Source organism: Chelmon rostratus, chromosome 17, assembly GCF_017976325.1.
Source record: "Chelmon rostratus isolate fCheRos1 chromosome 17, fCheRos1.pri, whole genome shotgun sequence".
Taxonomy (NCBI): Eukaryota; Metazoa; Chordata; class Actinopteri; order Chaetodontiformes; family Chaetodontidae; genus Chelmon; species Chelmon rostratus.
In genome coordinates, this window is record NC_055674.1 from 7,556,648 (window position 1) to 7,696,067 (window position 139,420).

General features: G+C 41.2%; 5 protein-coding genes across 7 annotated transcripts in view; 4 read left to right on the top strand and 1 right to left on the bottom strand.

The window, feature by feature from the left end:
* Positions 1–17,023: 17,023 nt before the first annotated feature.
* On the bottom strand, positions 17,024–34,576 carry usp31 (ubiquitin specific peptidase 31). Its single transcript, XM_041957290.1, has 16 exons — positions 33,381–34,576; positions 33,032–33,166; positions 32,570–32,664; positions 32,396–32,488; positions 31,700–31,835; positions 31,169–31,316; positions 30,894–31,074; positions 30,572–30,683; positions 30,293–30,387; positions 29,275–29,352; positions 27,399–27,528; positions 26,804–26,923; positions 25,788–26,013; positions 25,510–25,668; positions 25,098–25,250; positions 17,024–22,804 (listed from the first exon to the last, which is right to left on the bottom strand). Exons 1-16 carry the CDS (start codon positions 33,903–33,905, stop codon positions 21,315–21,317), a joined length of 3,876 nt encoding a protein of 1,291 aa, XP_041813224.1. The 5' UTR covers positions 33,906–34,576; the 3' UTR covers positions 17,024–21,314.
* A 5,588-nt stretch (positions 34,577–40,164) lies between these two features.
* On the top strand, positions 40,165–70,846 carry baiap3 (BAI1 associated protein 3). The gene is made up of 36 exons (XM_041957018.1): positions 40,165–40,235; positions 49,963–50,105; positions 50,838–50,851; positions 52,712–52,718; positions 55,612–55,699; positions 56,745–56,828; positions 57,028–57,135; positions 57,668–57,727; positions 59,195–59,261; positions 59,416–59,629; positions 59,846–59,890; positions 60,508–60,585; positions 61,314–61,419; positions 61,590–61,697; positions 61,786–61,878; positions 62,395–62,498; positions 62,589–62,706; positions 62,879–63,003; positions 64,130–64,220; positions 64,498–64,554; positions 64,673–64,770; positions 64,896–64,947; positions 65,080–65,231; positions 65,360–65,483; positions 66,335–66,475; positions 66,640–66,735; positions 67,008–67,223; positions 67,868–67,936; positions 68,036–68,115; positions 68,929–69,037; positions 69,510–69,581; positions 69,686–69,769; positions 69,941–70,061; positions 70,143–70,266; positions 70,346–70,551; positions 70,743–70,846. The coding sequence occupies exons 2-36, from the start codon at positions 49,972–49,974 to the stop codon at positions 70,844–70,846; spliced, it is 3,549 nt and encodes a 1,182-aa protein (XP_041812952.1). The 5' UTR covers positions 40,165–40,235; positions 49,963–49,971.
* A 33,178-nt stretch (positions 70,847–104,024) lies between these two features.
* On the top strand, positions 104,025–114,644 carry gpr146 (G protein-coupled receptor 146). Its single transcript, XM_041957074.1, has 2 exons — positions 104,025–104,241; positions 110,324–114,644. The coding sequence occupies exon 2, from the start codon at positions 110,364–110,366 to the stop codon at positions 111,363–111,365; it is 1,002 nt and encodes a 333-aa protein (XP_041813008.1). The 5' UTR covers positions 104,025–104,241; positions 110,324–110,363; the 3' UTR covers positions 111,366–114,644.
* An 8,272-nt stretch (positions 114,645–122,916) lies between these two features.
* gper1 (G protein-coupled estrogen receptor 1) lies at positions 122,917–124,020 on the top strand. Its single transcript, XM_041957785.1, has one exon. It carries the CDS (start codon positions 122,917–122,919, stop codon positions 124,018–124,020), a length of 1,104 nt encoding a protein of 367 aa, XP_041813719.1.
* Positions 124,021–128,774: 4,754 nt separating this feature from the next.
* The window catches only part of unkl (unk like zinc finger), a 14,251-nt gene continuing 3,605 nt past the window's right edge, over positions 128,775–139,420 (top strand). The window contains exons 1-16 of one of the 3 annotated variants that reach the window (XM_041956948.1): positions 128,775–128,839; positions 129,493–129,702; positions 131,613–131,789; positions 132,255–132,388; positions 132,490–132,625; positions 132,716–132,833; positions 133,347–133,431; positions 133,658–133,824; positions 134,255–134,443; positions 135,219–135,269; positions 135,392–135,569; positions 135,648–135,758; positions 135,849–136,085; positions 136,229–136,416; positions 136,537–136,794; positions 136,971–139,420. The exon at positions 136,971–139,420 is cut by the window's right edge and continues 3,605 nt beyond it. In XM_041956948.1, the coding sequence (XP_041812882.1) occupies positions 128,775–128,839; positions 129,493–129,702; positions 131,613–131,789; positions 132,255–132,388; positions 132,490–132,625; positions 132,716–132,833; positions 133,347–133,431; positions 133,658–133,824; positions 134,255–134,443; positions 135,219–135,269; positions 135,392–135,569; positions 135,648–135,758; positions 135,849–136,085; positions 136,229–136,416; positions 136,537–136,794; positions 136,971–137,126 (2,460 nt within the window). In that variant the 3' untranslated portion in view covers positions 137,127–139,420. The remainder of the gene's footprint in view (positions 128,840–129,492; positions 129,703–131,612; positions 131,790–132,254; positions 132,389–132,489; positions 132,626–132,715; positions 132,834–133,346; positions 133,432–133,657; positions 133,825–134,254; positions 134,444–135,218; positions 135,270–135,391; positions 135,570–135,647; positions 135,759–135,848; positions 136,086–136,228; positions 136,417–136,536; positions 136,795–136,970) is intronic. The other 2 variants (XM_041956949.1, XM_041956950.1) reach the window with 2 other exon arrangements.

Below are 139,420 nucleotides of genomic sequence, written 5' to 3' on the forward strand. Positions count from 1 at the left end.
CGCTGTGTACTAAAGTGCTCATATGATTCTTCGGAGTGTTGTACGATCTATAATTCATTCTGCTGGGTTCATTGTTATTCTCATTGGTGAAACGGGGAGTCTGGGGAATGTGATAGGGCCTCTTCTTACTGTTAATTAGCAGAGCGGAGAGGATGTCTTTTTTTTTTTCAAACTTGTCAGGAACATGACACGAGGCCATTAGGTGACTGGAAAATCTGACTCATTGCGATATCTCTGAAATCTGTAGTTCACTTCTCATTTTCAAAAGCTTTCTTTCACCGGAGGAGTGGTGATGAAGGGAAAAACAGAGGCAGTGCCTCAAATGTTTAAGTCTGACTTTCCCCCAGCGTGCGATGTGTGTTATTGAAGGGTTTCAAGGATGCACGGAAACGCCATAACAGCATAAACTAGAAAATTCCCCCTGGGAAATTTTGAAAGGGACACGGGGTGCGTTGGAGCCGACAAAATTATCTACGTTTTAAAGTTTGAATGAAGTCTCTAGGACAAAGTATGGCCGAGCAGCGGACAATTGAAAAAGGCTGAAATTTGAGGAAATTTCCCCATTCATTTCTTATGGGAAATTTATCGCAGTTGTTTGCGTCTTACGTCGGCCTTCGATGGTCATAGCTCGAAAACCGTAAGAGATATCAAAATGTGCCGAGGGTCATTTTGAGCCGACAAAATTATCTACGTTTTAAAGTTTGAATGAAGTCTCTAGGAGAAACTATGGCGAAGCAGCGGACAATTGAAAAAGGCTGCAAATTGAGAAAACGGCAGATATCAGAGGTAGTCAGTCCCTGATTAATGAATTGCTCTCAGCTGTGTTTCTGTGGCTTTCTCCTTGTCTGTCTCTGTTGATCACCTCAGCTGTCTGTGTCTGCTTCTCTCCTCTGCTTCATGTCTCTGTTAACATGAATTAATGAACTGAATCAATAAACATGAATGGAGCTAATGCTAACGGAGCTAACAGAGCTAACACTAACTGAGCTAACAGCTAAAGGTGCGAATATAGCTAACGGCGCTAGCGCTAACAGAGCTAACTGTGCTAACAGAGCTAACGGCGTTAACAAGGGGGCGGGGGGATGGGGTTTTCATTATGCATTTGTCTGTGTGTGTGTGTTTATGTATCTGTCGTTGTGTGTGACTGCGTATGTGTGTGTCTTCGTCTGTTTGTGTGTGTGTGTCTGCTTGAACTACACAAGCAGCCCAACCAGCTCCTACATGGAGATGTGTCTGGTATATGTGTGTCTGAATGTGTGTGTGTGTGTGTGTTTGTTTGTGTGCGTGTGTAACTTCTGCCCCACCTGCTGATAATTACCTCTCTACCTCTCCCACTTTTTACCTGTTCCTGTTCAGTTTTGACGTGCTTGTTTTTAATCACTTTTTAGCTGTTGGTTAGCCCTGCTTGTGTGTGTGTTTGTGTGACTACTGTCTCAACCTTTTTGGCAAAGCGCTTGGTGAAGCTGAGTTTAACTGTTTGTTGGATGGAGATTGTTTTCAAACAATGCCCTTGTTTTGACTGAGCTCGTTAAGATAATAATTCTCAGGCTTGTTGTCCTGCAGATGTGTGTGCGTGGGTTATTGACCGGTGTGTGTAAATGACAGTTGCACCTGTTAAACTCTTCCCTTGAAAAGCGGCTTTTTCGCTGTCGGTTTCTTCCGAACAACTTGCGATTGTGTCAAAACCGTAGCTGCTATCAAAAAACCGATTACACTGTGAGATGCGGACAAGTCTGGGCCAGATGTACGTGTGTTTTATGTCCAGATATTCTTTAGAAAAATGACAAAATGGTCGACTTAAAAAGACTCTGCGACTCAGAGAACAGGAGTTTGTATTGTATGCAGTGAGATTTGGGTTCGGCGAACCTCCTGAACTAAATCCTCTGGTGAGAGAACCGTACCTCGTATCAGAGTGTACTATAGATCATCGGACTCCCGAGAACTTCCTGAGTCCGGCCATCTCCTCGTTTTATTCCTGACACAACAACTTTTCGTTTTATGGCGATCTAAAGACAGGAGGCATTTCTGCTTTGCTCACAAAACAGCTCTGAATTTTAACATGGGACTTAATGGGAGAACAGGAGGGCGCTGGCTGCACAAAACGTCTCACTATTTAAATTCAGTAAGTCTCTCGGCTTTTTCGAGGACATCACACGAAAGAGGACAAGTTTGTCTACAAAATGAGCCCAAAATTATGCGTGTAGAGTGTAATTTGTGGCCGTAGCGACGAGAAAAAGAGAAGATTTTCAGATCGTTTTTAGACTCTGTGCCACTCTAGCACGCACTCTAGCACGAACATTCCGCGCAATACACACCCATTATAATCTCAAAATTTCCCGCCAAACGATCACTGTCATTGAACAGTGACTGATCAAAAACTATAGGACCAATCAAAATGTGGATGAACACACCAATAGACCAGACTTGGGTCTACATTTTAAAGTTGAAATGAAGTCTCTCGGTGAATGTATGCCTGAGCTACAGATGTTTGAAAAACTCCAATTTCAATCTTGTTTTTTTCGCCCGTCCCATTCATTTCTTATGGGAAATTTATCGCAGTTTTTCGCGTCTTACGACGCGAAAAACCGCGATAAATTTGAGAAAAGTAATAGCACACCGATCCCGAACAATACGCACGTTTTGATATATAATTTGCGAGGGTTTTCTCAAAGCTGTGGGACGAGTTTGAGGACGAAAACTTGGAGGAAGATGAAAAATAACTAGAAAATTCCCCCTGGGAAATTTTGAAAGGGACACGGGGTGTGTTCGAGCCGACAAAATTATCTACGTTTTAAAGTTTGAATGAAGTCTCTAGGACAAAGTATGGCCGAGCAGCGGACAATTGAAAAAGGCTGAAATTTGAGGAAATTTCCCCATTCATTTCTTATGGGAAATTTATCGCAGTTGTTCGCGTCTTACGTCGGCCTTCGATGGTCATAGCTCGAAAACCGTAAGAGATATCAAAATGTGCCGAGGGTCATTTGGAGCCGACAAAATTATCTACGTTTTAAAGTTTGAATGAAGTCTCTAGGAGAAACTATGGCGAAGCAGCGGACAATTGAAAAAGGCTGCAATTTGAGAAAACGGCAGATATCAGAGGTAGTCAGTCCCTGATTAATGAATTGCTCTCAGCTGTGTTTCTGTGGCTTTCTCCTTGTCTGTCTCTGTTGATCACCTCAGCTGTCTGTGTCTGCTTCTCTCCTCTGCTTCATGTCTCTGTTAACATGAATTAATGAACTGAATCAATAAACATGAATGGAGCTAATGCTAACAGAGCTAACAGAGCTAACACTAACTGAGCTAACAGCTAAAGGTGCGAATATAGCTAACGGCGCTAGCGCTAACAGAGCTAACTGTGCTAACAGAGCTAATAGAGCTAGCGGCGTTAACAAGGGGGCGGGGGGATGGGGTTTTCATTATGCATTTGTCTGTGTGTGTGTGTTTATGTATCTGTCGTTGTGTGTGACTGCGTATGTGTGTGTCTTCGTCTGTTTCTGTGGCTTTCTCCTTGTCTGTCTCTGTTGATCACCTCAGCTGTCTGTGTCTGCTTCTGTCCTCTGCTTCATGTCTCTGTTAACATGAATTAATGAACTGAATCAATAAGCATGAATGGAGTTAATGCTAACAGAGCTAACAGAGCTAACACTAACGGAGCTAACACTAACGGAGCTAACACTAACGGAGCTAACAGCTAACGGCGCGAATAGAGCTAACGGCGCTAACGCTAACAGAGCTAACTGTGCTAACAGAGCTAACGGCGTTAACAAGGGGCGGGGGGATGGGGTTTTCATTATGCATTTGTCTGTGTGTGTGTGTTTATGTATCTGTCATTGTGTGTGACTGCGTATGTGTGTGTCTTCGTCTGTTTGTGTGTGTGTGTCTGCTTGAACTACACAAGCAGCCAAACCAGCTCCAACATGGAGATGTGTATAGTATATATGTGTCTGAATGTGTGTGTGTGTGTGTGTGTGTGTGTGTGTGTGCCTGTGTAACTTCTGCATTTGTGTGACTACTGTCTCAACCTCTTTGGCAAAGAGCTTTGTGAAGCTGAGTTTAACTGCTTGTTGGACGGAGATTGTTTTCAAACAATGCCCTTGTTTTGACTGAGCTCGTTAAGATAATCACTCTCAGGCTTGTTGTCCTGCAGATGTGTGTGCGTGGGTTCTTGACCGGTGTGTGTGTAAATGACAGTTGCAACTGTTAAACTCTTCCCTTGAAAAGCGTCTTTTTCGCTGTCGGTTTCTTCCGAACAACTTGCGATTGTGTCAAAACCGTAGCTGCTATCAAAAAACCGATTACATTGTGAGATGCGGACAAGTCTGGGCCAGATGTACGTGTGTTTTATGTCCAGATATTCTTTAGAAAAATGACAAAATGGTCGACTTAAAAAGACTCTGCGACTCAGAGAACAGGAGTTTGTATTGTATGCAGTGAGATTTGGGTTCGGTGAACCTCCTGAACTAAATCCTCTGGTGAGAGAACCGTACCTCGTATCAGAGTGTACTATAGATCATCGGACTCCCGAGAACTTCCTGAGTCCGAATATCATCTCGTTTTATTCCTGAGACAACAACTTTTCGTTTTATGGCGATGTAAAGACAGGAGGCATTTATGCTTTTCTCACAAAACAGCTCTGAATTTTTACATTGGAGTCAATGGGAGAGCTAGAGGGAGGTGGCTACACAAAAAGCCTCACTATTTAAATTCAGTAAGTCTCTCGGCTTTTTCGAGGACATCACACGAAAGAGGACAAGTTTGTCTACAAAAGATCCCAAAATTATGTGTCTCCTATTCACCGTTTGTATTTTACGGCAATTTTAGAAACACATTTCAGGCGATTTTTCACCGGCTGTCTCACTCTAACTTATGACATCACCCACTGTAGAGGGAGAGATTCTGAGCATTTTTGTGAGAAACTTGATGGTCTTCAGATGGTCATAGCTCGAAAACCGTAAGAGATATCAAAAAATGTGCCGGTATTAATTTTGAGCTGACAAATTTATCTACGTTTTAAACTTTGAATGAAGTCTCTAGGACAAAGTATGGCCGAGCTGCGGACAATTGAAAAAGGCTGAAATTTGAGGAAATTTCCCCATTCATTTCTTATGGGAAAGTCTTCGCAGTTGTTCGCGTCTTACGTCGGCCTTCGATGGTCATAGTTCGAAAACCGTAAGAGATATCAAAATGTGCCGAGGGTCATTTGGAGCCGACAAAATTATCTACGTTTTAAAGTTCAAATGAAGTCTCTCGGTGAATGTATGCCTGAGCTACAGACGTTTGAAAAACTCCAATTTCCATCTTTTTTTTTTCGCCCGTCCCATTCATTCTTATGGGAAATTTATCGCAGTTTTTCGCGTCTTACGACGCGAAAAACTGCGATGATTTTGAGAAAAGTAATAGCACACCGATCCTGATCAAACCGCACGTTTTGATATATAATTTGCAAGGGTTTTCTCAAAGCTGCGGGGCGAGTTCAGGGACAAAAATTTGGAGGATGATGAAAAATAATAATAATAAGAAGAAACACGCGGGATAGTAATAAGTGACTCGGGGCTACGCCCCGAGTCACTGGCTCCTGCAGCAGAGCTGCAGGAGCCAGTGCCTCGGAGCGTGCCCCGTGTCCCTAACTAGAAAATTCCCCCTGGGAAATTTTGAAAGGGACACGGGGTGCGTTCGAGCCGACAAAATTATCTACGTTTTAAAGTTTGAATGAAGTCTCTAGGAGAAACTATGGCGAAGCAGCGGACAATTGAAAAAGGCTGCAATGTGAGAAAACGGCAGATATCAGAGGTAGTCAGTCCCTGATTAATGAATTGCTCTCAGCTGTGTTTCTGTGGCTTTCTCCTTGTCTGTCTCTGTTGATCACCTCAGCTGTCTGTGTCTGCTTCTCTCCTCTGCTTCATGTCTCTGTTAACATGAATTAATGAACTGAATCAATAAACATGAATGGAGCTAATGCTAACGGAGCTAACAGAGCTAACACTAACGGAGCTAACAGCTAACGGTGCGAATAGAGCTAACGGCGCTAACGCTAACAGAGCTAACTGTGCTAACAGAGCTAATAGAGCTAACGGCGTTAACAAGGGGGCGGGGGGATGGGGTTTTCATTATGCATTTGTCTGTGTGTGTGTGTTTATGTATCTGTCATTGTGTGTGACTGCGTATGTGTGTGTCTTCGTCTGTTTGTGTGTGTGTGTCTGCTTGAACTACACAAGCAGCCCAACCAGCTCCTACATGGAGATGTGTATGGTATATGTGTGTCTGAATGTGTGTGTGTGTGTGTGTGCGTGCGTGTGTGCCTGTGTAACTTCTGCCCCACCTGCTGATAATTACCTCTGCACCTCTCCCACTGTTTACCTGTTCCTGTTCAGTTTTGACGTGCTGTTTTTAATCACTTTTTAGCTGTTGGTTAGCCCTTTTTGTGTGTGTGTTTGTGTGACTACTGTCTCAACCTTTTTGCGAAACTGCTTTCTGAAGCTGAGTTTAACTGTTTGTTGGACGGAGATTGTTTTCAAACAATGCCCTTGTTTTGACTGAGCTCGTTAAGATAATCACTCTCAGGCTGGTTGTCCTGCAGATGTGTGTGCGTGGGTTATTGACCGGTGTGTGTGTAAATGACAGTTGCACCTGTTAAACTCTTCCCTTGAAAAGCGGCTTTTTCGCTGTCGGTTTCTTCCGAACAACTTGCGATTGTGTCAAAACCGTAGCTGCTATCAAAAAACCGATTACACTGTGAGATGCGGACAAGTCTGGGCCAGATGTACGTGTGTTTTATGTCCAGATATTCTTTAGAAAAATGACAAAATGGTCGACTTAAAAAGACTCTGCGACTCAGAGAACAGGAGTTTGTATTGTATGCAGTGAGATTTGGGTTCGGCGAACCTCCTGAACTAAATCCTCTGGTGAGAGAACCGTACCTCGTATCAGAGTGTACTATAGATCATCGGACTCCCGAGAACTTCCTGAGTCCGGCCATCTCCTCGTTTTATTCCTGACACAACAACTTTTCGTTTTATGGCGATCTAAAGACAGGAGGCATTTCTGCTTTGCTCACAAAACAGCTCTGAATTTTAACATGGGACTTAATGGGAGAACAGGAGGGCGCTGGCTGCACAAAACGTCTCACTATTTAAATTCAGTAAGTCTCTCGGCTTTTTCGAGGACATCACACGAAAGAGGACAAGTTTGTCTACAAAATGAGCCCAAAATTATGCGTGTAGAGTGTAATTTGTGGCCGTAGCGACGAGAAAAAGAGAAGATTTTCAGATCGTTTTTAGACTCTGTGCCACTCTAGCACGCACTCTAGCACGAACATTCCGCGCAATACACACCCATTATAATCTCAAAATTTCCCGCCAAACGATCACTGTCATTGAACAGTGACTGATCAAAAACTATAGGACCAATCAAAATGTGGATGAACACACCAATAGACCAGACTTGGGTCTACATTTTAAAGTTGAAATGAAGTCTCTCGGTGAATGTATGCCTGAGCTACAGATGTTTGAAAAACTCCAATTTCAATCTTGTTTTTTTCGCCCGTCCCATTCATTTCTTATGGGAAATTTATCGCAGTTTTTCGCGTCTTACGACGCGAAAAACTGCGATAAATTTGAGAAAAGTAATAGCACACCGATCCCGAACAATACGCACGTTTTGATATATAATTTGCGAGGGTTTTCTCAAAGCTGCGGGGCGAGTTTAGGGACGAAAATTTGGAGGATGATGAAAAATAACTAGAAAATTCCCCCTGGGAAATTTTGAAAGGGACACGGGGTGCGTTCGAGCCGACAAAATTATCTACGTTTTAAAGTTTGAATGAAGTCTCTAGGAGAAACTATGGCGAAGCAGCGGACAATTGAAAAAGGCTGCAATTTGAGAAAACTGCAGATATCAGAGGCAGTCAGTCCCTGATTAATGAATTGCTCCCAGCTGTGTTTCTGTGGCTTTCTCCTTGTCTGTCTCTGTTGATCACCTCAGCTGTCTGTGTCTGCTTCTCTCCTCTGCTTCATGTCTCTGTTAACATGAATTAATGAACTGAATCAATAAACATGAATGGAGCTAATGCTAACAGAGCTAACAGAGCTAACACTAACTGAGCTAACAGCTAACGGTGCGAATATCGCTAACGGCGGTAGCGCTAACAGAGCTAACTGTGCTAGCAGAGCTAATAGAGCTAACAGCGTTAACAAGGGGGCGGGGGGATGGGGTTTTCATTATGCATTTGTCTGTGTGTGTGTGTTTATGTATCTGTCGTTGTGTGTGACTGCGTATGTGTGTGTCTTCGTCTGTTTCTGTGGCTTTCTACTTGTCTGTCTCTGTTGATCACCTCAGCTGTCTGTGTCTGCTTCTCTCCTCTGCTTCATGTCTCTGTTAACATGAATTAATGAACTGAATCAATAAACATGAATGGAGCTAATGCTGACGGAGCTAACAGAGCTAACACTAACGGAGCTAACAGCTAGCGGTGCGAATAGAGCTAACGGCGCTAACGCTAACAGAGCTAACTGTGCTAACAGAGCTAATAACGGCGTTAACAAGGGGGCGGGGGGATGGGGTTTTCATTATGCATTTGTCTGTGTGTGTGTGTTTATGTATCTGTCATTGTGTGTGACTGCGTATGTGTGTGTCTTCGTCTGTTTGTGTGTGTGTGTCTGCTTGAACTACACAAGCAGCCCAACCTGCTCCTACATGGAGATGTGTCTGGTATATGTGTGTCTGAATGTGTGTGTGTGTGTGTGTTTGTTTGTGTGCGTGTGTAACTTCTGCCCCACCTGCTGATAATTACCTCTCTACCTCTCCCACTTTTTACCTGTTCCTGTTCAGTTTTGACGTGCTTGTTTTTAATCACTTTTTAGCTGTTGGTTAGCCCTGCTTGTGTGTGTGTTTGTGTGACTACTTTCTCAACCTTTTTGGCAAAGCGCTTGGTGAAGCTGAGTTTAACTGTTTGTTGGATGGAGATTGTTTTCAAACAATGCCCTTGTTTTGACTGAGCTCGTTAAGATAATCATTCTCAGGCTTGTTGTCCTGCAGATGTGTGTGCGTGGGTTATTGACCGGTGTGTGTGTAAATGACAGTTGCACCTGTTAAACTCTTCCCTTGAAAAGCGGCTTTTTCGCTGTCGGTTTCTTCCGAACAACTTGCGATTGTGTCAAAACCGTAGCTGCTATCAAAAAACCGATTACACTGTGAGATGCGGACAAGTCTGGGCCAGATGTACGTGTGTTTTATGTCCAGATATTCTTTAGAAAAATGACAAAATGGTCGACTTAAAAAGACTCTGCGACTCAGAGAACAGGAGTTTGTATTGTATGCAGTGAGATTTGGGTTCGGCGAACCTCCTGAACTAAATCCTCTGGTGAGAGAACCGTACCTCGTATCAGAGTGTACTATAGATCATCGGACTCCCGAGAACTTCCTGAGTCCGGCCATCTCCTCGTTTTATTCCTGACACAACAACTTTTCGTTTTATGGCGATCTAAAGACAGGAGGCATTTCTGCTTTGCTCACAAAACAGCTCTGAATTTTAACATGGGACTTAATGGGAGAACAGGAGGGCGCTGGCTGCACAAAACGTCTCACTATTTAAATTCAGTAAGTCTCTCGGCTTTTTCGAGGACATCACACGAAAGAGGACAAGTTTGTCTACAAAATGAGCCCAAAATTATGCGTGTAGAGTGTAATTTGTGGCCGTAGCGACGAGAAAAAGAGAAGATTTTCAGATCGTTTTTAGACTCTGTGCCACTCTAGCACGCACTCTAGCACGAACATTCCGCGCAATACACACCCATTATAATCTCAAAATTTCCCGCCAAACGATCACTGTCATTGAACAGTGACTGATCAAAAACTATAGGACCAATCAAAATGTGGATGAACACACCAATAGACCAGACTTGGGTCTACATTTTAAAGTTGAAATGAAGTCTCTCGGTGAATGTATGCCTGAGCTACAGATGTTTGAAAAACTCCAATTTCAATCTTGTTTTTTTCGCCCGTCCCATTCATTTCTTATGGGAAATTTATCGCAGTTTTTCGCGTCTTACGACGCGAAAAACTGCGATAAATTTGAGAAAAGTAATAGCACACCGATCCCGAACAATACGCACGTTTTGATATATAATTTGCGAGGGTTTTCTCAAAGCTGTGGGACGAGTTTGAGGACGAAAACTTGGAGGAAGATGAAAAATAATAAGAAGAAGAAGAAGAAGAAACGCGCGGGATAGTAATAAGTGACTCGGGACGTTGCCCCGTGTCCCTAATAATAAGAAGAAACGCGCGGGATAGTAATAAGTGACTCGGGGCTACGCCCCGAGTCACTGGCTCCTGCAGCTATTTCATAGCTGTAGGAGCCAGTGACTCGGGACGTTGCCCCGTGTCCCTAATAAGAAGAAGAAGAAACGCGCGGGATAGTAATAAGTGACTCGGGGCTATGCCCCGAGTCACTGGCTCCTGCAGCTATGAGATAGCTGTAGGAGCCAGTGACTCGGGACGTTGCCCCGTGTCCCTAATAAGAGCATCTCGGTACACAGGAGGCACTGTGGTCCTGTCTACGTCCACATTACACCAACTAGAGATTATTCTGTAAAGTAAAGCAGCTTTAAATGTATCTCTTGCCCTACTGCTCCTCGCCAAGAACAAAAACAGGGCTGCAGGAAATAAATGATAAATCTCCTTAAAAGTGTATTAAGGTAGCAATTCACTCCCCTTCAGTGCTCCAGATTACGTTTGTGATGTAAATATGTGAGTGGAGAGGCAGCGTTTACATCAGGGTCATTAAGAAAGGCCGGCGCGTTCATGTTTCAGTGCTACATTATTATTAAAGGAACTCGCTTTTTTGAAATCTGCCAGACTCTGGGACATCGCTGCCTTTATATGCAATAAATAATGTTTGTGCTCCGGTAAAGTACCCTCAAATTTCTATTTCAGCTTTTGCAATGTAGGTAGTAGTAATAAAAACATTTATGTGGACCTTAGTGCCTCCACAGGCTCAACTACCATCCTGTCACATTCTGCTTTTCCCATTTTAAGAGGATTCTCGGGATTGTACGGGGGGCTGAAAAGGAAAAGAAATAAAACCACATGATGAAGTGTTACTTTTAGAGATTTGACAGGTAATAAAGAATCCCAGGCCAAGCTTAACAAATACTTTAGACCATTTCCCTAAGCCCAGGGACATATTAGTGCAGTTGAGGAATATTCATTCATAAATAAATAATGGTGAAACAGCTTATGGGGGCATCTGGCTTTATATTCGTATTAGCTGCTGTGCTCATGGAACCATGTATCATGATAAAGAGGATTCATGAGCACTGACGCCTTTTAAAAGATGGTTCCTACAAGCCTTTTGTTCTTCTAGAAAGGCATAACATGAGAGTCATGCAAGGTTTCGAGGGCCATAAAGTGCAGTTTTCTTTGCAAAAATGTAGATATAGATTAGCATTCACGGCTTCCTGGGTCAGGGGATAAACTGAGATAGAATATTCTCAAGTTGGAAAAGGTTCACGGACTCTAAGTTATACAGTCTGTAGGCGATGTCATGCTTGGCAGGCCAGTGTTTACGTACTTGTGTATTACTTCAACAGTTTTAGCTCTACTGTTCTCCCCATAAACCATCCAACAGGTGGTCAAACAACTTTAATGGTTGGAAATTGCACGACAGTGACTTCAGGTGCGGTCTGGCAGCTTTTTGAGCACAGTGTACCAGGTGTAGGAGAGCCAGTTGGCCCATTATCCTCATTTACAGCCCACTGGGTTCATTTCCAGATTTCTGTTATCTTCTTCAATCCAGCAGCGTTATTTGTTACTTGCAGCTCTGGACCCATCTCAGTCCATGAAGTCGTTTTGTTCTCTTGAAATATTGCCAGAAATGTTCTTTTTGTGCTGGTATTTGATTATATTTTCCTTTTTTCCCCCTACTATTCGATTATCTGCTCCATGCTCCAAAAGCCATGAAAAGATCTCATAAATGCTGCTTCTTTTGTTATTTAGTTTCCTTTATTTCAACAGTACAATCCACTCAACAGAGTTTACCTCAACCTGACAGTTCACAAACATAATCCTCATGTTATATTGGTATTCTGTAAGTGAATGCATATGTACTGAAGGTACCAGGTATTGACCTACTCACTGACAGGTTCAGGCATGTTTTACCCCGCCTTGATGGAAATGTGTCCAAACACAGACTCACACGTCATCAGAATAACTGAAAGCACACCGAAGGTAGAAATGAAACGGTTATTAAAACCTGTCTGAGCCTGTCCATACCAACAGAGATTCTGCTAATTAATACGTTCTACATGCTACTGCTGTGAAGTGCTGGGACTCACAGCCGTGTTAACACCACGATCCCCACTGCTGAGCTTCAAAAAACAGACACTTGCATTGCAAAACATTTGCATTCCTCTGCATCTTATGAAGCATTTGAGATACTTCCATATTTGGATATTTGGATGTTCATATATTTGTATTTTCATATGTGTTAATGATGCAATAGTTCATGTAATGAGAGCATGTTGTTTAGGTGATTAATTCCATTTTCAGCAACAAGCTAAATCAAAAACTAATTTGCAATCTATATACACACACAGACACTAAAGTGGAGCATAACCCTAACAGACAAATATCAGCTTCTACAATCGCCATTGTGATACTGAACAAATTATTTATAAGCATGTTACTTTCAGGAGAAGAAGAAGAAAAATGTGTCCAGCACCGTAACATCATTGTGATTGGACGTCCACGTGTGCGCACATCTATATTAAAATCAACTCACCGTTTGGATGGCTCTGATCAAAATCAGGAAGAGTGACGATTTCTCTCAGTGCTAATCTTGGTGTATTTGCTTTGTCTGAAACACTAGATAAAGAATAAAAGGAAATGACAGCAGGGAATAATAAAAAAATCAATAAAGAAAACAAGGAGCAAAAAAAAAAAAAAAAGCACAGAAAAAACAGGTTCCCATTTTCTTTGAGATTTCTCTCATCTTGAACCACTGATGGGTCCCCAGGTGCTTGGATCTAAGTCTGCAGGTACTGAGTACCATTCAGCAGTCCTGATGACAGGGGGACATGGCCCTCAGCCAAAAGACCACACACACACACACACACACATCACTGAGGGATGCACCACATCCACAGCCTCCACCCCTCCACCCCTCTCCGCTGGTGCCTTGGATCACTGCTCATGTTGTCCAACAGTGCTCCGCCTGGGAAAGATCTCAACTGTCAATCTCCGAGCTGTCAGCGGCGCTGACCCACCGGACCCGGACGAATCCTGCAATAGAAATCAAACAGCCCTTCCTCTCTGTTGTGAAAGTCTGTTGCTGTCTTGTCCGGCTTTGAACATTACCCTGTGAAGGTTGATTGAGCGGTCTGGGGTGGGGTGGGGGGCGGCGGGGGTAACAAACAAGCAGTGTGAAAGTGAATCTGAAATGAAGCTCGACAGCAGATAGTAGAGAACAGACGACTAATTGGCTGTTACAAGCAGGAACATGACAAATTAAAGCTGATAGCGGGGCGGCAGATTATGGCTTTGGTACATTATTTCCCACTTTACAATGAATGTCGAAAACAACTAAATCTTGCTGTGTTTATGAGCTTTGTCATCATCAGCTGCCCTGCTGTAGGAAGACAGTCAAGAACACCTTCCTCTTTATGGATTAATATGACTTGGAGTTAAGAGGCGGCGTCACTGTTCACAGCTGCCATGGCTCTTATCTTATATGTGAGACCTCAGTAGCTGTGAGGCCTCGGCACTTCATAATCTGTTGCTACAGACAGGTTCATGTTGGTGACCTTTAGCTGTGCCAGCACATGCATATTATGCTTAGGGTCTCACATCTCTCTGCAAGTACCTCTCTGTCTCTGTCTCCCCCTGCTTCTCCCCTTGAATTCAAACCGCCTCTCCTTGCCTTCTAAAATCAATTGTTATTGATTTTTCTGCACTCTCCGGGGTGGAGTCAAAAGAGGGGACAAAGGAGATAAAACCACAGGCGAATTGCTAAAGTAACTTCACTGTACCGAGGGGGACTGATATTATCATGAGAGAGGAGTCAGATGCTGGTTCGACTCCATTTGAAAGCACTGGAGAAGAAGAGTAAATGGCATCCTCTGCCTACCAGGAAATTTCAAATGATTCATGAGGTGGATCTCGGCCAAGAGCCGACTGGCTGTCCGGTTATTGGCATAAACCAACATGCTGATGACACAGTCAAACAGACACAGAGGGAGTGGGATTAAAATGCTTCAAAGTTTGGGCAAAGACAACTATGGTTTAACAGCTGCTTTAACTATTAATATAATAAATGTGTAGAATCTAAATCTCTGCATAATGAGTACTTTTACTTTTGTAACTTAAAGTACTTATTGCTGATAATACTTCTGTGCTTTTAGTTATGTAACAGGTCGAATGCAGGACTTCTACTTGCAGTGGAGTACTTTAACACTGTAGTACTGTTAATGACTTAAGTTAACAATGCTGGCAAATATTTGCTGGTTGCAGCTTCAGAGTAAGTATTTAAAGACATGACTGGTGGCATTGATCACTTGTCATGAGAATTTTTCTTTTCTGACTCTGAAGGATAATAATCAGTCAATTAAAGAATCATTCGTGGCTTTAAGTGATAAGCAAGTCTTAGAATTTAATCTTGATCCAGCCAGAAACATGAATTGCAGATCTTGTTGTTTAATAAAATTACTAATGAGTAAAATTCACTGAATTTAACTGAGCAAGTTCAATTTCTCACTGTTGTTACAGTCAAAGCTGCTAAACTATGACAAGCGGTCGTCCCTGAGTAAAAACTTCAGACATGCTTGCATCTGCACATCCCTGCTCCTGCACCACTTATTTTCCGCAGCCAGCAGACGCTTGAAATCATAATCCTGCCCAGAAATTTAGGGCCGCTCATGTATTGCACAGCCTTGAGGTCTCAGATAATACCCAGGCTCTGCAGCAGCAAGACAATGAGCAGCAGATTTGTGTCCACACACACTTGCTTGCCCAACCTCAAAAGGATCTAAACTGGATAAAAGGCAGATCTTTGAATGTTAAAATAAAATCACCTTCAAAATATGTCTCATGCTGCTGCAGTACAACATGTGTAAGCTGTAAGAACACAAACACTGTTATGGACACAGCCTGTGGATGGTCTTACAGGTCTGAAAACTGAGCCCACTGTGAGCGGTTATCCTCATTACTGACTCAAGCTGAGATCACAGGCTTTTCTGATACGAATCCATCTGAAGCTGTGAAGGTAAAGCACAAAATGTTGTTTAACTTTAATCATCATTTAATGCTACATAGTGAGTCCAAAAGATATGGAGCCCTGCTGAGGGACAATTTGTTAGAGAAAAGCTCCCTCTAGTGTCGGAACGAATACACTCACACACATACAATCCTTACTAAGAACACACCACCGGAACTGTTTCCATGTTTTTAATCAGATTTTTCATTTTGTACTTGCATCTTGCATGGGTAAACCAACAAAGTATATACACATTTGTCCTTTTGGAGAAGAAAAAAACAAACATTAAAAGTGCATACATGATAACAAAAGAGAAATAAATTAACACAGAAGACTTTGACACAGTCTAATGAACTTGAAACTACCGAGTGTCAAAACATTTTGATCAACTTATAAAAAAAATAGTAAGAAAAAATGAAGAGGCGAAGGCTGGAACAGAGGCCCTAAAATAAAAATAACATGAGGCCAGTTCAGAAATGCGGATGTCAAAAACAACCTCATGAACCTGGTACAAGAAGGAATACAGTAAGACAGACTTAATACATGAAAGAAAAGTCTCAATGCATGTAACACAACATTTTTACGAAATGAATGCATTAAAAAAAATCGTACGTACAAGACAAAGGGGAGATGTGCTACGCATCTAGCACTGTAGTGTTCTTTGTCAGCTTAAAAAAATCTAAATGAGACTCATGACATTCATTCAATACACAGCTCCTTGGTTTCTGTATCATCCAAAGAAAGATATAAACTATTCATTACAATTTGTTTTGCTTAAGGCTTCTGAAAAGTCTGTTTGTAGTGCTTACATCTGAAAAATGCCCTCACAAGCCTCAAATATCTGCCTACGAATAGAAGCCCAAAAAGCAATTTTAACCCAAACTCACAATCCAAGTTCCTGACTTTGAGTTCTGTAATATTACAACACTTGCGACCATGCTGCTGTATTGCTGTAGCGCTCCAGGATCAGCAGAATCTTAAGTCTGTGGCTCAAATGTCGGATTTGGGGATTTCAGTGGTTATTGCAGCTTTGATTCAGTGGTAAAAGGCCTGTACGAACACGTTGCAGATTAATGGCATTAATCAATGGTTTCACCTTGAAAAAGTGGAACTTTTTGTCAGAACAACACAGCGGCTGTGTCGACGACAATAACTCAATGAATTGACTCTGTAATCTTAATTTACTTCTGCAAGGACGTCCATATGCAATTTAACAATTAGAGCGACTGATGTTTTACACCCACTTCACCAGTTATTAGAAACAAATAGTGGCGCTGCTTTAATGCAGGTCTGGAAGTTGCTGTTTGTTTACTGATAAACTGCCTGTTTCCAATAAAAAAATAACTAAAAATCATATGACTGAAATGAGTGACATAAATGCTACAAAAAGTATTAACAGAACATTTCCATTGTGATGTCATTGCTCATTTTTTACTGTAATATAAAACTACAAATCTGCTATCTTTCTTTATTGCATTTAGCTATTTATATTTATTTGAGTTGCTTTTATACTGGAGACTGACCACATCTTTGATGAATTAATGGAAGGCTTTTTCACAATACATACATACATAGATGAGACTGTTTAGGAACCACATAAAGATTATCGCAGCCATAGTGTTGTCTCTGCTGGTGTACAACAGTAATTATTAAACATCTTGTCAAAAAAACAAAAAAGACAGTAACCTACCAGTTTGGTAGGAGCACCCAGAGAGCAAAGATCAGCAGAACCCGCCCCCCCCCCCCCAAAAAAAAACAAAAAAAAAAACAAAACACATACATATAAACATTAAATGGTAGAATGCTGAAAGCAATTATGGCATTAAATAGAGTTTCATATAGGCAAGATTTGTAAGTTGAATCCGTTTAACTGTACAGATGAAATATTCTGTAATTTATCATTTCTAAATATTGGAATGGTGTGCAAATGAAGCAATGGAAGCCATGCTCTGCTTTCTACTGTACGCAGCTGAAGACTCTTGCATAGTTAATGAAATACATGCATTAGCGTTTTTCATGCAATACTGCATTCCTTAATCATTCTCAATTCTGTACACTGACAACAAATAAAACACAGACAATGACCGCGGTGAAGAAAGCGAGAGAGGAAAATCTATTCTGTAAAGATGCTGATTCAGTTTTCTCTTGAATTTTACACAGATTTTTGACATCTTGTTTTAACAGGTATGTCTTCTACGGCCTTTTAAGCTCTCAAAAGTCAACCAAGTTGCACTTTTTGGTAATTCAAACCGCAGCTTCCTTAGTAACCGATGAATGGGATGATTATTGGATTATTGCTCTACCACTACCATGTTGGCAAAGGCATAATAAAACAAAAGATCTGCAGGGTTTTTTTTTAATGATTGGATGCTACTGCTAATGACATCAGGTTCCTGCGACATAACGCAGACCAAACTGATACTGTTGACATTCAAGTCAGCTCAGCAATATACTACAGACCTATTTATGACCGCCACTGAATGATCTTACCGACAGAATCGCCATGTCTCATCTAATCTCACATGATGTAAGAACAAAACAGGAATGTAGGCCGTGTGGCGGCTATAAACACAAAGACTGAAAACATTTGGAAGACAAAGAAACAGGCTGAAGCTTGCAGATTTAGGTTCTGCACATGAAAAGAATTTTGCCTCGTAAAATGTTTGGTTGGATACAAAAGGACCTCAAATTACGAGCCTGTTTAAATATTGTAAGCAATGTACGATATGACACACACTGTCTAGTAATTCTTGTTCACAATGCCCCACAAAACTAAATAAAAATCTCAAAACTGAGGGCCTCGCATCCTAATGCACTGGATTTTGGCTACATGAATGTAATCCAATAAAATTCTTATTCAGCAAGTAGATGGATGGACAAACAAGCGAGGGAAATGGCATGATCCAGCTCTAAAATGCACACTAGCCACTACAACTTAATTACAGACTTTAAAGCAGGCAAACAAGACGGTGAAAGCCAAAATTACACAAAATTGTCCTGCTTTGATCCAAAGTGCCATGCACAGGTTCCTGAAAGGATTACACAATGTAAAGTAGAAAAGAGCAGCTAAAGGAACACCACCACATTTCAACAGCAGTATGTTATTTCTACGGTCAATGAGCACAGTAGCCACTATGTTTTCTAATGGTGGGACATTAAGAGGGTCCCACAACATTTTGGTAGACTGAGCTGCTGGTCAGCCTGTGACAGTGATGAGGGTCCTGAGGATACTTAGAGGATTTTAGTGTTCTTCATGGTTGTCACTTAACAGGTAAACTGTCGGAGACAATTTCTTCCTCTAAATGTCAAGTTTGATGCTCTGGCTTCAAGTTTTGGAAAGAAATTTATTCACAAACTTACAAAACCGCAGGTAGGAGTAAACAAATACATAATTTATGTTGGCTGTTTTGTCGTTTCTGTGGCCTAATTAGTATTCTCAACAGATGGCTGTTTAAATAAAACATCGCTGGGTAGAATTTGGGTGAAAAGTGTCAACATAAAGCAATTTTACTTGCCAACAGTGAACTGGTGAACAGCTTGCTGTGAGTCTTTGAGTTATAAATAAAAATGTCGGGTCTGACATCAAGTTGTAACGTTTAACTTGCTATCCAAATTTTGCAAAAGTCACCAGAAAAAACATGACACAGCTGTGTTTCTTTACAGCAAACTCCTGCATACCTCTCAGACCAAAAACAATGAGAGACATTTCAGGCCAGATACATGAAGGCTGTTGATTTGCTCAAACGCTGCAGAGACCATTTAAATAACATACAGAAATGTTTAAATTGAGTGGTATTTCCTCTGAAACCATCTGAGAACCAATGTAAACCTGGTCGATGCTACGGAGAAACAGCTGGAAGAAATATTGTAGATCTATAATCCAAAGATTAAGTTAATGGTGAAAGTAAAAACTACTTAGTAATGCTCCGATTTTAATGGTATAACCACATTCATTCATTAAAAACACACTCTGCTGGTATCTAAAGTATGAATATTGCAAATGCAGGTGGGGAAATTCTACAGTGATAAAGCTGATCGTTCAAAATGAGACCAGGAAGCGTTTAAAACAGCTGCAGTGACCATATCCTGCCTCTGCTTCTACCACTATACTGCAAAAGAAATACACCGTGCAGTGTGTGACATAACTCAGCCAACATATCCATGTTTGGACAACAGCTCAGAGGCAATATGAATGTAGTTCAATGATTAATAAACGGCTCGTTATCCGTATTTCGTTTCAGCCTGATAAAGAAAAAAATGGCCACGTATCATCTTCTCCAGTGAGGTACCACAGGTTATGATAAATGCTGCCGACAGGTTTCTGGTTCACTGAAGTGTGTGGTCACAGTTCTGAACATCAGCACTTGAAATCATGCTCATTTAAGAAATATCAGTGCCAGAGGAGCGTCGGCCTGTTACAGCACCAGGTGTAGTAAAGAGGTGATTTCCTAAAATGACCCCTGAAACGTTGAGATGAATGTACCCTTTTACCATTTCAAGTCTAAGGCCGGTTGACGATACTTTACGATATGTCTCAAACTTATGAACAGACAACATTAAAAATCAGATAATTACATTGTTAAGTTAGTGTGTGTGTGTGTATATATATATATATATATATATATGACTGTTCTGGGTAAAAGAAAACTACTTTATCTATACAAAGTGCGAACATCCAACATTCCTACTCAGTGATGCATACAGTAGTAGACTACAATGTTGCCAAAGGCAGTTATTTGTTTCCATGTGTAGTATTGAAAGGCGCTTAAGATCATTTTCATCTTGCTCATGGAAAGGAAAAAATGGGTTATATACTATATACTTTGTCAATATCTGTACAGACACATACATTATATATATATATGTATTTATATACTTTGTTTTTAAAGGGTTTCATTCCAAAACACACCATCCCTTTGAGAAAAAGTAGTTAACTTGATAAAATACATTTCTATCGAAAAAGTACTAGTATTAAACAAAAATAAAGTTTTAAAATATTGGAAAACTTGTCTCGATGTGTGTACCGACTGTGATTCTTTCTCATCTCAGATTCTTTTCTCTTTTGGTCCAGGGCCTTCCATCACGTCTATACTTCTACTGCTTACAATCAGTCTTTGTAAAATCATTTTCTTTTCAGCTACACATGAATACTCGATACCCTCAAGACATGAAACATGAAATCAGTATAATCAACTAATGTCTTTTCCTACATAGCTTTAGCTTTAGACACTCATAGTACCCCTCTGAGCCAATGCATGAGGTGTATGGAGAGTGCTTGAAAAACAGGTCAATGAAAACTACTGCAAACACCTAGCCACAATTATTTCAGAATGAAACTCTTTGTATGTGTATGTGTGTGTGTGTGCGTGTGTGTGTGAGCATATCAACTCAGTTTCAGTATTTATCCAGAGACTGTTTTTTTGATGTTATGGGTCTGTTCTCACTGATGTGGGATTTAAAATACTTTCTTTAAGCATCAACAGCCGGCTTATCTCCATCTTAAATTGGAATAATATCAAGATGTTACTCTACAAGACATTAATGTGTTGTTGGTGCAACAAGGTCAAAATGTTTCTTACTTCCTTAATTTTTTGCAGCAGGATATTTTGCAAGCAAATTAAACTTACTGTTTGCAGTGATGCAAACATAAAACAAGCCTCTTATCTAAAGGAAAGATAACCGGAGATTATCAATTCAATATTCCATCAGGGAAATATGCTGTGAAGCTGGATGCATATGGCATGTTCACGTACCCTCTATGCCAGAAAACATGTAATGTGTCAAGCCATCACTTTGCACTCTTTCTCACATCAAAATCATCATCATCACTAGAGCTGCCAGCATACCAGGCTAAATTCTGCGCTCATATATGCAGATGATGTACAGTTCTACACCTTTTATCCAGCAAAGCTAAAAATACTCAAAGCTGGCTGCATCTGATGCCAGTGTAAAAAAAAGAGGACAACCATAACATCAAAACATGTCTCTTTACAAATAGATCTGGTGCTCACTGAAACTTAGGCACAAAGAAAATAGCTGCATTATGTAAGTTCAATGTAGCATGGATGTATCATTGAGGCCTCTGAGTTGTACGTGCAGGAGATTGCATGCTTGATGACAGCTTTCGGGAAGATGCCATCCTTTCAAGAGGCTTCTTCCCATTTGCGGGAGACTTGAGACTTACTTCAGAAGTGGAAGACTTGGATTTGCCAACGTTTAATAGAGTGCGACTGAGAGAGCTGGGGGGCTTGGAAGACGCCTTTGTCTCTGACTTTGTCTCACCTCCATGAGTGTCTAAAGATGTCTGCGAAGACACCGCATCTCCTGTCTTTCCCTTATCACCACCGACGTCCTTGGCTTGTCCATTCTGCTTGCATGTCCTCTCTGAGGCCTTTTTGGCAAGCATGGTGCTTTTTCCTAAATCAGCCGACCGGCGGCTTTCCCTTTGTCGGAGGGCGCTCTTGAAGAAAGACAACCCTTTTTCTTCAGGTTTGCTGCTGCGCTGAAGGTCTCTGGTGGACACGCTGGGTGAGCGCAGGCTAGTGACAGAAGAGCTGCTGCTGGAGCTCCTCAGGAGTCTCCTCTCAGGCCGGTTGCTTTCCCCACTCTTGGACAGTGAAGAGCGGGCTAACGAGCTGCCTCGGAGACTGTCAACAAGGGGACTAGTGTGCATAGAATCTCTGCTGTAGCTCCTTTCGACCAGCTTTTTCCGACTACTCGTGGAGCTTTTTTCAGTGACACTGGAACTCTTCTTTGCCGTAGGCGAGGGAGAAGCTGAGGACTGAGGTGTGGAGCGGACGCATGGCTTATGTAGTGGTGTTTCTACAGATTGAGCTGCCTCCTTTGTTTTGGAGGGAGTTCCACTGGGTGTAGAGGTGCTTTTCTTGGCATTTACACTCTTTTCTTTAGTATTGCTCATCTTTTTGCCTTTCACAGGTGTACTGGAAGACGTCTCAGAGGCAGATGTCTTGTGGGTTGAGCACAAACGTTTTTTGGAGGTTTTCTCTTGCTCCACTTTGCTGGAAGTTTTTGTGGAACCTGTGCTTTCTGCCTTTGAGCCAAATCCTCCGATACTGCTCTTACGTTTCTGTTCTTTGGAGGGAGTAGCTTGGGCAGATAGAGTGTTTTGGTCTATAGCTGTAATCTGGTTGTTGTTTTCAGTCGGCTCATTTTTGGTGCTCTTCTTTTCAACTGGAGTGGGAGCCCTGCAGTACATCATGTCTAGAAACCTTTTATTGTGGTCCTGGTCACTCAAGTTGCCCTCCATCATAGACAGAGGAGACCTGCTGCCAAAGTAGCGTTCATGTCTACTGTAGCTGCCAAAACAGGACGTGGAAACTTTGTCATCACAGGCTTCTCCTATCCTCTCTAGAGGTGGAGAACATCGGGAGTCAAGGGAGAAACGTGAGGGCGAGTTGGATCTCATGTGCAGCTTCGCAGAGAGAGACCAAGAAGGCTTTATCCCACTGTCGCTGAAGGCTAAAGGACTAGCGATGGACGACCTGGAGGACAAGCTCTGACGCTGAATGCTCCTCACAAAAGGGCGGACAGAGAAGCCTCCTGAAAATAAGGAAACATTTAGAAATAAATGTATTTTGTATGAAAATTGCTGAACCGGACTCAAAGTGCTAAAGGAAAACATAAATTAATCCGAACGAAAACAACCATTTTCCAAGCTACCACAAATACATGAGTTAATCAGTTCATTCAGATTTAAGAAACTTGTTATATGCCTTTTTCATTTTTTCCATACATTTTGTAATTTGTGCCAACTTATTTGAATGGCTTTAATTAACTTAAGGTCCAGTGTATCAGATTTAGGGGAGTCTATTGGCAGAAATTGAATATAATATTCCTAATTATGTTTTTATTATATTAGTATATAATCACTTAAAATAAGAATCAATGTGTTTTTGTTCACTTAAAATGAGCCCTTCATTTTTACAAAGGGAGTGAGTCCCACCAAGTTTCTACAGTAGCCCAGAACACACAAACTAAACTCTCGCTCTAGAGAGTGCTTTTGCCTTTTTATGTAACCTGAAGGCCACTGTAGCTTCTACTGCACGACCATCAATTGGTGGCTCCCAGACCACATCTGACCCGCAGAATAAAATATAATATAAATTCATAATATGTGAGGAGGCAAAAGATCACAAGACTGACAACTCTCATGTTTTGACTGTGAAACTCATGCAGTCGACACTTTTCACACATTTTCACGTCACCCCTCTATTTTCTCACGTAGTGGAAAATAAATTTATAACTGATAACAAAAAGAGGACACAGATGGACAGACAAGAGTCAGAGGCTCTTCTGGCAGCAGTCTCTCCCTCTCCTCTGCACTGGCACAGGCAGTGACAGTGAGCTACCTTTCAATTTAGTTTGATGTGAGATTCAATATAATTATCCATTGCAGGGATCAGGGTCATAGTAAGCATGTCAAGTCAATAATCACCGTCAATGATGAATACGTATGGTTGATCAGCATGCTTGCCAGCTTTTAGATATCAGAGTCTAAATCGGGAGACCAAATCTTACCAATAATAACTAAGCTAATAATAACCCTGTTACTGGGAATTGCGAGAAAGTTTCAGAGCCTTAGACAGCTACAGAAGAGCCGCTGAGTATTGTCTGTCCTTGTGCTGTCAGTGTCCTCTGTCAGGGTCGTTATCAGCTGTTAAGTTCTCACTGCATGAGAAAATGGACGGGTGGCGTGAGAGCATGTGGAAAGTAGGCTATCAACTGTGAGTCTCACGGTCAATGCAGAGAGTTGGCAGACTCATAATAACAACCAAAACTTCTCAGTCAAAAACAGACAAAGAAGAAAATTTGTTAAATTAACTCCTCAATGAACTGCCTTTTTGGTGGAGGTCTGAGAGTATTTCTATCTAGGTAAGTATAGTTATCATTTTGGATTTTCCATTTTCCACAGGGGTCAGTTCACACTGATTTAGGCTAATAGAAATAAGTTGAGGACCCCTGTCCTCCACACAAAGAGAGGGGTAAGGCGAGGGATATTGAGTTGGTTGCATTTGCAACCTCACCGCTGTTTAGGCACTCAAACATATAATAAAACATATAAACATATAAGTAATAAAAAAACTGGTTCTATCCACAATGAGATCTGTGAAAGCTGTAAGTAAATACCAGTGTGCCTCGCCAACATATTTGGGGTCTATGCTGACCCTGTATTCTGGAGGGTTAAACAGAGCCTGCATTTATATTAACCACAAGCAGCAGCTCGAGCCACATCTGTCTCCATTTGGATTGACTCGGTATGTGAGGTTTCCCACAGAAAAGAAGCTCTGTCAGGCATTCTGCTCATCCCAGTCACATGTGACAGATTTCACACCACTTTCTGATTTGTCTCTGTCATATTTTCCATCTTTTCTGTTTTATAATGTAATTTTTGAGCTGACATTTGTAAGTTCAGGTGCGAGTTCCAGACTGTGAAAAACTCCTTGTTGGTATCTTTTTTTTCCAACAGAGATAGTGTTAGTGGAGGGAGTGCTGCACTTTGTGCAAAGGTTTGAGTTGCTCATTTTAAAAGGTGGAATATGCTGAGACACAATGAAAGCAAAGCATCTCTTTGAATTCAGTTCTTTTGTCATTTGGGTCTATAAGTGATGGTCTGTCACATGCATTATGTCTGTTTTGCGTTGGTTTTGGTCCTCTGAATTTCAATCTCATCTGGTGAGTGGATGGATTAATGACATTATTTTAAAAGCTTGGCTTCTGTTCTGTTCTGTTTTTGGGTTCTGTTAGTCCTGTGACCTGAAATTTAAAACATGAGTCCAAAGACAGCAGCAGTTGGTGTGTGTGCAATCACAAAGAACAAAGATCTCAGTCTCACCATCATCTTCACTGCGTTCTCCTGGAAACTCTACTGACTCAGCCAGTGATGCCAGAGAGGTGCGTCTGGATGAGGCTCCAGAGGCCAAACTAGCAGGCCTACTGCCTGGCAACCTGTTGATCCAGTGGTCACACAGAGATGAACTGGTGGAACCTGCGTAAAAATAAAGTAAAAACTCTAAGAAGACAATCTCCCCAAAAAGGTCTGACCCCAGTGGTAGGTACATGCACATTATTATTTTTTTTTTTTTAAGTGATGCTTTATTCTAATGGAGATGTTTACATTGGTTGCTTTTATGAGCATTACATGAGTAGTCTTGTTCCCATGTTTCAAAGAATAAAAGCTTCACCTTATATAACTGGAATTCTTAATGCAGCAAATATAAGACACATATATGGAAATAAATACTGACCAGCGACAGAGCTGTTGGCTGACCACGAAGGAATAGCCGTCCTCCGCTGGTAGAAGAGTATATAGGCCGTCTGCTGACACACGTCATCGTCAGCTACTGGTGAAACCTCACTGTCATCAAAGCAGTACCACTGACCATCAATGGAGTTCTTACAGTAGGCTGTGAGTGCAAAGCAAAGAGGAGAATGGGTCAAAATGGATAATGAACACATAACTATGCCGTTAATTCTACAGCCTCATTAATTCTCACATTCAGCTTTTAACGGTTTATAGTATTACCTGTGTAGTGGCCTCCGTGCATGTTCCCATGGTGGTTGCACACAGCATACAGGTCATATAGGTAGTCATCTGGGTTTCTTCCCAGGCCATATGGCCGTCTCCAGGGCGACCAATGGGAGGGTAAACTCCAGCTGCTCTGGCTTCTCTTAACCACATGAGGAGCCATGTCCATGCCCATCAACGGAAACCTCACCATGTTCTGCATCTTTACCCTCCGGTCCCCCTCCTGAAGCAGACGCCAACATAACCTGATCAGCATGAAAGGAACGACTCCAGCCTACTTATTAGTTGCAGCCTGTAGCACTTGTGGTAGGGTGATATGTTATCTGTTATCATACAGTCTCAGTTTACTTAAGGTTTCGTGAAAAGTACAAAGGAGCTACAACCATTACAGGGGACTTATAACTGCTTGATTAGTTATTTTGAATGCAGGCAGCTCTTTCCTTACATTTACAATCCATTTAGTCAAACCTACAAAGGATGCATGCTTCAAAAAAAATACGTTTTTTATTAAATCTTTTGAGAAACATCTCAAGTGAGGCTGAGTATTGTTTAAAATGTATACAATATCTGTGTTTCAATAATTTTTCTATACCTTGCAGTACTTTGAGAAACATATAAACAAATGAAGCCATGGATCTTAAATGGTAAATAATGTCTTGACACAGGTGACGAGAATTGCCAAAATAAATTTGTTTAAAATTGACAAAATATTGAATCTAAAATCAGGAACAATTTGTTCAAAAAAAAAAAAAAAAAGTAAACAAGTTAACACATTTGACACATTTTTATGTCAGTTTTTGATAATCAGAGCTATTGGCATGTTTCAGTCAGTGAAAAAAAAAAGTATGAGGGCGCTAACAACAGAATGCTCAGAAATCCAACATCAAGTCCAACACAAAAGAAGAAAGGAAAGAAGAGCACCACCGTGAAGCAAAATAAAAATAGAAGTGATTCATGCTCTTGATACTCAGAAAACAGATTCAGTTTTCAGTGTTTGGGTTGAGCTTAAATACCTGTCTGAACCGCTTGAGATGCAGTATGAGCACATCCGGCAGCGTCCACAGGCTGAGCTTAATGCGGCCCTGCTGCAGCTGCTTGCAGTGGGGGCAGCGCCAAGCATCGTCTGGGGCCAGCTGAAATACACACAGCACCAATCAAGGACAAGCTCCAACCACACTGCTTATAAAACAAGCTTCACACAGGATGAGGCCCTGAGTTTTCCCCTCACTTCTCTCTATTCTCCTCCAGAGCAATCACAGGCAAGTCAAACCACAATGTCTATGTAGGTCTGTGCTCTGAATTTCTGGTTTATTTCAAACATAGCATCAGGAGTCAAATGCGCAGTAGAACCACAGAGAGTGAAAGGCTTTTTGAACCTCAGCAAAAGAATAATAAACCAGTGGGGGGTGACAAATGTGAGGCTATACTTCAAAATATACTTAACACTGAGCATGTGCCAAGGCAAATCTAAAATTTATTTTCTAATATCAAGCTACTGACAGTGCAGTGTGTGTGTGTAATTATGTATGCATGCACCAGCTGTGTGTGTGTGTGGGTGTGTGTATTTGTGTATGCATGCAGTGGCCATGTGTACGGTCACAATCTTACCTGCTCTTCCTTAGTGTAGAGCTGAAAGCACTGAGCGAGGGTGCAGGCCTGCGGCTGATGATGTTGTTCCCTGTGCAGATACACACTCTCAGCATCAGGAATGTACTCCTCCTCAGTGTGTCCAAACAGACTGTGGGGAACATGAAGCACAGACGTCCATTGATTCAACAGCAAGGTCATGTGACGATCACAATCTGGCCCCAGAATTTTGGCCAAACTTCTGTCAAAATGAAATATTTCAAGACAGTTTATGGAACTCTTTAACACACCACAGTAATCCAGTTTGTCCTTTGATATATTATCTCTCGTATAATACTTATGATGGTGAACTGTTAAGTTGTGGAAGCTTTTCTTACAGTACTGGATCTTGCCCAGCAGCATTGAAAAGGGCTGAGAAGAGCTGGTGTGAGGGGATTCATTTAATGTCTTGCAGGCATTTTCCTCCATATGTTTCTTTAGTGCTTACCCAGAACTACAAAAAGTGATTAAATTTTAGGTGAAGAGGTGACTTCCATTTGACCAGCAAAGAGTGTTTGTTTGTGTGTGTGTGTGTGTGTGTGTGTGTGTGTGTGTGTGTGTGTGTTAACCACGCAACATAGTAATTAGCTTAAGAGAGGAAATAAGAGCAGACATGATGCTGACTGTACAGGCTGAACTTCAGATGCTGGTGTTTACTTATAAAACCATAACTGTTTTAAATTAAGCACTTTTGTAAGTAGGTTAAGCAAATTTATTGGGAATTCAGTTTAGTAATATTTTAGTTTAGTCCTGTAAACTCTGACTCTTTCCAGAAATCCTGCACAATGCAATGATGGCAGTGTCTTTGTCACTTACACATGAAGTTGTTGTGATGTGTGGGTGAACTTATCTTTGTGACTGGCAAGTTGCCTTCTGAGCCAGTGAGCAGTCCAGATTTAATAACATTTTATTAAGTTTATTATGATAATAATAATAATAATAATAATAATAATAATAATAACAATAATAATAATAATAATAATAATAATAACAATAATAATAATAATAATAATAATAATAATAATAAACTTTATTTGTATAGTATCTTTCATACAAGAAGTCCAGCTCAATGCTTTATAACCAAGAAATCACATGCATGAAATGCAGGTGTCATTCAGGGCGATCTATTGGCAGGTTATAGCAGAAATTAAATTTGCTTGTTTTCATCAGTGAATACTTACCTGAAAATAAGAGCCATTGTGTTTTTGTTACTTTACAATGAGCTCTTTAATTCTACGGAGAGTTAGGGTCCTGGGTCCATTGAGTCGGCAATGTTGAACTGCCATGTTTCTACAGTAGCCCAGAGGGGACAAACCAAACACTGGCTCTACAGAGCACCTTTCACATTTGTCTTGAGTTTTGCAGCCACCATGGGTTCCCCTTTGCTCGTGGAACGGGAGGAGTGAGGTGAGGGGTATTCAATTGGTTGCAATCTGAAACCTCACTGCCAGATCACACTAAATCCATCACATCCATTCAACTAATTCTGTCATCCCAACTGAGCTGCCTACACAATCGCTTACACAGCAAACTCGTTAGCCTGCCTGTGAATGAATGGCCTTCAATAAAATTATATTAAATTACAATAAATTACACATTCAATGCTGCGTCTACAAGGCAAGTTATTAAAATAAGTGGGTTAACCTGTTCTTTCAAATGAACATCATTGCTGAACCAAATGTCATTTGATGTATGAATGTCTCCCAAACACATTTACAACAGTCGAGCTTTTCAAAATATATTATTCCCAAAGATAATTAGAGCTAATAAACGTCAAACCCTGGTTTCTTTTCATTCCGTGCAGAACAAACATACTGCAGATAAAAGAAAACAGCAAATATTCATCTTTTTCACTCACTAGTCCTTGGTCTCTTTGTCCCACTCTACCACGATCTTCACATGTGGTGGCCCCCCTTGTCCACAGGACTTGTATGCTCTGTAGCAGAAAGAAATGAAGACATTTACGCTGGTGTCATTTATTAATGTGACTTTATACCCATTAATTTATGTCGCTGTAGACTAGTGTGAAAAGCTTTTTCTGAGAAAAGTCGTGTGCCATGTTATCCACATGCATTTAAGTGCAATTTTAAATGGAGTCAGTTTGAAGGACTTTTTCTTTAGAGGATGGGTTAATTCAATAAGACCATAAAAAATTTAAACATTTAGTTACTCTTAAAGAGCAGAAATAAGTTGAATAAGTTGAAATATATTTCTGTGATAGCTGACAGTTGTTGAGGTTATATAAATGTAAGTACAACATCAATAGTTGTTATTTTATGTTAACAGCATATCTATCAATCACAGTTATTTGATTTCACTTTGATTCACGCACCTCTATGGAGCACTAATGTTGTGACTTGTTTTATTGATGTGAATCTCTGTGGGTAATAAGCCAAACCAGCTAAACTGGCATTTTAATCATGCCAGGGCATGTCACCTAGGTAGGTCTATGAGAGGAACACAACTGAAGGGGCATGTGTGTGACAAGAGGAATAAGACAAGATGGATGTAATATGTATACACATTGTTAGCTTTGATTTCAGCCTTGGTTACGTTCACCTTTCACTGAAATTGATGATTAGGAAACACTTATGGTTTCAAATATCTGCATTCCCCTGGCTGGGTACATGTCTGTGTATATTTACTCAGTAACATTTCAATCTTGTTGACAGTTTTTATTGACTGTTTTTCCACCTTTTCATGAACGACATTATGTCAGGAGATTTATGAAAGCATATATAGTATACAGAAATACACGGCATTTGTGTAATTGCAAAAAAATCACAAAACTACATCTCAATCAAAATTAACCACAATATTAACACTCTGGCTTAATTGAGCAGTAAATGGATATTATATAAAACAGCAGAACTGACCTATCCACAGTTGGATGACACAGTGGTCGCTCATCTTGAGGAAGGAGGTAGGTGATACCAACGACGCCAACCACCCGAAGGCTGAAAGGTCCAACCTGCAGAGACAACATCAGTACCTCTGTGAGACCAGCACATTTGGCTTACTGTCAAGGTGAAATCAGAAAATGTCACTGATAGCCAGTACAAAATAACTTCACTGATTTGACTCTTTCTTCTGACTCATATTTGAAAAACAAATTTTCTTATCCATCCACCTTTCCACTTAAGTTTCAACGCTACCTGAATGTAGACCCCAGGCCTCAACAGATGTCTCATTTTCTCCAGGATCTCTTTCTGTAGAGCATCCCACGTCACAGTGCGCTCCATGTACAGTACAAAAGGCAGACCAAACCTAAAACAACATGACGCATAAAGTTTGAACAACACCAATAGCTCATTATCGCATGACTTCCATTTTAACGAACAACCAAAAACTGGATATTGTGATGTGATACATCAAATCTTTATTATTATCAAGAGACAAGAGCATGTGTTAAAGAGTCATAAGACAGACAGAGGACAAGTTAGCATCACAGAACAGAAAATATTCTGACTGTAGTACCTCTTTCCTTGGTGGCCGCTACAAGCTCTGTTGCACACCAGGAGGATCATTTTTTCAGGTCCCAGGTTCTTATTGGGTGATGCCGTTAAAGGAGTCATGGCCCCCTGCATGAACGACGGAGTCCTGCTGATTTCTGTCCCGTACTTCAAGTTGTTATGATTCAGGTTTGCCAGAAGACTTCCTGTGAAAGATACAAGTCTCCATAAATACCCTTCTGCCAACTTACTGTAAAACAAAGCTCATTTGCTATTTGCAAAGAAAGAAGTGTGATTTACCTCTTTTTGTGCGTATGTTTTCCAGTTTGAAGGTCTCTGGTGTCTCAAAGGCAAATATGGAATCACTCTCTTGAATGATGTCAAGATCGTCATCATCATCACAAAATGATCGATGAAAACCATCATAGTACATTTCAGTCAAAACAAACTGAAAGAGAAAAAAAGAGTGCATTTAAAAAAACTGCACCTGCCATAGTGTCTTTTTATGTTTTACACTGTCAATGCAAAAATAACAGTCACCACAATATCAACCCTTATCCTGCTGTCACCCTCATTAATATTTACTCTTGTGGCATTTTCATCCTGCCAGCTTTAATCAATGTTAGCACTCGGTTGTTGTTGCAGCCCTGAGGACAACCGTGGTTAAACACATCTCACTCTGAAACTGTGCATCGAGTCCACCTCACAAAAACCTGGGTATATAACTGCTGTTCCCTGGAACTGGCTTCAGTAACAGTGTGCTAACATTGTGTGACTGCAACATAGTCTCACTGTGTCAGACCCTGAGCTGATAAGAGACAGGAATAGCACCTGGTCCATTGGGATCTTGGTCTCACGTGACACCGCATCTCTGAGGCGATAGACGGTGCTGTTGAGTGGAACAGCAACTCCAATCCTCATACAGTGAGAGTACTTCCCCTGGTAGACCACTGTCACATACAGGGGCCTGGCAAAAACAGTTACAAACATAACATACTTTACTATGCAAGCATGGCTTCTCCTGCTTTACAGCCATGGTTTCTATGCATGAGAATGTTGTAAGATGTTAAATTAGAGAGACTTATTTTTCTGGACTGAAGACACTTGGAAGATGAACACATTGACTTCACACTCCTCCCTCCTCCCAAACCTGTTTGCTGCTCCTCTTGCACTTTCAACCTCCCCCGCCCCCCACACACTCTTAACCCACCAGGTTACATTCCTTCTATAACCGCACACACCGATATTTCTTTCAGATTGTCATAAACTTGTCAACAGACACACACACACACACAAACACACAAACTTAGACTTTCAATGAAAGTTAAAATGTAAACATTGTTCCTTGGTGGAAAAACAGAAGTAACATACCACAAACCTTTTGAAAGCCTTACAACCAATATACGTTTATTTTAATTATGCATAAACCTTATAATCCAGTAATAATTAGTCATGAACATGTAAAAACCTGTCAGCTAAGTACTGCTAACTGATCATGATGTAGCACAGCTCAGGCGAGTAACCCACCGTGTGTGTGGCAGTGGGATCGGTAAGGAGATGCAGAGGAAGGGATCAAACGTATTGCTCTGCTTTTGGCAATGTGGGCAGGTGAGAGAAGACCTGTTGGGAGAAAATTAAATCTCTTAATATAGCAGAGATCATGTGGCCATACTAGGGACTTTCACTGGACATAAAGCTTACCTGTACTGAGCCTGAAACAGTTCTTGCACAAACGACCCCGCAGAGAGGGGAGGAGACGGCCCCTCTATGCTTTGGTCATCTTCTTCGATAGGCGGCTGAACAAACACAAACAGGTTTCATTCGTCTGATTTAGATTTATAAGTTCTAAATAATACCAGTCTATCAGCTATTGTGAAAGCTTTCATACATTCTGTTGTTGTTGACTAGATCCAGGAAATCAAGCGGGGGGCAAGACCAGGCAAGCCCAGCATAACTGTACTGTGAATGCAGCTCACTTGTAAGACAGACTAAGTGAGAGAATAATTCAAACACCTTCAAATTAAAATGTAAAAGCAATAAGGGGGAAATGTCAAGTTATCAATTAACTTCAGGTGTGTATTGGTGGACTACATACATTCAGTGTTTTTTTCGATAAACACCAAACTATGCCTGCAACAACACTGACAAGTCCTCTAACTTCACCTTTATAGCAGGCCTGCTGTTGGGGTTGACCGTGTTGAGGTCCTCGTGCACTCTGTCCAGCAGCCACAGTAGAAACTCTTGAGCATCGTGCTGAGCGTTCCCTTTAAACTGGGTGGCATTTTTCGACACAGCGTTCTGCAACAAACAGCGTGGTCCAAAGATTAGAATGCATGTAAGGCCAAAATCTCAACACTGTTTATTTGTTGGTCATGAATTTTCATTAGCTGCAGACCCTGAACAGTGTAGCAGTGCTGTGCATCAGTAGTACCGGCATTTTCAGCATGTGTTAGCAAAGCACATTTTTCCAAAGGAAGTGCACCAGTAGGATTCAAAGACATAATTCATTTACCTTAAAATCTCTGCTGTGCTGGGGGGTGTACTCAAACGTCCATAAAGCCCGCACAAGTCCTGACAGTTGCTCTGTAACTTCTCCTTTGGCCAGAGGACCCTTCTTCTGCAGATGTACACCATTTGTCTTTGGTTTGTCCTCACCCAGCTCGTCATCTTTGTAGTGCTCCAAAACCAGGTACTCAGCAAAGAGTTCAGTATTACTGAGGCACTGCAGAATTGCATTCATGAAGCAGGTGTTCCCGTGGTTTTTGAGCCCTGACACTCCAGGTATTCTCTCTCCAGACAGGAAACCCCCGAGGTCTCCATCATCCATGGGCACATCTTTACCTCCAGATTTGAAAGTGGAAAATCCTCCATCATCTTTGTCATCCTCTGTTTGCACTTCAGATCCAAAGTGAGATAACGCTGTCAGTGTCCTCAGGACTCTGCTCATAAAACTGCCCACTGAGCGCACTGAGCCTCGCCTGAACAGCTTCTTGCTGAAGCTCGACTTCTTGTCTTTGGTTGCGGCTTTGCAAGACATGATTTCTTCTTTCACAGATGTGCAACTCAGACAGATGTGTAGTGAAGACCGAGAGCCACCTCACTGGCCGCTATCTGCTGCTCCATCTCATAACATGTAGGCAGCAATAACGCCAACTAGGCAACGTTAAATCTTATGCTGCAGGCAGCATTTTGTGTATTAGCTAACCTTAGCTGATAATACCATTTTGAGGTGGATGGAGGTGTGTAAACCATGCAGCAGTGGAAGGTTAATTTCACTTGTCAATTAACGTTAGCAAATCATGCGCTACAACCTTGCCTATAATACTGGCGACGGCCAATTATGTAATGAGCTAAGAAGCATAGCACAAACATTGCTCAGGTCAGTTGTTTACGTATGCAGTTTACTCCAGAGTTACCTTGTTTTTGCGCTTTACTGCCCCGAAGCAATGAATCAACATCGGTTACGCTGAGAGCCAAGACAGCAGTGTTAGCTAATTCAGCTAACGCTGACGCTAGCTACAATAACAACAAGACGAACTGAAACTGCAACAGTCCTTTTCGGCTTTTTTGTCCATGTCCAAAAGATACTGATAGTCCGCCATTGTACGCAGGTAACGGCAGTTAATGTAGAGAGAGTGTCCGAAATTTGGTTAATCTCACATTTGTCACATATTTGGAGGTACATTCGGGCTAAGCTACCAAATTGCAGAATCGTTTTACTTCTTCTTCTTCTTTTTCTTCTTGTTTGTGTTGGCAGTTGGTGCGCTGGTTTACAACTTCATTACCGCCACCTACTGGACTGGAATCAGAGCAGCAGCCTGGCAGCAAAAAGTTATTTTAAGTGACCCTGTTTATTTCAAGTAGGTAAATACCATGCCAGCCATTTTGATTGTTAAATTAATAATTTAATCTTATATACTGATGCATTAAAAATGTCTCTTTCTAACAGTTACATTATTTTAAGGAAATTAATCTGCAGCACCTGCTCACCAAAATCAGGACAATCTATCAGTGAGAATAAGATATCCACAAAGACTTCATCAATACGACTTTGAACGATTCTCTACTCAGATAGACTCAGATGTCTCCTTTTATTTTCAGTTTCAGACATTGGTCTGAAATTGAAATTACAGACACTGAAGACAGTATCCTCAGTAATCCTTTTATGAAGCATGCCTGTTTTCTGCCAGTGGATTACCTGTCATGACCTCTAAAATAGATTTATTCTGCTTTCATTATTCATATGAGCTTGCTTTTGTGAGATGTGGGCTCTAGTGCATCTGGAGGTTAACCCAGTACTAAAACATTAGTCAGACTCTCCTCATCATTACTGGAATTTCTATCGTTTAAACCTGTATGGCAGAGATCGTTGGTTTTGCTGGTTTTAATACACCACTCTACATTTGAAGTGCCTGTACCAGCTCAATGTCCATTGATTCACGTTTTTGAAATTTACAAAGATGTAAATTAATGACAGATGACCATAATAAAAAATAATTAATGTGTCAAAACAAATAAAGATGATTAAAAGCAAATAAAAAGAACATTTCATTTTATTTGCTTTTAATCATTTTAATTTATAAGAATATAGTCATTGTGTCACTGCTGTCTGTCAGTTCACTGTTCTGCCTGAGGGAGGCACAATGAGCATGGGAAGAGAAAAAGACACACAGAGAGACAGGACATGTCCCTATGTGCAAATCTATCTGTCTAAACAATGAGTACCTCATTGCAGTGAGTTTATGTGTGTGTGTTTGCATGTGTGTGTTCGCATGTGTGCGCTGTATGTATGTATTTGTATGTGACTGAAGAGAGTGGCATGATGATAAAGTTTAAATGCGTTACTGCATCTGCATGTTCATGTCTTTGCACATCGTAAGTGAAACAAACAGGATAATCAGAATATTGCTGCCTTAATGGCAGGATATGTAAAATTAAATGAAGTGGACTTGAGAGCATGACAGCGGAAACACTGTGAGTTAGTGGTTAATGCATCTTAGCATTTAATCAATATGAATCATCCGTTTTCCTTTTCAAGTAGGTTGGAAGGGAAGATAAAGATAGAAAAGAAAAGAAAGTGGGTTTAACGGTGCCCAATTAAGATAATGTGGAAGAAAATAAAGATTTTGCACTTGTCTTTTAGAATCTACTTAAGGCAGAACATCCTATGTAATTTGTGTCCAAATATTATGTGGGATGACAAATATCAGTGTTATTCCTCATACCATAATTAGTGCTTTGCTGGTATGAATTCAGAAATAGAAAACAAATAATAATACAAGTTAACATTAAGGAAGAGGAGCTTGTTGCTCCACAACACCGACTCACAATCTAAGTGGTTCAGATGTCTAAATTAATAGATGAAGAGACAGTATACAACATATTGCAAATATGCAAGTGATGTCAAGATTTTCATCCTCATATACTGCTGCTGTAGTAACTCAAATAAAGAGAGTCTGAGTGTGATAGGAACTAAAGTGCTGTTGTTGTTGTTGTTGTTGTTGTTGTTGTTGTTGTTGTTGTTTTGACACAATGAGTTTGATTTCTGAGTGACAGTGTTGTGATGATAAAGAGCTGATTGGCCGCTTAGTGTAAATCAAACAACACTGGTAGTTTTATTGTGTGGAAATCAACCTCTGTTGGATGTCATTGTGGGGGTGCTCCAACAGTCTCAGCATACACACAGAGATCAACACATGTAGGAGAAAATGTCCTCAAAATAAAAAATATACTGTCTGCCACCAATCTGCAAATAAGCAGTTCCTTGACTGCAACTCATGGTCATGAGACTGAATTTACTTTTAGTTTCAGGCATTGCTTTAATTGTTCCAGAGGTGTGAACACTCAGATATTAGTGATAGTGCGTGTGCACAGTGAGGCTGCAGTACATATACTCCTTACCACCGGGTGGCTCTACATGCGTATCAGGGCCCCCTGTCATCTTTTGGTCTTATGTACTGCTGATTTGGAAGATCTTGGAAACAGCTCTGTGCTGCTCATCACTGAACAAAGTGGGTCAAATGTGTGGCGGTGCATTTTTTAACCTGTCAGTAGTTTACGTGATCAGATTCGAATGGCAGGAACAGCAGAATGTGTTGATTTGACGTAAAAGCTGGTGACCATGCTGTTGGGAAGTATTCAGAGTGCACATTAACATCCTGCAACTTATAGGGCAATATGGTCGGGACAAAATAATCATTTATTGCAAAATCATGCCATGATAACATGGATAGAAGCATGGCAACAAATGCAAGTTCCTGCATACAATATACTCTTCTCTACAGAAAACACTGCTGAGACTCATCTCATACGCACTTGAGAGAAAGAAAAAAAAAAGAAGGAAAAGACTGATGTGCATCTCCAGCAGTTGCAACACACTAATGAATCCAGTAAGTGTCTGAATGACCTTTGAATGACTCGGAAAACTGGAGATATAAGTGTGATTTGGAGGTATAGAGCAGTGACTTGACACTGATTGGCACTGCATTCTTCACAGGACTGAGGTCCATCGAAGTTGTAATAAATATACCATATGGAATTGAAGAAATAGCTCAACTGTAAAAAATAAACACACACAAGTAAACATCCCATTAAAAAACACAATTTCCGGTATACCGTCGGTTCTGCTTTCATCTTGGTTACAATCAAATCCTTCACTTGTTGTTTGCCGTCGACACTTCAAGAGGTTGGGGCCAGCTGGGGAAGTTCTCTAATGATGTGTCCATGGAAACCAGGCAAAGGGTCACATGTGTCTTATCACTCAACACAGGAAAAGCCTTCTGTTCAATTTAGCTGAGACTTTGAAATGATGTCAAAACATATCAAAATCAGAGCGAAGTCTACCTTTTGTTTCCCCTCATTAGTGAATTAGAGAAGGTTTCTGATGTAATTCTCCAGGCTCAAGCTTCCAGTCTCCTTGTCAGCCTGTTTATGTGTTATTTCCCCCTCAGTCGCAGCTCAGGAGGCACTTACAATTAGCCATAAGTGAAACTGGTGAGAAAACAGCTAACAAAGTCTAAAAACCAACAACTGAAGCCCTTAACGCTGGCAGTCATCCAATCATGACCCACCTGAGGATCAAGTATTAACCAGCGTTGACTCTGAGCTGCAAAACAGCGGGTGTCGGACATATTCTGACACCTGAGCTGCAGCCGTTATCTTCTTGAATGAGTGTTTGCCCAGCGTACAGCTGGAGTGCTGTGGCATTGTTCTGACTTTGAATCTGCTCCGAAAGGGCTTTCAAACCCTTTGAGCCACCTGATGATTGAAGCTGGGATTTGCAATACCACGCTACATTATTTCTAAAACAGGTCAAATTTGATTTGGGTGTTATAAACAAATTTCACTCTTAGTCATTGATTTTCCACCTGAGATAGTAAAAGCTTTAAAACTGGCTGCTATGTAGATTATTGTGACTAAACAGTGATAAGGAAACAAGGATGTTTATAAGATTTGACTGCGCTGATGCTGATGAAGGGTTCCAACCATCAGCTGTCAGTCCTGTGCCATGAGACGGTGTCTGACTGCAGCTTCTGTTTTAATGGCCATGTGTGAAATAATTTCCCTGCTTAGAGAGGGGCACCTCTCCCCTACAAGCATATAATTAATGTTCCTGTGCCTATTTAAAGCATCTCTGCACATGCCCCTTCCGTTCATGAGTCCTAATGTGCAAACAGATGATTAAAAAAAAAAAAGCCTAAGGTGTCCTCTGATGCAAGAGCTGCAAATTTGCATGTGCTGTAAATATTACTGTAAGACTGTCATTCAAGAAGGGACTGACACAGAGCGTGATGTTACAGCAGCTGTGAGTGCCAGGAGTCAATTCAAGTAACATAAAGGAAATCATGTTTGATATCCATTATCTAGATATTAATCCCCTGCTTAATCCTCTGAATTATGGTTCAGGTGTATTATTGCATATCTGAAATAGCCAGTATAATTATGAGGATGATTTCGAAAAGTCACATGTAGTTGAATTTGAAGCCATTTACCATATTTGGTTGCCATGGCACGCTTAAGATGTTTTGTTTTATACGTGTGTGTAAAAGTGTATTGCTCCCAATCATTGTTCATAAGAAGTTGTATTTCATTGGCCAGCAGTACTATACTTAGTGACACATGGTGAAAAATGGGAAATATTAATTGTTTGCTTGATTATCTTCCAGACACTGAGACCTTCTGTACAGTAGGTGCAGCCTGTGGTGGCTTTTTGGTCGTCTGAGAAGCCCGCTAACACCATCAGACCCTTCAGGGTTCGTTTCAATGTAAATAAATTGAAGCGCTGGATGAGCTGGACGGAGTAAAAGCGCATGAATCCCACTGTGACTGACAGCTGAACCTGCGCGCCTCCATCGCTGAGAGGATTTTTCTCGGCGACATCCCTCAGCAACAGTCAAATGATGCCTTCAAGTGCACTCGTAAACTCTCTAGCTCGGTTTATTCAAGTCCTTCATGGCATTATATTATTAGTTAGAGTGCAACACCAGTTGTGAGTAAACTGTTGTGGCGTACAAATAGTGTAGTTTCATATTCTATTCTTATTTTATATTCCTTTCAATTATTTATTTGTTAATTCTCTTTTCATATGTACTTATTTATGGCCTTGCACTACTGTTTGTACGTATAGTATTTTTAAATATGTATATTGAGAAATGAAAAATATAAATGAACCTAGTCTATTATTGTTATTGTTGTTGGTTAGTTTATAGACAGAATAGAAAATCTGTGCTCTATAAGAAATGCAGTTGAAATTAATAAGAAGTTGTTGAATTGTTTGGTCCCTCCACCTGCTTTAAACCCTAGTCTCATTATAAAAACGTAACCTTAACCAGAGTTTGGAAGAGTTTCACAGTAAATCCTGTGTGCTGGTGTCCTCTCCATGCATTTCTATTTCTTTTACCCCGAGAGTCTGCCAAAGTAACAAGTGTTACCACAGCAACAAGTAGGCTACAACAAGCACACACATTTTAAAACAACTGCGGTTGTTAGAACTACGGGTTTTTTTTTTTCATATAAAAAACATTTTCTCCGGTTGGATTTACCCTCAGCCTTTTTTCGTGTCGTGCTGTCAGCGATATTTCCGACAGCAGTCGAGGGCAGTGAAGTGTCGCTGCACTTCCTATGGCCATATTTGGGCGGGCACCGGCGGAGCGTGAGCTCAGGAGAGCATTTCGAGGGACCAAAATGAGCTTTTGTCTGTCGTCTATCACAAGAAAAACATCCAAACGTTGTTTCCAGCCAAGTTGACTGCGCCGCGTTCACAGAGGAAAACAGCGTCCTGCTGCAGGGGAGCAGAGCTTTGATCCACAGCAACTCTGACACGCAGCAGCAAAAACATTTCACACTGGAAAACTGTCAGCAGACACAGGTAAACTGGATTTAATCATTGAACAGCGTGACCTCTTTGGCTTAGAATAAATTCTGTACAACATGCACCGGCTTCACTGGCTCAGACTGCCCGTGTGAAGGAGCTTGCTTGATTGGCACCTGTTGATTTGAATTTCCCTGCAGTTGAAAATAATTTGAAATTAGCCTTTTTTTTTGACAGGATAAAGTTGTGCTGATGCTGAGATAGTAATGTATGGATGAACATATGATGAACATTTATTACTCATCTGTCAGATCTGTTCCACTTTCTGTGAGAAGAAACATGATAAATGCTTTGCTGCAGGTAAAAGTTCCCCTGCTGCTCATCATAAAGATTTTAAACACAATGCTGGAAACCTGGTGACCAGCTCAACTTGTGCCTGTGTGAAAGCAGATTTGGGCAGATCCATTTCACTAAAATGTCACGTAATGTTGGCTTTGCCTTAACTTGACGGCTGGATGAGGATGCATGAGGTTTATTCACTGTTATACCATTTTTCTGTCAGTGCTCTCCTGTTGCGTAACAGAACACTCTGAACATCTCAAAAGCCAGAGACGCCCCACACCCATCAAGCATCAAAACACACACACACACACGTAGGTGCAACAGAGCAGCGCCACATCAGATAAAGCATGAATCTGACACTGAAGTCATGTTGTTTTACTCATCACGAGCACCGGTCAGAAACATCACACATCTTAAATGCACTTTTTGAAGCATTTGGAGGCTGCTGTTGGAAGGCGTGCTTCACTCTGGTCTCCAGCTTCGAAGTTGGCTCTAAAAGGCAGGTTTAGACCCCTTGATGTGGTTTTAACCCCTTTTGCGGCGTGCTGAGCTTCTTGCTGTGTATAAATCAATCTTGTGCTTTGGACATGCTTGTGGATTGAGCTCTCACTCACTCACACACACACAGACACACACACACAATTATCTTTTCCCCCAGTGACAGCAACAGCAATTCTGAGCCTGTAATTTACCCGTGCTTTTAATGTTGACAATGATTAAATGTGCGGCAGATTAAAAGGGTAATAAAAAAGGACTACGTTTCATTATTCACCAACTGCATGAAAGTGCAGTATAATAGAAAAGAAGCTGGCATGTGCAGACATGATGCGTGGCTTTCTCCTCTTTTCTGAAGAAGCTGCCTGCTGCAGGTCATAACTCCACTTCAGACTAATCGTTATGAGTCCATTAGTCATTAATTAATCATTACCTCTTATTATTATACAGTAGATCAGTGGTCATTACTCATTAACCTCTCTATAAAAGCAGCTTCCCCAGTGTTTTCCTTTTGCCACACATTCACAGAGACATCATGAAAAGGTTAGGCCGTACACATACAGTGTTCAGTTGTTCTGCTCGGAAGCAGGCCGTTAATTCTATCATGTGTGAGCAGTGGCATGACTTCAGAGCATCAGTTGTATTGTAGCACGTTGTCTTGTAGATGCGGATTGATGTGTTTTTTTTTTTGTTTGTTTGTTTTTTTGCGTTAACTATGGAGGTGGCATCATTGCCGCTGCATAATTACTCACTGGCTTCTATTTTTGACAGCTGCTGGAGTGAGTGTTTTCAGGGTGACAAAGGACGCATTATCTGTGGTATAATAAGCAAGAAATTGCAGCATTGTTTAAGTTTTATATTTGGTGCGTGGCTGTCAGTGATTTCTGCCGCTTGGCTGCGGTGCAGACGCCCTTTACAAAAGCTCGCAACCGTCAAATCTTGGGATTTTCTCCGGCAATCAATTTCCAAGCCAAAGTGCCCGTCATGTGCCTTGACAACACACACACACACACACACCGGGAGCTTCTGGGAATAGACGGCTGCATGGACTGTGTTTCTCTGTGCCAGAGCCTGCTCGATTATAGATTATGTGTTATCTACAGGTGCATGTAGATCACAGTGTTGTCCACACTTTTCCATGTCCGCTGAGCTCGTTAAAGAGCTGGCAGCTCGATCAATTTAGCCCATATGTCCCTAAGGGCCGGTCACATAATAACATTGATGGCTGATGATGAGGCTCTTGGTTTATATCTAAAAGGTTTTGATTGTCATGCTTTTTAACATCAGCGACACTGCAGAATAATCTACTTACAGTTAGGGTATGAATGTGTGTCCCCTCAGGCTGATGCTGTTGAAGTCCGGAGGAACATGAAGGTCAAAATGTTCACAACCTGTTTGATTCAATTACGTAAACTGTCAGTGTCACCACGAAAGGAGACGCTTTATATTTCCCCTTCATTTTGGCAACTCAGGAGGAATGTAATGAATTGAATGCATGCTCCTAATTACATTGATTGTGAGACAAAGACATGTAGAAAATCACACCCTCCCGTCCATCCTCTCCGCCTCTGTCTCCCCCCATTTGAAACACTCAGCAGCACTCTGACGGAGGAGGCTTTCACACTCAAACACACACTTGGACAAGTGCTCAACAACAAAAGCCGCTAATGACCGACTGGAGCAGAACACATTGTACAGCTTGTTACTTTATCGACGTGCTTCAGTGTCTCTTGCTGCCTTTTGTCTGACGTACACGTTGAAAACATCAAACGGCAAAGAAATGAGAGGTAGGAAGTAGGAAGTTTTCCCCACATCTGATCGACACTGTTGGGTCACACAGTGGCCGGCATTGGCAGATTGAGACACTGTGTTGGGGATAAAGTGTTTATTATCTCTGCCAGGTGTGAGTTTAGGATCATCGCATCCTCCTGGACCAGGCAGCCTAATATTTCACGTGCATGTTAACGGCTGTCTGTTCAAGGACCTCTCATGTTTGCCGTGATTCAGAATTTTTACTAGCAGCTCTGTTTTGAGTCGCCATTGACTGCTGACTCCTCACTCCTCTTAACCAGCCGGTAAGTGATTGACATCTGCCTCAGTTTGGAATCGTGTTTCCTCCAGGGAGAATGAGGAAAAGGCATTTCTGGAAATCAACTCGCCTAAAAACAAGGCTTATCTAGTCTGTTTGGCCTTCGTTGTGGCTGAGAAACTGACATCTGTAGAAAGAATTTGTCTCATCTTGAACTGGAGATGAATTCTGTACTCGATATGTTGTGATCCCCTAAAATAAGGCTTGATACGAGATAAATAAATCCATGTTCTTGTTATTCTGACTGTAAACCTGGCGGAGTTTGTGGTTGTGTTATGTGTTTGTGTCACATCTGTGTTTGATTGTGGCCTGTGACTGCTATACTTGTCAGTATGAACTGCGCATATAGTTCTCTCCACGTTTGGCTGTGTTAAGGTGAACACATTTTAACATCAAAGGTCTTTTTTCCAGTCTTTGTAGAATTCCATTTACCTGTATTTACCAGCTCCTTCTTCTCTGCTGTTACCATAGAGACGCTCCATCCCTATCAGCAAGGCGCCTTTGGCTGCCGGGCTCATTGGCTCTCTCAGGAGAGAGACACTGGTGAGCAAGTGTTTCCCTGGCACGACTTGAGCACCAGTGTAGCGAGAGAGGCATTTACTTGGCTTTGACAGTGTTTCCGTGGCAGCCGGCGCCCCGCCGTCGGTGGCATGTCGACCCGTTTTGTCACTATGGGTTGACGGCTGAGACAGAGTGAAATCCAGTTGGGAGATATCCACTCCTGTAATTGAAATGAGTTCACCTGGGAGAGAGCAGCTCTGCGGCGCCTGTTAGCTGTCAACAGTCCACGCTTTCCAGCCTGCATGCTCTGGATATGATGCGATGCGTTGTCTGTGACACCATAGTTGAAAGTTGGAGAAACATTTTTCTGTTTACTACAGCGAGAGAAAAAAATGCCCCAGGTATTTCAGCTGTGTGGCTTTTTAATGATGTCACAAAGAGAGCATAACAGTGGCAGCAGGTAGAGCAGAAAGCAGTTGAGACTTTCTCACCTGACTGAGCTGTGTCTGGCATTCAGGGACAGTCAAGCTGGAGGCCAGAGGAAATGTTTAGGTAGCAGCTCCTCCTGGACTCAAATTCAGTTTAATTAACATGCTGTTTGGATAATAATACATGTAGATGCAACTCCAACTCACTCCCTGTTAAAACAATTAAACGTGACTGTTATTATATCATTTATTCTTATTGTCCTTAATTGTCACCTTAAAACAAAGACAGGTTTCAGCATCAAGACTTCAAACTGATCTCTAATAGCAGATTAAAGGCGAGACAAAATAAAAAAATGCCTTTTAAACCTATTCCGATCACATTCCCGCTCATATTGTTCACCCATTGAACAATATATGCCAACAAAAAAATGATATATTTGTATTTTTGTATTAAAATCCAATCATGTAAAAGAAAATATGATGTGAGCTTCAACTTTTAGCAGCACAGAGCAAAGATTCTTTATGGTATATCGGTGTGTCTTCCGGTGTTCGCCACCTCAAACCGCCTTCTGTTTCCGCAAAATACCATGGTTACGAGACCGATGACTAGAATTTATTCACTTTGAACAAAGTGGTTTCTGTGACAGCTCCACATTATGCACAAGACTTTTTACAGATGACTGCTCCAGCAAGAACCTCCTCCAGTTTGAGGGGCACGTCAGCCCGCTACGGTAACGGGGAAGATGACGGTGTGGAGGGAGGCGAGTAAGTCCTCTACGATTGAATGGAGGCAAGCGTCCATCTCGCTATGACACGCCCACTTTTCAACGTTACAGTGAGCCTGCCAGCCTCCTGTTTCGCTCAGAAATACGTCACGATATGGAACCAGAACTCTGGACTTTTCTCTCAAGGCTTTACTTCAGCTTTGATGAATATTGTGGTTCAAACAGTGCCATCTACAGGAGTTTTCGTAAGTCTACACCCTCTCTCAGCCACATCGCCAAGTGGAACGTTCCTGTTGGTAGAAAACCACTATTAACAGGATTTTGTTCCATCCCCGACGAAGGCTTGATGCAGAAACGCGTCAAACTTGAGCTTGTTTTTAGGTCTAAAATGGCAATCTCATGACAGCTAAGGCATTTTAATTGTTTATAAAGACAGTCCTTGGAGTGTTTTTTGTGATTTTTGTGGAAATCTGAGAAACCGAGACCTTCCAGAGCTGGAATATTGAATAAAATCTAAAGTGTGGATAAGATATAAAACAGCTCAATGTGAAAAAAGCTGATTCAAATCACCAAAACCACCTAACCTTTGTGTTGCCTTCACATTTCCTTTGCCACTGCTGTTTATAATATAGAATCATAATTGCAGAAACATCAATTTTCTTCCTTTTGAATATACATTATTTCTTTTCCTCTGACCTCATTACAACCCAGAAAGTAGAAAAGTATAGAAGTGGTGACTCTTCCCTTTTCCACAAACCAGACCTTTGACAGAATACAAAACTGATCTTATTAGACCAAATGATGTTTTGTATATTTTATGGATTACACATGAACAAATCTGACTTTCCTTTCTGCCAAATCTCACTCACAGATAAAGAAATGTGCACTATGTTATCCTACAAGGTGATGTTTCTTAAGAAGACCCCTGTCGAAGCTCTTAATCATGTTTAAAATCTCATCTCAGCTCAACCCCAACCTCTGATTTAGTGTACTCACTATTTCTGCTGTTCCTGTGGATAAATATAAGTAAATAAACTTAGCTATTAAACCCTCGTATCTATGACATATTTCCAGTGCTGTCACGTTGGAGATTGACAGCAGAAAGTATCAACAGCTCTGAGATTCAGTCGGCTTTCTGAGGACTTTCAGAAGTGACATTCAGAAATGATACAAGAATAAATCCATCATGCAAGAGGCAGCTACTGAGCAGCCTCTCACTTCAGAGGGTCTTAATGCAATACTGCAAGACATGTTGACAACTAGTTGGCTGGCTGAGTGTTTATATCCACATCCACCAAGTTGACTTCAGCATAGTAAGTTTAGTCCGTATGCCTGTCTGCCATTTTAGAAGTAAAAATAGAGACAATTGATGATATCTGACAGGGAGGGAGTATTGGCACTTCAGCCTAATGGAGTAAAGTGCGGATACTCCAAGTGGATAACAGGTGTCGGCCTCCCGGATCGATAGCATACTGTCCTTTGGCTCGGCCAGTGATGCAACTTGTACCACGAATTCCTGGCTCCCTCGGAGCTGGAAGGCCGACCGCGTGCTGCTCTCTGTGCAGTTGGCCTCGGGGACTGAATGATGGCAGTCGTGCAGGCAAATATGTTTCATTTTCTGGATCCGTTTGGTGGAAGCAGTGTAATTCAAAACAGGCAACCTTCAGCGGTGCCATCCAAAACTAAAAAAAAGAAAAAAAAAATTAAAATGAATCAGCATTGCTTGTGAAATGGGCAGCATCAACTCAGACTCTCTGTGCAGAAGCACACTGAGCTAATTGTCCTCTATTACAGTTCGGTAATAGCAGCGAGTATTGTGTCTTTTGCCGGCTGGAGAGTCAGAACAGGCTCCCAGCCCTCAGTTCATTGCTTCTGCTTCTCACAGATGTACAGACATTGGCTGTCAACTATTGAAAAGAACGTCTGACTGTCTGAGTCTGTCTGACTGTCTTCTGAAACAACTTCTCCATCAATCAAACCCCTTCTCTTTTGTCCTTGTCATTCCTCTGTTTCCGAGTGCTCTGGCTCTTCCTCCTTCGCTGCTCTTCATCAGCGCCCTGCCTGTCAGAGGCGCACAAAAGACTCTCGGTCATCCAGGTGGGGCCGGTTAAAAACGCCGTAAATTGGACAAGCATGGACAAAAGCGACTGGACGCTGTTTAGTGCATATTCGGCTTGACAATCAGCCTCGTTCTCTTCCTCAGTTGCTAGGCAGACGTGCGAGCATCTCCGAGTGTTTTGCTGTAGCAGCTACTGACATTTATGCGATTAATGACCTTGCAATCGTATCATTCTCACGCTTTTTTTATTCCTTGAAATGAGTAATGACATGAAGCGTAGCTCGCACTGTAAACAGCCTCGCTGCCACAGTGGCTTGAAATGTTGTACGGCTAATAAATGTATTCTGGTCCTGTGAGGATTTAGTGGCCGACTTCAATATTGAACCGCAGGTATTTATAAATAGCAAACCTTCAGTCAAGATGAAATGGATTAAGTCCTATTAGATTTACTGCAGCTATGTAATGAAGTTCAGTGTCTGACTTTTGACAGAAAGGTCATAAAGGGGAATTACAGCTTAATAAAATATTCACACCAATTACGTGGCTCTTGGGAATGCAGTACTTTCTTATTTGTGTTACAGAAAACAGGAAGACTGTTTGTTTTTTGGCTCCCTGTTCCCACAGACTCGGCTTCGGCCACAGGCGACAGACTAAACTGAGCTGGTTTAAAAGCAAGTGATGCTGCAGTGAAGTTTGCTTAGTTAACATTTTCTTTCGCCCTTACTTAGAATGCAGACACTCTCTCCAGGGAGCACTGACAGCGCGCAGTATTGTGATGAGGTCACATAATTCAGTTACTTAAAAGACACCATGAAGCCAAAATGAGAGTTCACTCTATGGCACTCGGTCGCAGAGAATTGCTTAGCAACACAGTGCCAATCTGTCTAAGGTCGCCGGATCGGCTCATTTTTTTTTAAATTCATGTTTCACAGTCACGATAGCCAGAGTACGCCTTTCTCTGCAGAGGCTTAGATATGAGTCCTGCTTCTGTTAAACCTCATCAAAGCGAAAAGCTGCCGTCTGTGAACATCTGTAAGAAAGTCATGGTTTTAGTCTTAGGTTTGAGGTTTAGTTTTAGTTTTTATCAAAGGTGGTTTCTCATGATACATCGCTTTTGTGGTTAAAGGGCACAAGAGTTGTGTTTTGCTCTTATTACTTGGAACACTCAGACATTTGGGGGATTTACACTTATTTGCTGTCTTGCCAAGAGTTAGATGAGAAGCTTGATATCACTCGTGGGTTGGTAAATATGAAGCTACAGCCAGCCAGCAACTCGTCTTAGCATGAAGACTGGAAATAGCTAGCCCGGCTCTGTGCAAAGGTTAGACAATCCAGCTGCTGCACCAGCAACTGCAACACTCACTATGGTAATGAACACATTGTCTGGTTAGTTTAAAGCATTTAAAAGAGTGTAAAAATGACCAGTTTTCAAAACTAGTGTTCCAAAGTGCTTTACACTCAACAAACAAAATCAACGCCTGGTGCTGATGTGCCTGTGAGCAAAGAGTGTCACAACCTCCTGCAAGCAGCCCCCTGGTGTGAAAGGTTTTCATCATATCATTTGTTGGGAAAGATGTTCAGCTAACCCCACAATAAAAAGAAAGTAAGCACAGCTTCCAGATTCACGTCAGGACCAGCTTCTCCATGTCTCTGCGCCGCTGCATGCTATCACAGGGTGAAACATGGTGGCTTTGCACTTAGTGCCAGTATTTTAATTGTTTGCATAAAAAGAACGAAAGTCTGAATTATGCAATTAACAATACAAGTTTAATTACAGTAATTGTATTACTCTTGTTGTGCAGGTGCAGAAGTTATAACTGAATGTGCTTCTCATTAAACAGCCAGTGCATTTCTGCATTAACACTTCTCTGTAGACCTTTTAACTGAAATTAGTTTCCCATCTGCAAACCACATCACACTACACTTCTCCTGCAGGCTCTTCTTTTATTGATATTCTCTGTTTTCTCACCATCTGGCTGACTCAGCTGCTTTTGCAACATATTCTGGATATAGCCAGTGGTGGAATGTAACTAAGTACATTTACTCAAAGTACAAATTCAGGGTGCTTTTGCCGCTTTATACTTCTGCTCCACATCTCAGTGAAAACCACGCATCTCCACATTTGGTGATCTTGACTTTTTCTGATAAACTGGAGGTTCTTTTAAGCGTTCCTCATTCTTAAAATCAATAAATGGTTGTAAACACTCCTGGATTAGCTGGAAAATGCTTCGCCACAAAGCTGAAAACAGGCTGTTTTTCTCATGAAAAGTTGACTTTTTAGAGATATGTGGTTCTAACAGGACAGCGACACTGCAAACAAATGATGATCTTGTAGAATTTGATGCATCACTGCAGATTAAACTGTCCATCAGTATATAAATGAGGAAAATTAGCTCCAACTTAAACATCTACAGCAGTAAAATGCAACACACACATTAACACAGCAGTATAACTTATCCGAAAACTCAACATATAATAGTAAAACATAACCAGGAAGCATTCTAATACTCAACGAGTACTTTTACTTACTTTTCATACTTTGAGTAAATCTTGCTGATTATACTTGTCCAGGTTTACTTGAGGTTTTATATGCAAGACTTTTACTGGAAGTGGAGTTTTTTCACAGAGTGATATCAGTACTTTTACTGAAGTAAAGGATCTGGATACTTCTTCCACCACTGGGCAGTGGTCTCTTCTCGTTTTTACCCTGCAGATGTCCCAGGTCTATGATTAAGAGAAAGTATTTCTAGTAGCTTTTTTCTTAGCTGTTCCTGTTATTTTTTTCTGTTTTTGTGAAATTGAGGCTCTTGTGGCTGTGAGGCTTCTTGATTTGCATATTATGTCCAAAGTGTGGTCCCAAAAATAAAAGTCGGTCGACTCTGAGCTGACCGGACTAAAAGGTGGAAGATAAATGGTACACCCTGCGGCATCAGTCAGACAGAAATAGAACACACCTTCTGCTTAGGAAGAGTATAATTACGTTAAAAGAGGAAGGGGGCCAGGGGGGTGATTATGCAGCTGATTAGACCACAAGAATCCCCCAAACCGACTGTATTTCTCAAAACAGCCAGCTGAAATTAAATGCATTTTGACTCACGTCCTCAATCAGGGGTCTGATGGTCGCTCCTTGTCTCTGCCCTGACAGTGAAAGATCATGACGACGCTGCTGGACCTGAAGAGTAGTGTGCTGAGGCAGGTGCAGAGGAGCCAGTCGCTGAGGAGCCGAAGGGAGCCTCCGCCCACCGCCGGCAGCCCCCTCACACACTGTCCCGAGCCCTTACCTCGCAGGTGAGTCGCTGGTGTGCACGCATACACGCTTCCTCAACTTCTGGAGCCGCTTTCTGGCTTTTATGATGGTTTTTCATTTATGTGGCATTCACGGGTTTTTGTTTGAAGCTCGTAGCCTGAACTTTTTGCTCTTTTGCTAGTAGAAGTCAGGCTGTGGTGCCCTCTCCAGATCCCTTGCTTGAATTTGAGCAAGAATCAGGAGGCAGGCTGTTTGTTTTTCTATTTTCTAGAAACATAGTTTGCAGCTATATTTGCTTGATTGCTGCTGTTAAGAACAAGTAATAGCTTTGATAATGAGTCTGTTTGTAGAGAAATTGAATTGCAGTCGGTGTAGCTCAGAGGGATAATGACAGCCTTTTCGAAAACGGCGGCACACGCACATAAGCAATAATTCATGCCTGTTATTCATTTGTTTTCCACTGGCCGTCCAGCTGGAGCCATGGGTCGTCATTTCTTGTCAACAGAGTGTTTTAATGTGGTTGGCATTTATTCCAGAGTTGTGGCTCACTGTGAGCGATGCCGTGCACAAGCCGCCTCACCCCTGAGGACACATCAACCACGCTATTACATGCGCAGTCAGGCTCTAACTGGGATCACAAACGCTGCTTTCTTGCATATCAGTTTACACCACACGGACCTGATGTCAACATGTCTGAGTGCCCCACAGTACAGCACGCTGCTAGATCTGCTGCTTTTTCTCATCCTAAGGTCTAATAAACTCAACATCTTTAGGTTTTGGACAGTTGGTGAGACAAAAGAAGCAATCTGAGGACATTATCTTGGGCATTGGGAAATTGCAATCAGTATGTTGTTACATTTAAGACAGGTAAATAACTGAATTAATTTAGTGTATTTATAGGTATGTCATGTACTATATCTATGCATTCTTAGTTTTTTCTGTTGTACTTTTAAGGTTTCTCATATCTCAATTAATGCATTATCATTAGCTTGACAGCGCTGTGTTCTTGGGGGCGTGGAGAATAAACAGGATCTTGGTGGATTTTGTATCTTGATCTTGATCTTGTCTGATCAGGATTTTTTTCCCCGTTTTCTTTTCCTTGCCTGGCTCGTCGCAACAAATTAAGTGGCACAGGTAAAATCATCTGTTTTTTTTTTTTTTTTCCAGTCTTGTTTTGAAGCTTCATCCAAAGCCAAAAGTAATAGTATGAACCTGAGGTTTCTATAGCAACCCAAACACAGGCTGCTGCCTCGATGTGAACTTACACTTGTAATGACGACGATGTCTATTTTTAATGCGGAAGAACCTCAGACGCTGTGTTGAACACTGATCAGTGTTAGATTTAAAAGAGTCATACTAGACACACAGAGGAATTTTTCATGTATATTTTTATTCATTCATGTTCTTGGTGCAGTCTTGGTATGTTTTATCAAATTGTAATCTATGATATCGAATGTTTTTAATGCAATTTCATCTAAAAACTACCCCAGTAAGGCCCTATTTAAGTCTTTCTTAAAGAGCGATTTGAACAGACAGTATCTCACCTTTTTCTCATTTCCCACGCCAGCTCACTGGAGCGACAGCCTTCCCACTGAGCCTCAGCCGTGCACATACCCAGAGCGCTCATCATTAGAGGCAGGCTGCTGATCTTTGTTATCCATTCAGGCTGCCACTGCCCTGCCTGCACTCTCACTTTAATTGAGAATTTGCAAATGAGGCCGGGCGGATTTGGGCTGCTCCGTCCACAGTTGTTGACCCACTGGTACAGTCGGCTGAGCTCGCAGAGCACGGAGCGGCACGACGGGGGTGAACTTTTTTAATTCAGTCCAGCCAATTATGCTTTTACTGCTATGCGAGCTGGTTGTTAAGACTGTGGAAATGACATAGTCATAGACGTCATACAGCATAAAACCCACAGGGATTTACATTTCTATTTCTGTTTTGGCTTATTATTGTTTGCTTGCTTCTCTGTTCACTTCCATCTCTTTCTACAGTGATGGACTGCACTGTGTTTTCAATCAGGAGCTCGCTGCAGTGTCATTAATGGATTTGACCTCCTCAGTGTCACTGGATTGGGCTCATTTTTTAATGAATGCAGAATAACACAAACAGAATGACATTAAACGGAGACCCCAAATGCGCATGCAATTATAGTAATTAATGACAGACAGACTATACATTTAAAGGGTAAGGCTGGTGTTATTATATATTATTATTATTGTCAGTAACCACCTAAATGAATGTGTTTTTGCATCTCTCGCTTCTCTTTCCTGAGGTCTGCACCTGCACATGGCACTCAGCCCTGTTTGTGACGGTGTCTTTTAAAGTCTTTAAAAACTGATGCTTTATAAAGTAGTTTTTCATTAAGCCTCATTTCACATTCAACATTTAGCAAATCACTTCTTTTTTTTAACTCAAGTGAACATTTCATTTCATTGGACTATTTTTAACCATGGATTAATGCACATTCAGTCCTGTTCCTGACCTTTTGGTCTTGAGGGCTTAAAATAAAGCAGTGTCTGCATGCAACCCTTGAGCACTCGTTTCAGGTGTGATTTTTCCCTCCACACATCTCAGATTGTGTCATTTGAATAATTGCCAGTCAGTCAGTCACCTCTCAGATGTATCCGATGACCCACTGGTGGAGTCCACAGGTTGGGAACCACTGCCAATTATTTCCCAAGAATAATGTACGTGTGATTGAGTTTGAGTAAACTACAGTCCCTGTGTTCATCGTAGTAAAGGAATGTGTCACCCACTGCCATAGTGGGGTTCATTGCTGTGTTTTTAATAGACAACAATGGAGCTCTATGGCACAGAAGAAGAAGAAGCTGTATCAGGATTTGTCTTTGCAGGAAATACTCGTGAGCAGGATCAGTTCATTCAGGATGATTTATTTTCTTCTTTCTTTGGGATTTGTTGCCAATAAGAAACAGGTGTAATCAGGCTTTTCCTTTAAACCAGTAACCCCGAACAACAGCAGCGATGGTCAACATTTAATCCCAGAGGAAAGAATTCCCACAATACAGCTATTATATAACTTTCACTCCATGACCCCATACTGTCAGCTCCGTTCTGCAGTTGTAGCTGAGACTGCTGCTGCACGTGTTTGTGAATGGAGAGATTCCATCAGAGCGATCGTATCTCCAGTGTTTTCACCTGTGATGTTTTGTTGCTGCATCAAATGTGTAATTATAGTGAAACAAACAGTCTTTTGTGTCGTGTTGAGAGGGGATCCCTGTCTTGGAGATCCTCTATTCTGATAGGAGCCGCAGGCTGATCGTATGGACTGACAACCACCAGCGATCACATTAAAAAAAACCATCTTATTTTATTAGAATGCATACAGACGTCACATTGTCTTTCATGCTGCAGACAACAGTGATGTCTGCACTATTAATTACGATGTATGCACTGCCATATTATATTGCAGTCTGAAGTGGAGTGGTGCTGTCACCGTCACACTCCCAATTAGTCACGTTTAAACACGCAGATAGAAGAAGTTCAGAGCGTTCATGTTTTCCTTCTGATTTACTCTCGAGACAGGAAAACATAATTTAATGAATTCTGAAAATAAATTAGAATGAAATGACAGTTTTGTTTGTTTTGTTTTTTTTAAAGGACCTGTTTCCTAGCAACATCAAATCAGTTTGTTATTCTGGTGGCGTGTGTGTGTGCATGTGTGTGTGTGAGAGAGAGAGGGAAAGGTTGAAAGACATCAACATCCTTTTTCTTTTAGGTGTATCAAATCACAATTGACTGGATTTGGGCACTATGTCTGCTCATAAACACGTCCCAAAGACCCCCAGACCGTTTGTATAAATCCTCAAGCTGTCTGACTGACAGAAGAGACAGATTTCTGGATCCGAGAATGCCCAGGACGATTGAAGATGGATGTGGAGAGAACTGAGCGCCTCACAAGTATTACAATCAAATGAAGCTTATTTGTACTGAACTGTATGTGCAAATAAAACTGTAAGCTCCAAAAAAATAAAACAAAGCCTCCCATCTCTTGTCAGCGGGACAGGCTTTGTTTGTGGAGTCATTCACAGACTGTACACTCGCTTTTCTGCTTTCAAGCTTCCAAACACTGACTGAGGGGGTTCAGTTGAGAATAAAGAGTCAGCTTTTGTTCGGTATTTGGTAAAATCAACAAACACACCCGTGAGGCTGAAAAGTAAAGGCCTATCCTTGTCGCAAAGTAGTCTCGTTAAACTGAAAACCTACATTCAAATAATCCCCTTGATTTCATCACCAGACACTTAAAGGGTAATTGTGTTCTGCTTTTGCAAGCAAATCATCCTTTTGTGAAAATACAGGGATTTCCAAGAAAATGAATCAGCAGTTATTTTGATTTTCTAATAATAAATAATAAAAGCTGGTTTTCTGAGGGTTTGGGACTGCTGGTGGGTCGAAACAAGCAACAAAATCTGATTTATGTCACCTTGGGCTTTTTTAAATATTTTCTGACCTTCTAAGGACAAAGCGTTTAATCGATTAGTTGAGTAAGTAATAATTACTTAATGCCTGACCGCGAAGCATGACTGTGGTGGTTTGCATGTGTTGTGGCATAAATTTCGGGATATTTTTGGAGGGCATGCGATATTTCATGTTTATTCTGGCATTGCTGAGAGATTTGAACCATTTTAGCAGGTTTCGCAGGTTTTACAGGGTTTGACGGCAGTGGCAACTTGACCAACTCGCGCAGCATGGCTGCCATTAGTCCTCATCAATACCTCAGGGGTTTGCCATCCGCTCCCCGACCGCGGAGAGAGTCGGTGGGTGCTGAGATGGGCTGCCACACGCCTGCTGTGATGCGATGACGCTAATAAAGGAGCGTGACGGGGCCTCTGTGGACGGCTCCGCTGTGTAATGCGATGGGGTTGGCTGTGAGATGAGAAAGGAGACAGAATCCGGGAGGGGTGGGGGTGTGGAGGCAGACGGCATGGCCGATCCCGACAGCTCTGCTAGAGGGAGGATAATGCCCCGGTGAGGTTTGGGGAGGGGTGAGAGGTGGGGGTGATGGTAGTGGTGGTGGTGGGGGGATTCCCAAGGTGTTCAGCCTGCTACTCCCTCCCTGAATGTGGCTGTATCACCATGACAACTGGGGCCAGCGGGAGCCCGGGGATTCACTCACACCTGGAAGAAAGAGAAAACATCATTTGCATTTTGCACACCGCCCTGCTCATCATAGTGGATTAACATGGTTCATGCAGAGTGCAGACATGTTGGATCACTGAGTGCTTTGGTCCAGACCTGCTTTGCTTTCTCATGCATGAGATAAGACGGTGTTTGATAGCTAAGACGGAGGTGAGCTGCAGGCATTCAGTGTGAAATGGAAACAGATCATCTTTATGATATAACAGGATGCAGTGTGATCCCACAGATGTCACCGAATCCCACTTTTAATTACGATAAATGATCTGATGTATCTGTTTACCACAACACAACATGCATTTCACCTCACTTTTACTTGTAAATCAACACATTTTCCAAGTATTTTGTCCCTGTTTTAGAGATGAATTGTCAATCTGTTCGTCTTGGCAGGATTTCCGAAGAGAGCGTGGAGTTCTTTGAGCGTGTGAATGCCATCCTTCAGAAACAGGAGAACATGCTGCGGGCTGCCCAGGCTGAGGTAGCCCCCACCCCGACTTCCACCTTTCCATCTGTTACACACTCGAAGCATGTTTGCGTAGCGTGTCGACCTCAGCTCTGTCACTCAGCCTGCATGACGTTCGCAGACAGAAGGGCCGGGTTGAGTTGTGCGCTCAGAAGACTGGAAGCTCAGCTTTGACGAGCCTGCTGTTGATGGCAGCGTTCAGCTCCTCCTGCTGCCGCTGCTAACCAGGCGGTGATGCTGTATTAACGTGTTTGCAGAGAGAAGCTGATGCCCTTATGTCCAAATTGTTGTTATGACGGGGCACTAAAAAAAGAAGCAAAAACCAAAAGAGTCATCATCAAAACAGAAGGAACATCCACACAAGTTGAATTTGGGTCTGTTTTCCTTATTGTGGATATCTGAATCTGGAGCAAACATGTAAGCTTATCAAACACAATGCATTATAAAGGCTTTTTGCCTGTGACCCATTACAAAAAACCTGTCAAGTTGTCTCTTTCCTGATGCCTGTGAGTCGTCGGTAGGGTGATGTCCCGTTTAAACATCTCAGATGGTTTTGAGCAAATAAGTATATGACGCCCAAAGTGGTAAAAATATCCAATATTTCAACATTCCAATGTTAGCATCGTCCCACTACTCCCCAAATTTATCTTGTGACCCTTTGGAGGGTCCAACCCCAAATTTGGAAGCACTGCTAAAGTACTTACTGCATATAAACAACCAGCTCCACCTCAACAAGCTACAGCAGTAAAATCAGTCTCTCTCTCTCATCACTCACACAATGCTTTAACATGTAATCAAGTGTTTTTACGTTGCTTTTCTGGTACTTTTAGTTAATGTAAAGCTCTGAATAATTCCTTCTCCAGTAGAGGGTTAGGGTTAAGGTTAGGAGTAAGGGGTTTAGGGTTAGAATGAGGCAAAATAAAGGAAATCAGTGGAGATGTTACTCCTTTAACTAATGATTGGCATGCTGTTGTCAGTACCTTTCTGTGAGCTGCTCTTAGTCAACACGACCATTAAAAAAAGTTTTTGTTTCGGCTCATTTGTTTCTGTCCCTTCACAGTGCCAAAGAGGGGCCTGCACGGTCCCGCCGCCCCAAGAGCATGTGGACCAGTCCTTTATCCCCAACAGAATCAGCAGGACAGAGGTGCGTCAGCTCAGCTTCTCTCTTTTCATTGTTTTTCAGCAGGGATTAAATCTTAAAAGTCACAAAAACAGAACACAGTCTAGGTTTGTTTTTTTTTCTCTATCCCTGCTTTTGATGTGCAGCAGAGCAGAAAGCATGAAGGCGAAACAGCATTTTATGTTTGAAGGGTTGTTATTAAGTGGAGTGTGTTTTCATGTAGCTGGACCTGCTTTATGAGGAAGCTGTGTACACGGTGGTCAACCGGGTGGGAGTGCCTTCATCAGAGCATGTGAAAAGTGACGAAGAGCTGTTTGCTTACCTGCTGAAGGTATCTATCTATCTATCTATCTATCTATCTATCTATCTATCTATCTATCTAAAAAAAAACTGACTGTATTTCCTGAGCAGCGTTAAATCTCTGTTCGTAACACTGACTCCAGCCTCACAGAGACAGTGTTATTTGCTGTGAGCAGGCTGTAAGAATCTGAGCAGATGCTCTTGGCTCAAACCTGATTAAACATCGAAGCCCAGTCACACTATGTACTGATATTCAGCTGTGATATTACATCCATTCAGATGATGCCATGCTGCCTCTTTTATGTCTGCAGTGGGCGTCTTTTTTTTTTTTTTTTTCAAGGTGTGTTACATTTTCCCATCTGGTCAGGTGCTGGCAGGAGCTCTGACTGAACCAAATCTTTGATAAAATGAAGGAATTTCAGCGGCGTTGTAGTAGATTTTATGTCAGCTTTAAAAAAACATGTCTGTTCAGTTATGTAGAATTATATATCCAGGAACTGAGTGTTTCTAGAATGTTTATTCAGGTTTTTGTTGCTCTTTTTTCCACTGACTATCTCTCCAAGGTGTTTGATATGGGTGAAGAGGAACATGACATCATTCTCCAGAAAGTTCAAGAATCCAAGGTGAGTCACTCTGAGTCCATTCAAATGTTGTCGTACCAATATCCTTCAGATACAGTGCAATTTTATTTGCAAATTTAAGTACTTGCAGTGTAAATTAGTTTGTATTTTGTGTCCAGTAGATTTCACATAAATGCAAAACAAAACAAAACTGAACGAGCATGATGGCAGTATTTGTGCAGGTTTTTGTTACTTGAATTTCAGGATAGTGAAGTCTTAAAGCTTGTTTGAGCTGTGTAATCCAGCACAGTGAACATCAAGTCTGCACTAGTGTTTATTTATCTTCAGAATTGGAATTATAATGCACATTATGGACAGATCGAACAGTATGCATAGCATGACCCTGTAACAATAATATAACTTTTAACAGATCTTAAAGTAGACGTAGGAGTAGAGTCTCTTAATATATTGTCATGTTATGTAATACAGAAGTAAATTGAATTACAATTTGGCCTGGATCAATAGAAAAAGAAATTTCTAACAACAGCATGCTTTGCAAACATACACAATCTGTGACCCATGGTGAATGTGCTAAAACATGCAAAACATCTGGTACAGTCCTTTAAGTCATTATCTTCTAAAGTTAATGAGACACATAACAGAATGGAGTCTGCAGTGGTCACAAAGTGCAGATTTAGAGGCATCGCTAAATCCTCAGTTGTGCAGCCACAGGTGGTGTTTCGGTGCATTTACTGTTATTTTCTCATGCCCATAGTTTGAAGTGTGAAGTAGTAATAAGGTGAAAACATGGCCTGGAGAGTCACAGCTGGAGGGCACTGATGGAGAGTTGAGAGATGAAAGACCGGCAACTTGTGAAAGCCCCATTTTGGATGATTTCATGACTTCAACTTGACTGCCAGGGACCTTTCAGATATCTCTGTTAAAAGTCTAGTGTGTAGGATTTAGGGGATCTATTGGCAGACATGGAATGTAATATTCAGAGTTGTGTTTTTTCATTAGTCTATAATCACCTGAAAATAGGAATTGCTGTGATTTTGTTACCTTAGAAGGAGCCCTATATCTGCAGGGTCCTCTCCCATGGAGTCTGTGATGTTGCCCTCAATGTTTTTACAGTAGCCCAGAACGGACAAACCAAAGACTGGTTTTAGAGAGGGCCTTTCACGTGTTTAGCAGCCACTGTAGGTTCCACACACGTGAAGGGAGAGGAAAGAGGCTGGTACTCAATTGGTTGCAAACTGCAGCCTCGCCACTAGACTAAATCCTACACATTGGTCCTTTAGGAACTGTGAGCCCTGATGATAGACTGATAGAAATTCTGATATTTAAATATTGTATAGACTCCAGTCAGCTAATAGGGCCACTAACTACACAGCTAACTGAGCTAATGGCTGCTATTAGGCACAGCCTTAGATATCTACAGCAAAGAGTATACTGAGCAGCAGTTATTTTACCTTTAAAGAAAATACATTGTTAATGCATAATCTTAATTTATTTAAACTTTTTTCACAGAGAGCCAGTTTTTCCTTGAGAGTTTCTGTCATGAAAGCAAAGAATCTGATGGCCAAGGATGCAAATGGTGAGACATCTCAAGCATTAAATAACCTTTTTCTATTAGAAAACAAAAAAAGTTCAGTGAAATATGAATTGCACAGCAACTGTCGGCCAGCATCAACAGTAACAATTTCCCTTGTGCGATAACCTTTTCTTCATGTCACCCTGTGGCCCGCCAGGGTACAGCGACCCCTACTGCATGCTGGGCATCCTGGTGGGCCAGAGCCCGCGGGATGTGGAGGAGAAGAAGGAGAGGAAGTTCAGCTTCAGGAAGAGGAAAGAGAAGCTGGAGAAACGCTCCAGCACCAAGGAGGTGCTACCTGCCAGGTGTATCCAGGTGACCGAGGTCAAACCGGAGACTCTCAACCCTGTGTGGGACGAGCACTTTGTGTTGTGAGTACAGCAGCTCGACCTTCATCACCGTACTGGACATGATGATATGTGTGACGTGCAGAATTCACAGTTTCATGTGTTTCACGCTAACGGCCGAAGCTGTTAGTTATGTGACCAGTGCAGCACATTGTCATCTCTTTGGAAGCGTTTAGTATTTGTGTCAGTATTTACTCTGAGAGGACAATTCAGTTAATGATTTTCCTGTTTGTTTCACAGTGAAATAGACGATGTCCACAACGACCTCTTACATCTTGACATATGGTGAGAATAATGAATTCCTTTCACGTCAGATGATTTTCATTATATTAAATTAGATTACATTAAATATGCTGTAATGTCAGATTTTTTTTCCCCTTGCATCTCAGATAACTAAAGAAATACTGAAAACACACAAAATAAATGTTTGTCTCGTGTTACAGTCCCTGCGCAAAAGAAACAAAACCAAATTAAATCAATCACTCTTTTTCCAAAATCTTAACAAACTGACAACTTTCAACATTTTCCTTTTTCTGCACACACTCTCTTTGTAATGACAGTTTTTGAAAGAAAATGGCTTGAGTTATATTCGATCTTTTTATCCATTGTGTCCTTCACTGTGAATATTGAGCCAAAGGTGAGTCATGGTCCATAACAGATCGATGGAGGAGCATTATTTAGTTGTTGGAGAAACTTTTTCCCCCCTCTGGTTAAAACTCTGTGACAAGCTGACTCTTGACTCCAGTACAAGTTGAGTGAGCTCAGCCAGCTGTAATTAAACTGTATTATGGCTCTTGACTGTAGATCTCCTTCAGTTCTCAGTTCAGGCAGTTATTGTGCAAACATGTTCTTGCAGCAGATCACAGGTTGTGATAACCTCTGACTTATCCTCCTCTCTTCAGGGACCATGATGATGACGTGTCTGTTGCTGAGGCCTGCAAAAAGCTCAATGAAGTCAGTGGACTTCGTGGAATGGGAAGGTAGAAGGAACTGTGTTGTGCAATTTCCATGGATGTAATGAAACGTAATGATGCAGTGCTATTCTTTTCTTTGAAGGGCTGAAGTGCAACTGGATCACAAATGCTGATTTCTGATATGTTTTTTTTGTAGAAATAAAGTTCTTTTATCAGGTTAAAATCCTTAAAATTACATTCTTCTCCCTCATTAAAAGAATCCTGAATCTATGATTATGCAAATATATGCCGTTTTAAAAGTTTAACTACTCCACAGGAGATGCTGAGAAAGCCTTCTAGCATCCAACTCTGCACATGCATAATTCTGCTCAGTGGAGCTCAAACATTCAATTGTAGGAACAAGAAGGAAAAACGTATTTTTGACTTTAAAGAAAGACTGACATACAGGAAAGACCAGTGCCAATAAAGCTGTGCACACACAGAACGTTCAGAGAGTTCAGCCGCGGCCACGGATAGACTAATATATAGCAGACATGTTTAATGAAAACCTGGAGATGTCAGTCATAACCAAGGGACAAAAGGATCACAGTCCTGAGGTGGGAAATGTGCAATTTCCATTTGAAGAAAAATCTGAGTAATAGCCAACTTTCATTAGGAAAGAGATTGATGCTCTAATTAAAAATCACAGTGGATAAAAGCATCAGCCAAACGTCTAAAAATGAAAGCTGACTGTAGGTTTTATTACATGAATGCAACCTGTGACAAACACTCCCTTTTCCTTGCACTCTTGTCAGGTATTTTAAGCAGATAGCAAAGTCAGTGCGTGCCAATGGATCCGCTTCATCGGGCTCGGAGGAGAACGCCGATGACTTCCTCGGATGCATCAACATCCCTTTGAACGTGAGTCTTCAAAGTGTAAAAGTTCAAATCAATGTCTCACGAGTCAGAGGCATCGAGCCGCTCTGACAAATCAAAGACGACCGCGAAGAGGTTCCCCCGAAGGATACAATGTGAAGGATTTCCCCAGAAGAACGTCAGCACCGTTAATCTGGCTGATTTCCTTCTTGCAGGAGATCCCAGTTATGGGCTATGACACCTGGTTTAAACTGGAGCCTCGATCCAGCACATCTAAAGTTCAGGGAGAATGTCACCTGATACTGAAGCCCTTCACCAGCCAGGTCTGTGCAGTATAACAGTAATTCAGTGCACAGAATACTGCTCTAATTGCCTGTGTGAGATATTAAATACTCTTTTGTTTTCTTTCAGAGAGACACGGCTTTGTCTAAGAAAGACTCAAACATCTCTATTCACAAGAAACTGCTCAGTCAGATTGTGGAATATGAGCACGCTCATGTTAAGGTGAGTTTCTTCCAGATATTAAAACTGCCTTTACAGGAAAGTGATTTTGAGCTTCCCCAGTAAAGGCACAGAGCTTTAATGATGGCCTGAGTTGATTAGTTGCCTGTCCTGTCAGTTGAGACAAACCACCAACAACATGGCCTCTAGGGGCCACTAAGTGGGATTTAAAGTGATTATGCCTTGTTCTCACTGCAGGGAAATTAATTTTGTGTATGTATGAGAATTGGAGTTGAATTATTCCAGTGTTAAAATAGTAAATTGCAGGATAGATGTTGGAACAGCACTTCACAAGGCCTCATTCGCACCAGTGTCTGCAGAGGCGGTTGATGCACAAAGTCTACTTTGTGTTGCAGTCACAGTTGCTGCACTCTGGATATGACTTAAGTGACAGAAGAGTTTTTTAGCAGCCATGTGGATGAACTCTGGTTTTAAAATTTTGTTGAGTACACACAGGTTCTTCTTACACTTGTATGTATGATTGAAATGAAATGTTAATCTACCACATGTTAATTGTAGAGAGAGCCCTACAACTGGAACGGGCAGGTTTGCCCTCCAGCATGGACTATACTGACTCACCATGCTGTGCAAACTGATCTCTCACCTCTCCAACAGGCCATTATGTGAGTATTAATGGAGGAATAAAATTGATCAAATCAAACGTGAAAGCTTTAGCACCAGGTAAAAGGTGCGTGTTTTGTTTTTTGACACAGTCGCTGGCAGTGCTACAGCAGCCACCATCGGACCCAGAGGGTGTGCTACTCCCTGCTGCTGCGCCTCCTGAGGACCATCGATGCCGAGTGGGACCCTGCCGCTGTGAGGGGCGACCTGGTAGGTTCTTCGCCATCAGCCTCTCAGTAGGACAAAAACCTTTCATCATCTGGAAACAGTCACCTCATTAGCTCAGCTCTTCACTGACATTCATCAAGGTTTTTGGTTCAGCCAAAAATGTCTCACAGCCAGTGTACTTGAAGCTATAACTGCAGGCCCTTCCTGTGTCCAGGAGAGGCAGCTGTCAGACAGCTTCAGGCTGTACACAGAGCACTGCCTGTGTCTGATGAAGAACATGCGTCAGGTTTTCCCCTGCACCAGTGCCGCTGCCATTACACGCTACGAGCTCATGCTGAGGTAAAGTCACACTGCCATCACATCACGTCACGCACTCACCTGTAGTCTGAGGAAGCAGTGTTGGGCCCCTAACTCAAACAGAAATATCTTAATCATTGCTCATCACTCATTTCAAACTTAAGTACTAAACATTTGTTCCTGACCACAAATACTGTTGAATAAAACCTGAAAAATGGCTCTCATTTGTGCCAACATATTGTGGTTGTAAGCAACAACTCACATCTATTTCCCTTATGTAACATGCATTATTGCCGATATGATATTATGCTTCCATTCCACCAGTACAATCAGTGACCAGATCCTATCACACACACAGGTAAGAGGGCTATACAGTGATGGAAACCTGAAAGGATTACGCTTTCAGGGCATGAATGAACGTTGAAGAGCATATATGTAGATATAGATTTAAATATTGCTCGTGGACATGTGGAACTTTTAGCTCGAAGAAATCATAAGCATTCATCCTTTGGAGCACATGAATAGTGAGTGTCATGGAAATCCAGGCAGTCATTTTTAGAAACATTGTCATCAACCAGGAAATCACGAGAAACAATCCATGGAAGACCGTGGATGTCTGCACTAACGTTGATGACAGTTTGGTCTGTATTGCAGAGATGTTCTGCTGTGACCCAAGTCTTGGACAGACTGCCTAAAATTACCATCTTGTGGTCTTCGAGCTTCAAGTAACCGTTGCACAAAAAAAAGTTAGAGCAGGGAATTGCACGAAATTCTCTCCCACTTAAATGTCAGCCAGTAAAAACAGCTAATTATTGAAGTTCATGTTGCTTTGCACTAATTTGGAAGACTGTTTTTTTTAGAAGGTTCCCCAGTAAGAAGTCCAGATGATCAGCACCTCAAGGGAGATCTTTTCCACACCTCTCAGAAACACACACACACAGAGGCACACACACACAGTGTGACTCACCTAATAGTTGAAGTTCCTGCCGTGATAATGCAGGATCCTGCCTACAGTTAGAGTGGAAGGAATTTAGTGAGATTGTAGCTTTTGTGCTTATTCGATTTGAAGAACAGCATGTTTGTGTATGATGTGGAACCAGCATTTATGCGACCTGACAGCAGTCTTGTGTTGTAATTCCTTGTAATTTTCCCTGTCTGTGTATGCCAGGGGGATTGGCTACATGCAAAACATGCGGGCATTTAAGACTGTGTGTCCTCTTCGAAATGAACTGCATTTGGACATCACCACTGCTGTCAAGGTAACAATGAAAGAGTGTGTTACCACTAGAGGTGCACACAGGGCTGACATGCTGCAGGTGTCTGCCAGCTACAGAGTGATGTGCTGGATAGCTGTTGGTGTTATTGTTGGTATAAAAGCTAGAAAGTATCAAGAGAAGCTCAGAAATCAACATTTTATGGAGCAGCAAATGTATTCACAGTATATATGTATATATATTAGTGAGAAAAACTGAAAGTAAACAATATCAGATATTTAATTCAGTCATTTATTCTGTTAATTTGTTTAATTTTTAACAGAAAGGAAGTGCGGAGTGGTACGAGAGCTTAATTGCACGATATAAACCAGAGGACGGGGTAAGTATACACTGGTTAATACAAGTCCTAATAAGAGAAGTCGTCACGTGTGAATTTCACAGACTGAGGCTTGAAAACTGATAAGCAGGATGTTGTCCACTGTGTACTGACAATGCAGACTCTGGAGGAGCAGCTGAAGAAGCTGGTTCAGGTGGTTGATGGCGTGTGTGCAGACGTGCAGAGAGCCCAGAACATCTACAACAAGCTCTTCTACAGGTGAATGTCCGTGCTCTGCAGCTCAGCAGCACAGAAGAAATGTTGCGCTGCCTGGCACAGAAACACTGATTCACATCAGTTTATTGTTGCACTGATGCCACGTCATCTTTTGTTTGATCTCTCAGCGCAGTGAAAGTGGATTTCTTCAGCATATCATACAGGCAGTTGGAGAAACAGGTACATCGTCATTGAAAATGATGCGAAAAGTCATTGTTAACTTGTCTTATTAAGTCTTTTTCAATGTTAGAGTAGGCCTGTTGTTGTTGCCGACTTTGACACAGGCGCTTGAACAGCTCTTTCATCCTTCAGGTTGCTGATGATGTAAATGTGGCGATGGAGCGGGTTTGTGGGACTCTGGAGCAGGAGAGCTCCAGACTGACTCAGACAATGGGGGAGACCATCTTCGAGCTCTTTATGTCCTTGAAAATCCTCAAAGGCTTTCGAGAGTTTCTTCCACTCAAGTTGGTTATCAGTTCGACTCTAATGACTATTCACATGGTAGCGTTGTTTGAAATGTCAGCGAGGAGATGAGATCAACGTTTTCTTCAGCTTTGAATTTATTAAAACGACTTGCGTTCTTCTCCAACAGGGATGCTAAAATGTTGGCCCTGACAGGCTTTCATAACTGGTTCAAGTCCTCGATTCATAAGTGGCTGCAGATCGTTCACGACAGATCCTGTGACAGAATTCGCAAAGCCGTGGAAACAGACAAGGTGAGAGGCTTCTGCCTTCGAAATGACGTAAATGATACAGTGAAAATAGCATAAGTTGGTCTGTAAGATATGAGCTTGACTGCATTCAGGTTATTAGATCATCTGTGTGAACTTCTAATAAAGTATCCAGTAATTTTTTGTAGGAATAATTTTAAATATTTTATAAAATGCCACTCTGGGCTTTTAGGTGTTTGTAAAGTGAGTTGTAAAGAATTTGTTAACTTTTGTAAGCCATCCGTTAACTGTAATGAATAGAATAAAGTTATTAACTGATAGTAAATGCTTTCTAACAAATTCGCTGCATGTTATAAAGAATTTATTAACAGTTTATACACATCATCATCCACAGGCAGGTTAATGCTCTTACTGTAAATGTGATGAAAACCACGCCATGTTTCTACAGTAGCCCAGAAAGTTCAAACCCCAGCTGGCTTTAGATAGGGTCTTTTGCATTTTTACCAGCCACCGTATGGGAGGGTGAGGCGAGGGGTTGGGTGATTGGAAAAGTGCTATATAAATGTGAGCGGTATTCAGATGGTTGCAATCTGCATCGTCACTGCTTGATGTCACTAAATCCTACACAGTGGTCCTTTAACTCTGTATATCAATTATGGATGTTTTATAGAAGGAGTTGTTGAAAAATACATTAATAAGCACTCAGAAAATGGTTTTATAGCTGCATAAAACTATGTTATAGTGGGTTATTGTGTGTTAAAAAATGTTTATTAACTGTTTAGATAAACCATATAAATGCTATATAAGGGTAAGTAGTACTTAAGAAAAGCAAATAAATGATACAGTCCTGAAAAACATGTTCCCTGATTCATTCACACGCTGTGCACTGTGAGCAGCTCGAGCCTGTGCAGCAGGCCAAACACAGCTCCTCAGCAGTGGAAGTGACAGCGTGCTTCAGTCAGGTACGCGAGATCTGGCTCCAGCTGGCCTGGCCAGACTCTGCGGGGGCCTTCATCTTCATCACCCGTCTGACCGATGTGAGTGCCAGTGTTGCCACACTCACATGTATGCACATCCGGCACTCATACAAACATGAGCTCGCATACATGCGCGCCGGAAAATATTTTTAACAGCGTCGGAGGCAAAATTTAAAAGGAAATGCAGAATTTCACTATTAAGACTGATATTTTATCCGTCACAGAATTTCTGCAGCGAGGCGGTGTGCTATTCAGAGATGATAACTCGCAAGATTGAGAGGAACCAGCTGGGCCGAGACCACAAGAGCTTCACAGTGCAGGTAACGCCTGTAGCAAGGCAGAACTGAGGGAGGGCACACAATTACGTGGGCAGTAAATGTCAGCAAGTGTTCTTTCTGGCAACACAAAGGGCTCAGCAGGAGATCAGATATGTTTACACTCAAAAAAAAAAGCAGTTGCCTGTTGTTGTTGTGAGTCATTTACATTCACACCTCGTCCTTCCACTTCTCTGTAGCCCTGCTTCTTTTCCTTCTTTGTTTCTCCACCTCCACCCTCTGTTTCTCCTCTTTTGCTCCTCCTCGCTTTCTGCTAGCTCTGCATCGCCCTCAACAACACAGAGCATGTGCGCATTTTCCTGGGTCACCTGCCCCGCGACCTGGACTGGCAAGGCGTGGAGCGGGCCATGGAGGAGTCCTGCGGGGTGGAGGGGAAGGAGCAGGTTTACAAGGCTCTCAACGGGCAGCTGTTTAACATGGACCTGGACCTGCAGAGAGAGGCCAAACGTCTCATCGCACTGCTCACAGACAAGGTACCGCACACAGATCATGAATACCTGCAGATCGACTACACTTGAGACATGATACACATAGTATAAACGACAATTTGTCCCTGTCACTGTTGGTCATTTTTATGCTTTCAAGTGAATGGACTAATCATGACAGGGTGAGGTTTCTACAGGCAGTGACTCTGAAATATATTCACATATGTGGATGTCCACCATTAAATCCAAGACTTTTTTTTTGAAGACTTCAATTTATAAAGATATGGGATTTTCAGAGGGCTTTTTACATGGGTCAAAAACATACTGCACCATTTGGTTAATGTAAACATTTTGAAAAATCGTGCTACTTTTTGCATCTTTATGCAAATGTGCATACGTACATATGCATCCACATGCACACATATGAGAGATTGGGGACAATAAGCCGTGATGTTAGAGGGACAGCTACAGCATCCAGGTTGCCGTAGTGGTGGAAGTTCAGCAACAATTAACTCTTGCAATGACTGCTTCTATAATTAACTCTTTTTGACCTATTCCTGAGTACGGAAAACCAGTTGTTCTCCTGTTGTACACAGTTGGCCTACAACGTCACGATTAGTGTCGGAGTAGAATTTTGCATGCACACAAAGTGGAGCTTTTTCTTTCCCTTCAGCCGTATTATTTCTGTCCAGATGCTGCCTGAGCTGCGGAGGTACATCCAGCACATCAGCCTGTCTCCAGACTCCATCAACAATGATGATGTAAGGCCTAAGTAGTGGCTTTCGACAACATTCATTCTTGTATTAGTGGTGTTTGCAGCCGCAGTACTTGTAATGTCTTTTAACATGGCATTCTTCCAGGCTGTGTCCCCTCTTATGAAGTACTTACAAGACACTATGGTCATCCTAACTGAAAACCTTGTAAAGGAGAATTTGACCAGGTAATTGCTTTTTCTTCCTCTCTTCTCACCATAATTATTACTTTTCATTCATTTTCTGTTTGACAAAAACAGTAAAAATGTATTTTAATTAACGGTGCCGCATCCTGCCCGATTGCTCATTTCCATCAGGTGTGCCTGTGCTGCGAATGATAAAAGTTTTAAGAAAACATTCAGCACAATTCACAACATAAGCTCACAACAGGCACATGTGGCATGTGTGATACAAGAATATTTAAAGCATATATAAGGCATATATAGAGCAAGTCTCACTGACAACAACATCAAAACCACCACGTGTAAGACGAGAAAACTGCATCATAATAATTTGGGGGGGTTTTTGACATTAAGATTGAAGCATGATTTGATGAGCCACCTTAAAAAAACAGTCTGTTGCTTATTTTTTGCATATACATAAAACACTGCGTCATCAGCATACATTTGACTTGTAAACCAGGATGAATGCCAGCACACCCGAAACTGACTTTTGTTTTACTTTTGTGAAACCCCGAACAGACAAGTTACATAACCAAACTCACTGTTTCCTTTTCTCTGAATATGATTGAATATGATCACTGACTTGATAGTACCAGATGAAAGCTGCAACAGTGCAGCAAATAAGATGCTGCGCTTGTACTGTGTATGCCAGAAAGCTTTGCAGTAATAATAATACTCCCCAGACGTGTTTTGTGTTACAACTTATTATTATCAAGCTATTATCTGTGAAAATGTGAATACATAGGCTAAGTGGGGGTACAGGGGTGTAATTGCAGGATCTGGTAAACACAAACGTGTGGGTGTCTCATTGTGTCGCAGAGTTCTCCAAAGCATGTGGGAGCTGCTCTTGCGGATGATCCTGGACGCGGTTGCAGAAAACAGGGGCGTTCAGGTGGAGTTCTACAACCGTTTCCAGTACACAGTGGAGGTTAGTGACTGATACATTTTGCTCATGTATCACTATTTCCAGTCTGGTTTGTCTACAAAGAAGAGCAGGCTCAAAAAGACGTGTCAAGATTATCATCCCAACTGTTCCCATCAGCCTTTAATTAGCTCTGCATGCATGCTGTTGTGCAATCATTAGCATATATTAGATATTTATGTAGTCACTAGATAACAGTTTGGTGGCGAAATTAGTTGCCTCATGAATGACAATATGGGAGCTACTGTATATTCTAATGCCAATTTAACCAGCTCGCAGGGGATGTGACAGATTTGCATGAAAAGTCATGGCACGGCACACGAGTGGGCTGAGTTTGGCAGGCAGACATCCTGTTTGCCTGCCAGAGGTTTCACGCTGTTTGTGTGAAAAACATGTCTCTACTATGCCGAGACTTGATTCTATCAAAATTAGAGGGATGAATGTGAGCATTTCCTTTTTTTTTATTTGAATGCTATAGACCCTGCTGCAGTTCTTTCATGCTAAGGGAGAGGGTCTTTCCCTGGAAGACATGAAGAGTGGAGACTACAAGGTAGGACTTCCTCATCTTCATTTTTTTTTTTAAAGATGTACATCCTCCTACCTAAGGTGTCATTCAGCTTTTTTCCCTTTCTGACCGTGCTCATGCTGCTTCAGGTCCTGGATGAGGAGCTCAGGCTGAATAAATGTTCCTCCTTTGAGCTGATTGAACAGTACTATCTGGAGAAGATTTCCCACCAGGTGTGTTTCAACTTACCAGGCTGACGATTTCATTTAGCCCTAAAGTGGACAGACATGTATCGATTGAGGTATCGAGTTTTACCTCGGCTGATGCCACGTGTAGAAGGACATGTGTTCTTTCCAGTGTTACTGCACCCTCGCAGTGATACAAAACTGTGTTTAATGTTTCAGAAAACACTCAAACATACCCGTTACGGCCGGATCAGTGTGAAGTGCTACTATGATGCTCCAGAGCAGAGACTGACGGTGGAGATTCTGCACGCTGCAGACATCATTGCGCTGGATGCCAACGGTAAAATGTTGCCAGTCAGGATGAGATACAGGTTGTTGGTTGAAAGATGCGTTTTCACTCACTTTTCTGGGTCCTCCTCAGGTCTGAGCGACCCCTTTGTCATAGTGGAGGTCTGTCCTCACCACCTGTTCCCTCTGGCCAAGAGTCAGCGCACACAAGTGAAACTGAAGACACTGCACCCAGTATTTGACGAACTCTTTTATTTGTGAGTACTGTTTCCCTCGTTTCCTCCTCTTATTTGTGCATACCTTGAGGTTGATTTGTTTGCTTCCTGTGTCTTCCAGCCATGTCAGTCCTGAACAGTACAGACACAGGTTTGCCTGTTTGACCTTCACTGTGATGGACTATGACTGGCTTTCCACCAACGACTTTGCCGGTGAAGCAGTGGCTCCTCTCAGCGACTTCTGCTGGCCGGGGAGACCGAACGCCTCGCCAGCCGGCAAGAGCGTCCAGCCTGTCATTCTCCACCTGTCTCGCAGTAAACCCAGTGGTACATATAGCTCCAGGCTGTATCCAGTTTTTTTTTGTTTTACACAAACATAATATTGGCGTCTTGGGAGACCAGAGGGCGTAGGTCTGGGTTTCCAATTACTTGTCCAATGCAGCATGAAAAGCCATTCAATCAAGAGATATTTGTGTCAGGTGTAGGAACTGCTCTCATCTGTTTGCTCTCCCCTCCAGAGAAGCCAATCATGAGGATGCTGGACGCTCGCATCGGAGACAGGGAGGCTCAGGAGTTTGTCCGCAGGCTGAAGGAGATTGAGAAGTCAATGGAGGAGGAGTAAAAGCTGTCAGCGCTGCCTGTGTTGGTGTTTTCTGACCACGTCTTGCGACATGTGCTTTTGTACTGGTACGATGTTTACAATATTTGAAAATTTTCCAATGTTATTGTTTGTTCAGTAATTATACCAAAATGAAAAGAAAAAAAGAAGAAACAGTGAAGCTTAGCGCTGTTTTCTAACTGGGAGATGAACATCCTGTCACTGTGCAACCCTATGCTGTCTCACTTAAACTATATTTTAGAACTTAATGGATAGTTGATCCTAAATGTTACTAGTCTATATTTTTTGTAATGAGGTAATTGTTATCTTTGTTGTATAATCTTTGATATGATAGATTTAACATTTCAGAACTATTTTGTGGAAGTTGCTCACATATCCAATAGTATTCAGTCGAAGTCTAAAGTCTAAATCTATACCTCAGATATGCTCATTAGTTGGAGGAGGGGATTGGGGGGTGGGAGGGGAGTTTTACAGAGACTTTTCACATTCTCAATGGATATTGTGGAGATAGATTGCATGAAAAGCCTATTTAGGATGTGAAAGCTTGAACCCACGTTGATTTTCTTGATCATATAGTGGCGTACTAGAAAACAGCTGTGATTAAAAATGCCTGTCATGGAGGAAATGATAAAGACATAGCTTTGGGGAATTGCACTTTGTGAGGCTCGGTGTTTTAAGGCCATTCAGACAGATCAGCAGCAGCGAAGCAGCCGAACGCTCCCCCGAGGCGTACGCCACAGCTCGGGTTCATTCGACTTTTCAGATTGCTCTTTCACAAAGCTCGTGATGGGTCGTTAAAAAGGCAGAAAAGTCTTTTAGCTCAGTTTTTTCTTGCTGTGGGACACCAGTGAGTCAACATCTCTGCAGACATGCGTGTGACAGTTTATTAGAATTTAAAGTACGAACTCAGCACAATGACAGAAACAAATGCATATGTCATATGTAAAAGAGGAAATTGTGTTGAACAATCAAGAGGTTCGTTTAGAGGACTGACGAGGAAACGACTGACATTTGCACTGTTTATGTGTTGTCGACTTTAAAATTAATGAGCTGCTAATCCATATGTTAGCAACGGAAATGCTTGGCTGGGCACAGTGATTTCCTGGAGTCTCTGGTGGTTGCCTGGCCCCCTCATGGTGGTAACAAGACTCCAGGAAGATAATAGAGCAGATCACAGCGGATGATGGTATTAAAATATTCCATACTTTTTCAAAATGTCTGGGTTAGCCGCGGACTAGAAGTGACTGCTCCCAGCCAAGAAATAGTCCTGCACATAAGCCCCATAATAGCACAATGTTTTATTTTTGCTATGAACTATTCCTTGAAGGAGTTTCCAATCAGTATTAAAGTCATTACCGACAAGGTTACTCAGCATTTTAATGTTAGTTTCACCTAAATTACTATTTCAAGCATCAGTTTTGTCATTTTCAAAACAATTTTGTCAACTTTAACTGCCGTTAAAATACAGTCCAACTGAACACATTTTATATTTTTCCTTCATTTACAGAGCTCAAACTGAGGTTTAATTTGCAAAATAATTAATGACTTTTGTACCTTGCTGGAGCAGAGGCAATATTCAGAAGCATTTTTATCATGAAATGGTTATGGGGATACACCAGGAGACCCTGATGCCTGATAACTGAAAGGGGGAAAAATGACATCCCCAAAGATACCACAGTGTGTGGCACAGTGGTACCTTATGTCCAGATGGTAGAGCCTCAGAAGCACTTGCTAGGAGAAACCCAGCTAATTGCAGTTAATGAGCTCATGTAGCGTTCAGAAAGTTCTGGAAACAGCCATCAGACATGGCAAAGCTTTCGTTATCCTGACTTTAAATCGATGCAGGCTGGTCACAGTCCTTCTACAGAGACCAAAATTTGAGTGTGTGTTCCTGTGTGTGTGTGTGTGTGTGTCTGTCTGTGTAAAGAGAAAGGAAAAGCATAATGAACCTGTGCAGTGGCATAATTACACCGAAGGGGTAAGGCAGGGCCTCACTGCCTGCCGCAGCTCTCATTTACCTGATGGGCATAATTCAGCACCAGCTCTCGCCAGTCCTCCAAAGCTGGGTGTCTCGTCTTGGATCTGAACATGTTGCAGAACAAAAGAAGGATCAGACTACAACCTGGAATCCAACTATCATGTTTAAAAGACATAACATTGTTCTGCAATTGAAACAAAACAACTCAAAACAGCACAAATTCAGGTAACAGCTTAATATTGGAGTAGCCCAGATTTTACTCAGCAGTGGCGACTTAGCAAGATAATATTATCATAGCAAGTCTAGAGGCCCAGGTTCCTGGACAGGGTTTAAATAAAACCAGGATTCTGTTTAGATTTAGAAGAGTTCTAGATAGTTCTGGGCAAATGAGCTTAGTTTCACCCAGCTGCGGTCGTCATCTCGTGAGAGTGCACTCAGCCCTCACTAACGAGGTTAATATCAGTCACCTGTGTCGTCTTTGTCAGAGCTGCACTGAGGGTGCTCATGAAACCTGAAACTGGACGCAAAAATCCCATAATATGGTAGAATAGATAAGCATATAAAGCACTTCTGAGTCTTCATTGGAATAGTCTCCACTGACAATTAGTCTACCTTCCAGACTGGAGGTTGAATTTAGGCCTAAATCCTGGAGGAACTTTTGACCACACGTACATGGATCGTTTGCAAAATGAGAATTTTCTTCTGCATTTAGTCCTGCGTTTAGTTCTGTGTGAACCAGTGAACACACTGGTTCACACAGAACTCTGGTTTCTGTGTATCTGTATATGTGAACTGCAGCATGAGGGAAATGATCACCTCACCTGTACGTTTGCCTCTTGTTGCTTGATGTAATGAGCTCACCTCAGAAACAGCAACAATGGTGGGTTCTGGTTAGTGTACCTTCGGTTAGCACTGCTGGGCTGTGTGACAGACAGGTCTTAAATAACAGCAAATAAATAAAGAATTAGCTACTATTGTTTGTGGTTTAAAGTGACTACCACCAAAGAAATGTGGAAAATCCTTTAAAAAAAAAAAAAAAACAGATGGGGAAAATATCTGTTTTAAAAAATCCGTATCCGTGTGGTCAAGGCCTGAGGGTGCTCATGAAAGCATGAAATTGGTCACAAAAACCCTTTAACATAATGGAATCAAAACCATACAAACAGACAAAATGGAAGCATGTTAAGTATTTATGGGTCTTCGTTGGAATAGTCCAAAATCTTCATGCGTCTCCACTCACAATTAATCTTAACATTACATTTAACATTCCAAACTGCAGGTTTAATTTAAATCCACTTAGTCCTGGAAGATCTTTAATCTTCCTTCAGGAAATCGGTTCAGTTAATACAAGGCTGAGTTAAATGCAGCACTATTCTGAGCCATGTCTGAGAAAGCTATTTTGGGTTAATCTAGTAAAGAAATGTTTAAAAGGCCTCTTTAGGATATGATTTAGGCTTAATTCCTGTCTCTGTAACTGGCTCTTACTGTCACAAATGTAGCTTAAAGTTTACACTCGGTAAACATATAATAAGACGTGGCAGTTTTAGGCATTTGGGGAAATGTAGGCAAGGTACACTCCTTACCTGACAAAAAAAAAAAAAAACAAAAAACGGGTATCATGATGTTGCGTTTCCGTTTGCATGTTCAAAAAGATTTTTAAAAAGTAGATACAGATCAGGCCTCTAGGAGTTGCTAATGAGTGTTGCCAGTTTAAATGTTGCACTTTTATTGTGGCGGGACACATTAATGACAACAGGAACACAAAACAAACACTGAAAAACACTGTAGCAAGCACCGATAACTTAGCACCAAAATGTTCACACCGACAGCATTTTGATAGTGATGTGACTTAACAGTAGCTGCTTGTGCCGTGCTTTGTCGTTACCCTGTGGAGTTGTGAGGATGAAGCACGCAAAAACCATATCTATGCCTGGAGAGTGTGCTGCATTACAGGGATTGTTCAGGTGTTCAAGAGGACTGCCTTACTTAACCGGAGCGAGGAATCCTTTTAAGTCCATCTGAACAGCACTTGCCTTTATGTTTCATTTTTTGTTTTCACAATATCGCAGGCAGAATTTGTGTTTGTGTGAAATGAACTCTATCTGCCGCCATCTTTTTTTGTTGAATAGATATTGTCAGTTGGCATAAACAAAGACAGCTTCAGGATGATATATCAATAGTTAACGAGTAAAATGCTCCTAATTTTCAGTGCGACAGTTATATTTTCTCTGCATTATTTCAAAGCCAGGTATTCTGGCCAGATGTTTACATTAAAAAAATTCAACCTCGCTTTGAATCTTGACCATCATGTAGTCAAATAAAAAACAATATTATATAATGAAATTTATAATAGAGTCACAATAAAGCTTTCAGAAGTTTTGCATCTTTCTAACAAAGCTGTAAGTTAAATACAGTTTAATAAGGGCCGTTTAGAATGAAAAACAGTCTTTTTCCTGACTCCTTGTGCGAAATCCAAGTGTTCTCACATTAAATATAGCTGTCTGTGTTCAGTCACAGTATTGCAAACGTCATTATGTTGCCCTCAGACAGGCAATCTTGTCAGTATTAGTTGAGTAAATTGATTTGTTCTGGTGATGTTCAAATTCAAAGAAAGTATTTTAGTCTTCAACTGTTCAGTGAAGTCAATAATATTATCACTGTATTCGTTTCCTACAAAGTGCATTTCATAGAAGATGGCCATAATGAAAAAAGGCAAAGATTAAAAGCCTCAGTATCCAGTTTGGAAAGCATGGTAAAGGATATCAGACTGTGAATTAACTGACTATCATCACCATTTCGTTTCATGACCGTCAGTGCTGACACATTTTATTTAAGGTACTAATGTAGAAATATTGTTAAATTGAGTATTTGGTTTGTCGTCTGCTGTCTAAATTTAGAGGCAACAGCTGGTGAAAAGTATCTTCAAGAGGCAAAACACCTTCAATTTGTTATTGTGAAAGTGAATTATTTGTCCTTGAATTGTAAATGCCTGTGTTGCTGTTTATTGGATTATACATTTGGGAGATATCTATGACCTTGAATAAAGACTGTATTTAAATTTGAACTTGGTGCCTTTACTAACATGAGCATAAAGCATGTAAATATATAGCTGAATGAACAAGTGGAGCAATTCATGCACCTCTTGTTTCCAGGCTTGCAGTGGGTGTGTAAAGTGCAAAGAAATGCCACTGGCTGACATTGACCTGTTTGTCCACACCTCATCCGCCCGGCCAATCTCCCATGTTCCTTCCTACCCTCAGCGCTGTCTCTCCGTCCGTCCTCGACCTTTAATATATTATCTCCCCTCAGCAGCAGCTACCTAGAGATCAAACACATCCTGTTCGCCAAAGCAACCTTAGAGAAAGCCCACATCCAAACACTGAGAAACTGGAGTGTTTATTAAGTCCAGTGTGAGATCAGAGGGCCCGAAGACTCACAATGACAGCCATTTTCATGTCCACGTTTCTCAAAGACCTCCCGTAGATTAGAAAAGGATTTCTCATAGCTGGAGGACATGAGGGACTGCGAGTGCTTGTACTCTACTGAATGCAAGGCGATGCTTTTTAAATTAGAAGCCCAGCGATGAGTGAAGGGTATTGAGTTGTCTGCTGGCTCAGGTGTGGAGAGGACCTTGTCATCTAATGCAGACATCAAGCCCTCTAGTCAGCGCCTGCACACACTACATCCATCGGTTCACCTGACAGCTCTCTGCTACTTTAATGTCTGCGTGCAGCTGGAAGCCTCATGGAGGTAAATAATACTCTCACTGGTTGAAATATAAGCTACATTCAGAGAAAAAATTAAACGTGTGTGAAAAAGAAAAATATGAGATACATTTACGATTTCTAAATTTGACCACTAGATGTCCTCGTAATTTTACAAATAGTGCCACGAGCTTGAGTCATGCTGGTAGTCCTATGCAAGTAGTCCTCTGATTCATTACATAGTGTTGCCACTCAGTCATGGCAACACATTGCAGCAAATCCCCAGAGAGACTCAGAAGGCTCATGGTCATCATCCTCCTTCATCACGAGGGTGGCATCTCTGATTCTAGAGGGTATTTGGAGCCTTCAAATGGTCAGGTTATGTTTCCTAATAGTGCTGACATGGTTCATGGTGAGTACATAGACATTTGAGCTATCCTCAATGAGTAAAAAAAAGAAAATGCATTGCCTTACAACTATAAAATGTATATAAAATGTTGTGGCACTATACTACAGCTCTTATAGGTGAAAATAGAGGGGCAACTGTCTTGTCATACACTTGGACAAACAAATAGTGCGCTCAAAACTGCTTTTATTATGGGGTTCTATCTTTCACTGATTAATTAATTCCTACTCAAATAAATGCCTCAATCAGAAACTGAAACCATTCAGAAACAAAAAGTACTCCATTTCGACATGCTGTAGTGGTGTGAGAGGCTGCAGTGAGCTTCACTTATCAGATGTTCTTTAAGTTTTGGCAGCAGGGGAGGGAGGAGGGAGTCTTCGGCTGGTGTTGATCCCCAGGAATGTTGGCAGAGTGTCTGCATTGCTGCTGTTCCTGTGCTGGCTCTGGCAGATACATTTAACAGCGCTGTGATCCTGCGGTGTCTTATCTCCCCTCAAACAACCCTAATCCTCTGCACAGAAATGTTACACCACAGAGCCCCTCCCCTCCCACTGCAGGCGCTCAACCTGGAACCCCTTCCACTTTTTTTTTCTAAGTAAGATTTTAGATTACACACCTGCAAATTCTCTGACGTGGCGCTGCGTTGCTTTGAAGACTGACTCCACAGGTTTAGTTGTGACACTCCCTCTTGAAACATTTGCATCTGAGACATCATTAACCCAACCAAACCAAGCTATCATGTGTACAGTATGCTTGTGTGCATGCATGTGCTTGCTTGCATGCAATAAGTTAAGTGTCTGCAGAGAAGTTTTAAGGAATGGAAATGAATCCTTCTGATGCACTTCAACAGAAATGTCTTCCTTTGGAATATCAAGTGAAATGTGATTACTTCAGACGTGCTACATAATAAATGTCTGCTATGCTGCCAAGTCCTGAGATGTTTCCTTGAGAATAAAGGAAGGCTCCTCATTGACTAAGGACATAAACACCTGTTGTCTGCAGGTGCATCCTTTGCCACGGCGTCACCATAATTAGGCACCTGAAGTTGGCCTCTGCTCTCCAGCAAATGTGATGAGGCCAGGGTGAGGAGAGGCACAACACAGCAAGTCCTTTGTGGCTTCAGGGGCCTCTGTCGGAGTGAGCAGAGATAACAGTGGACAGCTTGCCCCTGAGGAATGCAATCGGGACAGTGGTTGGGCCAAAGCCAGAGACTCCACTGAGCCTTTTAACAGAATCCATCACAGAATCATCCCTTCAGCTTCGCACAGAGCAGTGTCAACTGATCTCAATACAGTGAGTGGCTAAGTGAGTGGTCCAATCCCCGCCCGGACACACAGACTTTGACGTGCCCTGATTAGGTTTATCCCACAGTAAAACCAGTAAATACTTGAGGGCTCCCTTAACCATTTATAGCATTTGTTGGGAATGACAGGGGAAATCCAGACCCCATGTTTGAAAATAGTTAACAAGAACAAGTTTAGACAGCCCGTCCTCACCAGAAAAATGGCCGTCGTGTCTGCAAGTAGCTTATTACGATCCATAGTTACATTTATTGTGTGGCGGCGACCTCTAGTGGCCATTGTATTTATAATGGGGGCAGAGGAGGAAGTTTGGTGACATGGTAGCCTATAAAGAGGAGAAAAGACTTTCACCACTGTTCGTTCTCATGTGAAACTAAAAGTCAACATTGACTTATTTAAACTTACAAACATAACAGTAGCATACTCATTTAACCCAAGCCATAATCTTTTCCCAAACCTAACAAAGGGGTTTTGTTGCCTAAACCTAACCAAGTAGCTTTGGTGCTTAAACCTGCGAAAACTGCAACTGTTTCACAATGTGAACCACGTGATTACAAAGGTGCAGGGTTTTTGGGAGCCATTGGCAATCAGCCTTTTCAGTCGTTTAGATATGAGAGTGTGTATAGTTTAGACTTAATGTATGCAGTTGTGCTTCCAATAGTATTTCCCAAGTGTTTTTATATGATTTGAACCAACAGTAATATGACTTTGGTAACATACTTCAAATGAAAAACAAATATTTTTATTGCACTAGGAGCCCCGTCCTTTGCTCCAGTCACTAAAAAGCTGTCCTATACCTCACACAGCTACAGTATTGTATTTTGAAGTCTATGAGAGTTCAGTACAAAGGGCAAAGGATGAAAAAGTGGCAGCCGCCACAGCTGACTGGTGAAATCTAGCTACCAAAAGTTTATGCTTAGCCTTCTCTTTGGCTAGCGCCAAGAAAAAAAAAAAAAAAAAAAACAAAACAAGAAGCTACTCTAAAATCTATGAATTGAAGGATGTGAATGGCTCATCGTGACTCACACAGAATTTCCATCCATTTCCGCGGCCACTCAGCTCTGCAGAGTGTTTTAGCATCTTTTAGCACATTGTTTTGGTTTTATTGCCCACAACTTTACGGTTTTAATTCGCTCTCACCCCTCAGTAGCAAGAAGTTGCTTCCTGCAAAAAAGCTCAGATAAACTGCTGTCTACACCACACACAACTTCAGCAGCATTTAGCCGCAAAAGAGACAGATATTTCCCTCAGACGTTAGAGAGTAACCAAAAACGGAGACAGACGGAATGTAAATATTGGTCTTTCGCTCAGCAGGTGGACAGGAACACGACTCTATATGAATGCTAAGTGGCTCTGCAACAACTCTCTATCAACTTACAAGGTGGTGGTTTGTGTTCACAGCCCATTTCCGCTTCTCTCCAGTGGCCAAAACATTAGTTATTGCACGTATTAAAGAGTAAATGAGTGAGAATATCTACACTGCTGCTTCACGTTGCTACCTTCAAGTTTCCCCAGGTTTCATGCTGCAGTGCAATCTGTTAAACATCAAACACAATTCTGTCTTTGTATCCTTTTTATGTTTTCTCAGTCTTTGTCCACAGTAACGTCACATAAATTAGCCCCTTAAAACTGCAATAATAATTAACTTCTTCCCCATTCTTCCCTGCAGAGAGCGACAGTTGGAGCTAGTTTCATGGGCAAACTAACCAAGCTGAAGTGCCCCTGCTGTTTAGCTTCTCCCCTGCTGGTGCCCAGTTTTAACTCCAGCTTTCTGTGCACACCATTGTTCAAATGTCTTAAGGGTGTCTCCACAGTTAATTGTGCTGTAAGCTAAGAAGAGTTCCATGTCATTAGTTATGACAGTTACACAAAGTAGATTACATGCTGCAAAAATATTGAATGCCTCAGTACATAAAGAACATTATGTGCTCTAAAGACTTATGATTATCACATGAACAGCATCTGATTTCCTTATAGCCTTTATATCAGCCAACAGCCCAGAGGAGGTGCTCTGATTCCTCCAAAAGCAATGATCATTTTGTTAGCTCTCCAAGACAACTGGACATCCTGTTTGTGAATTTACTCTCTTGCTGCTAGACGATGAATGGCTGATTCATAGCAGAGAGGGAGGTTGTACCAAAACAGAGCGTGAAAAGTACAGACAAGAGCGCACGGTGGAGTCTGGCCAATGCCATAGTTTGATGTCTGAGAAGGATGTTCATTTTGGGACTTAAATGAAAACAGAACTGTTTCCTCACAGAACCGTCTATGAAGAAGTCATTATTGTGGCAAGGCATGTCCACATGAATCCCCTGTTTATCCACTCAGTTCGGCAAGCACACTAACTGTGGTTCCCTCAGTTGGTCCCAAGCACGCACATCCATCCCTGGCTATTTCTGCAGCAGCACAAATGACTTACATACCTCCTTTGCAGTGTGCAGTCCCCCAGATTTCTCAAACAATGGCAGAAAAATTTAAGGAGTAGTTTCGGCTCAAATTCCTCTCTGCTCTCCTTGGTTCTGATGGCACCAGGGTGCTTCCATTGGAAATTATCTTTGTGTGCATGTGTTTACAGTGATTACAGGATTGGAAGAGGGCATAGACGTCATTCATCAGCTCTTCTGGTATTCTTTGTCTATACAAAAGTTAATGCACATTCAGACTTTATTTTGCTCTCTGCAGTTTGTTTTATGTGTTTAACTGGATATAAACTGTGCCTAACTTAATTGGTGGTATTAAAATGAACCTTTACCTTACTGGCATGCAGCCTATGCACCTTTCTTGTCACGTGATGAGAGTCTGGTTTACATGCAAGACTGGCTTCTGAGGCCCCAGATTTCCTCAAGCAGGAAGGAAAAAGGAAGTCGTCACTGAACTTTAATGTGCAGCAGGCAACACTTGGCCCAAGTAAGAACTATAAAACTGTTAATAACTTTCTGTGAAAGTGTGAGATTAAAAAAGAAGTTAGAATGAGAATCTGCATGACTTTTTGCATGCACAGTATGCAGCAAATTTCAATGCAATACGACACAGCAAGGAAAAAAGATGCTGTAAATGGTCATTTCATTGGAATGTAATGTGATTATGATATCACCTTCAAATACAGGAAAGATTTAAGGTTTTAAATGCATGAAAGAATTTATCTCCTCATGAGGACTCTCTTGAACCAAGTCACTAAACTTTATTAAAAAATAAAGAGCAGTGACTATTTCAACACTGTAAAATTTGAGTATTACTAAATCTGCTGTGTCTTATCCCTGCACACTGTTTGTTTTGGCACTGCAAGATGCAAAATGGCAGACTTTGAGGGAAAACTGTATTTAGGGATAATGCCAGTAATCTGTCCTTGATAAAACAGTTCAAATGGAATGGTTTTCGTTTAGCACTGCATCTATTTTTCAGCACATTAGTCATACACTGTGACACAGTTTTACTTTTACGACCAATACACGGACAAACATAAACCTTCTCGGTATTTGGCAAATGTTGACTGCAGTGATGGATGAAATAAAACTTTCTTCTCTCCCTAAAAGAAATACATAAACTGCATCCACTCTAATTACACCCAGAGGGTATGAAGGTCACAAAAGGTGAGGACTGTAGGAGAGGGAAAAGACGTGTGTCCAATAATCAAAGCTTGCTCAGCATTGCATCAATGGCCAGGGTGACATTAAAGATGACATTTCAGCCAGAGCTGTTTAGTCCAGTTGTTATTTATTCCTTGTCACGGCTGCCCTTTTCAAAGGCAAGAAATAGCAGAGCCAAAATCTGAATTCTTCGAAGCAGCAGCCATGCCACCCAAAGTCAGTATTAATTGAATGTGAAGGACCACCACCCTGGAATTTATCTCTGGAAGCCCCCGGTTTTCTCTCTCTGTGCAGCAAAGGCTAATATCCTCCGGTGTGAAGGCCTTTTTTTATGCCCTGACTGATTGTGACCGGAGTAATCTTTAGTTCATTTCCTATTACAGCTCTCCACAAGCAGGGCGTCCGAGGGTCAAGTGGTCAGTCGCAAAGCCAAAGTGTTCACAGCTCTCTCTTTGATGTCTTTGATGGCCACTAACTAACAAAGACGACTGTATCCATGGCCACCGGCGGTGAAAGAGGGAGAATGCGGCCAGTTGCCGCAGATAAAATCTCCCAGTTCATTTCAAGGTCAGCAGACTTTTCACACTTCCAAAACTTAGTTTGGACGAGAAAGTCATTCTGAGCCTGACTGCCGCAGCACCTTTGGAAACCGATGTTATGATTCATACAGGAAACACAGGCCTCTGAGGCAGACTGCAGCACAATGTGCTTCCTCTCTTGCTCCTTCCATGCTTTTGTATTGGCTGCAAATATTTCATCAAATGTGTGTGGGTGTTGTGTATGTCTTTTTGGTTTCCAGTGCCAGCTACCCTTGGAAGACTTCCAGTCTGCTCACATGAAGGATATCACGCCACCTTTATCCCATGCATTAGTTGGCTGTGAGGCATTGAATAAAGATGTAAATATAAGTCAATTAAGCAAAAGCAATTTCATTTTTGTGGCAGTTCTTTAAAAGTCCCCGCCGTCAAAGTTAAGGTGGGAGGTACAGCTGTATGTAGGGGCTTCTGTCCCTCTAACTAGAGCCCTACATGGAGGCTGTGGGAAAGGGCAGAAGGAATCCTCCCAAAAGGGAATACGGGTGAGAAACACAAATCTATAGAGAGCCTCTGTGGTCACGGGGCCTGTGGGTACAGTATGCAAGTCCAAGGAAAAGCGTATAATATCAGCCTCTCTCTCATGCCCCCGGACCCTCACATAAGTCACATCAGCCTTCTCTGACAAAGCCTCTGTCTGTCCAAACACCACCTCCAGCAGTACATCAGCAGTGCTGTGCACAGCGCACACTGGAAGCGAGGGGGGGTCAGTGATGGGGTGTTGGCACTTTCAAGTTGTGTTTTTTCAGGACAGGAGCAGCTGTTAAAATGTTATCCTACCATTCTGTCCAAGCACATGATGTTTCACAACTGGCTCAGCTGTCCCATGTTTTGTTTCACTGCCGCCTGTGATCTGACTTTAACTTTGAGAGCACATTTACCCGTTTGGAAATGAACATGACACATTATCAGAGCAGGTGAGGCCTGCATGCAACCTCTGACGGCCTTTTTAGATGTTGCCAAGCCTGGGATAGAAAAGGACTGCAATAGACTATTGTATATGAACATATTATAGCATATACAATACATTCTAGCACTGACTAAAACACATTTTTCTGTTTTTCTTTAAGATTGGTGGCCACCCTATTGAATATTTCTTTGAAATAAACTAACGATCCTATATGAGCCAAAGACAAAAGAAGTCCTTTAAATTTACCGGGGTAAATTCCCTTTTGAGTATTGTGAGCTTCTCTACAGTGGTGGATCCCGCCTTTAACATTGCTGTACCCGGGTGTTTCAGAAGAACAAAGATCCCACTGCAGGGCGAGGCAAACAAATTGAAGGTGACAGTTTACTGCAAGGCAAACCATACGGCCCTCAACATGCCAAAATCCTCTACACCTAGCCAGGCTTTAGCCAAAATCCCACATTCAGCCTCTTTAGTCTGCTCAAAGCCTGATGGATGTCGTCGTTGAGTCTCTGGGACCACCATGGCAGCTGCCAACACTCGCAGTCTGCTCTCATCAGCTCCCACACAGCCAGTAAACTCTGTGGCCATAGTGGGTTAGCGCTGCAGTGTGTTTTTGTGTCATGTGGACATCATGTGGTGAGTGTTTCAAAAGAACCTGCCATCCTGTATTCTAGCAGAACAGTAGCTCAGGGCACCCCCACCTCTCTTTGCAAAGGATCCAGGAGCTAATGCTTGGTAATTCGAGGGTACACTCAGTCTGGCTGAAAAGAAGGGAACGTTGTGAGTCTGTGCGCCAGCTTGAAGCGATGTGACATCTCACTCTTATGTCGCCTTGTACTTGTTTGTTCACGCTGACGAGCTTGATGAAGACATTTTACTGCAAAGCTGGTTCAGCTGAAGTGTTTACACAACACCATCTGTCCCAAATTCCTTTTGCTAACATGAAAACAAATTGGTTGCCTTTGTTCTGAGCAAAAATACTAACCACAATGAAATAAATTAAAACCTAAATTACATCTTCACACTAAGCACTTGCAGTTTCAGAACAGAAACAGAAAAAAAAAACACTGCTGATCAATCACCACTTGCTTTTACAGTAAATTGAGCTTTCCCTGCCCCGACCACAGAGCAGTGTAGAAGAACTCTTCTCCCTGAGGTACATAGTATTAAAACTGGCTTTTTGACAAGCATGCATGAAATGAGTGCACATAAGCGCAAGGCCCGCCCCTCTGGTTCTAATCAGGGTTGTGTTGCTTGTTTGGAGCGCACCATCTGCTGAAGACCCGGCCTCAACGGGGTGAAACTCAATCCAGATGCCTGCTATTTGGCAACACCAGCGCTGTCTCATCCTATACTTCCAACTGGCTTCCACGAACAACATGGCAGACTCCGCTCATGGCAGCAGAGCCATCTGTCATCTACACCTCTTGACTTTGGTCGAAGTTCTTTGAAATGATCTGATGGTCTTTCCAAAATCTGAGAAACCTGCTGAAAACAGCAGCACAGCCCCATATGGCAGAGAGAGAGAGATAGAGCAAGCTGTGAGAAATCAGGCTCATGTTCTGAAGGGATATCCCACTAATTTGTAGTGTAAACAGTGAATTTTAATAGCCTGAATTTGCTCTTGTCTGTATTGTCTCAGTCCTCTTTCCATGGTGGAAATGAGGTTGTGTGGCTCAGGTCTGTTTGGCAGCACCTGGAAGCTGCTTGATGTCCTCCCACATCCTTATTCTTCGGATTTGTTAACAAGCCATTGTTAATTTTGTCATTCTGATTGTCCATATGGTAATTTTACTGTTTTGGTCTATTCTGTACACATGCCATCTATTGCATGCCCATCCATCCTGGAAGAGGGATCCCTCCTTCGTTGTTCTTCCTTAATTTCTTTTCTTTCTTTCTTTTTTTTTCTTTTTTGTCTGTTAAAGGTGTTTTGATGACCCATTATTCCAATTCCCTGCTTTATTTTTTCCACCTGTATTCCATAAAGACCCACCCCTACACTGCCTCTGATTGGTGCTGATCCTGACATTTTTTTCTAACCCTAACCACCCTAACCCCTTAGGCAAATTTGGGATTTGTCATATTGGGTTCTATAAATAACAGTGTACTTGAGTTGACTTGTCTACCAACTTGAGATAAACCCTAATTCTCATTCACACTTAATGTTCTGTCAGCAGAAATACATAAAGATGAAATCATCTTACAAGCAAACTTTCACAACTTTTAGTTTCTGCTTAAACTCAAGATAATGATGCTTCCTGTTGCTCCACTTTGCCCCAATGTTAGCACGCAATGTAATGTATGAGGTTAACCGATCATAGTTTCTATGGAAAATACCAAACAGATAATCAGTGAATGAGCAGACAGACTGCACTTTATCAGATCAAGTGCGTTCACCCACCCACACACATACACACACACTCACACATCAGCCCAGACACACACATACACACACACACACACACACAGCCTCCCTTTCGCTCAAATCCGAGAAACACCCCTCGGTTGTTACACAACAGCAAATCCTGCAGTTTTCCCCAGAATGCACTGCTCTCTTTGAAGTGCGGAGTGATGGGTTCATGGCATCTCAGGAAAAAACTCTACTGTAAAACCATGCTGTGCGTTCATGCATCTGTATATTTCTGTCCACCTCAAGTACCTCTCCTCCTTCATCGATATTTGTTAGCAGAAGCAGATGTCTGCAGGCAGATAACAAATGCCTGAGGCTACTTCTGTCTAGCTCAGGGTTTAATGTAAATGTCCTGTATTTATTCACAAATGGATGTCCTCAGCACATACAAATACCTAACTTGATAAATCAAGACTTAAATGTGCCACCAAGTATAAGTTACAGTACAGAGAGCCAACCATTTGCAAAGACAACCCAGCTTTTTTGGTTTGTATTCACATCACTGACTATTTATAAAATAATCTGTGTCATAAATCTCTGTCCATGTGATGCAGTGGCTGAATTACAATGTAGTATACACAGTTTAAAGAGCCATACATCAAACTCTGCACCAAGCCAAAACTAGTAAACAAGCCATTAGACATAATGGAGTATTATTCATGGTAGGTCTAATTCTGGAAAAAAGAAATGCCAACATAATGACATCAGATATTAATGGGATGGAAACACTTTTCATGACATTTAATCCATCAGCCAAACCCCAGATGTGCAACATCATAAACAGAAATAGTTTTAAGCAATTTAAGATAAAAGTGTGTCAAAAAAACACGCTTGTGACTTTCATTTTTAAACTAACTGAAGCAAAGACTTCCAAATTTGGATTCAGCATATGGAAATCAGCAACTTAGAGACAAATTATGAAGCTGAAAGCATTTTGTTTCTGAAGGCAGTTACATAAAGACATCATTTGATGACAAAACAATGGATTATTGTAGTTGTTTTCAGGTCATATACTGAACACAGATTGTTAGGCAGAAAGATGTTGCCTTCCAAGAGTTATTGAGATGGAAAATCGAAATCTTTATTCAAAATGTGACACATTAACTGCAGTGATATGATCCACCTCATATTTCTCCCATTTGTTTGCACTTGAGAAACATATATATCAAGAGCTCAAAGAACCTATTGTGTAGCAAGTCATAAATAGATGTTTGCAGGCAGTGTAGATTACTTACTATCTGCCATCAGAATCTAAATCATCTTTTTTTCCTCTTAGTGTTTTTTCTGTGTCACATACTCGCTTTGAATTTAATGTATCCAGGTGTAGAAAGTCAGAAATGCCCCAGAGGGTTCCGAATATAATGATACCTTTTCTCCCCCTGTGTCCCAGTAGAGACCATTAAACTCTTATAGCTTAAGTTGAATGATATATTGTGATATATCAGCATCTCAAGATTTATTCTGATATAACTCACTCGTACTGCGTGATGGATTTTCTCAGTCGTGCTGCAAGCAGTAGGTGCAGCAAGGTAAACACCAAAACATTAATAAAAGTGGCAGAGGTGGAAACAAACTATGCATAATAATGATATGATATAAAGAGGCAGTGATTCTCTGCTATCTCCATGCCATTTAATGACTCATACTAGAGCTGGGTGGCCCATTATGTACAGTAGATATAGGCTCTAATCACATCATCTTTCAGTGTGATCCAGTTAGGAACAAGTGACTAAAGGCCTCTACATCTAATAAACAGCGTGCAGCATGCATTGCCACTGGAATAGGGGCCTCAGATATGGCGGGCAGACAAAAGCTGCCTTGTGTGTAGCAGCGGAGGAATGCTCAGGGAAGTCCATGCCTGCTCCCTGGACTTACTCTTATCTGATTGAAAGCACAGGGAGGCCCATGCATTTATTCAGGCTTTCTTATACAAGCTGGTTAAGCCTGAAGTCTGGCTCTCCTGCACAGCTGCAGCAGAGTGACTCCAGTTCAAGATGTCACCCGGACAAACCCAGGGGTTCAGAGAACCTTGCGGTGACGGTTTTCTGGCAGCTCAGTCTGTCTTTGTGTTTCTGGACAGGGCAGAGGCATGTTCTTTGTTTGCACTGCAGTCATGTGTTTTTGGGTGTGAAGGAAATGTGGCTGATGTAAGAAAAACTGTGTAATGACACCCTTGTGGTTCACTGAGCCTACCCAAGGTCCTCCATGTGTTGGCTATAAACATAGAGTCCCACCTCTACATGACCTCACTATGCTCACACAACTCATCCCTCCACCACCTTAAATACATAAATAATGTGCACATGAGGAGCATAAGGACAATGGATTATGCTCTGAAAATTTGTCCTCATTCCAGCTGTGTGTAGGAAAAGGAGGTGGGTATGGCCCACACTCTGTCGTCTGCTAACGTCTGCATGTCTCTAGAAAATCCTGTGTGGTGAACGTAGACCTCCCATAAAACAAGGCTTCCAGACAAGGGCGGCCACCTCAGCTTTACCTCCACACAAACCTCCCACAATGCATTAAAAGGGCCAATAAATGGGGCTGTTAGCAGGCAAGGAGTGGGGATTGTCCAGGGAGTAGAGAGAGGATGGTGATATGTCATAGAAGCAGACAGACACGGCCCGTAGATTTTTCAAATGATTTGCTCTGTTTAATGCCGGATTCGAGATTGCATTTTGTTAGGGAGCCAGACAGAGAAAGTCACACAGGGAGATATTTGAGATGTTTATAAATAGGAAAGTTGGAGCCTGCACATCTGATAAGGGAAGGCCTCAAACAAAACACCAAACACAAGAACAATAGAGAGTAGGAGGGCTTTAGGAGAGACGGGGGCCCAGAGAGGGGAGCCTGAAAGGCCCACAGTGTAGCAGGACAGAGAGAGGGAGGTACACAGCGCCATGCTGGCAGCACCACTCTCAAAACAGCGCAGCAAATGTGTTTTGCCATCAGCTTTCACCAGTTCACAGATCAGCTGCTTCATTTTGCTATGCAGACACATTGCAACCACTGAATGTGGAACATTTACAATAAAAAAACAAAATCAAATAGAAACTCCTCTGATGAATGAAATCATCTTTAAAATAAGTCAGTCCTTAATTTACTCCACCACCTACCATGAAAGACTTAATACAGTTTTGACAATGTTACAGTACAGTCAGACGTACACTTTGCAGATTTTTACTAAAATCCATGGTGTCTTTTACGCACCTCTGGATCCAGAGGGCCAGCATTTGGACAGAAGCTACACAGGCTGCCACACAGCCAGTCAGAGGAAGAATTGTTACGGTCTAGGTCATACATGTAGCCACACTGAGTAAATACTGCATCCTCTTGCCTAAATTTAGAGGGCATACAAGCAGCAAATCCCGTGCTACTTTCAGTTGCCTATTATCCATTTTTTACAGGTCAGTTGTTTGATTGAATGTTCTAGTTGAAGCTAAGCTAACCCCATTGCTTTGTCATCCTTATGAGAACAACTTTTTAGGAATAAACGTTGACTGACCTAATGGCCAGCTTTGGAGGGTGTACAGGTTTAGCCTGGCCTGAAGGTCCTTCGAAGGACCCATCTTCATCAGACACAGCCTATGTCTTTAATATAGCATGTGACCAACTAAAACAAACAAACAAACAAATACATCATTCTCCAGGACAACATCATGATACCATGCCTGTACTGTTATGGCTGCAGTATGTTGATGACAGGGCTCATATGCACCAGCAAAACAGCAGTTTTGCTGTTGATAGAGCCATTTGTCATCTAGTATTGTTTGCCCAGTGACATAGGTTTTGCTTCACAATAGCAAACTGGTGGTTACTGCACAATAGAGAAACATGAAAGGTTTGAATAATGACAGCCGCCCACAGAGCCAGTGTCCTTTTCCGAGCAGCTATGATGTTTTACTTTGTCAAGACCTTTAGCATTGTGGCAGGAAGTGTTCTGTCAAAAGATTATTCCCTTTGATGAAGATGATGGTTTAAAAGCACTTCTAACTATGCCAGAGAGGGTGATATTGGTTTTCTCTATTTTTTTATCCTCATGTAAGTCACAGCAACATTGTGTACTTTGTGAAGAAGCTAATGATTCATCTTTTTGGAACCATTTAGGCAGAAACCCACCCAGTCTTTAATGAATGCACTCTGATCATCATTATTCATATTTTCATATATGTTTTCCTTCCTCTATTTCTGACATTTGCATATAATGCTGCATTTCTCTCTTTAAAGAGTAGCTCCCTATTTGACAAAGATAAAAAAAAAAAACATGACATACATCTAAACACATTTTTGAACACTTAAAAATCTGCATGAAAGTGTAGCCTAGTTTATTCTGTACCACAAGATGGAATAGGTGGTACCACCACTGAGACATCACGCACACAACAGATGTTTTGGGTCTTTTTTGTGTACTAATACAGCCTTTTAGCTTTCCTCTGTACTGAGAGATTTCTTGCGGCCAGTCAACCATATAATTTGCATCAGAGCAAGATCAATGGACTTCATGCGCGTGTAGTTTCATATTCTCTGAGCTCTGCAGTACTACATATCATAACCCCAAAGGGAGAAACTCTTTGAACTTGAGAAGAACATTAGTGCAGGGATGGATTATTAGCGTTTGAAGCTGGTTATATAAAAACGCAGCCACTGTATGTTTTCTGGCTTGAGAGTGTTTGCTATTATTTGAACATGGATAAGATAGGATATGAAACTAGAATTAAAAGCATCTCCATCCTCGCACACTTACTGTGCTATCAGATATACTGTGCTGTTACATATTATTGTCTGGTCTGTAATTTGTGCAAACAGCTTATTAAAATACACTGAGATGTCTAATATGGGAAGAGATACATTGTCACACATCGAGTATTGTGGCTTTCATACCATGGTAACATACCACAAGAAAAGCTGTCTAAAACGTCATGCAAATTTGTCATTTTACCCTGTTTCGCCATGACAGCTGCAAATTAACTTATTGGACACCTGCTGACCAATTAGAAACAAGTATTTTCCATTGCTTTGGTATTGTGTATTATATATGAGCGTGTTTTTATCTGACAGATTTTATGCCTACCACTGCTGGCAGGGATTGATGACGGGAAAGAGGCGACATAAATATGTAATTTCAGGCCACTTTGGCGCCCTCTGCAGAGGTCCTTTTGATGTATTTTTTATTACACAGTGTATTTTTCCCATATAGAAATCATAACTTGTGCTGTTGCTGTATATACACTTTCAAGCGAACATATACCTAATGTGACTGTGAAACATGTGGTCCCATTCTGCGGCTTTATTTTCTACAAGTGGCTGGTTGAAGTTAGATCCCCTGCTGGCTGCTATTTGGTACACCACAAGGGTGTAGAAAGATAAATCTCCAAGAAATTGTGGTTTTTGCCTGATCTGGTGGTGAAGCTACAACACGAGCTCTACACCACAACAAGAAGGTACGGAGCATTTTGATTACAAAACATGTGGACGTCATGTGTCATACAACAATACAAAATTGCTGCTTTTTAGAAATCCACAGTGGGTGATTTAAAGGAGGGAGACCACGACTCTATTAAAAACCGACATCAGCAGGTAGCAGGAACATTTTTTGTGGAGGAAGTTAAAAAGAACAGCGAACGAGATCGTTTTACTTTCTTGGACAATGTGGGAATGACATAGATTGAAAACACATGTCTGGAAAATATTTTCTGCCAGTTTGGTGAAATAAGCTAAAGGGGGAAGTTGTTTTGTGCTGTTCGGAAAAATTCCAGGTTTCATGGAGGTACTGTATAATCTGTTAGCGTCCAGTGATCACGGAGTAGCTTGACATTTTAAACACACAGAGTTAGATGAGAAGATCTATACCACTTTCATGTCTGTACAGTAAATATGAAGCTAGCATCAGCAAGAGGTTAACTTAGCTCAGCATAAAGACTGGACAGAGAAGAAACAGCTAGCTTGGCTCTGTGTAAAAGTAATAAAATCTACATACCGCCACCTCTTGCGTTCTCTAATTAACTAATTCTCTTATTATGTTCATGGAAAACATTCAAAAACTAACAATTTCTTGGCGTCTTGTCATCACTGTGTGGTTGCCAGGCAACCAAGGAGATTCTGGTTGCGACTGTACCTGACCGAGAAATAGTGCAACACATAACACCTCGTACACAACATGAGAGATTTTTACACAGATAAACAAAGAAGATCTAATGCATTCATCAGCGAGCTTTAGAAGTGCAGGTATAGGCAGACTTTGCTACCTTTGGACAGAGCCAGGGTTGCTGTTTCCAGTCTCTGTGCTAAGCTAAGCTAACTAAGAGTCGTATCAATATTCTCAAACAACTCCAAGCAAGACAACCAGGTAGCATATTTCTCGAAATGCTGAACTATTCCTTTAAGTCCAATCTTTTATAATGTGTTTCCTACACTTTTTGTATTATTTGTACATCAATATTTGTTAGCCATTACCATTTAGGAAGGCCTCTCTCAGAGAAGTATAGGCAGCAGATAAGCCTTATCAGCCGCAGTGTTATCTGATGAAGGGGCCCCACAGCCATCTCATCAGGCTTGGTAGTGGCTGAAGAGGCTTATGGGAGGTGAGGGAGAAAGACAAGAAAGGTGGGGGTGTTCTGCTCCATTAAAAGCTACAGCGGAGGTATATATATCCACTGTGAAGGCTGCTGCCAACTGACCCTTGCCTTTAAAGCTCTTCATCTTTGATGACAAAGTACGACACAAAGAGCTTTAAATGCTTAAACACACAAATACACACAGGTCAAAGACTGGAACATCCCGGAAAGATCGATAATGTTACAACAAATAACACAGAAACCCAGATATGGTCTGAATGGCACAAATCAACATTAGTGAGTCACTGAGAGTCTGAATGAAAGTGGAAAGTGGGACACAGTTTTGTGCCAAGAGGGTTTAGACCCAGGTGAAGCAGAAAAAAAAGACTAGATAGTTCTTTCTAAATGAGGCCTTCAGCTTTTTTTTTTCCCATCTCTGCTTCAGTAGAACTCCAAAAGACCTTTTGACGTCAGGCTTCCCTCGACACTCACTCAGATTCCTAAGTGTAACTAAATCACCCCAAAGGTCATGTGCATCTATCAGCCTGAAGATATACGTCCTGTTTATTGGCCATAAAGATCATTAGCATTTCCTCCCCTGCTGTCATCCGTTCCCTTGTACAAACATCCACACCAATTCAATTCTCCACACTGAGAGAGCTTTGGCCTGATTCTCAGCGCATAGCTCAAACAGCCATGCAGCAGAGACAAACTCCATGTGCAGATCAAGAGTCATAAATGTCGAAGTCCATGGGCTCTTTGTTCTGCATTCAAAGAGTTCTTGACACTTGTTCACTTCCTTTCGCTCTTCCAGTCAGTCCCTGTGCAGTTCCTGCCAGTCTCTGGTCCAGATATTCTAAAAATGTTTTCAGAAGCAGAAGGCCTGGACTTCCTTCAGGCATCACACATGCACAATAAAAAGACACTTGTGTTTTTTTTAAAAATGCATGTCTTGAAGAGGATTTAAGTAGGGAAAATAAGGAGGAAAAGTATGCATTTTGAAAAAGCACGTCATTAGGCATACTGTCAGCCTTCAGCGTTCGGCTAAGCCTGCACGTCGAAAGGTATTGTCTATTTGTGATATGACATAAAATCTAATGTTTGCAGTGCACTCTCACCATTACTGCAGTGACAGAGAGGTACTGAACACTGGCATTCGGTTCAATCGGCAGTGGCACTCTGCGAAGGTCTGCAAGTAGCTAAAAATGTGATCAGAACAAATTAAATTTAGGACAGTAAAATTAATTTCATGAACCAACTACATGGCTTTTACTTTTCGTTGTTTTTCTTTCTATTTATTCAAGTCTCAGTTTGTTGTTGATAACAGCACAGCTAAGATGTCTACTGTCTGTTCAAACTGGACTAAATTTTGTTGAAAACTTTGTGGATTATAATGGTAATAATGGTTTCTAATGGACAAGATCCTTGCATACTTTACAGTGTTATACATAGGTTTACACACGAAGTGGCACCATAGTGGCAGCAGGAGATATCAAATTATGCACAGTAGGTGAAGCTATTTTTGAACTTTTCCACAATTATCTCTGCAACTTTTCTGATTTAGTAATAAATATCAACAGGCTGTTCATCATTTCTCAAACAACAAGGTCTTCCTGTTGCAGATACACTGCATTTAAAAGAGGATTCTGGCTCATCAGTTCCTGGAAGGCACTGAGGAAGTGCAGCAGAAGCTAATTTGTCTGACAAAATGAATGAAGAAAACTGTTAACAAAGTAAATGAGCTCTGCACTTATATCAGCAGTCGGCATATTGCATCTGTGAGTGTGATTAAAGATGACGGATTTCATCAAAAAGTAATGAGTATGTTCTATATACGCTCCTCGTCCTTCCATTAATGGACTCATGAGCTGACTGCAGTATACTGTACGCTTCAGCATGATGAGCACAGTTGAAAAACATCAGCTGACTGGAGGTTGTTGCGCTGGCTGACAGCCAGGGGCTCTTCTTTATGGTTCACCTCCGTTTCCAGACTTAACAAGCCCATTTTGCAGATAGAACAACATACAGTGTATAGCAGAGACAGTTTATTGTGGAATGCACAATACTTGTGCACAAAAAGAAATACTGTACATCCACACACGTACAGACATGCACACACACATGCAGGCAATTGCTGTAGTGGATGGTAGACCACAGGGTGTAGGCAGACAGCCAGTGAGTCAAAATGAGGCCCAAAGTAACCACTCTGAAATGAACGCTTTAGAGGACAGCCAAACCACGACATCAAACACACAGACACACACAGAGAGTGAGAGGAGAGAGACACTGAATCCAAACAGTTGTTAGCGATGTTGTGTGCGGACTCGGGCCTTCTAGAAAAAAGCTTGGAAGGACAGCTTTTTCTCCTGACCGCTCCACTTTCCGATTTATTGGGAAAGTCTTTGAGGAAAAGTGTTTTGAGAAAATAAGGAGAAAGCAACGCAGCCCGAGCCAAAATAAAACACTGGGTCAACAAAGAAATGAGATCAGACGGCTTTGAGCTGATGTTGCTGCTGGATTTTGTTATCTGTGCTCCTCTCTTTGTGTGAGTCTCATGATAGGAAGCAGTTAGGTGAAATCAAACATAACTGGAGCAGGATGTAATCAGCATCTTTTAGTGCTCTGATTAGAGACATAGAGCTTCTGATGCTAATTAATACTCTCATTTTTGTAGCTAAGTAACCTTGTTCAGTCATGCCTAAGAGCTGAATAGGCCTGGTTGGGTCAGCTTGAGCCTCCAGAAACTCCATAAAATGCACAAAAATATTTCCATTTCACATACCACAAATGTGAGAACACTGTTTTTATGTACAAAAATGAAAAAGGCTTTTGAGAACTTTCTGTGATAACATGACTTATTAGGATTATGCTGGTTTCCAACACTTGCAAAGCTGGGTAGCAGGGTGTTTTATATATTTCTCAGAGAAAAAATGCTGGTATGTTGAGACATTTTTTTCTGTGAGACATTTATCATCTGACATTTTCCACCGACTCTTTGTCCATGGGGATTGTTTTCTGTAAATAGAAACTGTCACCAGCTAACAGTGGCTGCTATGGGGACTTGAAATATGACCGCAGTCATTGAAAGGACATAAACACAACTTGGCAGCTTCACCTGCGCAGAAGCAATTGTCTCTGCCAACAGGGGTACCAGCAGTTTCTCAGGCCCAAACAAGGATTTCTTTCTGCATGCCAAGAATTACATTGAGTCATTGTTCTGCAAACATACCTTTAATAGGGTATTAATACAACAGTGCCTTATATCTTTCCCCAAGAAATTTTGAGAGTATGTGTTGATGAATGCTTGACATGTTTGTGAAGCTGTCCCAAGCAATTGCAGCCACTAAAAAAAAGGACAACACTTTGAGATGATACAGTGCGCCTGTCTGAGCACTTCTCTCCCACAACCCTTTAGAGAGAATCATGTTTCTTTGAAAGCTTTCATGCCGTTCCAAAAATGTCGGAGTTCCTGCTGTCTGCAGTCCGAGAGCTCCCTGAACTGTGAGGTCAGTGGGAGGGAAAGGTGGTTCAGGACTGGAGCCAAAGCCAGAGACAGGCCAGAGGCCAGAGCATTATGAAACACACAAACACACAGCTGTGTGTGGACAGCCTCCCACTGTTCTTGCCGATCCACCACAACAGGCCACTAATCCCTCTTAGATCTGCTCATCAGGGCCAGACAGTGCCCATCCAGTGGCGCTGCCGCATCTGGTGGAACCAAACAGTGGAATAATCTTGGCTTACGGCCGCAGCAGAATGGAGCAGGGGGCCCATCCGGCGGGAGTCCTGGGGGCCCTCTCAGGATCCCCTGCTGCCTTACCACTCCTTTCTGGCCCACTGAGAGAAAAAGACCATGAAAAAAGGAAAAGATGTCATGAGGACATATGAACCTCAAGCATTTGCTTTTTTTCTGTCTTATTTGTTTTTCAAAGTGTATTTAAGGATAATGTCCAAGTTACAAATATCAACCGAGGTCAACTGATGCTTTGTTGAACTCCATATGTTTGTCTCCAAGTTACTGTCCATTTATAGAAAACAGAACACAAAAGAGGGCAACAAAAAAAAAAAAAAAACAAGACTGTTATGCAATAAAAGTGTTTAAAACCAATAAATTCTTAACTAGATTAGGTGCAAGAGGATTTGCATGGCCTCCCCAGACTCAGCAGCTCTAATAAAAGCAAATAGCTGAATAGGACCGCAGAGTTTAATGTGACTTAACCCACATATACGAGGCAGTGTGATTGTGTTTACCTGCACACAATAATGAAATTATTGTCTTTTCCCACTTAAAAGAATGATTTCACTCACACGTTCAAGGTATTTTGACTTCTAATTACTGAGAGGTTTTCATAAACTGAAAATGTTCCTAACTCGTAGGATTCTAACTTCTTCATGCAACAGTGGTGCCATGTGCATCACCTGTGCTTTAGAGATATACTGTATTGTATGAGCAATGTCTGTAGAGCACATCTCTCACCATCCACTGACCAATAACTTGTAAGCAACCCAAAACATGTCTGTGATGTGCACAACACTCCGAATAATGATGATGACAGTGCTGATGATTGCATGTGGGTGATCCACCAAGGGCAAAAATCACTGTGATGATCAACAGAGCACATGATCAGGAGGTATTTAATCACTCACACTGCTAATAAAGGTCACCTCAATCTCCTGGATTGTATTTACTCTAAAAGCTTCATGCGAGCTGTCCTGATTTGGACTCCTATTCTGTGACAAAAGGCAACAAATAAATTTCCCTTGAGAGACAAAGAAAATTCAAGGAGCGTGCCATAAAACTACTGTTTAAGCATGCAGCTGAGGTGGATGTTATTGAAAAGGATACATTACAAGGTTGACCTGAGGTCAGTGCTCATTCTTTCACTGGGGACAAGCTAACAGCAGAGCAATGGGTGGAAACAGCTGCCTGCGTGTTTTCTCTCGCTGCACTTGAGCACCACCTCAGTTACCCTGCATCCCCATTTTAAACACGCCCACAACCAAAGCACTAACTGTCCTCTTCACTTACTCCAGGAATGTTGCAAAGCTATGCAGGCCTCTCTGTAGCTATGTACTGCAGGAGATCATTACTTCTACATGCTGATGTGTGCAGGGTCAGGGTCACTTGTGAGTTATGCACGCGATAACCCACAAAAGAAAACACACTGGGTGAGTAATTAACATAATATTACTATGCTTCTTCGCATGGCACATCATCACAAACTGCATCACAGTAATATAAAAAAATTTAGACATTACAGATAAGAAAACAAATGGATTTAATGAGGGTGCACTGCAATACCCCCATTTGCTTCCGATGTTCAGATCAGAGCAGGACTGATAGCTCGCTGCCATCAGTGTGTGAGTGTTTGAGTAGGTAAACTGTTAGTGTACTTTGGATAAAGGGGCTATATAAATGCTGTCCATTTACCTATACATACTGATCAAGGCTACAGTTTTAAGACTTGATCTTATCAGTGAAGGAAGGGCCCTGGTGCATTGTCCCAAGATGAAAAGGACCTCAGGTGTTCCTGCATTACGCTGCAGGAAACCCATCTTTATTTTTTATTTAACAAGTTAAGTAAATGAATATGAAAGCTACAGATGTGGCATATCATCTGCATAGCAGTGATTATAGATGCAGTATATTTTAAAAGTACAACTTGAGGTGTGAGATAAAAGCAAACTGAAAGGAGTCCAAAGTTAAACCTGAGACACACCACAGGGAAGAGCAGCAGTATTTAGTTTCTTCTGCACTTGGCTATCTGGTTGCTATTGATTTACATGCACACGCATGCATGTCCTCATTTAATGGAAAATGATTAAAAATGATTGTGTGTCTCACCACTTAACAGCTTCTATATGAATTATAGTGGTTGAGTTTTGGAAGTTTCCCAGAATTATCCTTCACTTGCACAGACTGTTTTTTTTTTTTTTATTGGACTGGAAGAAGTATCTCCAGTTTAGCAGATGTGCTATTTGCCATCTTCTGCCAAGGCATACTGCTCACTTGTGCAAAAACAAAAAGGAAGGCTGTGGGCCAGGACAAAGCAAAAATCACTACTGCTCATGACATTATTCGGCTTGCAAAGCCCAAAGGTTAATGAATCTCTGGGGGAAATGGTAGGAGGCAGACAGATGGGCAGGGAATATCAAAATTCATCATCAAAAATCTTTCCAAAGCATCATTTGTCCCAGCAGGGAAACACACACAGACACCAGCTTAGAAGACAGGCTTACGTAGTGTTATATTAATCCAGGCTGCACTGCTATTCCAGTCTTTCTCTGCAGCAACACCATCATTTGTATGTATATATATTCACCTAACTGGTCCACCACTCAAACATTTGAATTCTTTTATTGATGTTCACATTTATATTAAGAGGAGACTGAATGACACTCACACACATATACATATATAGCAGTCACACACATGCAGTGCCTCCACATGGGAAGCCTTTTTCCTGGAAGCTGTCTGACAGGATGGCAGACCTCAGTGTGGTGCCGAGTCAGTGGTGATGGCAAAAACAATAACAAGCTGCAGGGTTCATACTGATGTTTATATCATGAACTTGTTTTGGATTTTCATGGGAGCTCGCTGTATCCAAGCTCTCCTGCAGTACATATCAACATTTTATATGGCATTGCACTTGTTTGTTTTTAGTAGTGTGGGCGTGTGCAACACATTATGGATTGCATTTTATGTGATTAGGAGGTGCTCTTCCACCCTCATCCAGCCACTTCCTCCCTGCCATCTGAAAATGAGGAGACGGCCCAGCCACTGGACGCTGGTGCCTGGTCTGCAACACACCATAATCTCCACCACAGACTTAATGAGCTTAATGTGCACTCCCAGGCCTCTCAGCTTAAAGGCATGTGCACGGCATGCACTGTGCTGCTGTGTTGCACTGTTTGCCTCTTTGTTTTTATGTATATAATTCTCCCCTTAAAAAAGTCAGACACAAGCCGAGGTGTGTCTGCTGCTGTGATTGGTCATAGCTTTGTGACAACATCATCTTTCAATACAGTAACAGGTCTGGGGTGGCAGTTCTCTGTGAGAAAAGACATGACTTAAAGTCATAATCTGATGAAATATTTCAGAATTTCAGTGTGCCCACAGCCACTGTGGTTTAATCATTATCATTAGACTCACATTACGTGTCTGTGACCATCTGGTGCCAAAGTGACTGTGCAAACAGCTGACATGCATCCAGGGTTGACTGCAGAGCATAGACTTTCATTTGTAAACAAGCCATATGTCATCACACAGCCTAAAGTCTTTAGGGAAAGTAAATGCAGACCAGTGGTGCTGAGGCCTCCAAGAATAGGAACAGATTTCAGAGCTTGATTGGGGATAAACTGTGATTTAGTCCTCAGACCCACAGTCCACTCTATCCCAACACTAACACTCCCCCCCCCACTGCAGTAAGTGACCACACCGCAGGCATTGCCGCGCAAACCAGCATTAATCAACATTTATTCCCTATTTAAACATGCAATCAAGAATCAAAGAGAACTTGGCACACAAATATTTAATAAATATTTAATAAATTGAAATATATATATATATATATATATATATATATATATATATATATTACAGACAAAGCATTCGTAAAATATACCAAAGCGCCAAAAGCATTAATTTAGCAACATTTTTTTTTTCCTCATGGCTGTCATGTTATAAGGACTACTGAATATCAGGATTCACGGCAATATGATCTTCTTATCTGTGTGACCATGAGCTATCTGCATGGACAGAATCACTGTAAACAAGCGTGACATTGTATATTTTCTTACACTCTTAACACATGACCAGCTTCTACTGAATGTCATGCAAGATAAAGAAAACTTTAAACTGAGCATAAGCATATACAGTAGAATTAATCTGACTAATGTTGTGGAACTCTGACGATGATATGTGAGGGATTATTGCATTAACACCCAAACTTTGCACACTTGCAGACTAGGAATGAAACTGTAAGTGATGAAGAGTTTGCTAGTACTTTGGCATTTATACTAGATCATCTTAATTTTTTTCTGAAATTAAACCAAGCTAATTTGTGTCCCCTCTGTCAATTGAAAATATCTCTGATAAAAGATAAGATACTGTGTGTATCTGTGTACAAAGTAATTGTTCATTAGTTAAATCAATTTGCGAAAGCTTGCAGGATACGTGCATGAATGACCACTTTGAATTCAATCAATCAATACGGCAAATTTTGAATGGTAATGAACTTAAAACGTCTTTTCTGATAAGAAAACACAATCAACAGAATAACAGCTGGAGCAACTCTAATCTCTGTCTTCGGGGAGATGCTTTTACAGGAATCAGAAATCTGTGCGCGCTCTTGCACTGATGTGCCTCAATTAGTTGAAAAGCTGAGATAAAAGACAAAAATCAGTCTAGCTGGAGGAATTTTCCATCTGGTTCTCAAACTGCAGTGCTATTGTTGCTGTTTCTTCTGAAGTATCTCTACTGCATTCTGGCTTTTGTCTTGCAGTTGCTCTCTTGTAGGTGTCTTCCCTTCACTTGCACAGTTGCTGCAGTTGAAACTTACCACGGAGCACTGACTGAGCAACACATCTCTAAGCCTCTTATTGTGTGCTGACCAGACTCAGATCTGATGCTCCTAAACGTGTCACATTGGCCCATTTAACATTTTGTCTCAGCCAGTTAATTGGTAAAAGGTATTACTGTAATCACTGTTGTGCATCCGTGTGTAATGGAGATACTGCAGAGCCTCATCAACGTACTTAAGTGGGTTGGTGAATATCTCTCCACTCCTCTGCTGGAAATACTATGCTTTAACCATGCTTGCTCCTTATCTGGTGCCATGATTAATGCAGCTGTGGAAAGCGTAGGGCTTGACATTTAAGACTCACTCCTGAGATGCAATGCTCCATGCTGCATAAGTGATCACTATAGCACATGCAAAAAGGAAAGATGATATGATTCCTCTGTGCTAATCTCCTGTTATTGCCATGTTGTGACACTTTTTTTTTTTTTTTTTTCCTGGAATGTGCATTTTGTGTCGTGTTTTTGGAGATAATGTGACAACATCTTTACTTCTCAATAAACGGTTTGAGTTACAGTTTCCTTGAGGGTCAGTTATCAGGTTGGACACTACTTTCTCAAAGTTTACAGTTGTGTGGTTACACATATCTCCTGCAGACGACGAGGCGAACAACTGAACCTAAACTGAAAAGAACTGTGGTTACGCAAACTCTTAAATATAAGATCAGTGAAATGTGCTGCTCTTGAATTATTCCCTTCCAATATTTCTACTACAGTTCTTTCGAAGTGGCACAGGAGACTTATGTTCTGCACTCCTACGCACGCTCTATAAAGCTGGAGTGGGCTCACTGAGCCATGGCAAGGCATTTTGCTTTGAAACTGTGCATTCCAAAAATCTTTCCTTACTGTTTTTTCGTTTTTATTGGGGCCTAGAACTAATCCATTACTTGCAAGGAGAGCTGAAGGGGCACCTACTATAGAGTTTAATGAAATATCTACATCCAGGTTCTTTTCACACTGTGGATCTTCAGGGTTTCACTTTAGGGCTTTGTTGCTGTATCCCTCCTTCCCCTCAGGTGCTGAGCAGGAAATTAAGGGATGGATCTGCACATAGTGAAGCACTGATTAAGACCTGATGCTACCATGCTGCATGTGCCATGTTATCTCAGGCCTGTGGAGCTTAGTCATGATCAAATAAGGTTTCCAGTGACAACTGCAATAAAACGCAACATGACATGTACTGGCTATTTCTGTGTGACTCACCAGCACCTATTAAAGTTAACACTCTATTGTAAGGATCATATGTCCCAATGGGAACTTGAAATCATTTGAACTGAATTATTAAAATGCAATATGATCTCAGGCTTTTTGGAAATCCAACATGGAGATTTTGTAACCAGTAAAGCAAGAAACCGGAAAATGAATGAATTGGTTTGGTCATTAAACACTGCAACCTTTAGGCATTGTAATAACAACTGTTAATTGATCTAACTTGACTCATTATCTGTATGGACTACCAGAGTAGTCAACAAAATGAGCCACTGCTCAAAAAAGACACATTTAACACTTAGAATCATCTGCTGGGCAACATTGTTCTCCATGTCAGGATTATGATGCGCTACAAGAACTCACATCATAATCCTTAATCTTCTTAGCAAACTTCAGTTGCTTAATTAAAGTCTCCATTCAACAGAACAACACAAAGGCATTTCATCGATGTAGCATACTGTATTTATTACAGTACACCCCAAAGTGATTATCAGCTCTGCTTTATTACAAACTTTCCCTCATTTTCCTCATATGTTCATCAGCATAGAAAGCTACCATCATTCTGTCTCTGGGCTTTCAAACACTATATTGACTTTCTTTTCTTTTGAGAGACACAAAGTTTGTTTGCTTTCCGTCAAGACAAGCCGGACAGCAGAGAATCTTAAAGAAATCAAGAGAAGCGTCTGAAGCAGAGTTTTTCTGTAAGAGATGACATTTAGTTTAATGCAAGAGTGTAAACTTTCTGACTGATAGCTAGCTTCAAGATGAAGGATCTTTTTTGCAAACTGGCCAATCTGGATCATATTTCATATCTCACCAGAGCCTGAAACAGCATAACCCCCTCCAATAGAACCTCTTGCTTTGTTTAAATGCAGGGCTGCTTTCAGTCTGAACTGTTTATCATGAGACGTCACAGAGATAACTGGCTAGGTTAGAGTTAAAGGATAGGTTCACAGTTTCTGAAGTCTGTCTGAAAGCAATAATCAGTTGCCCATATAAACACTGAAACATGTTTTGCTTACTCATACTGGCCATTAAGAGATCCCATCCTAATGCACTTTCACTGTAAGTGATGGGGACAAAACCCACAGTCCTCCTGTGCAAAGATGCATTCTACATTTTATCTGAAGCTAATATGAGGCTCGGGCAGTCTGAGTTAGATAAATCAAGTGGATATCTTCCAAGGTTGCAGTCTTTTTGGTACAAATTTCCCCACTTGTGTTCCTCTCAGACAGTCTCACAAGGCAACACAGTTAACAGAAACACGAGGGAATTTTGTGCTAAAATGATTGTGTATTTTTACACTGAAGGAAGACTGTAGATTTTGTCCTCCATCACTTTTATTGAAGCCGATTTGGGAACAGATCTCTTCAGGGTGAGCATGACAAGGAGGAATGATGAGAGCAAGCAAATCCTGTTGTAATCCTCATAATGGACACCTGAATGCTGTTTTAAGACAGAGTTGTCTTAATTGTGCATCTATCCTTTGAAGTTAGGCATGGTTAGGGTAAGGTTGGGTCCAAGTTAAGGTCGGACTCGGGGCAAAACACAAAATGATGGGGAAACAGACCTGCACACATAGCAGCTTTTCTCATGCACAAGACAAGTGAAATGTGGTGATGACTTTAGATACTGCAGAGCCACGACTAATGTAAAAACTCACCCACTTCATACTTACGTTTACTTGCCAGCCATTAGTCTAAAACATTGCTACTTATTGAGGAACTGGAAGGTTTTATATCTGTCTCCCTCGCGCCCCACCTCCCTGCCCTCCGTCCAATCAGCGCAGAGAACGGCTATTCGGGCCTCGCGACCGTGGAGCAGCAGCAGCAGAGAGGACGGTGGGGGAGGGTCACGTGTGTACACACTGTAGGGCTCAGCAGCACTCCAGCAGTAGTAAAGTCTGTAACGGACGGCCCCTTTTCAGAACAAGCCTCGTCCGAAAAGTTGATAGATGAAATCGGTCTCTCCAAAAACGGCAGAGACCGAAGGGTAAAACGGTTGTTTTTGCTGTTTTTTTTAGGATTTGAGAGCGCGTTGAGAGCCGAAGCGCGTATTTTAGGACGTCTGTTTGTCAAATGAAACGACAGAGAAATGCCACTGGAAATGCTACATCCAAACCCTATGCCTCCGTAGGTTTGTCACCGACCCAAATTTCTACGTTTCTGGTGAGTTTTTCCTCTCTATTATGTTATTTTGACCTGCTAATGTGACGTGTTTGCCTTAAATGTTCACCTCACAGCCGCGGAGAAGTGAATTTGCTCCGAAGGAGATGCGAGGGTGAGTGGCTTAAGTTGTGCCAACAATAGCTGCAGAAATGGTAGAATAATGGTTAAAGCCGTGACAGCTATCCACGCTTTGATCCGCGCAGTCAAGTGTGATGGAGAGACGCAATGCCCGCAAGAATACACACAGAGACCGCGATCGGCCGGTTTGTTTTCTCACCCCCCTTTTTTTCAAGCCGGAGTAGCTCCACAGTTTTAACGAGGCGTTTATATTTGGAAAACAACACCTGAAGACCTTTCTCACGGGATCAGCTTTCTCAAGTGAGGGGGGGAAAAAAGTTGTATCAGTTGATTCAGACGCCTCTTACGTTAAAAGCTGCTTCACTGGCAGCAAAAGTGTAGTTTTAAAGTTGCGCTTGGCTGCTCTTTGCACGAATATTAGCCCACATCTTGTTGTCATGACATCCGCCATAGGGACCTACAGCTAATGAGATGTCAGAGAGTTGGTTGATTTATATAATGTTTATAATTGGTACACTGCGAGATGAAGGGAGCCTGGCTTACTGGATCAGTAAATCTGCTGATATATTTCCTCAAATCTCAAGCCATGAATGACTTATTACGACGTTCTTTATGTGTTCAGTCTTGTGATGTTTAATCATTCAGAAAACACAAGATTATAAATTGCGTCAAGCACAGGCACGTGAATATATTTTCCTAGTTTGTAGTTTCAGTCCAGTGGTTTCAACACAGCTGGACATAATTGTTTTGATAAAACTTTTGATCAGCTTTAAAAGTCAGTGTTTATTACCAGATATGAACAGATGTAAGTACCACATGTATGTACCACTAATTATGGCCAGCACAGCCACCTGACCATATATGACCTCAGTTAAGAGGCAGAGTGAATGCTACTTTCTGACAAAGGAGTTCTGCTCTGATAAGTCTTACCGCTCGCCAAATTAAATGCTTCTTGAGATTCAGCCTTTGCACTTGCTGTCGTCAACTTCATCCATGTGACCGAAGGAGCGTGTGTGCTCTGGCTTAAAGGCAGTAAGCCTGCTTTGTGCTGACCATTGAGCTTTGACTTTGTTGATCCCAGCGACAGTTCAGCATTTGTTGTAAAGATGCTAAGGAAGCTGCCGAAACTGCCCGTGACCTGTGCTTGACCAGAGTCTGTTACACTAGAACTTGAAATGAGGAAATACTGTTTCCCCAAAACAAATGTGACATTGTTCAGCCCCCTCTGTGCAGCAGTGAGCCAGTTAAATCATCAACATTTTTGACCTTTTAGTTTTTCCGTGGCGAACCAGTCAAGATTTGTAGATTAACAAGGAGGTCGTTTTGTCAGGTAGATCATTGATCCGTGTGCACAGTTTGCCACAAAACCTGTAGTTTGCAAGGAATCCGTTCAAAAACGAGTCATCTTGCCTTCAAAAAAATTCCATCGCTGTGACTCAGTTCTGTGGGGACTGATAGTTATTTTGGGAAAACGTGAATTATATAAAACCTCTCCACAGAAATGGAGTCGATGGCAAGTATTTTAATCACCTCTGAGTGCTTAGTAATTTTAATTTGCAAAATGTTATGCAGCATTAGCATGCACCTCTTGGTTAATGGGCTGCTTTCCAAGAAAAATAGTCGGCTGAGAAATGCACTAGAAAGGACCCAGAAAAGATTTAGGCACTTTCTTAAGTGAACCATTTACATCTTAATGGCCTCTCATACTGTAAGTGGTTTGGTAGTTCTGAGGGCAGTTGCTTTAAATGACTAGAAAATAATTTTGTGCATCACATTTAATTGTGTTATGCTTCACCTCTGACATTGCTGCACGGTCACAACATGTGCACATGAATGAATCATGTAATCTTATTTTCTTTCCGTAGCATTTCTGTTGCTGCCCCAGTGCACACTGCTCACTCAAGTAGTGAATCATGTGACATCATTCTTTCTACTTTCTGAGAAGAGCCTGTAAATTCCAGTAAGGGTATATGAGGGGTGTGGGCCCAGTATGTCACACTGCTCCCATCAGCCTGTGAGAGCTGCCTTCAAAACACTGAGAAGTCAAGCACGTGGGCGTCACTCTTATGAGATCGTGTTTGGTGGGGCTGAAGCATGCTGAAGCAGGGCCTCCCCCTCTGGGAATATTAAACTTAACCACTTTTGACATGGAGTAGGGCAAAAAGTTTAGACAGGGGACTGGAGTCAAAGTGGTGCAAGAGGAATTCAACAAAGATTTTTATCCATGTTGTCCTCTTTGGACAAGAGTTTAGGCTATTCCTACTCAGCCGTGTCATGTGCATATGGCAGATTTATGGCAGCAACTAGCAAGAAGCCATCTTTCTCCTGGCTTCATTTCCTTATACTTATAGCATTAGATTTGTATACATGATGTAGTAGAGACACAGTCCTGAAAATACTTTCTTGTAATTAAGGGTATCTGCATAATGAATTCTAATAATACTGCTGATTATTGATACTGTTTTTAGTAGCCAACTAATAATGTAGTCAGTGTCAGAAACTCAAATCTTTGCATTTGAGGAACTCTGACCTGCAAATGGTTATTAGACCTTGCAAATTACTATACACTTGACTTGAGATGATAATAACTAATTTGCATACTTGGATAGCAAATTTGCATCCAACAACTAGCGACACAACACATGCGACAGTTAGCACACATGCTGAATATAGTTCCGTTGTTTTGCTTATCTCTGAGCTTCACTCAACCCCAACATCACTTCCATCTATAGTTTTGGCTAAATCTGAAATGGACTTGACAGTGAAATGGGCCAAAGTTTTCTCACCAGCTGAGTGGAAACTAGAGATTTCATTATTATAGCTAAAGTGTTGTGATTTTCATGATCCCAAAGTAGAGGTTGCACAGCGTTAATTTACTGTATGCAGACAGTGCAAAGCTAACAGTGGTTTTTGACAAGCTTAGTATGAAAACCTTGATTTCGAATACAATCCCAATTGTATTGTTGGAAAGCTGTGTAAAATGTAAGTAAAAAAGAATGTGATAACTTGCTTATCTTTGTAAAGCATGAATAAAACAGAATGTGATAATTTGCTAATCTTTTTTGACATATACTACATATAGTATTCAGTTGAAAACAGTGCAAAGACCATAATGACCTACCTTATCAACTTCATTGATTTTTGTGAATACATGCTTCTTCTGAATTGGATGCCGGCGACACATTTCAAAAAAGGTGAGACGGGGCAACAAAAGACTGGGAAAGCTCAAAAGACACCGGTTTGGAACATTCCACACGTAAACAGGTTGCAGGTTGATAACTGATAATAGGTGATAGTATTATGTAAGGTGGATGATATAGCCAAAATCTTCTATCACTGTTTATGGAATTTCATATCACAGTAACGGTTTATAGCACGGTACAGTAATTGTTCTGTAAATTCAATTTTAAAATGGTTTGAAATAACCATACTGTACCATATCTCATCACGTTTGATTATTTTCTTCTCTTATTCGCTGCTTCCTGTATTATTATTAATCATTGATGGACTTTGTGGGCAGGGAGTTGTGAACTTTTTCGGGAAGGGCAAGGGGAGCCTGCCAGAAAAAGTTTAGGAACCACTGCACAAGTTAAATGTAGGAAATACCAGTCTTTCAGTTTCCACTGTTTATCTTGAGTCCAGGGCACATTATAAAGACCATTGTGAGGTCTCAAATCTATGTCATCATTGTTTTGCCATTTTCAAGGTCTTGTCAAAAACTAGGGTAGTACTTTTTAGAGAGAAACAGGAAGCAAAGTCTTAGTTTCCTGTCCTTGTTTAAGTATTTAAACGCCAGTGAACCACAAACTCATGACTCCTTTATGCTGAATTTTAGGTACCCTGCAGCTATCGTAAGCTACAGAGTTAGCCAATGTGGTAATGAAAGGGTGGCAAAAATGTCTGTAGCAGGTGCTAATGAATGGGGAAGGCCAGCCACAATGCAGTCTGCCCTCTTTAATTATCACCAACTTCTCTTGAAGTAATTTTCTCCTTAAGTGATCAGAGGTTGTTGAAGGAGTGTAGGAGTGAACAAACTTCTCCCAATTTACAATACAATCTGAAAAAAGCACATAATCTATGGGAGAGTCCCATAGCTAATTATGTACTTTTGTCAAGGCCTGTTTTAGTAAATGAGTCACCTAGCTGCTTGTGTTGGAGAGCCATGTTTACAAGAGGTCTGACCAGGGCTCCTGTCTTGGTGAAGACAGTTTTTTTTTCTTAAGAGTAACTCTACACTTTCTTCATCCTGATCCTGTTCCAGTCCAGCTCTGAGCTCCAGCCTCCACTATAGTCTCGTTACAGCCAATTGGATTATTATAGAGGAGGGACTGAGCCCTTGTGTGTGTATATGCGTCGTTGTCTGAGGCTTAAGGCCAAAACAGCCCCTCTGTAGTGGTGTTACGTAAGTGAATGGAAGAATCTTTCCCCTTTACTGGCATCGTTACTCATCCTCCTGAAAACAAAACTGCCTTCCTGCGGTTTGTTCCACAGTACTTTGACGGGGAAGGTTTCTAGAAAATTCTACAAAATTATTTGTTGTTCGGAGAATCCGTTTTGTGAGTGAAGCAGAACATGTGGAAGCCTAACAGCCATATTATCACTAAGGAAATAAAATACAGTGAACTTGGGTGACTTATTACTACAATCTTGCGTTAGCGGTATGATCTTCTTTTTCCTCAACCAAAGCTAGCTGAATAATTTATTTAAAATGACCTGAGTTAATTATGCAAGGCAGCATTACATAAGCTTTTTGAAAACTTGCAGCACCATCCACATCCACATGTGCGTGGTCATTTTCTTTGACCTTGCCCTGAACTCCAACCCCTCGACTCAGTCCTCACTGACCCTTTGCCAGAGCCTGACTCACATTTCACTCTTTATAAATCTACCCATCACCACGTGCCCAGCCCCCAGTCAGCTTGGCAGTAACCTGAACAGAAGATGCATGTGCTTCACTCATAGCAGTAACACCACTATGAAGTGTTTTTCTTTATCTGGATACTTGACCATGTGAAAAGCACAAGGGCAGCACTGCACAGGCAGCAATGCCCCTGCATGTGACTGCGACAGAGAGAGAAAGCAAGACTAAGACAGCAGAAGCTTGCAGAGGCGTCAAACACTTGTTCTAGTCAGTGCGGCTTCCAAAGAAAATAGTGGGTTTTGAGGCTGAGCTAGCAAATGAAACATATTGTGAGGCATTCGTATTCAGCCAGTCAGATGCACTGAAGTGAAATTAACAGTGTTATCGGGGACATAATGGCTGTGCCCTGGCTGGCGTGTTTTTGTATCAAAGCCTTGTTTGCTCCTCTAGCTTGCACAGAAACCAAAAGCAGAGAGGGTCTAATTCTGTTCGTGGAGGGAAAAAACAGCGCAATCATTTTGATGTTTGTTTCTTTGTTACTTCCTCAAAACTTAACGCTTGCACATAATGCCAGCAACAGACAGAATCTGTCAGCTCTAGAATGATGCATGGTCACTGCTTCAATAATATATGTCAACATGGTAATAAGGGACTCATATTTTCAACTTTCAGCATAAACTCTGTTGTTAAGGGGAAATTTGTATTGCAGCCAAACACAGAATACGTACACAGACTTGCACGTAAAAATACATCCATAACATATAAATCGTATGTCCACATAAACTCACAAAAATTACAATGAGATTTTAGTTATTTAATATTTTATTATCTTATATTATGATTGTGGTAATGCTTAGACTTTTCTTTTTCCACATGGTCTTTAAGGCTGAAGTACAATATTGTATCTAGTGAGATACCTGATACAATGTTCTGAACTGTATTGTTCTTACACACTGAAATGAGCAACAACAATGGTTGATAATCTCATCCATATAAATTATTTTTCAACTTTGAACTAAATACTATATGAAAATAAGTTTTCCATTTTTCCCAGCTCTAATATTTACAGGTAATTGATTATAACTGTAACATTTTTTATCAGTGTACTGACTTGCTTTTTTCTCCTTTCCTCTCTGCCTGTAGTCGACCTGTTGAGAGACGTGACCTGTGTCAGAGCCCAGCAATGTGGATCTGCATGGTTTACAATGAGACGGACACCAGCGTGGACTTTAGGCTCTGCCAGGACTATGGCCTCATCCTGTCAGTCTTCTCCCTCATCTACCTCCTGGTGTGCTTCCCTTTGGGGCTGTGCTACAATGTACTGCTGGTCGTGGTCAACCTCTCCAACAAGGTGTCCATGACCATGCCGGATGTTTATTTTGTCAACATGGCCATTGCGGGCCTCGTGCTCAACCTGGTGGCGCCCGTGGAGCTGCTGAGCTCCACCTTCACCCGCTGGCATGCATGGGAGTACAACAACGAGGTCTACATCACCCTCCTCATCCTCTTCAACATCTCCTCTCTGGTCATCATGTATTCCACCACGCTGCTTAGCTTGGACTACTACATAGAGCGAGCGCTGCCTCGTACATACATGTCCAGTGTGTATAACACCAAACATGTGTGTGGGTTCATCTGGGGCGGGGCGGTGCTCACCAGCTTCTCTTCGCTGCTCTTCTATGTGTGCAACCACATCTCCACTAAGATGGTCGAGTGCTCGAAAATGCAGAACAAGGAGGCAGCAGACGCCATCATGATGTTCATCGGCTACGTGGTTCCAGCTGTGGCAGTTCTTTATGCATTTGTGCTCATTTTGCGCATTAGGAAGGAGTCTACACCTCTGGATCAGGACTCTGCTCGCTTGGACCCCTCTATCCACAGACTGCTGCTAGCATCAGTCTGTGTGCAGTTTGTACTGTGGACCCCATACTACATGACCCTGTTGATTCACACTGTAGCTGGTGCACCAGGGTACATTAGCAATGTACATTATTTACCTACCTACTATTTCCTAAGATGTGTGTCTAAACTGCTGGCTTTCTCTAGCAGCTTTGCAATGCCTCTCATGTATAGGCAGATGAACAAAAACTTCTCCAACAAACTTCAGCGGCTGCTCAGGAGGCTGCACTGCGGAGACCAGTCCTGCCCTCATGAACGCTCAACAGTGCAGCAAGTGGTGACGTGAGATTACAGACATCCCTCCCACCCCCCCTCTTCTATCACTTGGCCTATCCGCCACTTACCCCCCCCCCCACAGAGCCAGTATCTGACTGGGCTCCCTCGCTGCTCTGGACTATGTTAAGAGCGATGTAGCTAACTGTGGAATTTCCTGTCACCTTCCAGAACTTGATCTGATCTATCCAGTTCTGCAGTGTTAGGACAAACCAAGCAAAAACCACTAAGTGCTGTTTTTTTTTTTTTTTTTGTCACCATGTGAAGTTCTCCACTAAGACACTTGGGCTTCTATTTTGAGGGCGGTAAATTGGCACAATCAACTCACAACTACCCGGTGCAGTTTTACACAAACAATAACAAAAAAATCCTGTTAGAAAGGGACTCCCAGGCGCTACACCGCTGCAGTGGGTGTAGCTTCCCTGATACGGAGGTATTCTGCTGACAGTGTGCAAGTTTGACAAATGCATGACTGAAAGTGTCACAACATGCTACTAGATACAATTTAAGTGAGTAAATAAGAATAATTTACATGATGAAAAACACACAATCTAACCAGTAAGCTTTAAACTTTAACTATCAAGTGACAGATGTCAGCACCAACTCAATGTTTTAAACTGCGGGTGAGCATCAGTTTACTGCCCTCAAAAAAGAGGATTAATCACTTGAATGAGAAGACATTTCTACCTTTTCAGAGCTGAATTATCTGCTTACTTTAATGTATTGACAGTGATTCCTCATTATCACACTTAATAATCTTCACATTTTAAAGATGCAGTACACCAGTAACGGTCTCTTACAGACATTGCAGCTTCATTTTAAAAGATATTCCCTCTCTCGATAACCCTGTAGCTAGATGTAGGTGCTGGTGTGAAGAGATGTTCTCATTTCACTTTTATAGATTAAGTTCTGGGTTTTTGATCCACTCGCAGGCATAAAGAGATTATTCTTGTATATGCTACAAGCTCCACAACAAACATCATAGAATACATTATATAAAATATACATGCACACCACTTTGAAGTCACACAGAACTACATGAAATCCTTATATAATGCTTGTATTCAGGGTTCTGACATAACCGGCATACCTCTTGTGATCTCTGCTGAAATCACATCACCTGTTAAGCATAAGCAGTTCAAATCAACTCATTAATTTGAGCAAAGAGGCTCAGCCCAGTATGTGATTTCTTAAGCTGTGTTTTGCCTCTGCAGGAATTATGGAGAGCCTCACATAGGGTCAGTGAAGTCCTCACAGGGTCATAGAGAGGACCATGAGGAGGTGGCACGTACATTCCCTAAATTGTATGAATGGTTGGGAAGTTTTGTCCAGTAGAAATATGAAGCCTGACTCGATCACTCTGTCAAGAGAGGCACTATCAAAAACCTCCACAAAGCATAAAAGCATCTCCTGCAAACACCTGCAAACAGCCTGTTTGACATAGAGTTTGAACTATAATGCTGCTCAGATGCATTAGGTGATCTGCACATTGTTGGCAAAGCTGCTTTGCTTTCTTGCCTGCCACTTAGTGAAAAAAAGAACAGACTAATAGTGATGCACAGTGGTTATAAAATAAAAAAAAATGTTTTTGTTCTTGCATGAGGTTTGTTGCTTCACTGCATTAGTTTAGTTTTTTACTTGCTTTCTGAATGAGAGGGCCAGTTTATAAATCATCCTGTGAACCGATACACCATCAGGGTGGGGCATTCACTTGAAGAGAAATAGAAGGTGGGCACGCTGTTATATTCCACCGTCAAACAACAATAAATGATAGTCACTTACCTTTGTACACATTTTTTATTTACACCTTCACATAAACAATTTAATGTTAATGCTGACCTAAAATTCTTGGGCTATTTTCACACTTGGCATTCTCTGTAAAATTTGAAGGCTTGCCAGATATACTAATACAGCTTTGATGCATTTTATACACAAAAAATGATTCAGATTATAACTTTAAATAACACTTACACATTCACTCTCTTGACTAGGGATATTTTTTTGTCTACGATTGAGGAATAGACAGCTTCCAATATTTAAATTTTCGACGCATCGCCCCACCCTCATTATGTGTATCTCCTACATTCAGTCAGATCAGTGAGAAGTACTGTTTATTTTCAACTGAGGCTGTGTGTTTACATCATGTGTTACAGTATGTGCTGCCCCATGAAAAAAAAAAAAACTTGTACGTATCTTGACACAGTTAATCATTGTTTGAACTCAGCTCAAAGTCCCGATGCTTACTGTTCATTTAGGATTGGAGGGCAAACAGTAGGAGATGGTCAAGTGATATGTGGTTTGAATCAAAGCTTGTGACAGTCTGATGTAGGAACTTTAAACTGCATCTTAAGCTGGTGTCCATTTTCAGCCCCAAAGTGGTGCACAATATACTGTCAGAGATTGTGGTTGTGTCCACATTCATTTTCAGCAAAACTCCAATTACTTTTTAATCAGTAAGTCCTACAATGACACTTGAATTATAATTAATAGCACTAAATGAGTGAGTGAGAGTTAAGTGACAGGTGAACATGTTTGCAATGGCATTTTAGTTCATCTGGGTAGAGTTTATGTAAACTTTACACATGTGTAATGAAGAGATATGCAAAAAGAAGGCACTCAACAAAACTTTATCATCAAAATAAGAAGGTTTCCTGATAACGTTCAGTATGGATCTGAATCTGCATCAAATTACTCTTCACCAAATTCCACTAAAAAAACCCCTCAGTTGTTTTTGAAATATCTTACTGAGTAAGAGACGGGACATAAAACATACTCTGGCAGAGGTAATAATTAGCAATCACCACAAATGGACTGACTGCACGAAGCACACAACTGTAAAGCTTGATCAAATTAGGCTCAAAACAACTCAGCTCGGATGACTGTTCAGGTCTGAGTTTGTTTTGTTATTTCAGAGAGGCCATAATGTCACACCAGTGCGAAGAAATTTGAGTATTAATCACTGAGTTCAGTTAAATTACTGAAACAGACCAAGTGTAAGAACACCCTCAAAGTTCTTGTGTGTCGAATGTATGCAGATGCATTTTAGCTATTTGAACGGCAAAACCTCAGAAGTCCAGATGAATCCACTTTCAGATGTGATGCTTTTGTGACTGTGTATGCAAGTGTATATGTATAATACAAAATAATGTGTATATATTGTATGTGAGAGATTTACAGGAAGATACCATGCTCTTTCAAAAATACAGTGTTATTTTCCAAGAGATATATTTAGATTCTGTAAGTAATCTACTCTATTGTCAACTGAGTCAAAGACTGATTAAACAATAAACTAACATGGATATTACCGCTCCTTTTCTCAGTGAAGTCTGACAGTACTTATGATGATCTGAAAATATGTTGAAACATCTGCTGTGCAGTCTGGTGCTGAAAGGCTGTTTGTTCAAATTAATTCCAAACATATTTGTTCTTTCACCAAGCTAACCAAACATGACAAGTTTCGGGGGGAGAGTCTTTTTGGTGGAATTGGTGCTTCATCCTCAGAAATGTCCCTTGAAATGGAAAAGTACTATTCTTACTTTAGTTTTTTATTTGAAATAGACTGAATGAAGTTCTGCTTTTCATCTCAAGTGCACATGAAAACAAAGTACTATTCCTCAACCCTCTAATTCTGTGATCAGGTCAGGATGATGAGCAGGTTGTGGAGGTTCTTCTCTCCCTTTTTGCTGTTGACAGTTGGATTGAGGAAGGATGCCACATTGCGAACAGCAGATTGCTTGTGGCGAGACCCTTCAACCACACCAGTCAGAGTGGGGAAAATAGCAACATTCCAGGGATTCTGGGAATTGTTTTGTCTTCTGTGGGTCTGACAGTCCGATACTGCTGCCATTCTCAATGAAAACAATGTTGTGTAGGCTACATCTGATAACAACGCTGCACACAGAGCTGTGTGACTGCCTGTGAGTAGCTGCGACAGGAAGCTAGCAGGATTGAGATGATGAAGTGATGGATCACTGTCAAAATCTAACTTTATAATTAGGTTGCAATTAAAAGCTCAACAGACTGAGGTAAGGCGCCATATTGCAGGGAGGAGTAATCATAATGCATCAGCTGGTGTCACTACTACACTGTTCATTTCTTACAGTCACACCCAGCAACAGTAACATTAGATTGCACAATAGTGAATGTATTTACAACGTCTTTAACAGTTAAAACACAGAACAAACAAAAGAGACCCAGCAGGAGGAGGGGGAGGTCTTGAATTATATGTACTACATCTGGAAATGACATGATAATGGATTTGAATTGAACATGGTTGTCATGGCTGCCATTTCCCCCCTCTGAGGACTGACGTCTCACAGGGCTTTCGCTTGATTCTGTTAGCTCAACCAAACACACAAAACACAAAGAATACAAGTCAGCCAGTCAGTGTGGTTATACCATCTGTGTTTATGTACTACTTTTTTCCTTTTTAAAGAACAGGAAGCTAATGATGGCAGGGGGGGGGTTAACCCCTAGAGTATAAAAGTATGACATCATTAGTCAGCCTGTAAATGCACTGGTCACTAACGGTAATGGACAAAGTTGTACACAAACATGTCTCAGATGCTTTACGTTACGTAGGGTGCCAACAATTTTATCTACTACATTATCATTTATTAATTTGTACTTGTCCAAAGCCACTTAATTTAGGTACAAACCAAGTCACAGGAGGTGAATTTGTCTATCAAGATATCTATCTTGTGTGTTGCTGTGTGCTCTTAGCATCAAGCAGTAGTTTAACACACTTTTGGGATATAGCAACACCACTCTCTTGACTATAAGGTAACTCGTGCTAAAACATGAAGCTAATGGCAAGCAGCATGTTAGCTAAGATAGACAAGCTAGCCTGACTTTGGCCAACTGTAACAAAATTTGCCTACCAGCACCTGTAAAACGCAGTAACACTTTATATCTCATGTTTTTAAGCTGTACAAAAACAGTAAGAATGATGATTTGCAGTTTCGAAACTTCTTGTCTGAGAGCACTTGCCAGGCTAACGCCGGAGACTCCAGAGCCAGGCTAGCTGTTTCCCCTTGTTTCCAGTCTTTGTGTTAAGCTAAGCTAACCAGCTGCTGGCATCTAATAATAGTTTGAGTATTTTTCATAATATCAAACTATGTTTTCAGTTCTTAAGAGAATAAAAGAGGGTCTCTGGTCGAGCTAATTTGCTTAAAAATAACAAAAAATGACCTTGCATGCAAGTAAAATGAACTGTGTGTACAACTCTTGGTTTTGCATTGTTTCCCTCAGGTTGTAGTGAGTCAAAGTAGACCAGGAAAAGCTCTTAACTGGGAGAGGGGTAACGCTGACCAAGCACAGTTTTCAATATGCTACATTAGTCTTAATGTTGTTTTTCTCCTTTAGAGGTTCAGCCAGACCAAAAGTATTAGGGTCAGCTTCAGTCAAACATACAACATCGCACATCAGACCACCTATGTAGCCAGCACATTTGGGTTGTAGCTTTAAATGTTTTATCTGGCTGCCAACCAGATTTCACACACACCCCAAGACCACAGTTGGTTTTCGTAATGTCGGTCAAATTGGGCTGCAGAGTGTAAAGACTAGAACAAGACGAGACAGATTACAGCTAGTATTTTAGAAGACTATCCCACACTGTGATCCCAAGTGTCAGAAAGAGGGCAGCAGTGAAATAAAATCCTGAACCCTTGAACGACAGTAACAGAGTAAAAGTGTCAGACCCCAGCATGTGGTCTTTTCAAACAGAAAAGACCACATGCTGTAAAGCCAAGCTGGTTTTGATCCCAAATTGGATTTAACCACAAGAGGATAAAACAGGCACAAATTGTTTGAACTGAGTGTTTTTCCGTATCTAGAACATACTCCTGTGATTGGTGAACAGAAAAACTGAGCTATACTACAATGCTGACCTTCAAATATATGTGTTTGAAAGCTCCCACCAAATGAATCCCACAGCCCAGTGCAGACATTTCTGGAAGGAGTCTTCATCTTTGACCCACCACATCACTTCAGCTCTGGGAGACAAGTGGACCAGGGCAGATGCTTTAAAAACAATCCACCCTTCCTCCCCTGACAATCCTGTTCTTTGCTTTTCCTCTTCAGAAATGGGAGCAGAGCATTTGAAAAAAAAATATATACTCAAACATTAAATTCCCAGCATCAGCTAAATATCAAACATGGCCCTGGATGCTGTGCAGAGGAGCTGGACTGTGCAGGATGTTCCATTCAGAGGTTGTGGTTGTGGCTGTGGGAGATGATGGATGGAGCCAGAAGCACATCAGACTGGTAAGTGGAGGCAGATGAGGGTGTAGTACCCTCCCTCCTCTAGACCTCCCACTTTCACTCCCCGAACCGCAAGCAGTTAAGCCCCACAACTTCCCATTAACGGCATTGATAATGTTGTCCTGTTCATTAGATGTCACTGAATGGAAGGTATTGTATTGCCTTTCGTACATGTACAAGAAATTATTATCATATATGTTCACAGCTATGGTATGATTTCAGGGGTATAATAATAAACAATTGAGACCAAAGCAAATATCAGGTTCCCCTTGTCATTTAACGTATAATTCAGTTATCTTGCCTTCAGCATCTGTGAAAGTTTCAGAATACGAAATCCAACAAGGTGCTCTGAACTCTTAATGTACTTTGGTCCAGAAAATCATCCTCTTAACCACATCAGTGATTTATTTAAGTCCGCCAAAGCTTGTGCAGCAATGTTCATGTTTTCTCTCCCATGCCAAACATTATTCACTGTTTATGCCAGTGGGCCACCCAGTGGACATAAACGGGGAGTGCATCCTTTCTCTCTTAAAAATTCCGTCAGGGGCTAGGGAGATCACAAAGAGGTAAAAACCTGTCAGGTCTAGAAGGTAGGGGCTGACCTGCTTACTTCTTTCAGCCATATAACAGAAAAAGACTTAAAAAAAAAAAGAACAACCAGTTACTGTAAATAATTCTGCTGCACACACCTCATTATTTCTTCAAGGGGTGTACATCATTCCTTTCCATCACACATAACTTAATCCATTGTTATCATATGCAAGATCCTTTTTCCGGAAGCTGGTCTTGGAAGTACATTTTCCAGATGAGGTTCACTGTTTACTTAACCTTATTTTACCTTAGTTCATCATTTCCTTGGAATTGCTTTTACGTCTAGAGCAATCCCAGAGTCAGTCAATGTCACAGCTCTTTTTAAAGGTCTTTTGAGCCTTTTTTGTGTCTTTAGTTTATTTGACTGAAACACGTATGTCTGAGATCTGTTTTCACCAAAATTAGAACAAGTATAACCAATTTTACCTCCTCTGCTTGAGTGCTGTGTTTGAGTAATACTTCATTAGCTTCGTTTCATTTCTTGTCATCACTGTACAGGGAAATGTGCACACTCTCCCTCTCCTCATCCTTCCTGTCCGTGACAGTCTCCAGCACCTTTCCACTAGACTGACCTCTACATCCCCACTTTCCCCTTATCTGTGTGAAGTCATGCGGACTGAATAACTGAAGATTTCAGGTAGCTGAGAGAAAATCGCACAAATCTAGCTTGCTGTATGACCCCTCAGACTATCTGCTCTCTTCTCTCTTCATCTCACCTGCTGAATCTACTTTTTACCACAAAAAAATCCTCTTCCTCTAACCCACAGAAGCTGTTCTCTGCTGTCCGCTCTCTTGTGAAAAACCCCAACTTGTTTGTGCCAGCAGGGCTACCAGCTGCCGTATTGACCCTGTCGGCTCCTTCAGACCGTCACTGCTGCCCTCTTCCCTCAATACCAAAATCAGCTTTCCAAGACATGAGGCTGTGTGCCATCTGCACTCAAATCGGCAAGGGATACTTTACTTCTCCAAGATCAAACCAGCTTGACCCATCTGTCAGATGCCACCTTTATTTTTTCACAACATACTAACTACTAAAAAGCCCATGACTATTCTGGTTGCAAGGCAGAGTCTGTGATCCTTTATGTTACTGAATCGCTCTATGCAGAACACCTCCCTCAATCCTCCTTGTCTTTCTTTGTCCTGTTTTCAGCACTAGATGCTCCTTGTCCTTGCTAGTCTGGAGAGATATTCACAAGAGTGTTTCCCTCTCCACCCAACTCCCTGTAAGATACTGCGAACATTAAGAGCAGTAAAATAGCCACAAACAGGACTTGACAGAACCTAGTCAACTTATGATATGCATGTTAAAGTGAAGCAATGACACCAGGCTTCTCAGCAGCAAACCCTTTGGCAAGGGGTCTGGTCCCAGTTTGTCTACTGCAGGACAGTAAAAATTTGCTTTTTCCTGCAGGAAAACATCTTAGAACAACCTCACTGGATGTGAAATGAACAGCAGCAGTGCAAAAGAGTTGGTGGCGTAAAATAGACCACCTTATTACAAATTTGCATTGGCTGTATACAGCAGCAAGTAGGGTATATCATGACTTTAGCAGTGCATTGGAGCTATCTGCCTGAACTATGGCAGGCATCACTCCATTTATAAAAATGTTTTCAAAAATATTTTCAAGAGCTTGAGGTACGGACATTGAGACTGCTGTGACTTGCCCTGTCTTCAAACTCCTGATGAATGCATTCAGTCCACTGGCCCTCTGTTGTTGTTTGTATCACATTCAAAGCCCTGGAGCTGGTGCACAGCACTGCCAAAGGAGCTGCAACCCCATACCTCCAGGCAATGATCCAGCCTTGGCCTTGACTTTTCTCACCCCTCCGGCTGTCTGTGGATGAAGTGACCTTCCCACCTAGAGAAGACCTCAAAGTCACATTCTGTCTTTTGGAGGCAAAGTGAAAATCCTTGTTGTCATGGAAAGCAGACCTTTTCCTCCTCTGCTTTCCTTTAATCCTTACTAGATCCTGATTAGAAGTGATTTCCCCAACCCACTGCTGTTTTTGCAGCTGCATGCTGATCATTTGGGAATAAATCTACTTGGCTTCTGTCATAGTGGGGCTAGATTATGTAAGGGTCAGTTAGATCAATAGTATTATCTAAGATGATTTAGTTTTACAACTATGCTTAAATATAATGCAGTCTGCTCAATATTAATATATGTATATAGCTCTGCTGCAGTGGATGGTTATTGTATGTCTACAATTATTGCAGGCATCTGCAGTTAATGCATCCCACTAGACACAACACTAGCCAACACCGCTTCAAATAGGTCTCCATAGTCACATCTTGGGCACATAGATTACCTCAAATTACGTTAATGTTGTTCCTTGCCCGGGAGCAAAGAGTCTGTTCTGCTTCTCCCTTACTGAGAGTGAAGGCTCACAGTTTTTTAAGCCTTATCGGAACATAATTGTAGTTGAGAATGAACATTAAACAGGCAAGGGTCAATGTCCTCCAGATACAGATCATATTGATGGAAAAACTAGAAAGGTCATGTGAAGTGTGTTTACACTGCCCTTAAGTCTAAGAGCTCGACAACCCAGGTGAACAAATACTGCAAAAAATTATAAGTGGTTTCCATAACAACACAAGCTGGTTGAGGCAAACTCCACACTCTGTCCAAACTTTCCTTTGTGTTAAAATCAGCTCTCAGCCAGTTCAGTTGCTGGATCTTTTTAGATGCTCAGTGGACACCTGGAATCACAAACTCTGCAAAAAAAGAAAGGAGGCAGAGAAAAGGGAATCTGATGAAGCATGGTGACAAACCATGGGTGACAGATCATCTCTTGCCTTTCTGTCTCTCCCGCCCTCCTCTCATCTCCAGACGGGGTTGGGCCAAACAGCAGGTGGTGCAGAAGAGAAGCCCGGACATGGGATTTACAAATCTCTGTCTCTCTGACTTCTGCACCGGACAAGCATGGAGGAACATCAAATTCCAAATTTTAAAAAGTAAGTGCTGCTTTTGATTCCCACATCTTTGCTACTGTTTGTGGGTATTTGATCATGCTTTATGTGTTTGAAGTCTATTTCAAGTAGTGTCTTAAGAACAAGGACAGTCTGCAGTACAATTACAGGTGATACACTAACTATACTATACGTATTTGTTGATTTAAGTCAATATGATGTCTGTTAAATTTCAGTGTGGATGGGGCATTCCCTCATGTCTTGTGAATCCAGTTGCATAATGAGTTGTATATTATGTCATCAGCTTGCTCTGTATCTTGCTCCCTACGTGTCTGGAGAGGCTGATTGCATTTTCTTGGAGAGCACTTTTATATAATCTCAGATCTCACTGAATTTGGTTGAAAATATGCAGATCACTACATGCTCAGAACAGGAGAACGGTTGCCTGTTTAAAAAGGATAACTCAGGAAGCGGATATCAAATAGAGAAAACTAAATGTTAAGGTGACGAGATTTCTCTTCTTTTTCAATTACAGGAATATTTGGCTATAAATTAGATGATGCAATATATATAATTCAGGTTAATGGACTCATCATTTCTTGTACTTTTTTGGGGATTCTGAATATTTTTCTTTGGAACGACTGCTCTAAAGCAATGATTGAAAAAATATGGCAGAAAAGATTGTAAGATTGATTCTTGATTTCTAGCCTCTTTTCATGCTGTATATGTGCTGAATTATTGCTGTGGAGACTACTGTCAATAAGAATGCATTAATATTGAAGAAGGTTTCCTACGGTGGAAATAAAACCCTAAGGGCTGTGAATGTTTGCTAAAGGTCATGTATGCCAAACAGAATACAGTCTTTCCATCACCAGGAAAAGTCTGAGATTCGGGGCCTGAAAATTCTCAACTCAGGAAGATGATCGTGAGTAATGTAAAAGCTTGCGGTGAATATAAAGTAGTAGTAGTTTTTGTTTTATCTCTGGTGATGAGTGTCGACTGGAGCCATGAAAACACAGAGGTTTGTTACATGTTAATGACAAATATGTTTTTAGCTCGGTAATTGGTAGTCATCAACTCTGGACAAACGAGCGAGCTCGGATTGGCTGAGGATTTCTAAGGAGGATTTCAATGCATCTGTTTAAGTCTGAAGCTTGAATGTTAATGTGTTTACTTAGTTGTCTGCCACCCATTTTAGACCCCTTCAACTTCTCTCACCAAATTCAACTGGATTTTCTGGCTTGATCTTAAGATTTAATTTTTTTTTGAAGTGAGTAAATCAAGTGCTACACCTCTTAGTTTTTTTCATTTAACTACACACAAGATGGAAGACAGAAGCTGCTTTTTCAAGTCTGTGTACCTAATTTTTTTTCCTTACCTCTCTCGCTCCACAGCTCAGGTGTCACAGCAATAGCATCCCTGGCAGAGGCTCGCTGAATAAACATGCACATAGACTTGGAGAGACAAAGCAGCACTCAAATCAGATGACTCTAAAGAGGAGAAAGAAGTCTGTCCTCTAATCCCAGGACCACAGTTTGGACAGCCTGGATGATGTGAAGCATCAGGTTACAAAGGCCAAAGACAATTATAAGACATGGAGGTGTTTTTCTCTTGTGTCTGGAATCTATCGGTAGATGAACCTTGATACTTGATCAACATGGGGTCAAACAAACCGTAACCGTTGTGTGCCACGTGCCTGACTTCTGTTAGCATGCCAACACAGCATAGATGATTCACTCTTTAAAGAGGCATAAGTGGGAACTAACAGGGTCTAATGATGTAGCAGCTACTGGTGACTTACATGTGGCCTATGATTCAAGACAGCCCAACCACAGTCAGTATGGAAGTGCAGACAACCTCTCTGGTCTGGATATATGTTAACAGTACAGAACAAGTGAACATTTCATACGAGTACAACACAACATATTTGACTGAAGACTCAGACAAATACCAATCGTACATCATTGGTCTCTTCCTGTCATGCCTGTACACCATCCTCCTCTTTCCTATTGGATTTATTGGTAATATCTTAATCCTGGTGGTGAACCTGAACCACAGAGAGAAGATGACCATCCCTGACCTTTACTTTGTCAACCTGGCTGTAGCTGACCTCATCCTGGTGGCAGATTCCCTCATCGAGGTCTTCAATCTGAATGAGAAGTATTATGACTATGCTGTCCTCTGTACCTTCATGTCCCTTTTCCTGCAGGTCAACATGTACAGCAGCATTTTCTTCCTCACATGGATGAGCTTTGACCGATACATTGCCTTAGCTAACTCCATGAGCAGCAGCCCACTGAGGACTATGCAGTATGCCAAGCTCAGCTGTGGCCTCATCTGGATGGCCTCCATCCTGGCCACCCTTCTCCCCTTCACCATTGTGCAGACCCAGCACAGGGGTGAGGTGCACTTCTGCTTCGCCAACGTCTTTGAGATTCAGTGGCTGGAGGTAACCATTGGCTTTTTGGTGCCCTTCTCGATCATTGGTCTATGCTACTCTCTCATTGGGCGAATCCTCATGAGGGCCCAGAAGCATCGTGGATTGTGGCCACGGCGGCAGAAGGCCCTGCGCATGATCGTGGTGGTGGTTCTGGTGTTCTTCATCTGCTGGCTGCCAGAGAACGTCTTCATCAGCATCCAGCTGCTGCAGGGCACAGCTGACCCATCCCAGAGGACTGCTACCACCCTGTGGCATGACTACCCACTCACAGGCCACATTGTTAACCTGGCAGCTTTCTCCAACAGCTGCCTCAACCCCATTATCTACAGCTTTCTAGGAGAAACCTTCAGGGACAAGTTGCGTCTGTTCATTAAGCAGAAGGCCAGCTGGTCAGTAGTGAACCGCTTCTGCCACCACGGCCTTGATTTACACCTCCCTGTCAGGAGCGAAGTGTCAGAGGTGTGACTGTTAAGAGGAGGGACAAGTATTATGAAACTGTGTGCACAAAATTTGCTAGAAATTCTTCATATCAAAGTGATATATCACCCAGTGTGAAATATTACCTCAGCTTTTTCATCTGTTATTTCGCTCTGCCTCATAGTTGTATCAGTGTCTCAGTTAACCTGCTCACTTTCTGAACAAAAACACAAAAGCACCAAGAATGTACACTCAAACGAGGATGGCAATGACTCAATGTGTGCATCTCTTTAACTAGAAAACAATGCACATACAATACTTAAAGCTATTTTCATGTTTATCTGCACGTTTGACTGTTTTCTTTAAGTGTATTTGGTGTGTTATTTCTTCAAAAAGTTAGCTGGGTGACAAGTAAGGCAGCGCTAAATGAACTGCTAGCGAGGAGGTAAATGTCAGCATCTACACCTTGAAGTACAGCCAGTGGGCAAAGGCAACTAATGGATAGATGAGTCTCAGAAGAGACCAGCTTTTGTGTGAGGACAATGGGGGAAACTTTTACATTGTGTGATCTTTGATACAAATCTTCCAGAGCATTTTCTGGGTATGTGGGATAACCTGCAGAAATAGCTATGGCTGCATCACAGCTAAAGCATCCTGCATAGAGGAAACACTGCATCACATCAGATGTAATCAGGCTGTCTGTTTCAGCTGCACGAGACGGGTCATTTCAGTTCAAACCCACATGTACCTTCACCTGTATGATAGAAAAAGAAAAAGATGCATTTACCAAAAAAACTGGCGCATACCCACCATCCACATCAACACCACCATGACAAGCCCTGACAAAATGACTGCTGTTTTCTGTCAAGTAGTAACTCAACATATAACAGACACAACTAGCAGTGACTTCAAGATATTACTGAATCCCATGCTTTGTGAGTTTCAGCTAATGTTCTTCTTCTTATGAAGGAAAAGGCCTATAGCTAAACATTCGCTGGACAATGCAAACAACATTTGTTTCATTTTATAGAACTAAGGAACATGTCTTACTTTCCAGGAATACAAGTGGAAGTTGTTAATGGGTTCTAAAGACAAGACATTTATTTCATTGATTACAAAAACACCAACTTTTAAAATAAGCCTAGCTAGTTTTGCACATGTCTTCAAGTATGACATGGCCACACCATTTATGTTTTGATCACATTGACACTATGAGGTGAATTAAGAACATATAAAATACCATTTTTTGGGATTAATCTCCAAATTCTGATGACTGAGCTTCTAGGAATCAGTGAGTGCTCATTTCAAACATGGCTGAGTTATTGCCCCACTTGTCAGTTCCCGTTAGTATGATGGCAGAGCAAAGAGGCAGGTGTTGTTTTGCCAGCAGGAGATGAGACTGAGTAAACACATCATTCAATCTTGACAATGTGAGCTGCTTCAATCTTTTGTTCTTACCCATCTTTAACATATATTACTCTGATAAACAGCATGGCCAACCGTGGATATAAGCAATGGGCGCGTGACAATTCATCAATTTTCTGTGCGAGACTTATTTCATCTGCACATTTGTGGCTTGTTTTTTAATCTGTGAACTGATTCAAGTCATTTGTTTTATTCAGTTAATACAAATACTACAATCAAACATGATACAGACATTTTTCAGTACCAGTCTCAAGGCCATCACTGCATGTGTGGATATCAGCTCTTAGAATTTGCTTTCATACAGAACAAAGATGCTCATTAACATGTTGATCTCAAGTTAATAAAATGCAGATTACCAGGATACACAGGCACAGTTCAGAAATTTAAAATTGTATCCTATCATAAGCTCAATAGCAGAAGTTTTAATGAAACCTGCCATAAGGTTTAACAGCCAGTAATTGTTTTGTAGATCTGTCAGAGCAAATAGAAATTATTTCTCTGTACTGTGATATTACACTGTTTTCTTAAATTGAATAGTGCTTACAGTTATCTGCACTATGAAATATAACAAGGTTTATATAATATTCCATTTACAATTTTGCAAAAACAAACACTGCATGAACAACAGGTGCTTCTTTGCATTAGGAATAAAGAGGTGGCTGTATTACGTAACAACAGCAGGTGTGAGCAGGAAATTCTATCACGCCTAGATTGAGGATTGTGCAGTACATCAATATATAAAATCTGTGTATTGCCAGCCTGCGGTGGGCCTGTGTTTGTGCATGAGGCAGGCAGAGATAATGGCGTGACTGGGAAAAACAGGAGTCCAAACCACAAACTGTTATTCCAGCTGTAACAGTCCCAGCAGCCTGGGAAAGCGGAGCTGAGGATTGTTTCAGTGATTGTTTATCAGAGGTCTGCAAAAATGCAAAACTTGTTGTGGTACATGACACTAAAGATGTTTTTGCATGATGTTTCCATTACACAATTTATGTCCCACATCCTTACCATACCAGAAGCATTCAGCATGTTAACTTTTAACACTGACACAGACAGGTTTAAGCATAGCTTATACAACATATTTGTATTTTGTATGTGGATTTAGACACATGTAAAGACTAGAATCTTCTGTCACCAGCACATGGCTCTATCAAAATTAGAAACACAGGCAAGTAATGCAGTGAGAGCTGTCAAGTTCATTGATATAAACAAGCAACACCTAGATACCAGAGCCAAGACCCTCCAAGCTCAGGATCATCTTTACATCACACATACACACTTTTCACATGCATATAAACACATTGGAGATGCTGTGAGAAGAGGTTGACAGTGGACTGTGTGTACAGCTGAGACTACTAAGTAAGGTTAAAGGTTTGTGGTGACTGACGTCACAGAAAGGAAAAAGGGTGTGACTTTTCCCCTTGCTTACATCCAACACTTCCTCTGGACGATGCTGGATTAAACAATGAATTTGTGAGCAAAAAGTCAATCCAGTAAAAGAACACGACACAATGTATTTCAGTATACAGTGTATTTCATGGGAAGATGACAGTGTTCACGCAGCCAAATGATGATGACTAAATTGCATGAAAAAGTTTCAAAGATTCCAATTCTTTATTGACTGACTTAAGTTTCAACTGTTGAAGACATCTCAGACAAGTTGAGGTTGTCTGAGTCTACAAAGAACAACGTATGGATTCTAGTTTCTGAAATTTATAATAATCTGCACTCCGCTGGAGTGGATCTGCTTAAAACAATCAAAATATGATTCAACATAAAGGTGAGCCCCTTTAAAATGTTTCTTACGTAAAAAAAAGCTAACTGGACATTGTCCAGCTGCAAGATGAGTGGGGGTGGGGTATATCAAAGTAATTACAACTGGATAGGGTTTATGCATAATTATGAGCCAGTGCACTCGGTGGACCTCATCAGCTGAATAATGGATTAGACGTATAATTGCATTTGTAAATTAAAATCCCTTACAGGAAAAAGGAGCTGAACAGAACAGATTGGCTTCCCAGATACAGAAGGAAAGAAAAAGGATTGGAGTTTGACATGCAGCAGTAATAATGAACAGACCCTATCAAATTGATTATTGCCATTATATTAGGTTCAGGCCATTGGAAATAAATAAATAAATATATATATATATATATATATATATATATATATCACCATAAAAATAAGATAAAATTGTTGTAAAATCGGTTACATTTAGCCCACACCCATATACTAAATGCAGTATGTGGTGTATTGGCCTCATGGATGTAGATCACTGAGATAAAAGGTAGAGCACTACCCTGTGTTGCAGTGTTTTGAGAACAAGTGTGACTGATGGCAACATGACTGCCCGTGAGAGCCTCACATAGAGAAAACACAACGTTTTTCACATCTCACCCACCACACACGACTTCACTTTCTTTAGAGCTGCGATTTTCACAAGTAAGGTGTTCAAATTTGAATGCACAGTCAGAGAATCTCTGATGATTTATTATCTAAATCATAACACAACATCTGAAACAAAAATGTAAAAACCTAAGTGGCGAAAAATTCACATCTTTGCTGTTGTTCAAGCCTCTGTTTCACTTGTGTGTTGAAAACTTCTAATTGTGTTTTTAATTCAGGTGGCAAGGCATTCCATAACTGTGAGCCTATTACTGAAAAATATGACTGACAAGAGTCACTTACTGTTTCAACTTCTCTGGGGCAAGGCCATTAATTCATTTAAAAGTTACACTTTTTTAAGAATGTGACAATTGAATGGTGCCATTTCATCTGTGTCCAGTCCTTTGTCTTGAAGAGCAGAGTTGATCATCTTAAATGTGATTTTAAAAAATAAAATAAATGAATGGGATTTTCATATTTCTCGATCAAAATTTATACTGTAGATAATAGAATAGATAATAGATAGTTTAAGGAAAATTAAATTAACAGACTAGCTTTTTGGTGGCTCATTGAAAAGTTTGATGGAGGTGGGGGTTGGGGGTTGGGGGACATTGATAACCTTAGGATTCCTAAAATTCTGGATACGGCCCTGCAGACCAGGCCTTATTTTAGAAGATGCCGTCCATAAATTTAGGTGCGTCTCCGAGAATCTTTGAAATGAAACGCGCAATTTGTCAAGTTTTTATGAATATGGGGAAATTATTTATCAAATTTCTTGTATATTTACTAACAATAAAACAGTACGTAGAATGTGCATTAATACAGATAAGCAAATCTAAAAACAGAGATAACAAACCAGAAGCCAGGTCTGACGCTGTGTCGTTTTTGCAGCGCCCCCTGCATCAGTGTTTGCAGTGCTGGCGTGCAGGCGGACGTGCATGCACGCGAGCAACAGATCCGAGCGCATGCGCAATTCATTGTTTTGACTGAAAATGCCGTCGGTTTCGAAAACGGCGGCCAATGCGTCCCCTCAAACCGAGAAACCTACCCACTATACGTGAGTAAAGCTGCAGCGAAGAAACAAGAAAATCGCTCGTTTCCGAAAACGTTATATGCACGTGCACCTTTGCGCGTTTGCATTTCTTGCATTCCTCAACTCTTGTGTGTGTGTTAAAAACATGGTGCTTTTCCTGGCTTTGTGACTACCTAACGTCACATAGCAAACAGCGACTGCACGCTAACGACAGCAGCGCTATTGTAGGAAACGCGGACATCTTAAATCACTTAATTGACAAGCTAATCGTTAACGGATTCGTTTACAATTGTTTTACAGAGTTGAGGAATTGTTTTGAACAATTCGTTGGACGTTAAACCGTCAACTCGGGCTGCTAAACGGTTAGCCAGGAACTCGCTAACCAGTCTGCTTGTAAATAGCTCGGCCTTATTTTGAGTTCCCTCTTGCTACGCACTTTTATAGACGTACGCTCATATTATTTGAACATGCCTTACGTCGGAATACTTGCGTAGTGTGTGTCAGTGAATAGCGAGCTTACGTTAGTGACCCAAAATATATAGAAAGCTACGCTAAGCAACATAACACAACACCTCACTGTCTGAACTTTTTCCTTGCCTTCGACGTATTTCTTAGTTAATTGTCATTAAAAAACGTTCCTATTACTATTGTTTTGATTGATTTCCTTGTTGTTTCAGATACTTGAAGGAGTTCAGGACAGAACAGTGCCCGTTGTTCCTCCAGCACAAGTGTACGCAGCACAGACCCTTTACGTGCTTTAATTGGCATTTTCTCAACCAGCGGCGAAGACGACCCATACGAAGAAGAGACGGAACTTTTAACTACAGCCCCGATGTATACTGCACGAAATACGACGAGACCACAGGCATCTGCCCAGATGGGGATGAGTAAGTCCCCGTTTCAGTCATTGCGTTTCTTCATCTTCATGAAATTGCTAGTGTGTCATGATGCAGCTGTGACTTATGTTTTGTTGACATGTTTGGGATGGTGGCCATTGCAGCTTTATGAAACAAGTCAGAACTTGGATCAAACTGATACCTTTGCCATCTGTGGTAGATAAATTGTGTTTCCTTCAGCTATCCATAAATGGCTTTGGGCTTTGGTGTGTCTTCATGGGGAAGAATTGTGTTGACATACCTCTGGTTTCTTTCTCAAATTAGTACTTCACTGCTCCACTTAGTGACTGAAAAAACTTAATTTACAGACCAATGAGGAGGATGTGTAGCTAAGTGTTCTTTAGTGATGTTAGAAGGGGTCTGAAAACTTGTTTTTGCTATGTTTGCACATTTTGAGAGACATTCTTATCGATTAAACCTTTTCTTAATTTCAACAGCTTGCTACAGTAACACTAGTGTGTAGGATAAGTAAGCAATCTATGTAATGGCATATGTACTCATGAGCTCAGCTGGGCCTGAACAGAGGTTATAAACTGCCAGTTTAGTTATAGAATCCAATACAATGCAGGAGCTGTTTGTCTTTTAATGACTGCCAAGAAAGGATTGTGTGCTTTTGTAATAAAAAATGTCACTGAAAAGAGTGCACTAGCGATGACATGGAAAACTGTGTATTCTTTGCACAAATGAGGAGTGCAATATGATGAATATGATTGTTGTTTTGTAATTGATGTATTTAAACATAAAAATGGCATTTGGTTGGTAGCTGTTAAGTCAGAATTTATCATTTATTTCTGAAAAGTATGATGTTGCAGCAGATGTTGGCAACATCTTACAGATGCAATTCTTTGCCCTTTGTGTTGCTGCATGCATTTTCTATGTAGAGTATGTTCCAACTTAAACATTTGTGATGACTGCACCTGTCTTTGGTTAAAGCTGTTTGACAGGTCACCTCTGGGTGCCCTCTAGCATTATATTCACCATTGTTACTATTAATTTCAGCCAATGGAAACATGAATCGATGCATAAACATATTTTCCATTTTCAAAAATATAAGTTGCCCATAGTGTACCTACAATAAGATACTGATTTTGTTTGTGTTTTCATTGTTTGTGACCATATAGTCTGCATTGTTTTGCATATAGCATCATTTTGTCATCACAGGGCAAAAACAGTCTCTTAACATTTTGTGACAGGCTTGTGGCTTTTAGAGGAGTCAAGAATTTTCATACATATTGAATAAACTGTCTAGTCGCACAATAACCAGATCTGCGAATTCTCAAAAGGGGGTGACCATGCCTTTGCCCTTTAATTTGTAGCAGGTAGTACATAAATACAGCAGTCTTTCTATGTAACAGGAAATTAAAGATGGCACAGCATTTAATTGAGCCCCACATAGAAATAAAAAAAGAAGTAAGATCATTAAGCTGATGGAAAATGAAAGACTACAATCCTTAGAATTCCTCCTCTGCCAATGGCAGCTATTTTTGTATGACCTTATGTGTTGCTATAGCAACTGTTGCTACTCAAGAAAGAAAAAATTGGTTTATTCAAGAAGCCTATTGGCCACACATTCTTAAGACATTGCTGCTGTGTCAGTCGTGTATTCACAGTAGAATCTTTCTCCTGATTAAAGAGGTGTGCAACTATAAGAAATCCCTCTTTTTATTGCAGTTTAGTATCATAGAATCTTAAAGTTGTTTTCTATGATTATATCATGAACTTGATGGAAGATCATACAGTTTAAAACACATTTGTGCTATATTCTATGTTTATTTTGGACACATTTGAGGTTTTGGCTGTACTTTTTGTGCATTATTTTGATGTCATGCCAACTCATAATCATTTAGATGTTTTATCCAGTTCAACTGATAAAATATTTCAATGTGTCCTTCCTTCCTTAGCTGTCCTTACTTACACCGGACCACTGGTGACACAGAGCGCAAGTACCATCTACGCTATTACAAGACTGGCACTTGTATCCATGAGACAGATGCTCGAGGGCACTGTGTGAAGAATGGCCTCCACTGTGCTTTTGCTCACGGGCCACATGATCTCCGACCTCCAGTCTATGATATCAGGTGACATACAAAGCAAATAGTGGCTTCTCTCTTTCCTGCCAAACTTTTCACTCACAAACCTCACAGTGGAACGAGCAAATTAGTCAATTTAGACATAATGTAAACATAATACCTATAATGTAGGGGTGTAATGGTTTGGTTTGTAACTCATTTTTTAGGGCTCGACTCAGTGAGTCATAGAAAGTACAAACACCTGATACTAAATAAACATGTTTTGTTGAGCGAGGTGCTGCAGAAAGTCTGAGTGAAGACTTTAAACAACAGGTGTCCTGATCAAAATTATTACTAAAGTGAAAATTCAGGAGTTAAATTGAAAAACCTCTGTGTGATTATTACATTATCTTATTTGTTTTTCTTTGTTTTTAGATAATATTTCAAGATTATTTTCTGTTTCAGTTTAAGGGTATTCAACCAAGATTTTTTACTTTCTGAATAATAACAATAACACACATTTTATGTGCACAGAGAGATTCAAGCACAAGAGGCTCTTCAGAATGGACAGTTGGGATCTGGGGAAGGTATTCCTGATCTGCAGCCTGGTGTATTAGCCAGCCAAGCTATGATTGAGAAAACTCTAACAGAAGACCCCCGGTGGCAAGGTGAGTAACCCCCACTCTGATAATATTGGGCTCATGCAACTAACACGTGTTTTAATTTCCTGCGAAATAAAAAACAAAATGACATTAATGCTTTTTTGCAGACACCAACTTTGTTTTAGCCAACTATAAAACAGATCAGTGTACTAAGCCCCCAAGACTATGCAGACAGGGCTATGCTTGCCCCCACTACCACAACAGTAGAGATCGAAGACGGAATCCTAGAAAGTTCAAATATCGGTAAGATATGACTCTGTTTGAGTGAAAATAACAAATGGTTTTAAATTGTGTAATTGTAGTGTGATAAAGGTTCTGACTGTCTGAATGCAGGTCAACTCCTTGTCCTAATGTGAAACATGGGGACGAATGGGGCGAGCCCTCGAAGTGTGACAGTGGAGACAGTTGCCAGTATTGTCACTCTCGCACTGAACAGCAGTTTCACCCAGAGGTGAGTGAATTTGTTTTTTCTGAAAATTAACAAGTGGACACTAGATTCCTAGCTTTTATTAACTCTTATAGTGCATTGTCAGATTATTACTATTATCACATCTTTATATAAATGTATTTCTTTTTTGTTAAGTGAACTGTATTGTTGCGGATTGGACTTCTGCACATGCAGCCTGATATATACAGGCTATTACGGCAGAGATGAATTAAATCCCCATTCAATCCACCATTCAAAAGCATTTTAATGTAAAGCCGCCCTATTGGCACTACCTATATACATATATTAACAGCGTTGGCTACCCACCAAAACAACCACAAATACATAATGTGAGAAATGTGTATGTGTTTTAACTGTATAATCTTGCTGCAAGTTGAAAATATATGTTTATGAGGTTTTATTGTTTCGTTAATGACATTGTAGCTTCACGCATGCAACACAGTGGCCTTTTAGTTTTTCTGAGGGCAGACATTGTATCTTTGTCCCTCACTGGTGATGTGTTTGTCTTTCTCTAAGATCTACAAATCTACCAAATGCAATGATATGCGGCAGACTGGATACTGTCCCAGAGGACCGTTTTGTGCTTTTGCACATGTAGAAAGTAAGTAAAAATTTTTTCTAAATACTGTTGGGAATTCCTAATCTATGATATTTGTTGTACTTTTTTGAGCTAAGGATTTTACATTAACACTTGTGAGGACATTTTAATTTTAAATATGCACCTTCTGATTGATTTAAACATCGCCGCAAAGAATGTTAATTAGCTGTTGGCTACCTGGTTGTTTACATCTTATATGACGATGTGATGTTTACCTTGATCCTTTCAGGAATTCCCTCTACAGAAGAGACCATGAGCTCATTGCTAACAGTGATACAGTCAAGTTCACAGTCCCAGCTGGGCTCTCAGCAGTATTCAGAGTGTCCAGTCAGTGAGTGGAACAGTGGAGGCAACTCCACCACCAACGCAACCAGTAGCAACGGACAAGTAGGAAGTGTATGTTTTGTTTGTTGCTGTGTCAGTCCTTAAGTTGGAAATTTAAAGAATCAACTCCACCAGGGTGTTAGAGTTCAAGAGGAGGCAAATGTCTTCAAATTTAATGGATGCCTGCTTTTGTAGCTACCTAAATCACAGTTCAAGGGATGCAAGGCGGCAATTTATGTGTCAAGATGCCCTCATTTTTCTGTTGGCATGTTTTTTGCACATTGATTTGTCATTATTACTGTTTTCTTTTACTTCTTCGTACTCCTCATTACTACATCGTTTTAAACTAATAGAAGCAATTTATTTACTTCATTTGTTGCTGCTTTGTCAGTCTATGATAGATCACTGACTTCATAGTCCATTTAGAGTAATTGTTTTATTCCTTTTCTGAATCTATTTTGATCATTATTTTGTTAAGATCATGTTCACTTCTCTTTCTCAGGTTTCATGTTCTAATAGCTCAACTGTAACTCCAAGCTCAGGAAGCGACAGTTTGTTATCCCCAGTGGGATCCATCAGCAGGCCCAAATCCTTAACTAATAGTAGTTTATGTTCAGAGTCCACCACATCCAGTGTCTCATCTCTGACGTCTAACTATCCTAAAGCTCCGGGCTTTGAACGTGAGGATCAGGTACACAGACTGCTCTCTTATCTTTAGGAACACACACAGACAACATAGGGCTTTGCACTCAATGTATCACTGCCAATCATTTTGAATCGCTGTTTTATTTGTGTCTCATCCATTTTCGGCCATGCCATTTTCATTTTATCATTTTGAGCCTTTTCCCCATGAATTGCACCGTTTTTATGCCTTAGTTTTTCGGTCATTTAATGTGTTGGGCATTCTCTCAAACAAAATTTGTCTAGTATCTTGTCACTTGGTGACAGAAAGTTATCAAGTAATGAGTTAAAACCTGGATTTTTTGACAACAAACTATTACTGAGCAATATTCATAATCACTGTGGGATTTTGAATAGATTCTGCATATGCAACCAAGCAATTTATAATTGTATGCTAAAAAAAAGTCCCTTTAGGTTGATTTTAATGTCTATCTTTATCATCCCAGATATAATTGTTTGAATGCATCCTAGAGCTACAAGTGGCAGAGTCTAGTTACATGATCAGTTCACACACCTCTGATTCTGATCAATAATTCACTCAACAGTTACCACAGTAATCTTGACAAATGACAAGAGCTACTGGAAATTGGCAGTATTAAACCCTGCTTCAAAGCATGGGGAAAGCAAAAAACAGTTTAGGCAAGCAGTTTAAAATAGGCTCTTTTATCTTTGTCAGCCTGTGGCTAACTGTTGTGAAGAAATGTCCTTTTAATTGTAATCAGCTTTCTGGATGTAGAGCTTTACCTCTGAAATGTGCTGTTTTTGTGTAATTTGATTATTTCTAGATTAAGAACAAGGGGCAAATGGATCAGAAATTGATGGACCAAGAAAAACAGGTGTGTGTTAAAATTGGTTACTTTGTGGTGATAGCTTACATAATATGTAATGCATTTATTTAATTTAATTTAACAAGAGTGGGAATTAAACAAATGGCTTCTGTGTTGTTGTTTTTTTTAAGGCACAAAATAGTGTGTTCCATGCGGTGAACCCTTTGGCATCAAGCTTTACCTCCAGTATAACATCCAGCTTGGCCTCTAGTATTGGCTCAGAAAGTTCTTCACCCACCACCTTATCAACTATGAATGCAAAAGCTACTCCTTTCTATCCAGGGAGCAACACAGTGGAGTCTGTCATAGGTATGTGGATGTAAAGTCCACTGAAATCAGTTCAGCTGACTATTGCCACTCTGTATTTTGTCGTCAAATGTCAGCTAGATGTGTTATGTTTTCCCTTAGGATCTGCTTTGGACCTCAACTTTAGTGACATTAATGTTGCATCTCTTGATAAGGAGCTGGAGGAACAAGACAGCAATGTAGGGCTGGCAAGTAAGGACACCTAGTTTGTTAAAGTACTTTTGTTTGACCAGTTGATCACAAATGGTTATTGTATTAAACCCTTCTTTACTGTCCCCGCAGGTCAAAGGGTACTAGGTGGATCTGCTCCAGTTAACATTCCAGGCTCCCTGGCGCGATCGTCCTCTTTTAATTCCTCGTCATCACTCTCCACCTCCCCGCTAAGCTCCCTGTCCCAGTCTCTTTCGCAGTCCCTGCTGTCCGGGGCAGTATCGCAGCAAAATCAACCTTCGAACATTTTAGCCAAGCAAGAGCATGGCCTGCTGGGAACACCCACCTCCTCCTCCCAGAACTCTTTGGGTAAGCTGATAGCGTCAGACATTCAGTCTCAATCTCAGACTTATTGGTTGCTCTTAAGTGAAATTTCCCAGTTACACACAGAGCTACAACTCACTTCTCACTTTTATGCTTGGTCTTTTGATTTTCACACATCACTCACCTAGGCTTGAATGGAGGGGCTAGCAACATTTGGGACTTTGTAAGTGGCAACTTCTCACCGAGTCCATCTCCAGTTTTCAGCAGCCTAACCTCCACCACCAGCAGTGCTGATCTGGCTCGCCTTTTTAGAGAGCTGGACGAGGCCAAGAAGAAGATCAAACAATGGGAGGAGGCCTGGCATCAGGTCAAACAAGTCAGTGTTATAAATGAGCTCTTATTACAATACATGTGTTAGTGTATCAGAGCAATTTCCCTTAACATAGTTTTTGTTTTTGTTTTGTTTTTTTAATCACAAGTCTCAACTTTGTTCCAGGCCTGTGAAGCTTGCCAGAAAGACGCTCACGAAGCAAAGGAACAAGCGAAAACGGCCGAGGCAGAGCGGCAGCTGGCAGAACAGAAATGGGAGGAAACGGAGCGCAAGCTGAAAGAGCTCCAAGGGGACTTTGATGTGCTTTGTCGCACCCCTGGAACCCCTCTTCTACGTAGCTACGGAGAGCTGGACCAGCTCCCCTTGTCAAAGCTTCACTCCATCCAGAGTCAGCTGCGTAATGACCTAGACCTTATAGATGGGGTAAGAAAGACTAGATCACACACAGCATTTCATTTGTAGCATGTACGTAGTTTTAAAACGCTTTATCAGGCTAGCATTCAGATCTCCGTTTTGCCATCAAGCATGCTTATTTGAAAAGTCTGCATGAACTGTATTTTTAAGTTGCGGCTGATGTTCGTTCTTTTCTTCCCCAACAGGTAATATATCAGCTTCAGTCAAAGAAATGTATAGTTTGCCAAAAGCATGATCGTTGCATTGTTCTGCAGCCTTGCCAACATTATGTACTATGTGAGAACTGTGCACCTAGTAAAACAGAATGTCCCTACTGTAGAACAAAAATATTGAAGTGGTGATGTACAATTACTCAAGGTACTATTTAAAGATTTAGCCCCTTGAAAAACTACTAGTAGATATTACATTTTCTAAATAGCAATGTCTGTTTCATACAGTTATTGAATTAATTTAGAATAAAATGATGTTTGACTGACAAAACAAATAGTATTATGAATCAGATTGTGTACAGGGGATTCAATCATTATGGTTTTTGCTCATTTTATGTGCACATTAACTTCGTCAACCAGATAGCACTCAGATTAGAATATTAAATTAACTCGCGATGCCGCTCCGCCACTCTTCAGTCATGATTCAGACATTCTAAAGGACATAAATCAGTTTGTTTACACTTTGTTATGAATATATTATACAGCCATTGCCAACCTAACAAACTGCTCTCACAGTAAACATCAAAGTACAGATTTAAAGACACGCAAATAGGACCAATTGACTTTGTTAAAAGCTGTGTACACAAAGACATTAACGACTGTGAGTTTGTATTTCCGCCCCCATGTTTTTCTCTTTATGGATTCGAATAACTTCACTGTACTTTGGAATTAGTGTGGATAAATCTCTGATCTCCTGAGGCTGCTTCTTCTCGACTTAATGCACTTAAAATCCACCCAGAGCGAATTTGAATGCATTTCAACCCCAACTTTATAGAAAATACTGTGGGAATGTGAGTAAAGTCATCATGGATGCTTGTATTTGGAGAAAGAAAACTTACTCACTGTAACTTTAATGTTATATCTTAACTGAAAATAGATAAATTATAGTTTTAAAAACACATATAAAATAAACATTGTCCTTGTCATACTATAGGTCATTAGGTTATTTTTCAGTCATTCTGAGGGTGGGAAATGTTGCAGGCAGTTGCCCTGTAGCCTGCAGACCTCCACAGGGGAATTTGAACATTAAAGGTTTCCCATTGTGGATCAAAACAATCCCACACAGTGATGCAGAAATATAGACAGCTATTGTTGATATTTGACCACAATAGCTTGTGCCATAGGCTTTCCAGGTTGGGATCTTAAATGCAAGGAAATCACTGTGTAAATGTTGAAAATAGTACGGTGACGACATAAAATGTGCAAAACTAAAAGCTGATTTTTCTTTAAATAAAGAGGAACATTTCAACAAACCAGGCAGCCGATAACCTGAATGTGACTGATACTTCATTCAGACATATTTATTTCATTTTAGTCAATCTTGAATTCCAGAAGAAAACATGTGCACCATTCACAGAGCATGGAGCTTCCAAAACTGATGAGTGAAATCGGTTGCTTATCATCTTCATTGTACAGGAGAGTGCTTAAAGGCTTAGAAGCTCCATGCTCTGGGGAGTGAATACACACTTAAATTCTTGCATTTAACATCATGGGGAGTAATTGATGAAAAACTGGAAATCATGGACCAAATTGTTGTCTAACAATAGAAACTGAATTTGTAGATTTGTAAAATGTTTCACATCCCATGAGGCTGAACCAGATTAAAAAAGTAAACAACGCCTTTTACAGAAAGTGTTCCTCTTTAAGTAAAGTCACAAGTTCTTAAACCACAAATTTCAACAGCAATTTTTTTTCAATGAAACCAGTCAAGCATCATTATTTTGACCAACTTTCTGAAGAAGTTTGATTTCTTACTTAAGCACTTTGTTGACCTGGGACTTTATTAAAGGGTATATAGAAATTTGCTTTAAGCTGCTTTGTAGGTATTCTTTTGTGTCTTTTTTAGATTTATAATTTTTTTTCTATATAAGCTAATGTCTGAAGCTTTTATGTATACTGTGAAACATCATTTGAATATTTCATGTTTCCTATTGTTAAGTCATGGCATGGTTCTACATATTATTAAGATTTCATAGAAAAGTACTTAATAGTTTCTACTTTCATAGTTAGATTTATAAAATTTAAAATCAAATAAGTGCAAATTTAAAATGCATTTTAGGCATAACCAGCAGCTGTAATATCGGTAAGGCACATGCTACATGTTAAGGCTGTTATTCAATCAGTTAATTTTGTTTTGTAGAGATTTATATAGCCTAGCCATTAGAGAAGCATGTATTGTATTTACTAAAAGCCTGAAATGGTGATTTTTGTAGGAATCTAGCCTCTTGACCTTGTCTAGAACATATCGGCCTCTAACTCGAAAGTGCCTTGCCTTAGTTGAAAAGGTTATGTATAGAATTGTCAGAGCAAACACAAGTAGTTGAAGCTTGTGCACAGGTTTCTGCATAATGTGTCTTGTTTAACTTTGCAGAAGCATTGACATGTTAATGACTATATATGTACATAGAAATATATGCCAGTGTGTT

Coding starts and splice junctions, on each gene's coding strand:
- baiap3 (XM_041957018.1), top strand. CDS start 49,972: ATGACGACGCTGCTGGACCTGAAGAGTAGTGTGCTGAGGCAGGTGCAG. Junction 60,586..61,313: donor GGACTTCGTGGAATGGGAAG/GTAGAAGGAACT, acceptor CACTCTTGTCAG/GTATTTTAAGCAGATAGCAA. Junction 70,267..70,345: donor TTTGACGAACTCTTTTATTT/GTGAGTACTGTT, acceptor TGTGTCTTCCAG/CCATGTCAGTCCTGAACAGT.
- gpr146 (XM_041957074.1), top strand. CDS start 110,364: ATGTGGATCTGCATGGTTTACAATGAGACGGACACCAGCGTGGACTTT.
- usp31 (XM_041957290.1), bottom strand. CDS start 33,905: ATGTCTTGCAAAGCCGCAACCAAAGACAAGAAGTCGAGCTTCAGCAAG. Junction 30,684..30,893: donor AGCGGCCACCAAGGAAAGAG/GTACTACAGTCA, acceptor ATGTTGTTTTAG/GTTTGGTCTGCCTTTTGTAC. Junction 22,805..25,097: donor AGAACGCAGTGAAGATGATG/GTGAGACTGAGA, acceptor CCTTATTTTCAG/GAGGCTTCTCTGTCCGCCCT.
- gper1 (XM_041957785.1), top strand. CDS start 122,917: ATGTGGCCTATGATTCAAGACAGCCCAACCACAGTCAGTATGGAAGTG.